The sequence below is a fragment of the Anomaloglossus baeobatrachus genome, chromosome 8 (genome assembly GCF_048569485.1).
Source record: "Anomaloglossus baeobatrachus isolate aAnoBae1 chromosome 8, aAnoBae1.hap1, whole genome shotgun sequence".
In the NCBI taxonomy this organism is placed as follows: domain Eukaryota; kingdom Metazoa; phylum Chordata; class Amphibia; order Anura; family Aromobatidae; genus Anomaloglossus; species Anomaloglossus baeobatrachus.
The window spans coordinates 247,864,186-248,008,364 of record NC_134360.1 but is presented as its reverse complement, the minus strand read 5'-3'; the positions used below and the strand labels follow the sequence as shown (position 1 = coordinate 248,008,364).

The 144,179-nt window shown below is 47.5% G+C and overlaps 2 protein-coding genes and 1 pseudogene across 2 annotated transcripts; 1 reads left to right on the top strand and 2 right to left on the bottom strand.

The window, feature by feature from the left end:
* Positions 1–5,258: 5,258 nt before the first annotated feature.
* On the bottom strand, positions 5,259–26,879 carry LOC142249530 (cytochrome P450 4A4-like). The gene is made up of 12 exons (XM_075321197.1): positions 26,654–26,879; positions 24,045–24,189; positions 23,243–23,287; positions 20,887–21,014; positions 18,317–18,441; positions 16,236–16,387; positions 15,532–15,638; positions 12,426–12,616; positions 10,987–11,120; positions 10,466–10,530; positions 8,342–8,424; positions 5,259–5,658 (listed from the first exon to the last, which is right to left on the bottom strand). Exons 1-12 carry the CDS (start codon positions 26,843–26,845, stop codon positions 5,478–5,480), a joined length of 1,548 nt encoding a protein of 515 aa, XP_075177312.1. The 5' UTR covers positions 26,846–26,879; the 3' UTR covers positions 5,259–5,477.
* Positions 26,880–36,459: 9,580 nt separating this feature from the next.
* LOC142248996 (cytochrome P450 4A4-like) lies at positions 36,460–57,928 on the bottom strand. Its single transcript, XM_075320524.1, has 12 exons — positions 57,644–57,928; positions 56,853–56,997; positions 53,217–53,261; positions 52,929–53,056; positions 52,723–52,847; positions 45,905–46,056; positions 43,865–43,971; positions 40,045–40,235; positions 38,900–39,033; positions 38,593–38,657; positions 36,979–37,061; positions 36,460–36,654 (listed from the first exon to the last, which is right to left on the bottom strand). The coding sequence occupies exons 1-12, from the start codon at positions 57,833–57,835 to the stop codon at positions 36,465–36,467; spliced, it is 1,557 nt and encodes a 518-aa protein (XP_075176639.1). The 5' UTR covers positions 57,836–57,928; the 3' UTR covers positions 36,460–36,464.
* Positions 57,929–63,311: 5,383 nt separating this feature from the next.
* On the top strand, positions 63,312–125,602 carry LOC142248995 (calcium-activated chloride channel regulator 1-like; annotated as a pseudogene).
* The last annotated feature ends 18,577 nt before the right edge of the window (positions 125,603–144,179 follow it).

The following is a 144,179-nucleotide window of genomic DNA, read 5'->3' as shown; positions in this document are numbered from 1 at the left end:
GTCTCGGGGTTACATCCCCCTGTGATCTCTGCGGCCCCTCTTTATTGCAGACACGTGCTTTTGCATTTCCCACGTGCCAGTGTTGTCAATTATATCTCAGAGACAATCACACCCAGAACACACAGGACAGGTGAACCTGCTCGCATAGGGACTCAGCATCGCTGCAGTGATGTGTGCTGTATATAAAGTGAATGGAATATCTCCAAATAGTAAGGAAATAATCTAAAATGGGGTTTACAGAGTTCCCTGACAGCAAAAGCTTTAATAAATGCTTGTATTCCCTATGTAATAACAATTCTGAGAACTTTGCATTGTCTCGTCCCTCTGTTACTCCTCCTGTCAATGGATGAAAGCATTGACTATTGATTTCCTTGTCAATACAATGCGTTTCTAGACAGTCTGAGCTGAATCAGTGCTGACGATGTTAAAGGGATACTGTTCAAACCAAGCACATGCACTGTTTATGTAGCGCCCCTGAAGCCATCAGGGAGCTATAAGGTACTGCATCCTCACAGGTGTGCAGGACCTACCCCCTAGGGACCCAGAAGACCAGTGCCGGTAACACAAAAATACTCCAGATAATCCCAGTTTTCCCCAACAATCCCCAATAGAATGGTACAAGGCTAGGGTCGGACCAATAGATGGCCGCCTAGAGGTGGAGCCAGTCCAGTCCACTAGTTGACCAGTTGGGAGGGGCAGACAGGGACAGACAGTAGGAGTCGAGCAGTGACTGTGGACGTGAGGAGACGCACCAACTAGGAGTGAAAAGTAACCTGGTGCCCAGGGGGGTAGTTGCTGGTGGAGTACTCCCAAAACTACACAACAACGGGGTGCAGGACCCTAGGTCTGGAAGAAGCTCCACACAGGCCTGATAACACCTGCACAGTGAGGGGACCATCAAGGACCTCACTGACCTTGAAGTCCGGGACTCAGTAGCAAAAGGAGAACTGTGGACCAGGACCAGAGACTCCAACCCCACAGGGTTCACACTACCATCATACGGACTGCAGTGGAAGACCACCAGACGAGGACACCCAGCTGCTCTACGCCACAGGGACCCACCAAACAGAGACAGGTGCAGGGGAAGAAGGCACCAGATTAGTAAACTGGCACTGGGACTAAGGGGACCTGAAGGTGACACCAGCCGGCCTCGGGTAACCTGTTACCACCAGAAAGTGAGTAAAGAACCAGTTGCACTGAAACCTTCTTCTGTGGCCTACCTTCTTCCAACACCAGTCACATCGCCTACCCTCTGGGGCCCGGCCCTGCTTAGAGAGGGCCTAACATCCAGCCCCAGTAGTGGACATTGAGCAGCGGCGGCTCCATCTGCATAGCCGCAACATCGCAAGTGGCGTCACGTGTGAACATTATCCAAATCCCCTGTAAATATTCCCCTTTTCAAAAAGCACCCAGGGCACGGGTCCGGGCAACGGCCACCAAAGTGACATTTCCCAGTTATACACTGCCCGGGACCGAGTACCCCATAACCCTGGGTGACACATGTACACCCCTGATGTGGCCACAAATGTAACTGCACCTTCCCACGTACTTGATTTCCATCCGTCGATGGGAAACAAATAGGTGAAATGGTGCACTGAACCAGGTAGGTTGGGTGGTGCACTGAACCAAGTAGGTGGGATGGTGCACTGAACCAAGTAGGTGGGATGGTGCACTGAACCAAGTAGGTGGGGTGGTGCACTGAACCAAGTAGGTGGGGTGGTGCACTGAACCAAGTAGGTGGGATGGTGCACTGAACCAAGTAGGTGGGATGGTGCACTGAACCAGGTAGGTTGGATGGTGCACTGAACCAAGTAGGTGGGATGGTGCACTGAACCAAGTAGGTGGGATGGTGCACTGAACCAAGTAGGTGGGATGGTGCACTGAACCAGGTAGGTTGGGTGGTGCACTGAACCAAGTAGGTGGGGTGGTGCACTGAACTGTTTGGCCCCACCAAATGTTCATCCAGCAGATGTGCTTGGTTTGAGCAGTCATTTTGTGCTGATAGACTCCTTTTAACATGTAATTGACCAAAAGTTGAAGGTGCCTCCACCATGATGTTTTCAGCGACCTCTACAGCATAGATGTATATATATATATATATATATATATATATATATATATATATATAATATTTAAGCCATTTATATGAAGTGTGATGCATACGGTATTATCAGCACAAGTTCATCACAGCAGCTCCATTATTGCTCTCAGAGGTAGGTCCCAAATGCGGCACCTTTCTCTGATGTCTATATACTATTATAGAGCAGAAAACAGAGGTTTTATTGTTCCTTTATTGTTAACACCTGTAGTACCTGGAATTCCCTTTGCGATTATTCCCGATAGGTGACTTTGTTAAAAACAGAATCATTCCTGTCATGTTAGATATAAGCGAATGGTGATAGGGAAGGGAAACCTTGTGTTTAGGGAAGGGGGAGATGGTGAACCCTGACCAACCTTCTGCTGGGCTTTGAGGTCCCTCACCGCTCTAGAAAGGTTCCGCAACTATACACCGAGCTGGATACCTGGCCCTAGGCTAATCATGGTCTCGGCCCTAGGTAGGGAGTGGATGGGATGAGCTCTTTGTCAACCCTACTAGGAGCTAAAGGACACACAGGGATAACAAACAAGGGAAAACAACAAACAACTTATCCCAGTTTGACTTAGGGAGAGAATCTGCAACAACCGCCACCAAGATTATCCAGATGTATGCAAGCCGCCTGCTTGCACTGAAGATTTGATAAAGATGTATCAAACATCACCAGCACCGAGTAATTGTAAGTGAAGGTACATAAAAGGCAAGGAAAGTACTGATGCAAAGCAGCTGACAGGCTGAACAACGCCGCAGGGTCCTAAAGGGAAAGAGATGAAAACCAAGCAGGAATGATAGAAGGTCAGGGAGCAGTTTGTGCAGCCAAACGCTGAGACCTTCTATAGCCAGACACCACAAGACTGTGTCACCTGTGACAATTCCCTTGGTTCCACCGTATAAAAAAAATCTATATTACACAAAAACAGAGTTTTATTTCTTTTTTTTTCAGTTTATTGCAAAACATATTTCCCCATATTGATACATATTGAGTTGTATTTCATAAAAAATAAATTAGAATATATTATCTAGAATAGTATAAACATATAAACATTTCTTGATCCCATAGCTCGGCTCATAGGTTTGTCTTATCTATTAAAGGTAAATGTTTATCCCATTTCTAAAAAAAAGAGTTGGAAACTAGAAAAGAGAAGCGCTGATAGGGTTTTACCAGATTACACATACGGTTTAGCATATATCAAAATACACTCACCGATTCAGGTTGTGAGAGGTCACAACCACCATAGATAGCATCAGATAATGGCGGCTGCAGCGGCCCCACGTGTTTGCAGATCAAAGTGGAGAAGGAGAAGGGGTTAAACCCGCGCAATCCGCCAGATAAATTCAGAGGAGATGTTGATAATTCAGAACATTCTTTTATTCCATGGGTCTACGCGTTTGGTTGATTTACTGGTCCTGAAGAAGAGGTCACAGACCTTGAAACGCGTAGACCCATGGAATAAAAGAATGTTCTGAATTATCAACATCTCCTCTGAATTTATCTGGCGGATTGCGCGGGTTTAACCCCTTCTCCTTCTCCACTTTGATCTAAAAAAAAGAGTTGAAATACCGTATTTTTCGGACTATAAGATGCACTTTTTCCCCCCCAAATGTAGGGGAAAAGTGGGGGGTGTGTCTTATAGTCTGAATGTGGCTGCGGGGAATGAGGGTGCTGCGGTGGAGCGGGTCATCGGGGCCACGAGCAGGCTGTAGCAGCGCCTGATGTGACCACGTGGGCCCACTCATTACATATGCACGCCCGTCCTCTCGCCCATCATCCCTCAGCTTCAGCGCTAACAGGTGGGCGGGGGATGAGCGCATAATTAACAGCCGGCCCGCATGATCACCCCTGGCAACTACAGCCTGGAGTGATCATGTGCGGCTGTATTCACTGCTCCCCGCGCATCATCATAAGCGCGGGGCGCAGTGAATATTACGGTATAATCACCGGTCACTTCCCTGCAGCATCGTGATCTCCTCCTGTCTGTGCTGGTCAGCTGATCTGTGTAGAGAGCAGTGAGCACAGGGATGACGTCATCGCTGTGCGCGCCGCTAGTCTCCACGCAGGTCAGCTGACCGGCACAGACAGGAGGACGAGTAATGCTGCAGACAACGGTGACGGCTCCACACAGATCAGCGGCGCCACAGACAGGGGGAGGAGTGATGCTGCATGGAGCAAGGAAAGGCGAGTATAAACATTTGGGGTTTTTTTGTGTGACACAGGATACATGCCATATAGCAGGATGGGGCCATATAGCAGGATGGATGGGGGTATATAGCAGGATGGATGGGGCCATATAGCAGGATGGATGGGGGTATATAGCAGGATGGGGTATATAGCAGGATGAGGGCATATTCCAGGATGGCAGTATATAGCAGGATGGGGGTATATAGCAGGATGCCAGTATATAGCAGGATAAGGGCATATACCAGGATGGGGTACATATATACAAGGATGGGGATCATATACAACGCAGGAGGCTGATTACCAGGCTGGGGTACCTTAGTAGAGAATTTGAGGACATTACCCCCATAACAGTGTCAGCAGCAGATCCTCGCCCCATAACAGTGTGTCATGACCACAGTTTTTGCTTCAAATTTTATTTTCCTATTTTCCTCCTCTAAAACCAGGGTGCGTCTTATAGTCCGAAAAATACGGTAAGGAGAAATTCGATGCCACCGATCATCGTGTCAAATACCTCTGATCCAATCTCTCTGGTTCTTGTTTTATTTGATTAGGGGACTTTTTATGAGGCTTCAAAAACATTTGACTGTTCTAGGATCCCATCAAAATCAACGGTCTATTGGCTATTACATTTTTGGGGACACTATTGGAGGTCCACACCCCTCAGGTCACACATTATAAGGGCCAACTTTTACTAATGTCCAAGGTTCCAAACTAAAATTTTACAAAAAGCTTTTATAAATTGGTATACAATACCATAGCATGACGTGACTTTTTTAGTATAAATCTGAAAATTCTGTATGTATCCATATCAAAATCAGAGCCGGACCGGGGGCCTCGTATGGATTCATAGACTTCTATGGGTGCCATAGTTTTTCATGAGATCTAAATGCTAAAAAGTACCTGAAAAGTCCTGTGCAAAATAGGTGTATAATTGAAGTGAATGAAGAAGAGCTTCACTAGTGCAAACAACCTGGTGTGGAGCCATTTTTGGAAAAACCAGTCTTATTCTTCTAATTCTAGACAACCTCTTAAACTCAAGGCATTGGGGTCCATCAATTTTGGAATTAATCACCACTCCCCACTGTGAGATTATATAGACACAAAATACATCCATGTATTAATATAAACAAAACAGAATTCCGTCAATTTTTTTTAGAATCTACTTTTTTGTATTTTTGGCATAAAGTTTGAGCCGCTGATGTGTTAATCCTTGCTACTTTCTATCTTCTTCAGATTGATGTGTATCCCGTTCACGGCACGCAAGACTAATTGGGGGAGGGTTAATGGCTCTTTCCCAGGGACCGTCTGTAATTCAAACTTCTGTAAAGTCAGGGCGACGGCGACCTTCATTTCATTCATTGCAAAATTCTGCCCAATGCAGTTCCTGGGAGAGAGAAAATACAGAATGAATGCTACGTGCAAAAAATGGATCCCAAGGATCTCCTCAATAAAGAAAGCAGTGCAAGCAATCAGATCAGTGATACCTGTGGCCCCTTTAATTTCAGGTGGAGGCTACTGTCATGATATACCCATAATGATAATGATTTGACTGGAACTACACTTCGGGCAGTGTTATACCTTTGGAAGCAGTAGATCAGTAGTTCTAGGAATTTCGCACTACTGCATCAGCAATACCATGGCAAACGCCAAGAATGGATTTCTAGCCATTGGAGCTGCTCAAAGAGTCACAAAAGCAAATCACTGCCAGCATTGCTGCCCGCCCTGACCCAACCCTGCCCTGATCATCACAGTCATGCCCAGGTGGATGCCAGAACAGGAGGACCTGGAGGTGATGAGTCAGGTGAATCCCATTCACAAGTTTCCTAGTTCCTCCAGTTACACCCCTGGTAGGCGCAACTCCACAGCACAGCTATGTCAGGGTGTTGCTATGACTGGGCACTTTGTTTTAGAAGCTTTAAAAATTTCCAACAACTACGATATGCAAAAGGTATGTCAGGGAGGGACAAAAAAAAATCTGTGTCCTGTGATTTTTGAAACATAGTTAAAAGGTGATGTCTCCCTACAATCTATTCTAAACTCTGCGGCCCGATTAATCCACCTCTCCCCCCGCTATTCCTCGACCTCTCCTCTCTGCCAATCTCTTCACTGGCTTCCCATCGCCCAACAACTCCAGTTCAAAACCTTAACCATTACATACAAAGGCATCCACAACCTGTCTCCTCCTTACACCTGTGACCTGGTCTCCTGGTACCTACCTGCACGCAACCTCAGATCCTCACAAGATCTCCGTCTCTACTTCTCTCTTATCTCTTCTTCCCACAATCGTATACAAGATTTCTCTTATGCCTCCCCCATACTCTGGAACTCTCTAACCCAGCATATCAGACTATTGTCTACCTTGACAAGCTTCAAAAGAAACCCGAAGACCAACCTCTTCCGACAAGCCTACAACCTGCCTCAACCCTCTGTCTGCTATTACGCCGCACAACCAGCTCTACCCTCACCTACTGTATCCTCACCCATCCCCTGTAGACTGTGAGCCCTCGTGGGCAGGGTCCTCTCTCCTCCTGTAGACTGTGAGCCCTCATGGGCAGGATCCTCTCTTCTCCTATAGACTGTGAGCCCTCTTGAGCAGGATCCTCTCTCCTCCTGTAGACTGTGAGCCCTCGTGGGCAGGGTCCTCTCTCCTCCTGTAGACTGTGAGCCCTCGTGGGCAGGGTCCTCTCTCCTCCTGTAGACTGTGAGCCCTCCTGGGCAGGGTCCTCTCTCCTCCTGTAGACTGTGAGCCCTCCCGGGCAGGGTCCTCTCTCCTCCTGTAGACTGTGAGCCCTCGCAGGCAGGATCCTCTCTCCTCCTGTAGACTGTGAGCCCTCGTGGGCAGGATCCTCTCTCCTCCTGTAGACTGTGAGCCCTCGTGGGCAGGATCCTCTCTCCTCCTGTAGATTGTGAGCCCTCTTGGGCAGGATCCTCTCTCCTCCTGTAGACTGTGAGCCCTCGTGGGCAGGGTCCTCTCTCCTCCTGTAGACTGTGAGCCCTCGTGGGCAGGATCCTCTCTCCTCCTGTAGACTGTGAGCCCTCGCAGGCAGGGTCCTCTCTCCTCCTGTAGACTGTGAGCCCTCGTGGGCAGGGTCCGCTCTCCTCACTATCCAGATTCACTACAAAATCAGAAGCTGCATTCCCTGCCCCAGCTTTTATATTGGCTATGATAGTTCCTCTTGATTGCACGATATAGCACAGCCAATGTGATAACTAAGGCATTGCGAAGAAACCTGTACAGCTACACCCCAGGTCATGTGAGCCTTCTCTTAGAAAATGTGTAAGTAGAATTTTAGTATTTTAATGAATGCAATCCTTAATGTAAAAAAAACCAAAACTCTTTGGTCAACACTCTTTGCCCAGGGAAACCACTTGGATGAGTAGATTGGTAGCGCTGTGAGGTTATGAGGAATCCACTGCGCTCTTTCATTTCTCGCAGTGGTGGACGCAGCAGAACCTCAAAGCGCTACCAATCTACTTATCCAAAGGGTTTCTCTGGGCAATCCATAAACTGAGGACTGTCCGAGGGTTGGACAGAAACGTCCTTTTTCATTTTGGATTGCATTCATTATAATTTGAAATTCCTACTTTCACATTTTGAGTGCCCAGTGTTATATTCACTATACTATGTATAGGATCCTACTTGTGCACCTTCATTGCTATGTGAGCTTTCTCTGGCTGATGCAATCTTCTGCTTTCTGTAAATGAGTGGTGGCCATTTTTTGGCTGATTGGTTGAATTTCTTAAATATTGGTATGAAATCCACATTACATCAGTTTCCTTATTTCTAATATATAAGTGCACACTGACTATTACATCCCGCTGTGTGTCCCCCTTGTGGGGTGTTCTGCCTCTTCCACGGTGCGACTCATTTTTAAATTCTGCTTTCAATAATAGTTTATCTTTTGATAGGTTGTCTGTTCTGGCTATTTACGATTTTATTGCCTACGATTTTTGCTATAATTTTGGGAGCAAGACCTGGGGTGATCAGCTGATTATGCTTTTTGATAAAACAACCCTAATAATACAATATAAAATATTACTTCTATAGTTGGCATAAAGCTATTTACCTTCCTCCGGCAGAGAAGGGAAGGAAGGCATGGGAGTGCCTGGTGGACGTATTTTCTGGTGAAAACCTAAAGGGGTCGAAAACCTAAGAAGAAATAAATAAAAGCATATTTTAATACTATATATTTACTATTTAGCCCTACGTTTTTCTACACTATATGAACATTACAATACAATGTCATTTATTTAAAAACTGACGTTTTGTAGTATAATCACTCTATAGGACATTAATTGATATACACGCGCACAACAAGCTGTCAATCGCAGTGTCGGGGAGTGATTACAGCAGCGCTCACAGTATAGTGCACGCCCCTATGACTGAAAGCAAGCAGCTCCCTGGAGTATATCAATTAACTTCCTCCAGGAAGGTGTGTTTTCAGTAAGCAGCATTTTAATGCTATTTATTTACCTGCTGATTCATCGCATATCTGCAAGTAAATAGCTTATTGCACATGACAGGTTCGATTTAAGTATAACTTGGTGGGGTTAGCAACCTTGGAGTTGCAGTTTCACAACAGTAGGAATACTACGGGTTGATTACCCTTCACTGCAGGGGTCCCCAACATGTGGCTGGGGAGCCACATGTAGCTCGCGGACCCATGGTGTGTGTTTTGCGGCTGTCTTCCAACTTGGTGTATAAGCTGCGGGTTCAGCAAACAGCCATGAAGAGCAGATCTCCAAATGGTGACTTTTCTGAGTAGCCCCGCCAAGAAGATCAGATCTGAATGGGAGTAAGGTAGGAACCCTTGGATCTTGGTATAGTGCCTCGGTGTGATTTCTGTAGAACAGCTTTGGTTATTAATATACCGGTAATGGGAGCTGTGGGTATCACCACTGTGAGGGGGCCAGAAGCTGAATGTGACACTCAACCCTCTTTCAGAGCCCAACGTGGCACTCGACCCTCTTTCAGAGCCCAATGTGGCACTCAAACCCTCTTTCAGAGCCCAACGTGGCACTCGAACTCTCTTTCAGAGTCCAATGTGGCACTCAAACCCTCTTTTACAGCCCAAAGTGGCACTCGAACCCTCTTTCAGAGCCAAACGTGGCACTCCACCCTCTTTCAGAGCTGAATGTGGCACTCGACCCTCTTTCAGAGCCAAATGTGGCACTCGACCCTCTTTCAGAGCTGAATGTGGCACTCGACCCTCTTTCAGAGCTGAATGTGGCACTCGACCCTCTTTCAGAGCCAAATGTGGCACTCGACCCTCTTTCAGAGCTGAATGTGGCACTCGACCCTCTTTCAGAGCCGAATCTGGCACTCGACCCTCTTTCAGAGCCGAATGTTGCACTCAACCCTCTTTCAGAGCTGAATGTGGCACTCGACCCTCTTTCAGAGCTGAATGTGGCACTCGACCCTCTTTCAGAGCCAAATGTGGCACTCGACCCTCTTTCAGAGCTGAATGTGGCACTCGACCCTCTTTCAGAGCCGAATCTGGCACTCGACCCTCTTTCAGAGCCGAATGTTGCACTCAACCCTCTTTCAGAGCTGAATGTGGCACTCGACCCTCTTTCAGAGCTGAATGTGGCACTCGACCCTCTTTCAGAGCCGAATCTGGCACTCGACCCTCTTTCAGAGCCGAATGTTGCACTCAACCCTCTTTCAGAGCTGAATGTGGCACGCGACTCTCTTTCAGAGTTTAGTGGGGCACATGACCCTCTTTCAAAGTTGAATGTGGCTCGCACCCCTTTTTCAGAGCTGAATGTGGCTCATGACCCTCTCTCAAAGCTAAATGGGGCACGTGACCCTCTCTCAAAGCTAAATAGGGCATGTGACCCTCTCTCAAAGCTAAATAGGGCACGTGACCCTCTCTCAAAGCTAAATAGGGCACGTGACCCTCTCTCAGAGCTAAATTGGGTTCATGAGCCTCTTTTAGTGCTCAGTGGGGCACGTGACCCTTTTTTTAGAACTGAATGTGGCTTACAACCCTCTTTCAGAGCTGAATATTTATCTTCATGTCAGAAAGGTTGAGGACCTCTACTCTACAGTTTTGTTAATACATAATGCAACCTGGAAACTAAGGAGTTTAGGTACAGCCACTAATCAGTACCTCACATTATGTTCCTACATTTTGTCAGTGCAGGATTTTAAGCGTATTTAAGTAATAGGCAAATAATTGCTCACTTACCTCTGGATTCTCCCAGACACTGGAGGACCGGTTTATTGCATATATACTGATGAAAACATCAGTGCCTGCATAGAGAGTGGAAAGCTAGATCACATCCACATCCACATCGGTAAATCCTGATTATGGTATTTTTGTGTTGCATTAGGCTTTCTGGGAAATATATATATATATATATATATATATATATATATATATATATATATATGGCCATGCATATGGGATAAACATAGTCTACTCCTTCTGAAAAGCCGAGCATTTAGGGGTCTTACTATGCTTGGTGCCTGACCCCGGTACCCAAAGGCCCCTCTGTTCCAGTGCTATGCTCTGTGACCTTCTAATATGTATGAGAACATATTAGACATTTGGAGGAACAAATATCCTTTGTTACCCAAGAGATAAGTGTTACTAGAGGTCTTTGGATACCACTTATCCCCTTCTTTGCATGCCATTAAATATGGAGCGCTCAGCCCACCCAAGTATGCATGCCCAATAATAGATCTTTATTACAAACAGTGGCTGACCTTTGGGCAGGCTCCGTCCATCACAGAATGTGATTGGTTCTTTTAGTTCCCGAGCCACTCCTGGGACAGGCGGGTAGAGACGCATGCTCTCCTTTATACACATGGTGGTGTACGTCAGCTTACCCAGGTCCTCCCTGTCACATACATGCAAAAACAATAAATTTGTAGTCTATAAAAAGTGCAAAAAAAAAAAAAATAATAAAAAAATCATACTACTGCACATGTATAACCACCACATCTAATAATAAGAAAGAAACAGAGAAAAATGTGAGGTTTTTCAAAAATATGTAATTTATTGCAGTGGACTCTACATGAATAAGGCATGGATTGGCTCCATAGAAATACATTGAGGTTTATCCACCTGCTGACCATCAAATGGCAGAAATCTGGATTTCAACTGCAGGTTTGCTGTAGATTTTAAAAATCCGCAGTGGATTTGCTTTTGTATAATCTGTGTATCAAGGTTTCAACAATCATTTTTTAAAAAATATGTTGAACTCATAAAATTCATTCTCCGTTTGCGGCCCCAAGGATAACACAAAAGGTTAGGCTGCTTTCACATTGCGCTTTACTTACGTTCAGTGGTCCCGTCGGGGCATCCGTCCGAACCGCCCTCCCCCACCCCGCAAAACGTGATTCGGACGCATGCGCCGACAGGACCATTGACTATAATGGAGCAGACTCTTATCGTGTGCTCTGTCTTGCACCATTTTCGGGTATATACATTTTCTGCAGGTGGACACTCGAACGTAGTCTACTAAGTTTTGGTGTCTGCCTGTAGAAAACGTATATGATCGAAAATGGTGCAAGGCAAAGCACACGCTAACAGAGTCTGCTCCATAATAGTTAATGGCCCTGTCGGCGCATGCATCCTAAACACGCTTCGCGGGGTGGGGTAGGGGTGGTTCGGACGGATGCCCCGACGGGGCCAGTGAACGTAGGTAGAAATGCAATGTGAAAGCGGCCTTAGAGCACTGGAGGAAGACAAGGACCATGAATAAGATGGACTGCAATGCTTCCTAAGACACAAACCACTTCCTAACTGGAATCATGTCTCAGTCCTTCCACCTTGCTGATGTCAGATTACATAGCAAAAATCTGCTGACAAATTCCTTGTAAGGCCTCTATACATTTTAGATAAATGTTATCCAAGCCCGGTAATTTCATTAGGGTCAATCAACCAACTAATGTGTATGGAAGCCTTCTGACTATACACTGATATGTTCCGATATAATCTAAGGATCAGGAGGTTGGAACTTAATTACCTAATCCCTCTGATTAATTTTTTTTTGTTAAAAAAAGTTTAGCTAAAGTACATTTGCAAACCTTCAATCTGTGACATCCAACCTTTGCTTCTCTAATTTGATGCAACATCAAAAATACAACTCATGAGTGTTACAAATGTATTGACTATTTACTGTATAATATCGTGTTCTTACCATTCTACTATTTTCCTTCCCTGCAAAACGTCTTTGATCTCCTCCCGACATTTTTCCTGGTGTTCAGGGTATTTAGCCAAGGAGTATAATATCCAGGAGATGCCGCTGGCCGTTGTATCGTGCCCTTCGAACATGAAGGTGTCCACCTCTGCCCGCAGGTCTTCATCAGACAGACCCTGACCATTTTCATCCTTAAAAATAATAATACAAACATCACATTGCTGCTACTTAGTCGTCATGTTTAAGGGATACTTAGAAGGTGCAATGAAATTCTTCATAGCCCATCACAAGCAGCTGTAATAAGATCCCTCTAAGGTCTTACATAAAACTACCACTTGGTTCTTGTACAAACTAGGAGGTCTCAGCTGTGCAGTCACTAAAGGCCCCTGCGCAGACTAAAAGAACTCTAACTGAATGACTCAGATGACCACTCGGACCTTCACTTCCTAAGCGGCCATCGAGGGATCCTTGTATCTCCTAAAGAGATGTAGAGTAAAAAAATAAGGTAAACCAAATGTTATCTGTCAGGAGAAAAAGCAGACAAAACAGGTTGTAGTTCAAAGCAGGGTCCACTTGAGAAATATCACCAACGGGAAATGGAAATTCGGGAAACTATAAATAGTTACACCTGCCATGTGATATGGAAGACTGATTAGGGCATAGAAAACACCTGTTGGCAGGAAGGCAATGAACACACAAAGTGTCCACACAGAGACAAAGTGTTCAGAACCAGGACAGTGACCGAACCTGAATGTGGTTCACCGGAAGGGGAAACGGACCACAGCACAGGAGGCTGCCGGATCAATTCTGAGACATGATACTCTTTTCTTTTTTCTTTCACTAATTATATATTCCCCATCGGATCACCATGGATTTTTAATTTATGTGAAAGGAGTCTTAATTCATCTGCAGTTGGGACACAATTTTTTCCCAAATGTTTCCTGTCTATATGAAGTCAGTAGAAAGATAGTGTCTTCAGAGAGGAAGAGAATAGCATCTCTGGTGCTGCGTATTGGAAGCAGTGATCTTAAAAGTTAAAAATCAACCCTTTATAGAGCCTTATTATAAAAAGTCAAATAAGAATCTTCTCAAAGCAAAGGTCTTCATCTACAGGCAGCCGTTATGGGAGTTTTTGCCCCAGTAGAGACCGGCTGGCTGAATGACAGCGGTCTAGAGAGGGAAAATTTTTCCTAGAGGGTCAAGCCAGCATAGGGAAACTTATAGGCCGAGCAATAAACTATCAGTTTTACACAATGATGTTGTCACTTTGCATTATATCTGTTTTGTGAACTGTGTACACAGCGAGAAATATGGATTCTTTCATTCCTATTATGAATCTCAACAACAAACATTTGCAAAGCTCTGAACATTTGCAGTCATTTGGTTTGTTTTTTAGGCGCCAACTTCTAAGGGTTCATGCACACGATCAGTGTTTGCAGCGTTTTGGATGTAGCATGCTTCAGCTGTGTCCAAAACGCTGCGTTGTACAGTACAAGCAAAGTTGATGAGATTTCGAGAAATCCCGTGCCCACTGTGCTTGTTTTTTCCGCAGCAAACACTGACCTGCGGTGCGTCTTTCCAGACCACAGCATGTCAATTGTTTGCTGCGGATTTGCATGTGTCCTCCGTAGAGAGAACAGAAGCGAGAGACCGCAGCGCACCGAACCCTGATCGTGGCTACAAGCAGCTGCGGTCTCCTGCGGAGGACACTTGTGGCCCCACAGGTCAGGACCCGCTGCGTTCTGGACGCAGTGAGTCCTGATCATGGGCACATAGCACATACCCTAAGTGCTATAGACCCAGCCTAACGATAGACTTTTAGACACTAATGCCCCTTCTATTGCTCTGGTCTGTTGGCCCCAAGACTTCTATATAAGTAAATAAATCAAATTGTCTCTCCAGGAAAGGAGACAATCTCTAGCGCCACCTATTGGAAGTAGCAATCCTAAAAGTCAAAATTGGCCTTTTAACAAGCTTTTTCATATGAGAAACAGGGTGGAACACTAGAACCTATCATGATTAATTTATCCAATGTCACTAGACTCCATAATGCACAATATACAAACCAGAGAAATAGGAGTCCACTAGTGAGGCCAAATGTGGCCAAATAATCACAAAGAGTAAAAAACCTCTTATAATAACCACAAAAAGTCTTTATTAATGGAAATTTACAGCCATAAGAGGAAATAATTTAAATTACATAATAATAACAATATGATGGGGATCAGGTAAAGCCGGAAAAAATCCGATACCAGTCACACCAAGCAGTCAGGGAATGGGATAGTGGAGCAATATTAATTATCTCAAAAAGGCTCTAATAGGTAAATAGAAGGAGAGAGTAATAAACCTGACAAAACCCACACAAATGCTGTGAATAGGGGTGCCGACAATAACGATAATATATGTAAATATAATAGGGTTGCACAAAATAGTCACAAGGCATCAAACGGTTAATGCTATGCTTATGCAAAGCAGGCAATAGTCAGAGCGGCACACCCACTCAGTTGTCAGCAATCCGAAACACACCATGGGGGGGTTACACAGGTTCAGCAGGAAAAGTTACCTAATAGAAAGACAAGACCTCAGATAACAGGTATAAGTGATGCTATAATATTAGTGCACCACAGTCTCCAGCCCAAACAAGGTCAGTATGGAGGAAACAATAAGGAGCCCAAATCACTTACCCATTAGACCTGACTGCTCAGCGTGGCGTGCTCTGGCTTTACCTGATCCCCATCATATTGTTATTATTATGTCATTTAAATTATTTCCTCTTATGGCTGTACATTTCCATTAATAAAGACTTTTTGTGGTTATTATAAGAGGTTTTTTACTCTTTGTGAAGCTTTTTCATATGACCTAGGATATATGCCAGATCAGAAACCCAATTTGCAGACACGGTGTTTTGGGGTGATTGCCCCTCATCAGTGCAGAGTGTGGGTAACTGATCTGGCTTATGAGAAGCTATGTGGGGATCACGGGGGAAGACTATTCTCCTAATGGAAACCTGACAAACCAGTCTGGCTGTCAGTGGTAAGGTAAATATTTATTATTAGCAAAAAGACAAGTTAAAAGCCTATTTAACACAAAATGTCACCATACCCACCTTAGCACAGAGGAGGATATCAAGGAAGTCCAAGTGTCTCTTCTTCTGGATCTTCTCCAGCTCTGTATCTTCCTTCAGAGATTGCTTTCTCTCTTTAATTACCTTATCTAATTGACATATGAAAAAAAAAGGAAAGTCCACCAAGACAAGAACAGGAGAGGTCCTATTCTTCATCATGATCAATAGTTTATTGGAAATTTCTAAGACCCCCATATACATTGGATTAAAGCTAGCCCAACATTTCAATTGCAACAGGATTGTCCAACCACTCAAATTGTGTAGGGCTCCCCATCTCTCTTGATATACGATATCGGGTGAGACAAAGATTTGGCGGGAAGTTTTAATCCAAGCGCCTTTCTCTGGGAGTCTGGCAACATCGTTGTCACTTCTCTCAATGGAAAACGCTCGGACAAGCCTTGCTTTGTAAGGAAAGTCTGAAGAGAAAGCTGTGGGCTAAACGAAAGCTATCCAAGGGTTGGTCAATCTGAGGGTTTTTTGAGATGTTAAAAACCTATGATGTTTTTCAAGATAGAAACTGCTTTAAGAAATGCTCCTATTTTGTAAAAACTTTGGAAAATTACTCTTTTCTTGAAGCGTCTCCAAAAAATTATGTGAACTAATCTTTTTAGGTGTATGGGCATCTTAATAATCTTAGATTTTATCCAGCAATCATTATGTACGATTACACAGGGCATTAGACTCACCCGTGTGTCCATGCGCTATCTTCAATGCTCTTCGAAAACGGAATCCATGAGGGCTCAGGTGAAAAATTAGATCGTTATGATAGGGAAGAAAGACAAATCGGAAGTCCACCAGAAAGGAGAGATCATACACAGCTTTGATGTAAGCGTTCTCACTGTGAGGAGAGAACAGCAAGTAAGCATCAGGTCACATCAGCGTTTCGATGAGTGTTGAAGTCTCACCAAATAAATACTGGATTCAATTCATCTAAGTTAATTATTGATAATTTTCATGGTCAAAACCCAACAGATAGCTGTCAAACTCCTTCCTGACATTGGACATTAGTGTACATCCTATGTCCTGTTCCCGTGTATGCTGTGGGGTCAGTAGTAGAAATGAGCGACCCTGAACAGTAAAGTTCGGTGTTGATACTGAACATGAACTTTACAAAAGAAATCAGTGTTCAAGTTTGGGCACTCTACATATGCTAACCACTTGATCGAGTATCTGTCTGCTTGGCCCAGAGCAAGCTACTTCCAGTGTCTGCATGGCTCTCACTGGGAGTAAAAAAACAATGTTATCGGATGTAGTGTGCCCAAAAGAAAAAACCCTACCCTCTCTGGACGTATTCTGTTTATGGCTGGCTATATGTGGGCGGACAGCCGAACTACCCAATCAGTGACTTCCTTTGGGGTTCAGGTCATATCCAGGTCCCAAACTGACCTTTATCTAAAGTTCAGATTAACCCAGCGAACTGAACTTCCCTGGGTCTGCTCATCTCTATCCAGGAGCTGAAGCTGCTTCATAGCCAGCAGACCACTGGTTATGTTACACAGCCATCATCTTTTACTAAGGACCGTTTCACACATCCGGCATTTTACCGGATTGACGGATCCGGCACACTCCAGTACAGTGTATACAGTACAATGGCATCGCGGCAACCTCCAGTCACATGCTGTCATGTCACCGGAGCATGTGACCAGAGCTTGCCGTGATGCAATTGTACAATATTAACACTGTACTGGAGTGTGCCGGATCCATCAATCCGGCGAAATGCCGGATGTGTGAAACGAACCTAACAGCAGCGAGTGGAGCTGAGATCTATTTGCTGCCATTAATACTTTTAATTCTGCTGTCAATCTTTTACAGCGGCATTTAAAGCGCATGGTTAGGAAAGGGGGGAGGGGTACAACATTCTAGTTGCCTATCAGCCCCTTTGTGACAAAATCACAGGGTGCTGATGGTTTGACAAAAGCAGCCAATGGTCGGCTGAACACCTACCCCTTCCAGTCTATCAGTCTACCCGTGAAGAGCAGCCTGAATCAATTGTTCATAGGAGACTGTGATTTTTACGATAAAGTGTACCACTGGTATTACAGTATATAGTACAAGTGACCAAACTATCGTAGGTTTAAGTCCCACAAGGGGATTAAGCAAAAAAAAAAAAAAAGCAAAACAAAATAAAAATAAAAAAAATTGAATCAACCCCTTTTTCGTCCATTAAATAAGTAAAAGTCTGATCTATCAAAATATAAAACTAATTAATCCACTGGAAAAAAAATGCAATAATATGTATCTACCTCAAAATGTTATAAATAGAAGCCATGACATTTTGCGCAAATTGCAATTTGTCATATAGTTAATTAACACTTCCTAATATTTGAAGAGCCAATGTGTACACGCGTCCCACAGTAATGATTTTTTTGCCTAAATTGTGACTTCTTATTTTTTTAATTTTTTTTTTAAAAAAAGAAAAAAAAGCTGTGACCTATCTAGAATGTGACATTTTTTGTCATTTTTATGCAGAAATGCAAACATAAATATGTCATATTTCACACCAAAACAGTTAAAAACTCTAAGTTCCCTCGTCATTTATGTTTTGGCATAACTAAAAGAAAGAAAATTATAAAATACATGGTGTAAGAACATCGATAAATTTGGCTTAAGGCGTTTACCACAATGAAATGCTGCAATTTGCAAAAAATAAAAAATTGCAATACAAACAATGATAAGTGTCCACCACTGATATTAAAATCTTGCCATTTCGAAGCCCCGTTTATTGCTGGCAGATAAAGCGGTATTTTACATTGGCTACATACTGTACCTGTCCATCTGACAATTGCTTTGATAACTGAAGGCACATTTCATGATGGTGTCCAGGGTCATCAGGCTGACGTGATGGAAAAGCTCCACCGGGTTCTCTTTGGGGGTTATACGCTCCCATTTGTCCTAAAATAATGAGAAGAGAACAGAAAAAAAATGCCTTACTGAAGACTATGTTCTTCCTGTGTCTTAAAGTGGATCTGTCGACAGGTGAAAAGAGCCCAATTTTTGCTCATATTTTATTCCCGCTCTTCCTTGAGTAATCCATTTTATTCATTTTCCTTAAATCTGACATACAGTTCCGGAGATATGGTCCTTATTGGTTAGTTCTATTTTTTTTGGCGTGGCTCACAGGGTAATAATGCAAAGCAATCTAAAAGCCATGGCCCCTTGTTAAAGACCATAAAAAGCAGCACTGTCGTGAAGAAAATGTTAAATTCGCTCATAACCAAACCACCCTCCCCTTGGTAAATAAAGAAAACTCCAAGATCTTATATGAACATTGGAATGTGGTCCAGAGCTATTTACGAACTTCAGCTAGATCAGGGCACGGAAACAGCAAGAAATCCAAATCTTTGTTCTGCTTGGTGAAAAACCAAGTTTTTATCTACAGCGTTAATATTAAAAGATGTGAAAATCATATTTTGGAAATCCTAACAAAACGGTGAACACAAAACACTGGTTTTGCTTAAATGGGAGATGGCTGGAATCCCAACAAATGGATATTGGCTAGTTATATGAGGCCAGATTTGGCACGTTTCCCATCTTTGAAAAGGTAAATTCATGGTGCGAAACATGACACTAATATTCTTCACCTGTGAATCCCAGAGCGTAAGATGAGCGGAAAACTGGAATTCCATCATTTTCTGAAGGTCCCTTAGACCGCCCCATATGAGGTCATCAAAGGGCTGGTGACCTGAGATAATAAAAGATACCTGCCACATTTTTGGATGGTTCAGTTCGGAACCTGAAGCCTTAAGCTAAGCTATCTGTAACTGATGTCCAATCTACCTATAAACAATTGGTGGTGGCAGTGAGTATTTTACTTGTGTTAATTGTGGAGCTTGGAAGTGACGGTACCGGACGTATATACATATATTCCATGAGCTGGAAACATTGATATATATGCATTGCCTTCACTGTAAACACTTCAATAAGCCACATTAAAAGAATCAGAACATCCATAGCCTCATTTACTTATTGTCTGTCAATTTCATATCTTAGAAAAGGTAAAGTCAGGGTGCGAAACATGACACTAATATTCTTCGCCTGTGAATCCCAGAGCATAAGAGATGCTGAAAACTGGAATTCCATCATTTTTTGAAGGTCCCTTAGACTACCCCATATGAGATCATCAAAGGACTAGTGACCTCAGGTAATAAAAGATACCTGCCACATTTTTGGATGGTTCAGTTCGGAACCTGAAGCCTTAAGCTATCTGTAACTGATGTCCAATCTACCTATAAATAATTGGTGGTGGCAGTGAGTATTTTGCTTGTGTTATTGTGGAGCCTGGCAGTGACGGTACCGGACGTATATACATATATTCCATGAGCTGGAAATATTGATATATATGCATTGCCTTCACTGTGAACACCTCAATAAGCCACATTAAAAGAATCAGAACATCCAGAGCCTCACTTACTTATTGTCTGTCAATTTCGTAAATTGTCCTGACAATAAGGGGGCATCATAAATATACAAAAAGACTGACCCGCACATCCAACAGGTGTGAACAGGTGCCAGCTGAAAACACATAACTACAAATCATATACAGCTGCACTCTATAATGCTAACAATGAATAAGGAAACGCTAAATATTGCATTACTGCTATAGGAATATTGGAAAAAAAGAGAGATATTTAGCTTATGTATTGGCCAGTGCATGCGAGTCCAGTCACTGCGGCAAGGTAATCTCTGTATACCGGGAACCTAACCTGTAATGCAACTATCTGGGTTAAAAACCTCCATGTCTGGGCAGCTAGGCTCCTGCTATAAAGGGGAGTGAACACAGCCTGGTTATAGGGCAGAGTACTCAATCAGAAAGAGATGCTCTATAAATATACAAAAAAGACTAACCTGCACATCCAACAGGTGTGAAAAGGTGCTAGCTGAAAACACAATATAAAATACAAAACATATACAGCTGCACACTGAAATGCTAACAATGAATAAGGGAACTCTGGTATTGCATTAGTGCTCTAGGAATATTTGAAAAAAAAAGAGATATTTAGCATATGTATAGGTCAATGCATGTGAGCCCGATAACGAACGGCAAGGTAATCTCCAAGCTCAAATTCATTGGCCAATACATATGCTAAATATCTCTTTTTTTTCCAAATATTCCTATGCATTACCATAGTTCCCTTATTCATTGTTAGCATTTCAATAAGGGGGCACCAGAACGCCGTTTCGTGACAAACACTAATTTAAAAGGCTAACATCCATGGAGCTGTATGTTGTATTAAAAAAAATAGTACTCGGGGGAGCAATGGGAATAAAACAAAAGCAAAAACTGGCCACTTTTGACCTGGCAATGGGTCCCCTTTAAATATGTTGTTCAATCATTACCAGCATGACATTGGCACAGTCAGACATCAAATTGACATACGGCTTCAGAACGTCATAATGGAATCCCGGGGTCAGCAGCCGCCGGTGCTGGAACCACTTCTGTCCTGACAACACCAGCAGTCCCTTCCCTAAGTGAATGTTAAAAATAAGACTCATTAGCCGCTCTGCACAAACGTCAAATAGACTATAGCCCTGATCGTCCTTTTGGCCTCAGTCTAGCCGCTATATCTTGTGGTTACCATATGTTTGCGATATGGAAAAATACAGGGGACTGCGCATTAATCCTAATGGGTCATCCAGTAAAAACTTTTTTTTTTACCCATGGAAGATTTGAATCGACCAATACATCTGTGGTGGTGCAGTTTATTAAAGAGGTTTTCCACTGCTTTTACATTGATGCCCTATCAATAGGATAGATAGGTCATCAATGTCTGATCGGTCAAGGTCCAACACCTGGCACCCCCACCGATCAGCTGTATTCAGTGCCGACAGCAGCTGCATGAAATGCTTAGTTCCGAGGCTGCATTATCTTCTGATAGTGGCCGCGGCCGGATACTACACATCCGCCTCCCATTGATATGAATAGGAGGCGAGCGTGCAGTATATCAGAAGATGGGGCAGTCACGGAATTGAGCATTTCCGGCTGCTATGCAAGACACCAAGGACAACTGATCGGCGAGGGAGCGGGGTGTCGGACTCCGTCTGATCAGACATTGATTACCGGAATGACTACTGGAGGAATCGCCAGTAACACCAGTCCTGGCTGCGGTTACCTGGATTGAACTCCGGAGCTCTCACCTGAACTCCGGGATGCAGCCTGGACTGAACTCAGGGTTTGCAGGACTGAACCGTGAGCGCCGAATGATTCCACGGTGATTGCAGTTCAGTTCATGTCCCAGCTGCGGGCTCAGGTGACAACTTCGGAGTTCAGCTTGGCTTCTCCGCAGCTGCCATGAACTGAACCGTAATCGCTGGGGAATCATTCGGCGCTCGCAGTTCAGTCCTGCAAACCATGAGTTCAGTCCAGGCTGCACTCCGGAGCTCAGGTAAGAGCTCCGGAGTTCAATCCAGGTAACCGCAGCCAGGACTGGTATTACTGGCGATTCCTGCAGTAGCCAGTCCGACACTCTTGATTACCTATCCTAGAGATAGGCCATCAATGTGAAAGTAGTAGACAACCCCTTTAAGTGCATACGTCATCCAAATCACTACTTTCGTTAAACCGTTAAAGTTCAGAACTTTAATAACACCAACGTAGTCTAGAAAAGAAAAGAAAAATCCCATAAAAGGGCTCGCCATGCAAATAAGCGTGGTAAGTAACTAGGTTATCCAAATTCAGGACTTTGCAAAAAAACTTGGGTATGTTTCATTCACTTTCTGAGATACTTACATTTTTTTATTTCTCCGTCAATGGGCGTGTTATTTGTGCATCAATCTGATTGTTTAAAACCATAGGGGTTTGGGAAGGGGGGTGCAGTATGTGAACTCTGGTCTTTTCTTTATTTTTATTTCCCTGTCCACTTTATGGAATAAATATTTTATATTTTACTAATATAGGCACTACCACTGTTGCATGTAGCAATACCAACTATGATTTTTTTTTTTTTTTTTTTAAATGCTTTTATTTATTTTTAGGGTAAAGGGGAGGATTTAAACCTTTTAAAAGATTACATTTTTTTTAATGGGGTTTTTTTGCACTTCTAATTAGCTTCTTAATCACCTACATCACACATTGCAGTACCCCAAATCCACAGCGTTCGAAACGTGTCCTCTGTTTGGACTTATTTTTGTGACCTACATGGACTGTTTTTAATGCTTATTCAATAAAATCGTTTTTTTATACCTACATTTTCTGGACCCAGTTTGCTGGAATTACCACTGTGGGTTTGATGTTTCAAGTTTTGCCGACTTTACCTTCCCTGCACGGTCCTGCAATAGTGGTCTTCCTGGATCAGGTGAGCTGGAACAACATTTTTTTCTTGTACTGCAGTACCTCAGTATTGCAGTGTGTTGTAAAATCACTGGTCTTGCAGATTGGGCTTTATAGGATAATACCATGGCAGACACATAGGTCCTCAGAAGGACACTATGGAAACCAATCACCACCTTGTAATGGCGCTGAATGGGGAAGCAATGGTCTCTGGACTGACCAGCTCTGCTAGTTTTGCCGTGGTCACTTGTGCAGTGTGAGCGGAGGAGTTATTTGCAGGAACAAGATTCCTTTGGACAGCTTCAGTTGTTCCAAAAGTTCAATGTAATATTTTGCATTGATGGTGGAACCCTTTTGAAGGTAGTCCACTAGCAGCACACCCTCCTTATCCCAAAACACAGACGTAAATTGTACTAAAGAACTTACCAATCCATGGCGTGATAAAGTAGTATCCAAAATTATCCTTTGGATCTGCAGAAGAAAACAACATAGAAGGAAGATCAATTTTTGAGAGGAGCAGTAAGGGATAAGCTGACATCTTTGAGGAGCTTTAAAGTGGCATTAGAACCAAAAGCTTTTATCACTTACACAATAGAAAGAGGATTAATGTTAGCTCAACCACTGGGGCTCCAAATAATATCTAGAAAGAGGGAAATGCAGAACTATGGTATCCCAAACAAGATGGCCTTCTGAATGGAGCATAGGATGGGCCTGCATCCTGCAAATCCATTCAAAGCCTATAGTGGCAACACAGGGGGTCCCTAGGGGGATGGACCCTCCCCAAATTTGTACTGCAAAGGCTGTGCCGTTCCTTCGCAACGTTGCTACTGTAATACAGGCAGATTTTTTTTACCAGGAAATCTGGACTGAATATCTGAAGCGAATACGTCTTATGTTAACATACCTCAAGACCACTAGAGGATACAGACACAGAAGAGAGCCATTGTGCAAGAACAATATATGGGCGCTGTGCACTCCAGTAATGATCAATTCCACCGGCATTGGAGGTAGAAATGGGCCCCAATACCTCTTGGCCCCTATGTGGTCACGCAGCATGCACCAATGATACATCCACCCATGCTTAAAACTATAATTTGTTACTACAGAGATGCATAACTCTGCACACCTACATGTGTTGGTGCTATAAACGGAATAGAAGGATGACCTTTCATTTTAGTTGACGATAAGCATAATACAGGTATAAAACACCGGCAGATTTATTTCCCACCTTGTCTGGATAGGATAGCCTTTGCATAATCGGGGTGAGATATCATTAGCGATGCAAAAAAATTTCCCAGCCAAAGTGGATAAGCATATGGGAACTGTTCTGCATAACCAGCTATAATGTCCAAGTCCTTCCCGTCCCCATGGAACTAAGGGTGAAAAAAAAAAATATCTTAATAGTTATCAATGCAAACAATATACAGCAATTTAAAGGAGTGGGAAGAGAACAGAAGAACATGGCTGCTTTCTTCCAGACAGAAATCCTTACATGCAGAAAGTTTTACGTTTAGGCCCCCTTCACATGTCAGTGATTTCGGTACTTAGGACGTCCAGTTTCATACGTACCAGAGACTCGGACATACGCAGACCAATTAAAATCAATGGGCCTGTGCACACCTCTGTGTTGTCACTTCGGACATGTGTCGACATGTCCGTTTTTCTCCAGCAACACTGATGTCACACAGCCAGCACACTGATGTGATCCGTGTGGCACTCACAGGAGAGAACACATGTGTTTGAAATAAAATAATTTTCTATACTCACCTGTCTACAGCGGTGCTGTCTTTGGCGCTGCTTCCGGGTCCGCTCATTATGCTGATGAATATTCACTGCACCGCAGACCCGAAAGCAGCGCAGGAGACAGCAGCACCATGGACAGGTAAGTTTAGAAGTTCATGCTGTCCATGTGCTGTCTCGATGTCACACGGATAGCACACATGTGCCAAAACCACAGCACACAAATAGACCATATGCAACTTCAACATGGCCATACAAAACACAAATGTTTTTCACGGACGTGTGAAGGGGCCTTAAGAAAAGTTGATCTCAAAGGGTGTTTTTGACCTATTCTTCATTCAAGATTTCTTTTAAAATCTAATTTTTTGCATTATTTTAGCAGAAGATGCAATTTTATAATGCAAAACTGGTGAAAGATAAATATAAATAATTGTATTATTTTTGTTCAAAATTCATGAACTGAGTACACCGCTTAAAAATTTGGCACAAAAAAACTAAATAAATACCACAGCACATAAAAAAGAAAAATGACATAAAAAAAATTTGCAATATATTGTATCATTTATGTAGGCGAGAGTGTAAATCCCATTTTATTAGCTGCTGTATAACCCATGTTATCAGGCTAATCTAAAGATTCGATAGATAATTTTAACTTTGTCGGCCATATCCCAACTCTAAATAAGTGATCAGATGCATGTAGATGTAATATTGCCCGTATAGACAAGAACTAGCTGGCAAATTTAGCTTGGGGAGTAATCACAAAGCAGTGGTCCTGGAGTGCGGCAGTCCACCTTTAGCCTGCTTATCTCTAGCCGCTATCTTAAAGCAGCAGAGGTAACAGGATTTTAAAATAACAATGGCTTGTACATAGATATGGGAATAGAACCAAGCTTACTGCATAGATATGGGAACAGAACTGAGACTACCACATAAATACCGTAGCAGAACTGAGCTTACTACATAAATACAGTACCAGAACTGAGGTTAGTACATAGATATGACAAAAGAACCAAGCTTACTACATAAGACAATACCAGAACTGCGCTTAATACATAGATATGACAACAAAACCAAGCTTACTACATAAATACAGTACCAGAACTGAGCTTAGTACATAGATATGACAAAAGAACCAAGCTTAATACATAAATGCAGTACCAGAACTGAGATTTCTACATATATATGGGATCAGAACCAAGTTTACAACAATGATATGGGAGCAGAACCAAGTTTACTGTGTAAATACCATATCATTGTTGTAAACTTGGTTCTGTTGTTATAAACCTTTTCTGCATCATTTCTGCAGCGAAATCCGCAGCAAATCCGTGGGTAAATCCGCAGCATGCGCATATGGCCTTAAGCGGCATTTAATGCTGCAAATATCAATGCAAAAAAAGGTGCAAGACTATTGCAGATTTCACCCTTTTCATGGCAGAATGAAACCTGCTCTTGTGTAAATTAACATGCTGTGAATATCAAACCCACAGCTCGGCAATTTTCGATCCGGATATTTTTTTACAGCAATTTCCTTAATTACCATGCACTATGCTCACAGTGTATAACGCAGTAGATTTTATGCGAGCAAATAAGCAGCGGACTACCCACATAGCCTTAGGGGTATAAGCACATATTATGTATTTGGGGCAGAAATTTTGGCACCATTTCTGCATCACTTGGGAGAAACAAATCCAGCAGCAAAAACGTGTCTTTGCAGTGTTTTTGATGCGTTTTTGGTGGACATTTCTCCCATTACTTAGAATGGGTGAAATCTGCAGCAAAACCACTGAAAGAATTGACATGCTGCAGATTTATTTCTGCACCAAATCTGCAACAAAAAATATTCAGCGTGTGCATCAGACTTCAGGATTCTCATTGACTTTGCTGGTATCAGGAATCCCTTCAGGTTTTGTGAGAAATCTGCACTGAAAAACACACACACACACATATATATATATATATATATATATATATATATATATGCGCTGAAAGCGCAACATTTGTACACAGTCTGAATATCGATCAGTGAAACGCTGCATAATCAATGTTACTTCCCATAAATGTGACCCTATAGATTATATAACATTGCGCACCTCTTACCTCATGAGCATTGCCATACAGCCAGTGCCGCTTGGGACCCTCAAAAGGTCCAAACGCCTTGATCAGCCGCCTCCTCTTCAGATAGAGCCTAGAGGCTTTTACTACAGCAAACAGGAGGCAGAACCAGGTGACCCAGGACCACAAGTCAGAGGCACCAAGTGGGAGCAGCCCAAAGAGCACAGGGGCTGCCATGACCGAGGCGCAGCTTCAGCTCTGCTACATCTGGCCGGAGCAGTGCAAGTGACAGGCGGAACTGATGAGGCAGGTTCATAGGACATTGTACAAAGGAGGAGAAGGAGGAAAGGGGCGAAGTCATGTGCAGGGAAGGCGAGAGGAGAACTGGAGGACGCGCCAGCAATGAGGGAAACATGGAGGCACGTAATGCACGAATATACAATTTTATTTTTCAAATTTCTAATAAATAGATTAATGGGTAACAACACAAGAGGAAACATGTATGGCTATGTTCACATTTCGTTTTTTGGAGCAGATCTTTTCCAAAACCCTCCTCAAAAAAAACAGTGAATGCCACTGCTTTGGTTTAGTTGACACCAAAGTTTTGGATGTGTTGAAAAAGAATATATACTGTATATATATATATATATATATATTTTATTTAAGCAGAAATTCCTTCAGGAAACGCTGCTTTTTTAGGAAGTTTTTATTTTCCTGAAGCATTTGCTGGCGAGGGTTTGGCAGAGTGGGGGAATGTTCCCATGTAGCAGATTTGTTTGCCGATTTTCTGCACCTAAGGCCCTGTGCGCACGCTATGGATTTACCGCGGATTTTACCGCAGATTTTGCCGCGGATTTGCTGCAGAAACTGTGTCTAACACTTCTGCAGTCATTCCCCAGCAAATCCTATGGGTTTTAAAAAATGCTGTACGCACACTGTGTTTTATTATACTTGAGAATTTACCCGTGGATTTTCCGTTGCGGAATTAGGGGTACTTTGCACACTATGACATCGCTAGCCGATGATAGCGATGCTGAGCGCGATAGCACCCGCCCCCGTCGCACATGCGATATCTTGTGATAGCTGCCGTAGTGAACATTATCGTTACGGCAGCTTCACATGCACTTACCTGCCCTGCGACGTCGCTCTGGCCGGCGACCCGCCTCCTTCCTAAGGGGGCGGGTCGTGCGGGTCACAGCGACGTCACATGGCAGGCGGCCAATAGAAGTGGAGGGGCGGAGATGAGCGGGACGTAAACATCCCGCCCACCTCCTTCCTTCCGCATTGGCGGTGGAGGCAGGTAGGAGATGTTCCTCGCTCCTGCGGCTTCATACACAGCGATGTGTGCTGCCGCAGGAACGAGGAACTACATCGTATCTCCTATTGGTGCAACATTATGAAAATGTCCGACACTACACAGATCACTGATTTATGTCGCTTTTGCGATCGTTTATCGGCGCATCTAGGCTTTACACATTTTGACGTCGATACCGGCGCCGGATGTGCGTCACTTTCGATTTGACCTCGACGATATCGCAGTAGCGATGTTGCAACGTGCAAAGTACCCCTTAATGAGCATGTCACTTCTTTTCCGAAGGTACATGCAGCTTTAGCCATAGATAATGGTAAAAATCCGCAGGGACCAACTTGCGGAAAATCTGCACAAAATCCGCGGCAAACCGCGGTAAAACTGCATGCGGATTTCGTTGCGGTTTTGTGTGCGTTTTTTTACCGCAAGTATGGGATTCTTTAAGATGGTCCTTTTTTTCTTACGAAAAAGGTATTTTCTAGTGCGCACGTAGCCTAAAACTGCATCTCTTGGTGGGAAAAATGCTGCTGAAAAAAAATGCACGTTTTTTGCCGCGGTTTTGTATTTTTCAAAGCGTTTTTTTTGCGTTCAGATAGGAAAAACGCTGGAAAAAACGCAGAAACAATTGACAAATCAATTGTTTGGTGCAGCTTTTTTTCTGCACCAAAATCTGCAAGGAAAAAATCTGCAACGTGTGCGTTTTCCCTTGCAGATTGATTAAAATCTGCAAAATAAAATGCAGTGTGTGCACAGACGATGTGTATTTTCATTGAGTCAAAAACGCAGTGTCTTAGCCCTTGTGCGCATGGTGCATTTTTGATGTGTTTTTGGTGCAGTTTCTGGCCTAAATCTGCATGTCTCTCTTTATGCCAGCAAAGTCAATGAGAATTCTGAAGTGCTGTGCGCATGTTGCTTATTTTTTTTTCTTGCAGATTTGGTGCAGAAAATAATCTGTAGCATGTCAATTGATGGTGCTTTTTCCTCCATTTTTGGCCCTTTCACCCATTGATTTCATTAAAAAAAATGCACTGTATAAAAATGCACCAAAATGCATGTGTTTTTTGGTGCTTTTTTTCTGCCAGAAGGTGCAAATTTTATGCAGAAAATTTCTGCACCAAATCTGCAGCATGGGCACATAGCCTTAGGGTGCGTGCCCATGTGACGTCCTAGCCTATCATCACAGGGTATTGTGCAATCTGCCCTTCAGCACGGTATCCACCCTCCTTGGTTACGGATCCTGGTCCTTTGGTGTTGCAAACAGCTGAGCCAATCAAAAATCCTACAAACACTTCCCATTTTGACCTACCAGACGTACCATTGTGGGGCCTGAAGGGAATAGGGCCGCCCACATGGGGGTTGGTGAGAAAAAGTGAGGAAAGTGACAGTTGAGCAGTGACAGTGGAGGAGTGAGGAGTGAAGTGGAGAGGAGCAGGGCTCCTGTATACTAGGTGGCAGACGTTTGTCTGGGCTTGGTAGGAGCTGGAACCCCGGTCGCAGGGGATAGTGTCAGGGGGCACGGACTGCCGAGGAGGGCGGCCGGCGGCCTTGAGCTATCACCGGGCAGGGGCCAGGGCACGACGGGGTACGTGGACCCTAGGCTGGGAAGTAGCTCCACGCAGCCCGGCAATTTACCCGACGGGGGGTGAAGACTTCAAGTGTCATCCCCAACCCGCTCCAAAATCGGGGTACTAGCATACCGATGGGATAGTACTTTCCCAATACAGTCCAAAGAAATCCTACGCTTGAACCCTGAGAGGAAGCTCACTCCGGGTGAGCGGGAACCGACAAGTTTTAAGCTTCCGGGTCCAACAGAGAAATTACAGGTGCCAGGAGAGGGCTACGGACCAACTGCAACACCAAGGGCGCGGACCCCAGCGTGCTCCCTCCCAGCTGCAGCGGTGCTCGGAACGTTGGTTTACAAGCTGTTGGTGTGGTTATTTCAGGACTGTGTGAGTACCCTACAAGCCCCTCTTCTACATCCCAACTGCACCCCTACGTCATCCCTCACCAACACCGGGCTCTCGGGGCAAACACCCCCTAACCACGGAGGGGTTAAAAACAACTAGCTGCCATCCCATCGCCACCGGGCCCCCATCAACAGCAGCGGTGGTACCTCAACTTACCACGCACCGTGGGTGGTGTCACGAACTTTCCTTAACCCCTTGTATATACTTCCACCCTCCTTTTACTTCGAGTGTCCGTGTGGGACCCCCGGGTCCGGAGACCCCTCGAGCCACCGTGGCTCCGGATCCGAGCGGCTCGGCTGCTGCTGCGGGGGGGGGCGGTACACCCACGATCAGTGTTTGCAGCGTTTTTGATACAGCGGGCTTCAGCTGCGTCCAAATCGCTGCATTGTAAAGTGCAAGCACAGTGGATGGATTTCTAGAAATCCCATGCCCGCTGTTTTTCTTTTTCTGCAGCAAACACTGACCTGCAGTGCGTGTTTCCCAAGCAGCAGCATGTCAATTGTTTCCTGCGGATTCAGATGCGTCCTCCATAGGGAGAACACAAGCGAGAGACCGCAGGTCCTGCAGTCGAGACTCGCGGCTCCGCAGGTCAGGACCCGCAGCGTCCAGTGAGTCCTGATCGTGGGCACATACCCTTACAGTTCCAGAAAAGTTAATGGAATTTAAAGGAATCTCCTGTACTTTGTGCTTTTTTTCAAATTAATTTCGCCTGTCAGCACGTTGAGTTTTATGTGTAGATTTTCCCTATAGACTTGCATTAGACACGGAAAATCCGCAGGTATAAAACACATGTAGTTTGCAAAGAACTATATAAATAAAGTTTTGTCAAAGCCAAATACTAGAAAGTATCAAAAAACAAAACCTCTTTATTTGAAGCCTGACATAACAAATAAAAACTGTAGTGTCAATGTGGCGCCCCTGAGGCTTCAGTCGCCACAGGGTACTGCACCTCACTTAACGTGCAGTATTCATCTCGGGTAAGGAGGAGGTTAATCACCTTACATACAGCTTTGGTACCTTGTCACTGGGGACTGGACTAGAGTAGGCAGGGGGTGGCCATCACGAGGCATGGGACTTTCCCAGTCACTAGGACAAACATCTGGGGGGAGGGCACCACTTGGGGTAGAAGTAGGAGCAACCTTTACACAATCTGCAGTCAAGTCGGGACCTCAGTTCTGGCAACACAACACCACTTTCTTCCTTGGAGCAGGAAGCTGAGCCCGGGTTCCCCACTTCTGGAGGGGCATCCCTTAGGAAAGAACAATTTCAAACACCAGTGGCTGCCTCTAACTTATCCGGGATCAGCTGGAGCCCATCACGGCGGAGACCGGCACCTCCGGGCAGCCCACGGACAGTGAGTAAAGACCTGGAACCGCAGCTGCTGTGTCAGCCCTTTATCGCCTGCGCCCCGCGCTTCGGCGCCAACGGCCACTACCACCACCATCATCCACCCTGGGGCCTAGCTCTACCTGCGGGAAACTGAACTATCCTAGCTGCGACAGAAACCGCCCCAGAGGACAGCGACCGCAGCGGCAGCTAATCCCTAGCCGCATACCACAGGTGGCGTCACAAGACAACTACAACTCCTATCGTCCTCATCATCACCCATCCTTATCCCATCTCCATTCCCCTTTTTAGTGTATACCTCTGGGCCACGAAACCGGGCAAGGGCCACCCGTGACATCCCAGACCCAACATTACCAGCATGGTGTGTTTGTGCGTGTGTGGAATGGCACAATAGGGGACCAGGATGAGACATTGAACAAGTTGTGGAACGAATTGTCTGAGTTTCAATTATTTCCTATGGGAAATTTTGCTTTGCTAGACGAGTAGCTTGGTTTACGAGCCACACCCAGAACGGATTGTTCTCGTAAACCAAGGTTCCACCATATTTCTCTAAATGCTGAATTCTGTTTAACCCCACCCACCCCTCTGATTGACAGCTTTCTGTGTACACTGTGCATAGGCAGAAAGCTGCCAATCATTGGTGGGGGAGGGGTTATACAGAACTCATGAATATGGAGGACTACCTAGCAGCAGGTTTACTAATCCTCTAGTGATAATCTCCTGCTGATAAAACAGTTATTTTATCAAAACTACAGCCCGAAGCCCATTAACCCTTTTCACCCCCGGGCGATTTTTGCATTTTTAAATTTTGTTTTTTGCTTCCCTTCTTCTGCGCGCCCTAACTTTTTTTTATTTTTCTGTCAATTTTACCATAGGGCTTTTTTTTTGTGGGACGAGTTGTACTTTTTAAGGAAATCCTTTGTTTTACTGTATAGTGTACTGGAAAACGGGAAAAAAAATCCAAGTGCAGTCAAATTGAAAAAAAGTGCAATTCAATGATTGTTTTTGGGGTCCTTTATTCACCGTGTTCATTATATGGTAAAACTGACATGTCAGTATGATGCCTCACATCGGTACGAGTTTGTAGATACCAAATATGTATACCTTTACTTTTATCTAAGGGGTCAAACAAAATTGGGGTGATAAGATGAATAAACAAGGTGTTGATGAGGATGATATGAATTAATCAAATGGTATGAAATTTAATAATGGTATGATAACGACTAATTGTCATAGGGAAATCTAAACGAAAAGACAGGTACAGTACAATATACTAATAATGAAAATTTAAGACAAAAATGAATTCCTGCAGTAAATACAAGGTGCAAAACAGTGGGGGGGGGGGTCGTAATTGATTAGCATGACGAAAAACAAGTCAACACCATTAATTTTGTAGGATACACAAAGATTGGGGGAATTAAGAAAAACTACTCAGAATGCTGTCTACTATATCATTAAAGGGAACCTGTCCCAAACTTTAACCCACCCAAAATAATTCATATGATTAGCCCTTTACAAATTAAGTCAATAGATTTCTTTACCCCCAAAAAGTGTTGCTGTATTGTCGAGAAATGGGGTTTTGAAGTTCTGTATATATGTGTCTACGAGTGCATTGGGGTGCACTTACAGCTTCTTATCCTCCCAACATGTTTCTTACCTTGAAACAACGTTTGCTGACCACTTGATTGATAGGTCAGTGGCCATGTACAAGAGCAACCAGGTGAGGGTGCTGCTAAGCAGGGAATACAGCACGAGGCTAAGAAGCTGTAAGTGCATCATCACACCCCAGTGCACTTCCACACACATATACAGAGAACTTCAAAATGTGATTTCTCGTAGCTGGTGCAGTGCTTTGGGGTCATAAAGAGATTAACAGGCTGATTGTAATGCAAGTCACTATTTATGGATAGTACAGACAGAAGAATAGCCAGGCAAGCCAGGGTCTAGTAACAGGAGGACACTTTTGGACACAGGGAGTACACAGAAGCGTAGTCAGGTCACAATTCGAGGGTCAGAATTCCCAGAGGGCACGTAATTGATTCAGGGGGAAGATAGAGACGTGGTCAGGTAACGGTTCAAGGTCAAAAGCCAGGAGGTTGCGAAAAGAACAGGGAGGGAGCGGGCTGAGCAGAGTCAAACAACGGGCAAAAATCAGAGCACATGCAGAAACACAGACCAACAGCAAAACTACAGAACCAGAATGTACGACTGGCAAGGTTCTGGGAGAGCATGTTCAATAAAAAAAAGCAGAACAATTACCAGGAGAATGGAACACTTAAACAATCAGCACCTCCCAGAACCTGCATGGAATCCTGCACTGTCACTCAACCTGCCAGCCCAATAACTCAGGAAAACACAGCAGAGCATCTCCTAATGTGCAAGATGCTCTGCACATAGGAATCGTGTCACTGCCAGCTCAGTAACTCAGGAAAACACAGCAGAGCATCTCCTAATGTGCAAGATGCTCTGCACAGAGGAATCGTGTCACTGCCAGCTCAGTAACTCAGGAAAACACAGCAGAGCATCTCCTAATGTGCAAGATGCTCTGCACAGAGGAATCGTGTCACTGCCAGCTCAGTAACTCAGGAAAACACAGCAGAGCATCTCCTAATGTGCAAGATGCTCTGCACAGAGGAATCGTGTCCCTGCCAGCTCAGTAACTCAGGAAAACACAGCAGAGCATCTCCTAATGTGCAAGATGCTCTGCACAGAGGAATCGTGTCCCTGCCAGCTCAGTAACTCAGGAAAACACAGCAGAGCATCTCCTAATGTGCAAGATGCTCTGCACAGAGGAATCGTGTCACTGCCAGCTCAGTAGTCCAGGAAAGTGCAGCAGAGCATCTCCTAGTGTGCAAGATGCTCTGCACATAGGAATCGTGACACTGATATGTTAAAGGGCTACACAATAATATTAGTGGTTTTGCAGAGAAGGGGTCACATTTTCAGACATTTCCCTTATACCCTTTTGGGAATAGACAAGTCTAATGAAATCTGCACCCCTCTCACTGTCTGAGTTTCCGCAGTCTGTTTGGGATGACGTATGGTATCTGTTTAGTCTGTGTTATGGTGATTTTGCTGAAGGCTGACCCATGTTCTAATGCAAAATGTCTGGAGACACTATCTTCCAAAAAAACCCTTTAATGACCTTTGAAGGCCACTTGTTCGTACGTTACCGCATCCATGGGATGAACCAATGTCGTAACAATGTGGTTTTAATAATCATTTGGCTTCAATATTCAAAAACCTGTGCTGAGGAGGAGAGGATTCAGATCCACCTGGTTTGCATTCGGTAGCTAGACACTGCGCCTCACTACGTTTCTTGCCTGAATTACTGCAACCGCGATAATCTTGTTACAGTGTTTTTTTTTCAAAAATTGCAGCCTGCTCAAAAAATATTTTATTAGATGTGCAATTTTGTTCGTGCTCCTTTGAATTGACCATATAGAATATGTAGTAACCAGGGTGGGTAATGGTGGGCACCTGTTTGTTTATTTAAGCAGTAAAACTACTTGACAAATAATTTCTCTGCAGATGAAAAAATAGCCATGAAATCACTTTCCCAGAACATGGACATTGTAATGTAGGCAGCGGATAAAGATGACAAGGTGGTTATACAGGACAGATCACAATATATGTCTGAGGAACTCGGATTATTACACACCTGTTGCTCCGCTTCCTTCCCCTGGGTATGATGACCTCTGTTGTGCTCCACGTGAGGTTTTCAAGTTGCCCAGCATGGCTCAATTACCTCATATTCCTAGGCTAATTTAAGGATCACTAAGACACACATCTGTGTCTTAGAATTGAGATTCTAGAGTTCTATGTTTGGTGTACGCAACCTTCTGTGCATATTGTGCTTCCATCCCTGCTCTGTTCTCCATCTGTCTGATTGCTCTTGAGTTTTCAGTTAATCCAAGTCCTGCAGATTCCACGTGTCCTCCGGGCAGCTTCTCCAATGCTCGGTATCCGTCTGCCCACCCAGACCAGGGTATTAGCGGATCCACCTCACCAGGTGAGCCTAACAGATTTTTACACACTACTTGAATAGGAATCCATGGGGAGTCCAGCTGTCTCCGATTACCAGCATCTGTCCCTGCAGCTGAACGATCTCCATGCAGCTGCTGATTCTGCAGTGACATTCTAAAAAGTAATTGCAGAGTCATATGCAAGCTAAGCTATCACAAGATGTTCTGCAAGTAATTAATAAACTTCCCCCATGAAGGTGTCACGAGGTGACTGTTAGGATAGTGGGGGACAGGGGCTCCTGTGCCGCCCCTCATGCTAGAGGACCCTAGGTTATCTGTAACCTCAGGGTTACTCCTGATGATGGAGATGCCTGAGCCCCATTCCTGGCTATGCTATTGACCAGTACTACTCTGATAACCCCCCTCCCACCGGGGAAGAACGGAGCAGGAGTGTGATGAAAAATAGATAAAGACAAACAAGGGAAAACCAAAACTCTGACACACTGCGCTTACACAGGAATAAACAATGAGAGACTCAGAAGTAAAGCAAGAGCAGGAAGGTAACAACAAAAAAGGCAACAAGGGTTAACTCCACAACCGCATTCAGCAACAAGTATAACAACCAACAGATAGTCTGGATCACAACACCTCACCAGACCAGCTAGGAACAATTATAGCTGGCATAGGTGGAAAGATTGAGTCAACATATATAGGAGGAGTGCAGATGTGATTGGTTCCTCTCCAACATGTGATCAAAGGAGACTAACAAGCAGACTAGCAGAGATTAACTATTGCTAGCCCGCCTATGAATTACCACTTTGCAGGTCGACGCCCGAGTCCGTCTGCGTTTATTACAGACACCGGAGAAGTTATTGTGTGGAGAGTCAGAATCTGAAGTCTGAACAGAACCCGACGCCACCATGAGAATCGTCAACGTTTATAAAAACCTCTGTTTCACAGAAGGTAAAATATAAAATTTTGACTACCTGCTACGACCACCATTAGAGGGAGCAAAGTAACTATATGCATATATGGGTCTCAATGATAACACAGTATTCAGTAATCTCCTTATCTGCCCCTAGAGGAGGCTGCAATCAGGCAGAGTCCTTTAACCTTATCTCTACACTGTGGATTTATAGCTTGGTTAAGATATTTGATATTCATTTTATGTATGCACCTGATACTGTGAAGTTTTACTATAAATTTATCCTCGAAAATTTCTAAATTAAATCTAATTATAAAAAAATGGTATGAAGACGTATAAAAAATTAGATATTTTTAGACTTGTCAGAGTTTATCTTTTTCAGATTGATGTGTATTCCGTTCAAGGAGCGTAAAATTAATTGGGCTCGTTTCAATGGTTCCCTGGTAGGGTCCGGATGCAGCTCAAACTTCTGTAAGGTCAAAGCGACGGCAACTTTCATTTCATTCATTGCAAAATTCTGTCCAATGCAGTTCCTGGGAGGGAAAACAAAGTTGTAAGGTACAGATACATGTAATACAATGTATAATATATGAATACAGGGCTGACCCATGAGAGTACTAGAGAACCCTTTGGGGGGTTGGCACTGCTACGACACAGTAATGGTTCCCATAACTCCAGCAGAGGACAATCACATTTGGAGCTGGTTTTGCAGACCGTAATGCCTTTTGAGCTGCGGACACTTAGCACTAGAGATAACTTGTATAGTCCCCCTTAACAACAATTCATTAATATGCAACTGTTTTGTTTTGTTTTTTTTCAAGCAGGTTCCTATTTTTGATTTAGCATTTTCGTATTACCTTGGTCCTGCAGAGAATGGCAGGAAGGCATGAGAGTGTCTCGACGATGAATTTTCTGGAGAGAATCTCAGGGGATCAAACACCTAAAAACACATAGTATATGTAATGTGAACCTTTCAGGAGAAATTTGCAGCACAGAACTCTTGAAAATGACCTTTCACCATGTTAAACTGAGTGACCACATCATGCAATAGTGATTGCAGAGCCGCGTATAACATAATTTTAATTAGTCCTCTCCATTGAGGGAATATATGATTGTAAAATGTCAATTATAGTGTATGTTATTGTTCAATTGGCCAAAGATTAGTCCCTGGGGGCGTGTACTTCTTCCCCTGCATGAGGTTGACCAATCATAAGCAGGCAGTGTCATGAAGGGGAGAAAAGAACACACCTCCTTTCTTCACTGATCTCTGCAGCTACTGTGTTAGGAGACAAAACAGCGCAATTCCTTTTCGGAAGAACAAAAGGGTTGGAAAATCAACAAGCCAGATCTTTTTCTCCCTCAACATTATCAGTCGTGGAAGAATCAAGTGACCACCCCATACCTATTACACTGTTAGTTGATCAGGCCTACATCGGCAGGTTCGGTCACCTTTAGGGTAATGTGTGTGAGGGCGATCAAGCCTGCAAACCATTTGTGATTGATTTGCTAAAGTCCTGTTGTACTTTTTCTCTAAGCTCGAAGTCTGGTGAATTAATTCCAATACAAAGTAAAGGAAACATCTTACTGCAAGGGAGTGAAAGTGCGGTCAGAGATAAGTCTGACATCCTTGGAATTTGTGTCTTTTCGGCTATCCACGCATTTACAGTAATAATTCAGGGAAGGATTTTATGGCAATGGAATCTCTTTTATGCTCACAGCTCACACTAATACATTGGCACATTGTAACGCCGTAACATATAATGGAAAGCTTGATATCAGGAGCTTGTACGTAATAGAGAAAGTGGGAAGCTGCAGTCTGGGGCCAGACAATATTAGCAAATTTTGAAGGGATTGTTCACTACTTTCGTATTGATGAGGTCTTCTTACTATGTCAATAATATGAGATCATCGGGGGTCCAACATCAAACACACCCATTGATCAGCTGTTATGACCTTGGCAAGTTGATGTATACAGTGTACGATGTGTAAAAGTAAAACTTTGTACACTGTTCAGTGGGCACTTCCAAGTATTTTTTTCAACAAAATCTGATCTCCAGTACCTGGCAGTGTCCACTAAACAGTGTACAGCGCTGCCGAGTTAAGCTCTATACACTGTTTTACAGGTGGCTGGTACCGGAAGTGATAATGGGTCAGGGGTGGAGACCTCCACGATCTTATATTAAATCCTATCCTATCCAAAACAAAAGTACTGGAAAACCCTTTAAAGAATTTTCTTAATATAATATTATAATAATCCTCTAGTACTGTGGGGAATTACACCTATCATGTCCACATATAATGACTAACAACTTTCCACGTCACAGCGGCTTTGTCACACCTGTCCCACTATGGCGGCAGCGCCAGTGACATTTGGCCGAAATACTGGATACTTGTAAGTCCCAGACCCTGTTAAATAGAGCAGAATACAGGTATAGGAAAGGGACGGGAACATTTCACATTTATAGTTTTACCTCTGGATCTTCCCAGATGCTGGGGCACCGGTTTATAATATATATAGAGATGAGCACAATGGTACCTGTAGAATGAAGACACAAAATTTCTTCAGATATGCTATATATAAACATGGCATCGAGATAGATAGATAAAAGCTGCACTTTTCCATGCAAAGATAGGTGCAAAGCCCTAAAGTTGTCACTAGAATTTCTTGCATACATAAACTCCCCAAAAAATTGGGGGCAGCACTTCAAAGTTAGATCCAATTTTTTGAGCATTTAGATATACCGTATATAAGAGTTACTTCTGTAAGATGTCGCTCACCTTTGGGAAGGCTTTGTCCATCAAAGAATGTGATTGGTTCTTTAAGTTCGCGAACCACTTCCGGTACAGGTGGAAAGAGACGCATGCTTTCCTTAATGCACATGGTAGTGTATGGCAGCTTTCCAAGGTCTTCCCTGGCATGCAGAATTAATAAAAAAAGACATAACCTTTAGACTTTAGAAACAAGACTTAGGGGTACTTTGCACGTTGCGACATCGCTAGCCAATGCTAGCGATGCCGAGCGTGATAGTCCCCGCCCCCGTCGCACATGCGATATCTTGTGATAGCTGCCGTAGTGAACATTATCGCTACGGCAGCTTCACACGCACTTACCTGCCCTGCGACGTCGCTCTGACCGGCGACCCGTCTCCTTCCTAAGGGGGAGGGTCGTGCGGCGTCACAGCGACGTCACACGGCAGGCGGCCAATAGAAGCGGAGGGGCGGAGATGAGCGGGACCTAAACATCCCGCCCACCTCCTTCCTTCCGCATTGCTGGTGGACGCAGGTAAGGAGATGTTCGTCGCTCCTGTGGTGTCACACACAGCGATGTGTGCTGCCGCAGGAACGAGGAACAACATCGTATCTCCTATTGGTGCGACATTATGAAAATGTCCGACACTACACAGATCACAGATTTATGATGCTTTTGCGATCGTTTATCAGCGCATCTAGGCTTTACACGTTGCGACGTCATTACCGGCGCCGGATGTGCATCACTTTCGATTTGACCCAGACGATATCGCAGTAGCGATGTCGCAACGTGCAAAGTACCCCTTAGGCCATCTTTGTTAGACAAGTTCACAACAATTCTTATATTTTTCTTGAAAGGGTGTATGTATAATAGAGGTAGCCTGATGGGGTGCAATGGGGCACCTGAACACAAATGGTCCAGGCAAGAAGCTCCTCCAGCTTTATGGAATATATTTATATAAATGCCATAAGGTTTTTTTTCTATAGAATTTGGCCTCTAAATGAGGTTGGCCACCTGTTAAATATGGGATGTGCTTCATTAATACAGTTCATGATAACAAGCAGAGCTGCAGTATAAAATGCAAACAATGGGAGAGGGGAACGGTCAAAGAAAACGTGACATCCACAGATGACAATAATAATGTACACAAATGCTGAAAATGAGAGACTCTTACCACTCGAATGTGGTCCGATCTCCCAGGACCTCTCTGATCTCCTCTCGACATTTCTCCTGGTGCTCGGGATATTTAGCTAGGCAATATAATATCCAGGAGATGCCGCTGGCCGTTGTATCGTGCCCTTCAAACATGAATGTGTCCACCTCTGCCCTCAGATCTTCATAGGATAGGCCCTGACCATTTTCATCCTGATAATAATAATGCGTTACTTATTAAGCCTAACCGGCTTCCTGTTACATCTGCTGATTGCAGTAAGTTAGGCTGGATCTATGGTGACTGAAGAAGGGGTTGTCCACTTGCAATAACAAATTTTGGAGCTATACTATATGCTATATAATTTATTATTTCAACCTGTGGTACCTGGTACAAGCCCTGAATGTCAATCTGGAGGAGGGCACAGGCCACATAGAAGCAGTTGGGTAGCGTGAGACACCAAAAAGACTTGACAGAAACTGTAGGGTGTGTCAGTAGGGGCTAGTTATGAAATGTTTGGAGTGGTTAGTATGTGCAGGCAGTGGTCCGGAAACCGGAGCTTAACCTAACCAGTAAAGAGGGTTCTTGAAATTCATTTCAATTCATTCATTTCAAATAAAATATGTAAAAAGCAAATTAAGTTAGCTAAGTTTGAGACAGGGAGACTCATTGCGAGAGAAAGTAAAAATAATCCTAAAATATTCTTTAACTACATAAACAGTAAAAAACTGAAAAGCGATAGTGTTGGCCCCCTTAAAAATAGTCTTGGTGAAATGGTGGAAGGGGATGAGGGTAAAGCCAACCTGCTGAATGACTTTTTTTCTACGGTTTTTATACAAGAAAATGCCATGGCAGATGACATGACCAGTGATACCGTAAATTCACCCTTGAATATTACCTGCTTAACCCAGCAGGAAGTACGCCGCCGCCTCGAAATCACTAAGGTTGACAAATCTCCGGGCCCGGATGGCATACACCCCAGAGTACTACAGGAATTGAGTTCTGTGATAGATAGACCATTATTTTTAATCTTCTCAGATTCCTTAATAACAGGGTCGGTACCGCAGGACTGGCGCATAGCAAATGTGGTGCCAATATTCAAAAAGGGGACAAAAACTGAGCCGGGAAATTATAGGCCGGTAAGTTTAACCTCTACGGTTGGTAAAATCCTTGAGGGTTTCTTGAGAGATGCTATACTGGAGTATCTCAAGAAAAATAACCTTATGACAGAGTATCAACATGGGTTTATGAGGGATCGATCCTGTCAAACTAATTTGATCAGCTTCTATGAAGAGGTAAGTTCAAGCCTGGAGCAGGGAAATGCAGTGGATGTTGTGTATATGGACTTTTCAAAAGCTTTTGATACGGTGCCACACAAAAGGTTGGTACATAAAATGAGAATAATGGGATAGGGGAAAATATGTGTAACTGGGTTAAAAACTGGCTCAGTGATAGGAAACAAAGGGTGGTTATTAATGGTACGTACTCGGACTGGGTCTCAGTTCATAGTGGGGTACCACAGGGGTCAGTATTGGGCCCGCTTCTTTTCAACATATTTATAAATGACCTTGTTGGGGGCATGCGGAGTAGAATTTCAATATTTGCAGATGATACTAAACTCTGCAGGGTAATCAATACAGAGGAGGATAATTTTATATTACAGGGAGATTTATGTAAATTGGAGGATTGGGCTGAGAAGTGGCAATTGAAGTTTAATGTAGATAAATGTAAGGTCATGCACTTGGGTAGAGGAAATAACATTTATGATTATGTACTTAATTGTAGAACACTGGGTAAAACAGACACAGAAAAAGACTTGGGTGTATGGGTGGATGGTAAACTTCACTTTAGTGGACAGTGTCAGGCAGCTGCTGCCAGGGCTAATAAAATAATGGGATGTATTAAAAGAGGTATAAGTGTTCATGAAAAAAATATAGTTCTACCTCTGTACAAGTCACTAGTGCGACCGCACTTATATACTGTGTACAATTCTGGTCACCGATATATAAGAAGGACATAGCTGAACTGGAGAGGGTGCAGAGAAGAGCGACCAAGATTATTAGAGGAATGGGTGGGCTGCAATACCAAGACAGGAAAAACGAAGGCTTAGGGGGGATCTAATCACAATGTATAAATATATGAGGGGACAGTACAGAGACCTTTCCAAAGATCTTTTTACACCTAGGCCTGCGACTGGAACACGGGGGCATCCGCTACGTCTTGAGGAAAGAAGGTTTAATCATAACCACAGACGAGGATTCTTTACTGTATGAGCAGTGAGACTGTGGAACTCTCTGCCGCATGATGTTGTAATGAGTGATTCACTACTAACATTAAGCAGAGCCTGGATGCCTTTCTTGAAAAATTTAATATTACCAGTTATGTATATTAGATTTTATGACAGGGTATTGATCCAGGGAACTAGTCTGATTGCCGGATGTGGAGTCAGGAAGGACATTTTTTCCCCATTGGAACTTGTTTGCCACATTGGGGTTAATTTGCCTTCCTCTGGATCAACATGTTAGGCTACGGGTTGAACTAGATGGACTTAGAGTCTCCCTTCAACCTTAAAAACTATGATACTATGATTTGAGTGGTTGCAGACTATTCAATGCTGAAACCTGCTGAAGTGTAAAAATAGGAGGACCTGCTGGAGGAGACGCTTCTACATGAAAGATGGCCCTCACTGAGTTATGACCTACTGTCTAATGTCTATCTTGTTTTGCGCATCTACGGTGTAAGATCAATGCCCGGGCAAAAAATTGTCACTCCTCCAAAAGTACTGAGAGTTATGCCCTAATGTGACCTGAAGTGATTAACATTGTCAACATGTCCTACTCCTCAACCCCTGCTTGGTGAATTTAGGTCTGCCCTATGACGACAGGCTTTGTTTTCCCCACAGATGGTGAACTCTACTGTGGCATGAAAGCATGTTGTGACCTAAAATAAAGAGGAGGATTGTGGCCTGGGAAAGTATCTACAAATTCTACTATATCTTGCATCTATAAGTAACACTGCTTCTGGATATGAGACACTGTGCACTGCCAGTCATTGTTTCTATTGTTTACTGTAATCACCAAACTCGATGCTCCAATATTGTTGGGTTACGGTCAAGTTCAGCGCTACTGTACTGTTGTGTAACTCCCAAGCTCAATGCCACTGCGTTGTCATGTAACCCACCAACTCGGTGCCACAACGTTAAAGTGTCCTTCATCAAATTCAGTAAAAAATAGTTTCAATTTCTTCTTGCTGTGTCTGTGTCCATCACTGTGCCATCCATATGTGAGAAGGGGTCAAATGCCACGCATAAAAAACCGAGCCACATGGCTTGCATGACCTGTGATCCTAAATTCAAGACTCAGAGATACAGATAAAGGCCAGCAAATGTTTAGCCTAGCCAAGTGTTCCCAACAAATATATATAAGTATAAGTATAAGTTCATAGATGGCATCTTTCCGAGAAAAGCAAACCTTGACTTTAGCTTCTGGTGGACTCAGGTGGCAGTCAAGATGGAAGCTGTAAGAAGGGTGGGTTCTACGTAAATTTTGGTCACAGGAGGCCATTGATTCCTATCTCTTCTGGATTGGCAGGTTGGGAAAGGGTTTTGGGGCTGTTCTGCTTCTGGAGAGGGCTTGCAATAAACAGCTACTTTGTACAATTCTGTGTGCCACGCTGCACTTTTTTAGTAGCACGGAGAGTTTTCAAAAATTTTCAAAAATTACACAGTAATCAGTCAAAGAAACAGAGTTATGTAATACACAGGGAGACTGAGCAGATAAGAGCGCAAGCAGCTGATATTTAGTATTTTTCCTCTCTGGGTAATATAGGGGGTGCACTAATCTACCTTAGCACAGAGCAGAATATCAAGGAAGTCCAGGTGCCGCTTCTTTTGGATCTTCTCCAGTTCTGTATCTTCCTTTAGGGATTGTTTCCGTTCTTGAATAACTTTATCTAAATATAAGTACAGTACATGACTAATGGAGATTATGGTCCCCGTCTGTCATTCTTAGATCAAGGCCATTGTAATACTTTTTATCTGTCAATTATGGATGATAGCAAAGTCCAGTTTGTTAGAATTTGCTACAACTCAAAGTTCATGACTAAAGCAAATAAACATTGCGGCAAAATAGGTGATAGTCTAGGTATAAACTAGTGGCACTTAACTTAAACCTACTTTATTATTATTATTAATTATTATATTTTTATTATTATTATTATTATTATTATTATTATTATTATTATTATATTCCCTCTTACACTTGTTACTGATAGGTCACAGGTCCAAGTCCTGAGACCACCACCAATTGTTCAAAAGAAAAAAAATGTTCTGAAACGCGCATGTCATCAGGATGAAGTGTTCAACTCCTGCATGAGTGCACGCACAGAGCGGAGTATGCGCTCAATACAAAGTCTATGAGCCCATGCACAGAGTGGTGTACAGAGTCAAAGTCTCTCTATTGAGCCCGTACATCGCTCCATGCACGCTCATGCAGGAGCTAAGCACCACGGCCTGATGAGCTAGACATTTCAGAATGTTTTGGGAGGTTTTTAGAGACTGGTGGGGCTCTCAGGACCAGGACTTCAACCAATCCGCAATAAGGATAAAGCAGGATAATCTAATAATAATAAAAAATTATAGGTATTGTCACGATGACTATGGGATATATTCAAATCAATAAAGTCTGTGGAGCCTCTGTTAGGAGTCTCAACACAGAAACTAGCCAGATTTCCCTCCGGGAAGGACCTAGCCAAGTAGTGGCTCTTTTTAGGAAACCACCATAACCACCATATGAAGTGGCCCTTTTAGTCAATATCCAACTCTTTGACAAGTTTAAAGATATGACAAGGGAAATACCAAGGCCAGGTATTCATCCACAGACAGCTGTTTCGGGGTATTGCCCCTCATCAGTGTGGAGTAGGATTCTGGCCAGGTGGGAGCAATGTCTAGTAGACCAACAAAACAAAACAATCACTGATCTCGGGGAGACCAGCCAGAGAAAACACTGCCGGCAGCCAGCGAGGGCGCTGGGATGACTATGGGATAGCGGGGAACCAGGGCTCCTAAGCTGTCCTTCAAGCAAGGGGACACTATGCTATCTCTAATCTCACCGATACTCCTATTGGTGGAGATGACTGAGTCTCCTTACTGGCCCTGCTCTTGACTAGTTCTGATCTGATTCCCCCTCCCTTTGGGAGGGATGGGACGGGAATATGATGAAACCCACAGACAAAGACAGACAAGAGAAAACCAAAACTCTGGCAAACAGCATGCACGAACAAAAGTTAAGACAATAAGAGAATCAAGTGGAAAAACAAGAACAAGAAGGAAGTACAAAACAACAAGGGTAAAATCCACAACCACACTAAGCACAACTTTCACCAGAAAGTCTGGGACAGCATACCTCACAGACCAACAAAGTCAATCTATAGCTGGCATAGGTGGAAGGATTCAACCAGCATAAATAGGAGGGATCAAATGTAATAGGCCTCCCCACAACATGTAATCAAAGGAGCAAGCAGACCAGCAGACATTAACTCTTGCTAGCCTGCCTATGAATCAGCACACAGCAGGTTGACACCCGAGTCTGCCTGTGTTGATCCCAGACACCAGAGAAACCATCAAGCGGAGTGTCAGAATCTGCCATCCGAATATTGACCGCCGCCACCATGACAGTCGGCGAAGTTTGTGCAAAAGTCCATGTGACAGGTATACTTTAAAACTAAAAAAAAAAAGAAAGCAATTTCTCCTTAAATCAGCTTTTGCAAAATTACGACTCCCCTGTGATTTTTATGACATACTGGAGGTGGGAGTTTTGCAATAATTGGGAAGCAACAGTTTAGAGAAAACGGGGAGAGTTATCCTGAATCTAGATGTTACACTCACCCGTGTGTCCGTGCACTATCTTTAAGGCTCTGCGGAATCGGAATCCATGCGGACTCAGGTGAAAAATCACATCATTATGATACGGGAGAAAGAAAAATCTGTGGTCTACCAGGTATGATAAATCGTATACAGCTTTGATGTAAGCACTCTCACTGTAAGGAGAAAAATCAGAGTATTAACATCAATGTGCATAATTATAGGGTGGTCTAATATATTTAGGAACTCATAAGACTTTATTGCCTGTTATACCGTATTTATATCGCCTGTTATAGGATATGATAAGTCTTAGGGGTACTTTGCACGTTACGACATCACTAGACAATGGTAGCGATTCCGAGCGCGATAGTACCCGCTCCCGTCGCACATGCGATATCTTGTGATAGCTGCCGTAGCGAACATTATCGCTACAGCAGCTTCACATGCACTTACCTGCCCTGCGACGTCGCTCTGGCCGGCGACCTGCCTCCTTCCTAAGGGGGCGGGTCGTGCGGCGTCACAGCGACATCACACGGCAGGCGGCCAATAGAAGCGGAGGGGCGGAGATGAGCGGGACATAAACATCCCGCCCACCTTCTTCCTCCCGCATAGCCGGTGGAGTCAGGTAAGGAGATGTTCCTCGCTCCTGCGGCTTCTCACACAGCGATGTGTACTGCCGCAGGAACGAGGAACAACATCGTATTTCCTATTGGTGCGACATTATGAAAATGACCGACGCTACACAGATCACCGATTTTCAACGCTTTTGCGATCGTTTATCGGTGCATCTAGGCTTTACACGTTGCAACGTCGTTACCGGCGCCGGATGTGTGTCACTTTCGATTTGACCCCGATGATATCGCAGTAGCGATGTCGCAGCGTGCAAAGTACCCCTTAGCCTTGTTGCAGTGGAACATGGAGTGACTGAGGGAGAATGCTTCCTCTGTCTAGCTACTTGGTTGCTACGGTTATTGACCACAGCATATGGATATGGATTGGGCTCCTGAAGTTGTGCAGGATTAGAAAATCATGTCTGATTTCTTCCATTTGTCCAGGGGTTAAGTTTGGTGTTGCGTTGTTTTTGGAAGATGTTTGGTCCACACCTTGTGAATAGAAGTGGTGCTGTTGTTGAAAAAAAGCAGACATGTTTTTGTAATTCTGTACAACTTTTTTTTATAAAATGCAAGTTCTTATTACCATAGGCCTAAAACATACTTCCGCGCTATTCCCTTCATTAGCTGCGTGGAGCTGACAGGAGCGGCGGTGTCTTCTGCAGCTCCGGTCACCTTCATGCAGCAGAGCTGGAAGCGACGCTGGACCATCCTGGAGTACGCCGGACATGGAGGGCTTTTTCGGGCTTATAAAATTGGTGAACAAGGCAATTTGTTAGTGTTTTTTTTCTAATAAAGGATTGTTCGGGTGTGTGTGTTTATTTACTGTAATTTACAGATTAATCATGGAAGGTATCTCGGGGAGACGCCTGACATGATTAATCTAGGATTTAGTGGCAGCTATGGGCTGCCAATAACTCCTTATTACCCTGATTTGCCAACGCACCAGGGCCAATCGGGAAGAGCCACGTACAATCCCAGAACTGTCGCATATAATGTATGCAGCAATTCTGGGCGGCTGCTGACTGATATTGTTAGGCTGGGGGGCTCCCCATAACGTGGAGCTCCCCATCCTGAGAATACCAGCCTTCAGCCGTATGGCTTTATCTGGCTGGTATTAAAATTGGGGGGGACCGCACGCCGTTTTTTTAAATTATTTATTTATTTATTTTACTGCACAGTATAGACACGCCCACTGGCTGCTGTGATTGGGTGCAGTGAGACAGCTGTCAATCAGCGTGGGGGGCGTGTCTGACTGCAACCAATCACAGGCGTCTGTGGGTGGGGAAAGCAGATAATACGAGATTGATTAATGAGCGGCCGGCATATTCAAAGTAATTGTTGCCGCGTATTCTCTGCACAGCTGTTCCTCGCCGCACTGGTGATCGGGGATCGGTATGAGCCGGGGGAAGAAAAAAACCGAGCGCCAATGTAAGTATGACTGAGAACAGCAGAAAAAAAGGTAAGTATACTGACTTTAATGAAAAAAAAAAAAAAATAAGATCGCTAGTGTACAAACGCACACGCACGAAACGTGCTGAACACGGACATACTCCGTGTGCGGTACGTGCAGGCATGGACCCATAGACTAAAGCGGGTCTGTGCCTGCGTGCTGCCGGCCAAAAACGGACATGTCGTCTGGGTAGAAAAGCGCACACAGGTACTTACCACACGGACACATGTTCCGTGTGATTTTACGTGTGTGTGCCATCTACCATAGAATAACATGGGTCTCTGTGTCGCCCTGGGCAAGCCAGGGGACACAGGTCACACACCACCACACCCCACACCCCAGGTAGGCACACCTAAGCTGAACCAAAAATCCTTGTTGCCTTCCTCCAGGAGTCTGATGATGCACACCAGGGGGTGGGCCAGGCGGTTGTCTCCGCCCACCAAGGAGCTCACAGCTCTGGAGGCAGGAAGTGTCAGGCAGTCAGCTCAGGGAAGAGCTTGAGAACAGAGATTAGCCCAGGCAGGGCTTGAGTAAACATCCAGATTAGCCCAGGGAGGGCAAGTGAAAACACCTAAGTGAAAGTAAAGAGAGAGAAGTGGTAAAGGAGGAAAGCAAGTGAGGTGACAAGAAGAAAGGAAAGCCTGAGAGCCCAGCTGTGTGTAGGGCCAGAACAGCAAGGTCAGCGACGGCGGTGACTGTCCGGAGGGGGACCGTTTGGAAGTTCCTGGAAGGACCCCGTTGGCTGTGTGCCCGGTGGTCTGGAGCAGTGTTCCGAAGGACAGTCAGCACCAGGGCAGGGGCCTCTCGGACCCCGGCAAGGCTAGGAGTCGCCAAATTTGCCGACTCCGTCAGTGAAGGGGACGTAGATTCCCCCAACAACCAAGTCCCGATTGAAGGCAACAGTCCAACCTGTACAACAGAGGCACCGCCACCGCCAGGGCACCAGTCTCTGAGGGCCAGCGCCTGCGGGCAAAGTGTAGTGCTCTTCCGGCCCAGCTTGAAGCCGGGGAGCGGGTTACCGGTGGGGACCCATTGCAACCATCCGTACATACAGGTGCAAGGAAGAGGGACATCACCGTCCCCCGGTATGTCACCATTGCCAAGCTGCTCACCCTGGACCCTCACACTATCCAGGAAGCCAGTCCCTCCACACTCCCACCTACCACCAGCACTTCCCCACACCAGGGGGACACCAAGGAGTGGCACCAACAGCTACATGTGGGCACTGATGATACCCCTACACATCACAGGGCAGGGGTACACAGGGTGGTGCAGGAGTACGAACAGGTTTTCAGTAAGCACCCCCTAGACTTTGGGCAGATCAAGGGGGTCCAACACCACATTCCCACGGGTGAACATCCCCCTATCAAAGAGAGGTATAGACCTATTCCCCCTGCACATTACCAGTGTGCCAAAGATATGTTGAAGAATATGAAGGAGGCAGGGGTTATTCGGGACAGTTGTAGTCCCTGGGCCGCTCCGTTGGTACTGGTCAAGAAGAAGGATGGTACCATGCGGATGTGTGTGGACTACCGGAAGATCAACCAGATAACCCATAAAGATGCCTATCCATTGCCTCGTATTGAAGAATCTTTGGCTGCACTAAGAACTGCAAACTACTTCTCGACCCTTGACCTCACCAGCGGATACTGGCAAGTGGCCGTGGCCCCAGAGGACCGGGAGAAGACCGCCTTCACCACCCCAATGGGGCTCTGCGAATTCAATAGCATGCCGTTTGGGCTGTGCAATGCCCCCGGGACCTTCCAACGGCTGATGGAGTGCTGTCTGGGACATTTAAACTTCGAGACCGTCCTGCTGTATTTGGATGATGTGATTGTTTATTCCCAGACGTATGAAGCCCATCTGGAACACCTGGCCGAGGTGTTCGCGTCCCTTGCCAAGTACGGGATGAAGTTGAAGCCCTCAAAATGCCATCTGCTGAAACCCAGGGTGCAATATCTAGGGCACGTGGTGAGTGCGGATGGTGTCGCCCCCGACCCTGAGAAGATCACTGCCATCCAAAGCTGGCCGAGGCCCACTACAGTGAGAGAAGTAAGGCAGTTTCTGGGTCTGGTGGGGTACTATCGGCGCTTTATAAAGGGGTACACGAAGATGGCCGCCCCCATGCAAGATCTCCTCGTGGGACAGACCAAAGGTGGTAAACCCGTCGGAGCCCCACTGTCGTGGGAGGACAAGCATGAGGAGTCCTTTTGCCAGCTGAAGGCGGCCCTGACTGGAGAAGAGGTCCTGGCGTACCCTGACTACGGGCGCCCATTCACCCTCCACACGGACGCCAGTAACGTGGGGCTAGGAGCGGTCCTCTCCCAAGTCCAGGATGGAAAGGAGAAGGTGATTGCCTACGCCAGCCGAAAACTCCGGCCGACCGAAAGGAACCCTGAGAACTATAGCTCTTTCAAGCTCGAGCTATTGGCGTTGGTGTGGGCTATCACGGAGCGGTTCCGGCACTATTTGGCGGCAGCAAAGTTCACCGCATTCACGGACAACAATCCGCTGACTCACCTGAACACGGCCAAGTTGGGCGCGCTGGAGCAGCGGTGGGTAGCCCGGTTAGCCAACTATGATTTCACCATAAAGTACCGAGCTGGTCGTGTCAACATCAATGCAGATGCACTCTCCCGGATGCCCCATTTGTCAGAAGAGGGGTGTGAGGATGACGACCTCGAGGAGATTGAGTTGCCTGCGTTTCACCAGCCGCCTACTGAGAGGGTACAAGTATGTCAGCAAAGGGTGGATCTGGACCCGCGGCCCAGTCAAGAGTGGCAGAACGCCCAGGACCAAGCGCCGGCTGTCCGCCTTGTCAAGACTCTGGTGGAACAGGGCGCCATGGGAATGGACCCTAGCGCTCCAGCCGAAGCTCAACGCTTGTGGAAAGAACGAAAACGGCTCTACCTACACCAAGGGAGGCTGTGCCGTGAGCTGATCAACCCAAAAACCCATGAGAAAATATGCCAGTTGATCGTCCCTCAAGCTGAGGTCGCTACTGTCCTGCGGGCATACCATGATGGTGCTGGCCACTTCGGGTGGAAAAAGCTGGAGATGCTGTTGAGGGAGCGGTTCTATTGGAGTGGGATGCGGGAATCGGTGGCTACCCTCTGGAGGGAAGGACAGATCCCGCTCGGGTACCGTGTGCTGGACTGTGGGTCAAGGGGTGCTGCCTGGGTTTTAGGGGCAGCATCAGGGCCAGGTTACTTGGGTGGGAGAGAGCGGAAACCGTAACCGTACACCGTTGAAACGTTAAAAGTAAAATGTGCCTCCCGTCTTGGGAAGAATTTATTAAAAATGCTTATGTTTGTTTAACCCTGTTATCCCCTTTTTACAGAAAAATAAAACCGGTGTAGGACGGCAGCCCGCGGACGGTCTGCGTTTTGCTAAGGGGGAATGTGTCGCCCTGGGCAAGCCAGGGGACACAGGTCACACACCACCACACCCCACACCCCAGGTAGGCACACCTAAGCTGAACCAAAAATCCTTGTTGCCTTCCTCCAGGAGTCTGATGATGCACACCAGGGGGTGGGCCAGGCGGTTGGCTCCGCCCACCAAGGAGCTCACAGCTCTGGAGGCAGGAAGTGTCAGGCAGTCAGCTCAGGGAAGAGCTTGAGAACAGAGATTAGCCCAGGCAGGGCTTGAGTAAACATCCAGATTAGCCCAGGGAGGGCAAGTGAAAACACCTAAGTGAAAGTAAAGAGAGAGAAGTGGTAAAGGAGGAAAGCAAGTGAGGTGACAAGAAGAAAGGAAAGCCTGAGAGCCCAGCTGTGTGTAGGGCCAGAACAGCAAGGTCAGCGACGGCGGTGACTGTCCGGAGGGGGACCGTTTGGAAGTTCCTGGAAGGACCCCGTTGGCTGTGTGCCCAGTGGTCTGGAGCAGTGTTCCGAAGGACAGTCAGCACCAGGGCAGGGGCCTCTCGGACCCCGGCAAGGCTAGGAGTCACCAAATTTGCCGAATCCGTCAGTGAAGGGGACGTAGATTCCCCCAACAACCAAGTCCCGATTGAAGGCAACAGTCCAACCTGTACAACAGAGGCACCGCCACCGCCAGGGCACCAGTCTCTGAGGGCCAGCGCCTGCGGGCAAAGTGTAGTGCTCTTCCGGCCCAGCTTGAAGCCGGGGAGCGGGTTACCGGTGGGGACCCATCGCAACCATCCGTACATACAGGTGCAAGGAAGAGGGACATCACCGTCACCTACCGGGGAAGCAAAGCAGCCGTCTGTGGGACCGTCCTACCAGCAGTTTGGTTTACCGTACAAACTGTGTCCAAGTCTCAGGCTGAGTGAGTACCACAGTGCCGCAAGGCACGGCGCTGCCCCCGCGTCCCTGCGCCCACCAAGCCCTGCACCTCCCAAGCCATCACCGGGCCCCGGGATCACCAACCCCTACCCACGGAGGGGCAACACAACACCTGGCTGCTCCCCATCACCATCCCCGGGATCCCCGCATTGAGCAGCGGTGGTGCTACACATCACCACAACCGTGGGTGGCGTCACGGACATTATCCCAACATCCCAAAACCCCCCTTTCACTCACGGGCGAGGAGTGTCGCTCGAGAAACCCCGGGATCCGGCCCACCGCTCGAGCCACCACTGAGCAGCTGCCGGACCCGAGCAGAAGGGGTGAGCGCGGTGTGCTGACACCCTCCTCCCCGCCCGCGACATCTCCGTGTGTACGTGTCTCCAGTACGTGCAAATACGTACCGCACACGTACAAATTAAACGGATGTGTGTTGCGGGTCATAGACGGTTGTTTCACAGTTTTTTGACAAACCTGTCCATCTGGCAGTTGCTGTTGTAGCTGAAGGCGCATTTCATGATGGTGTCCAGGGTCATCAGGCTGACGTGATGGAAAAGCTCCACCGGGCTCTCTTTGGGAATAAGACGTTCCCATTTGTCCTGAAACAATAAAAAGAGAACAGGAATGAGTTACAGGATGGAATACTAATGTCTCTGTTAAATATGTATTTCAATCATTACCAGCATGACGGTGACACAGTCGGACATCAGTCGGACATACGGCTTCAGAACGTCATAATGGAATCCCGGAGTCAGCAGCCGCCGGTGCTGGAACCACTTCTGTCCTGACAGCACCAGCAGTCCCTGCCCTGAGTGACACAAGAGTTAAAAATGAGCTTTGTGAGGCTTTAACATAGGGTCTGTTTTTGGAAGGGGGTGTTTCATGGTGCCCATAGACAAGAAGCCGGTCACTGTAGTCCAGTGAAAGCATCTAATGTCTACAGGCGGCACATCAGCTAGGTTACATACCAATCCACGGAGTGAGAAAGCCAAAGGTAAAACTATCCTTTGGATCTGTAAAAATGAGAATATATTTTATTTTAATAAATATATAAGACCTTGAGAGTATAGCTGAAAAGAACATGTGCATAATGAGTTTTTTTACTGAGTTTTTGGAGTGTATTTGAGAAGCTGTGAGTTTTTTTAGTAGGATTTGGAGAGTTTCCATTTTCTGCTCCAAAAAGTCTTCAAAAAAACTTGGCATGAACATACCCTAAGGCTATGTGCCCACGCTGCGGATTTTGGTGCGGATTTTGCGTATAGAATGGGGGGAAAAAAAAATCCGCATCAAAATCCGCGGCAAATTTGCGGTAAATCCGCGGCAAAAATAAGGTGCGTATTTGCCGCGAAAGTCGCGGATATTCATGCAGAAAAATCCGCAGGTACATTCTACCGTGGACACATAGCCTAAGAGGGCTAAAAAGTGTATCCATCCCTTTTGTCCCCAAACAGGGCTTCCAGCTCTAGAATGAAGCAGTGACGGACACAACTTTGACAGGATTAACCTGAAAAACTTTACATAGTTTGAGGAAGGAAAGCGTAGCAGTTAATCTTTTTTTTAGAGCGAAAAATGCTTTAATTCCTTAGATCTATGTCCCATCCCAAAATCTAGTGCCCATAACCTATGATATTATATTTATCAAGAGAGGCAGCTAGGCTCTCCTTGAACGTTTTATAGTGAATCAGCCATTACAACTATTACCATATTTTTTGGGCCATGAAACACACATTTTTGACCCAAATTTGGGAGGAAAGTGGAGATGCGATTTATAGTTCACATGTACCTGGCTCGCTGTGGAGCGGATCACAGGAGGCAGGAGCAGGTTCACCGCTGCAGGAAGTCGGCGACTGGGGTGAACACGTGTGTCCGCTGTTGAAGAAAATGAATATTCACTGCTCTGCATGCCCATAATCCCGCCCACTTCTCGGCACTGAAGCGAACCCCGAGAGGTGGGCAGGATTATGGTCGTGGGGAACAGTGAATATTAATTTTGGATTAGCCAGCAGCTGATGTCGTCGTTTGATTGGGGGTGCATGGCAGTGACATCATGTGTGTCCAATTGCTTACATGCTGAAGTCAGTTTCCGGCTTTTAAAGAGGATGCGGCACACCAGGGGAGCAAAGGTGAGTAGAATCTTTTTTGTGTGTTAAAAAAAGCAGCAAACAAGAGACATATATACCAAGAAGGACCCATGATAGCGGACATATATACAAGAATGGGGAACGTATATACCAGGTGTCATGATCTATTCCTGGCTCTGTCACCGCTGAGCCATTGCATGTGTCCTCTTTCCACGGTTAAAGATCATTGGAGGGGCTTATTCTGTTCTGCCTCGTTCCGGAGATTAGGCTGCTATATCTTGGTGCCGCTACCTCTGGAACGGCCGCAGTAATAGTTTCTGCTCTGCAGCGTGCATGTCTGACTCCCGTGAGTGTTCTCTGATCCGTCCTACCTCCCAGCTACCTTATCCTGACCTGTGTCCTCCCCGTACCACTTGTCTGTCTTGTTCCGCTGATTTCCCGGTCCGGTCCTGTGACTCTCCCATCCTTGCATGTAGTTTTTGACCTCCTGGCTTCTGACCTTGCTTTATTGTACCTGACTTCTGCTCCGCTTCTCCCTTCCGACATTGTCATTACTTCCTGGTTGCCGACCTCTGGCTTGCACCTGGCCATGATTTGCTTCTCCTCTGGTATACGAGACATCCTGGTACGGACTTGGCCTGCTGACTGCTCTATTGCTTTTGCGTCCTCTAGTGGGTTTGTGTGCTCACTGCATCTAGGATCAGTTTCTCCAGCCAGCTTCAGTACCCCCACTAGTGAAGCGTGACACCAGGATGAGGGACATATATACCAGGATTAGGAACATGTATGCCAGGATGGGCCTAGGATGGGGATCATATATACCAGGATGGGGGACATATACACCAGTATGGGGAACGTATATACCAGGATGAAGGATGTATATGTCAGGATGGGGGACATTTATAACAGGATGGGCACATATGTATACCAGGATGGGCCCAGAATACCAGGATGGGCCTAGGATGGAGATATATTTTCCAGGATGGGGGTCATATATACCAGAATGAGAGACATATATACAAGGATGAGCATATATACCAGGATGGGGATCACATATACCAGGATGGGGGACATATATAGCTGGAAGGGGCCCAGGATGGTTAACATTAGTACAGAATTGGGGGATATTACCCCCATAACCATGTCAGCAGCAGATCCCCCATAACAGTGCATCATGACCACATTTTTTGCTTCAATTTTTTTTCCAATACTTTCTTCCTCTAAAGCCTAGGTGCCTCTTATGATGATCCGATGCATCTTACAGAACAAACAAATACAGTATAAGGCAGAGAGTACCATAGTAACTCACCAAATGGTGACTCTATGGCTAGATTGAGTTTCATACTTTACCTATTAGCAGCATGAGGTGCGGTAGAAGTTGAGGATCATACTAGGAAATTATTTTTATAATAGTTACATAGTTACTTAGGTTGAAAAAAGACCTAGGTCCATCTAGTTCAACCTTCCATAATGAGCCTGCATAATGCCATACTGTGGGCGTCTAGTGACCTATGCCCTCAACCAAACCTGCAGGCCTCCGGGTTTTGCCTAGTGTTTCCTTTTTAAGAGGATTTTTTAAAAGGGTTTTTCTCACCTATCCACAAGACTCCCACTGATACCAAGAATGGAGCTTTTGAGTACCCAAGTGTCACGCTCTTCTCTCCCTGAGGGTTTTTGACAAGCTCAAGCCACACACATTAACAGTGTTTTTTTCCTTTGAGCACATTAGAGGTTAACTCCCTTTTCCGTTACAGCAGCAGACTTCTCGGTTACACTCAGTTGTCTGCTGTTTACCACTTCCGGCCTGGGTAAAAGCCCTCTGCTTCCTGCAGAGGGGGCTGGTTATTCAGTTCATTCTGATGCTAGACCTGGAGCGGTGAAGAGTCTGTTTTGCTGCTGGGGTTATTTTGTGCCATGTTGTATGCAAGAACCCTGTGTGTTACCTTCTTCATTTCTCTGTTACCCCTGCCCTGTGCACCTTTGGTCATTTCCTGGTGTGAGTTTTTGGTGTGTGTGTTTTAGTTTTTACCCCATGTCAGTTGTTTTTTTTGTTGGTAAGGTTTTGGAATCTCCGTCCCGGTCTGTCCCCTTGAGTGGTGGGTTGCGGAGGGGACATTATCATCAGGGCCAGGACAGGAGAAAGGGAGAGGCTGGGGGCTCAGACGTTGCTACCTTTAAGCGTAATTCTGGGTTGAGAGTAAGCCTAGGGCACCCCTTTAGCTTGAAGGTAAGCGGCATCGGGCCCCCGTCCAGTCCCTCTTCCTACTGGTCCCGTCAAGCGTGACACTAAGTTCAATGAAGCAAAGGAAGTAGCTCATTAATTGGCATCAGGAAAGCTAGAGATAGCCAAGTAGCTATGTATGGCAATCACATCGGCTATAAATAGGTCATCCCTCTATTCAAATTGGCCACTTTGGAGTCCTGTTCTCGTTATCAGTGGGGGGGTTTTGAGGGTTGGAGATAACGTTCTAAATTAATTCTAGAAAGATGGTCAGCAGAACAGTCATCAATAAGGGTTCTCACCTTGTCTGGACAGGATAGCCTTTGCATAATCAGGGTGGCAAATCGTCAGGATTGCAAAAAAATTTCCCAGCCACAGTGGAAAGGCGTACGGGTAGAGATCAGCATAACGAGTCATAATCTCCATGTCATTGCCATTCTGGAGGAACTATGGTGGGGAGAAAGACAGTCAGGCTATTCACAACGAACAACAACGCTTTGAGCAGCAATGGAAAAGTAAAAACACAACGCAAACCATTTCTTTTTAACATTCAGCAGTTTTTTTAACCAATAAAATATAAAAAAAAAACTATACAAATTTGGTATCAACATAACCGTACTGTCCTGCAGATTCATGTTGCCGGGTCAATTGTAACATCGAATGAACACCATAAAAGCAAAACCCAAATAATACTTGCGGAATTGCATTTTTTCCAATATTTTTACTCCATTCCCATTTTCAGCACATTATATGGTACAATTAATTGTGTGATGCAAAATTACAGTTTATCACACAAAAAAAAACATTATACAACTATGTTGATGGAAAAATCAAAAAGTTACGGCTCTTGGAATAAGGTGCAAAAATGAACAATCGCCCAATCCTTAAGTGCACGCTACAGACGCTGCCAAAATTATTACCCCCTGAAAAGTCCCATCAGACTTTCTCTTTTCGTAGATGCCAGATTAATGGAATTTTACTGCGATTTTGCTAAAAAAAAAAGGGCATTTTTGGTTATGGAAGTGCTATGTCGGCAACATGGTAATCTGAAATAAAATCTTCCGCTAAGTTCGTCACGTTGCACACCTCTTACCTCATGGGCATTGCCATATAGCCAGTGCCGCTTGGGACCCCCAAACGGGCTAAAAGCTTTGACCAGCCACCTCCTCTTCAGATAGAGACGCCAGGCTTTCAGAAGCACAAACAGGAGGAAGAGCCACAAAACCCAGGACCACAAACCAGAGGCACCAAGCGGGACCAGCCCAAAGAATACAGGGGCTGACATGACCGGGGCTGCCAGGACACTGCTACATTAGGCTGGATTGCTTTGCAGTAAGAGGCAGGCGGAACATCCTGCTCTGATGAGGCAGGTTCATAGGACATTGTAGGAAGGAGGAAGAGGGAAGCATGCCGGAGGGAGGGCAGGAGACGTAGACAGACACATGCTGAAACATGGAAACTCATTTATTTTTGCTTCGTTATCACAAATAGATCACAAACCCCTTAAACCTTATAGGGTTAAGTATAAGTTTTTTATACTAATATAAGTATTTTTGTGGATTGTCCATTTCTTAACCGCATCATAGATCAAAATGACTCATAGAAGTCTACGGGTCCATGAAAATCCCCTACAGCAAATTATTCATGTGCAACTTATGTGCTCTTTGTCATTGTAATAATTGGGAGAAACTTTTGAGGGGTTTTTTTTTAGCATATGATGTAAAACTCACGGTAAAAACTGAAACACTGACCAAACACCTTTTTTGCAAATGGAATAAATCACTGATGGTCTTGAGCTATGTGCTTTCTTAAAGGGAACCTGTCAGGTACAATATGCAGCCAGCACCACGAGCAGTTTTGGGTGCATATTCCTAATCCCTGCCTAACTGTCCCTGTATACATTAGCATAGATAAAGAGATCTATCTATCTACAAAAACTATTTCTAATGATCCTTTATGATATGCTAATGAGCGCAGGGACTAGTTGCAAGGGCGTTACTTTCCTTGGCTAGTTGGTCCCCTTAGCATGTTAGTACGCCCCTATGGGTGTGCTCTCATGCTAATGAATGTGCAGCGGCAGAGGATGGTCACGCTCATCTCTGCTGCCGTCATGTCTGACTCCTGGACTTTGGCTCAGTGCACATGATCCTGGACTTTCAGTCATGCACAGTACACAAGTTTCAAGCCAGAACATGTACACCCGACTTCATAGTGCACATGACCGAAAGTCCGGGATCATGCGCACTGAGCCGAAATCCTGGAGTTGGACGCAATGGCGACGGAGAGGTGAGTACTACCATCTTCTGATGCTGCGCATTCATTAGCATGTTAGCACACCCACAGGAGCATATTAACATGCTAATGGGGCCAACTAGCCAAGGGAACTAATGTCCTTGTAACAAATGCCTGGCCTTATTAGCATATCATAAGGGATCTTTAGAAATACTTTTTGTAACAATCTCTTTATCTAGGCTAGTGTATACAGGGACGGTTAGGCAGGGACTAGCAATATCCACCCAGAACTGCTCGTGGCTCTGGGTGCATATTGCACCTGACAGGTTCCCTTTAAGTGGAAATCACTTCACTTTTTCCAAGGGAGTGAACCGTTTCTTGAAACTGTTTTGAAAAATTTTGGAGGGCTTTTTTTTTTGCATACTTTGGATTGGACAGTGTATAGCCCCCCTGAAGCAATCAGGGAGCTACAAGGTACTGCATCCCAACCAAGATGCACCGCCTATCCTCTAGGGACCCAGAAGACCAGTGTCGGTAACAACCAAACACTCCAGAGAATCCCTGTTTTTCCCCAAAATCTCCCATAGAATGGTACCAGGCTAGGGTTGGACCACTGGATAGCCACCTAGAGTTGGAGCCAATCCAGTCCACTAGACGACCAGGGTGGTAAGTCAAGGATCAATATTGACTTTTAGGATTTCTACTTTCAATAGGTGGCTCATCTCTGAAGAGACAATTGCAATAGTATGAGCAAGTAACAGTACAGTGACAAGCATAATGGTAACAATGTTTTGATCTTTTGACTTTCAGGCTCCATATCTCATCCACTACAGCTTGCAGTGTGAGTGAGACTGCCTTAATTTTATAGACAATCATCTTGGCTATCTCATACATAAATTAGACTTAGAATTAGAATTAACTATTTAGCATATGATTAGTTGTGCAGATTCTTGTCATGTCATTGCATTGTTACTGTTTTGCTCCTGGTGTTTGAAAAATCTTGTTCTTCCTGTATACTATAAATTACAATCTGTTCTCACATTCCCTAATAGCTCAATGTGTTATTAGGTTGATTCCCAAGTGAAAGTTACTGCTTCGAATTGAGTAGCAGCCATGAAGATTTCCCAATAAAAGAGGAACAGCATCATCCATCTCATTGATAGCGGTTTCTTGGCTAAGAATATTGCCAAACCGCATCATGTGAGGCCATGACAATTGGAAGAATAAGATAGTCTGTCCATCCATTCAAAAGCCAAGAGGTGGAGGTCCAGGGAAAGTATTGAAGTCAACAAGTCAGTTCATCACAAGGTCTATCAGTTCTGGTGTGACAAACCCGGCAGTGGAGGCGGCTCGTCTACTTCCTAATAGTGAGATCACGGATGTCCATGCAAGCACCGAGCCACGCACGTTACACAAGTCTGGGGAATGGTGACTGGAAGAATGTAGGAAAAGCCTCGACTTCAGTATCATCATAAGAAGCGTCGGTTCGAGTTTTCAAAAAGTACGAAAAATGGACAGTAGAAGATTGGAAACGGGTAATTGGAGCAACTAGACAAGAGTAATAGACGGCCCTGAGAGGTGCAAATAGATCTGTGAGAAATAAGGCAAAAAGAGGCTAACGGATCAAGAAATTGAAGGAACTGTCAAGTTCATTGGAGGAAGCCTGATGATATGGGGGTGTTTCACAGCCAAAGGTGTTGGATACTTGACGAGGATGGATGGTGGTCTCAATGCTGAGCTATATGTGAGTATCCTACAAGATTAGTTACTTCGTACACTCAGGTACTACGGGTATGAGAGGCCGACATAGTGTTCCAGCAGGACTATGACCCAAAGCATACGAGATTGGGGAAAAAATGGTTCAATGAAAGTGAAGTAGAGGAGCTGGATTGTCCGCACAGGTCCCAGACCTCAACCCAATCCAACACTTGTGGGTACAGTTGAAGATAAAGCTCTCACGCTGTACAAAGGGTTGGTAGGACGTAGTACAGCGTATTCCCCACTAGGTGGCAGCAGAGTAGTGAAGGAGAGACAAAATAACACAGTAACAGAAAGACAGCTGAAGTACAGCAGAGTAACTTCAGCAGGCAGTTACCCGGCAAACCACCAGGGGCAAAATAGTAGCCAAACAGTCAGGGTCTAAAGCCAGGAAAGTCGAGTCACTGCAAAGGGAGGATCAAAACCAAGTTAGAAAACAGAACTGAGTTGGAAGCCGGGAGATCATGTATGCAGAGGGGAACACAAACAACAGAGAGGAGCGGGAAGACAGGAGCTGGGACAGACGGACGAGCGGGGAAGGGTACAGGTCAGGGCACAGTAACAAGGAGTCAGATCAAACAGGAATTCTAACCAGAGCAAGTCACAGGCTGCAGAGCAAAGCTACAAGGCCTAAGCCACATGGCATGAAAATTGGTGCGAGTGGAATGCGATAAAACATCACATTCCACTCAGACCAATATTAGCCTATGTGTCAGCACCCGTGACAGATAATTTTCTCAGCCCTAATCGGACCGAGAAAACAATCGCAGCATGCTGCGACTGTAATGTGAGTCTTGTTTCTCTTGCACCCATTCAAGTCTATGGGGCGAGAAAAAAATCGCACTGCACTTGCAGTACACCGGTGTAATGCAAGTGTAGAGCGAGAATGGCAAAAGCCAGCAACGGAGGAGAGAGGGAGATAAATCCCTCCCCTCCACAGCGCCAGCCCTTCCCTCCTCAGAGCCGGCCCTCCCTTTCTCAGCGCCAGCCCGTCCCTCCTCAGAGCCGGCCTTCCCCTCCTCAGCGCCGGCCCGCCCCTCCACAGAGCCAGACCGCCCCCCGCAGCCACACTCGGCTCCTGCTGTGCTGCCAGCGCGAGCCGAGTGTCATGCGAGGATCACATTAGTCCCCCGTTTGGCCCGGTCCTGGATCCTGACAAAAGCCGTATACATCCCTAAGTGAGAGACCAGTATACACCAACATCGGAACGTGTAGAAGAGACCTGGGATCAGATTTCGATCGAGACATGCTTGATTCTGATCGAGAGCATGCCCGGAAGGATTCAGGGAGTGTAGAAAGCCAAAGTTGCACAGAGAACCACAAAGTGGATTTATTTACCATGGGTATCATATTTATAAATGGTATTTGTCATGGTCGTCTCCCTGTTTTTAGAGACTAGTGACAGCTTTAGGACTGGAGACTCTCATCTCCATCTGGGACTCTTCATTTAAATGTTGTTTTGTTTCTCTTGGTGCTTAAACAGTTAATGTCAGTTTTGCTGCTAGCAGCTTTCCAGTAGTGCAGGTCAGCTGCAGCGGTTCTGTAGCCACGCCCATTTGTGTTTAAGTAGCAAGGTTTCCCAGCAATCTTTGCTGATTATGCAAAACCATTTGTATTCTGGCCTCCTTGGTGGAAGGAGCTGCTGTGGATTCGTCCTGAGTTGTATCTTCTCCATTTCAGTTCTTTTTCCCATGTTTGTCTCACCTACCTGCTTGTTGAATTAGTTCAGTGGTGGGTGAAGTGTACCTTACCTCCCCTCTGCCTAGTCTGCACTATAGTAGGGATTCTCAGGGCTTCAGGTATGCCTGTTCGGTGACAGGTGAGGAACCTGTATAGTGTCTGGCTAGGAGTACAGGGTACAGCGGAAGGTAAGGACACGACATGTCCCACCTACTCTCTCAGTAGAACCAGGGCCTACCATTGTTATCATTTTCCCGATGTCCCCCTTGTTTGTGGTGTTATTGAGGTGTGTTTTTGTTGTGCGTCAGACATCTGCTGGTGTGAACGCGACTGCCATGTGTTAAGTGTGACAATATTACAGCCCCATTACAACCATGACTTTACAAAATTGTGCTGATGGGTTCTCTTTAAAGTACCATGCGTGTACTGAACAGATATATTTTTAGGCAGTACAGTACCTTCCTTTGCTCCTTCTCTGTATTGTGCCTACACCCAGATCCATAGATCACACGATATAGGTTATATAGGCATTTACACCTAAAGGCATACAGATGAGACTACATAAAAAGCAAGAATTTACCGTGCACCCGAGATTTCACATCAGCAGAGGGCACAGAAAGACGAGGCTTCTACTGCTTGGTTAATAGATGTATTCTGTACCTAAATCCTCTTAAAATCCAAATAAACATGATATTTTATAACAGGCACCCAAAAATAGCCAAAGTGATTCTGAATAAGACTTTTCAGGCGTATAAACAGTATGAAGCCCAATTCTAATTTTACCATGAGGACCTCTAACTCAACATGTCCTTTGATTTCTTAATGACAAATTTACAAAACTTTACTAAAACTCAAAATCCAAAAATATTTCTTTAATTGCTCTGACAACAGCGAATTCCAGTTTCACCCAGAAAACGCCTGTTCTATTCCTGTTGTCTTATTACACTATTGACTCAGCTGAGATTGGCCATGACTGCACCGTCACCCAATCATCTGGGGAAGAAAGCAATAAAGGTCTTATAAACTTCTCGATCACATTCTATATCATCATAAAGTAAAAATACACTTGGGTTAAGGTGCCTCTCTACAGGATGGCGACGTGGAGCGTGTGGGCTCTACTGGGATTTCAAGCCCTCTTCTTCACAACTGAGGCTTCCATGGTGAAGTGTAACGTTGGGGCATATGATGATATCGTAATCGCCATCCACCCAGAGGTACCCGAAGATGTTGTGCTCCTAGAAAACATTCAGGTAAGGTCATTATACAGTCGAACCGTAACACGTAAGTATTATCTGTACCTGCAAGACATTTTAATATAATGGAAATCGTTGACACTTTCTTAAGAAAACCAACCAAAATTGTTCTTCAAAAAGTGGTGCTCCTATCAAAAACGAAGGCAAATATACAAGTGTATCTCAATAAATTAGAATATCATCAAAAAGTTAATTTATTTTAGTAATTCAATACAAAAAGGGAAACACATATTATATAGAGTCATTACACACAGAGGGATCTATTCCTATATATTATATAGAGTCATTACACACAGAGGGATCTATTCCTATATATTATATAGAGTCATTACACACAGAGGGATCTACCCCTATAAATTATATAGAGTCATTACACACAGAGGGATCTATTCCTATATATTATATATAGAGTCATTACACACAGATCTACACACACACATTACACACAGAGGGATCTATTCCTATATATTACATAGTCATTACACACAGATCTACACACACATTACACACACATCTATTACTATATATTATGTAGAGTCATTACACAGAGAGGGATCTATTTGTATTATATAGAGTCATTGCACACAGAGTGATCTATTCCTATATATTATATAGAGTCATTACACACAGAGGGATCTATTCCTATATATTATATAGAGTTATTACACACAGAGGAATCTATTCCTATATATTATATAGAGTCATTACACACAGAGGGATCTATTCCTATATATTATGTAGAGTCATTACCCACAGTGATCTATTCCTATATATTATATAGAGTCATTACACACAGAGGGATCTATTCCTATATATGATGTAGAGTCATTACACACAGAGGGATCTATTCCTATATATTATATAGAATCATTACACACAGAGGGATCTATTCCTATATATGATGTAGAGTCATTACACACAGAGGGATCTATTCCTATATATTATATAGAATCATTACACACAGAGGGATCTATTCCTATATATGATGTAGAGTCATTACACAGAGAGGGATCTATTCGTATTATATAGAGTCATTGCACACAGAGTGATCTATTCCTATATATTATATAGAGCCATTACACACAGAGGGATCTATTCCTATATATTATATAGAGTTATTACACACAGAGGAATCTATTCCTATATATTATATAGAGTCATTACACACAGAGGGATCTATTCCTATATATTATGTAGAGTCATTACACACAGTGATCTATTCCTATATATTATATAGAGTCATTACACACAGAGGGATCTATTCCTATATATGATGTAGTCATTACACACAGAGGGATCTATTCCTATATATTATATAGAATCATTACACACAGAGGGATCTATTCCTATATATGATGTAGAGTCATTACACAGAGAGGGATCTATTCGTATTATATAGAGTCATTGCACACAGAGTGATCTATTCCTATATATTATATAGAGTCATTACACACAGAGGGATCTATTCCTATATATTATATAGAGTCATTACACACAGAGGGATCTATTCCTATATATGATGTAGAGTCATTACACACAGAGGGATCTATTCCTATATATTATATGGCGTCATTACACACAGAGGGATCTATTCCTATATATTATATAGAGTCATTACACACAGAGGGATCTATTCCTATATATTATATAGAGTCAATACACACAGAGGGATCTATTTCATGTGTTTATTATATATTATATAGAGTCATTACACACAGAGGGATCTATTTCAAGTGTTTATTTCTGGTAATGTTGATGATTATGGCTTACAGCCAATGAAAACCCAAAAGTCATTATCTCAGAAAATTAGAATATTATATAAGACCAACTAAAAAATTATTTTACACTCAGAAATGTTGGCGCCTACTGATAGGTCTGTACAGTAAATGCCTTAATACTTGGTCGGGTCCTTTTGCATGAATTCTTGCATCTGTAAGGGGTGGGCAGACCCCTTACAAGGAGGTGCAGTGTTTCCCCCTGAAGATACCCCCGCTGGGGTAGACAAAGCTGTTGATGTTTTATGTTGATGTTTTATTGTAATTTGCACTGTTTTAGTGGGTTTCCCCTAGTGGCCGGGTGGGACGGCTGTCCCCATAGAAACTGTACAGGAGGGAGGAGGAGCCGGCAGCTTAGGAAAAGGGAGTGGTGTGTGTGTGTTGAAGGCAGTTGATTCCGGGACGGGGGAGACGGAACAGCCAGGGGCAGAGTGTGGAGCTGAGTGGACAGGAAGAACGGAGGGAAGGAGAGAAGAAGTGTCCTCAATGGTGAAGCAGAATTGGTGTGGGTCCAGTCTGTGTTAGCCGGAGTGGGAGCCTAGGTGAAGTGGAGTAGCCGGGCACATCCCCACTAGAGGAGACAACAAGGAAAGATTTCCCCGGACAGGAATTGTGACCGTGTGCTACAAAAGCAGTGCATTGAGCTGTCTTTGAAACTTCGTGCAATAAAGATGTCATTTGGTTTATCTGATCCCTGCTTGAAGAGTCTTCCTGCGGCTGACAGTATGCTCTCTTCCACCACACTCTGCCCCACAGAACAATCCCCTGTCCCAGTAGTGACGGCGGAGCCGGGGGTAAGCCTGATAGAAAAAGGGGCCACGACTACAATCCCCGAGGCACCCCTGGCACCCCGTTACATGTGGCGTAGTCGGCAGGATCCGGATTATTGGCGAAGGGTCCCGATTCCATGGTGGGAAGAACAAGTGGTGCCTAAGGCGTTGGACCGGGCACAAGATGGCGCTAAGATGGCCGCCGTCTTCACGAGCACAGCGAGCGCGCGAAGAATTGGCGCCAAACGAAAGACCCTGAGTTGGCCGGCGAAGAAAAAGAAGTACAGAGTACGCCGTCCAAAGAGGGGAGGTGCTGGCCCTAAGATGTTACTGAAAACATGTGAAGAGGGTGGCAGTGCAGGAAAAAAGAAGAGTTGCTTATGCTGGGTCGATTTGATGTGCGAGACTGGGGGTGGAGTCTATGCAAGAGCGGGAAAAGAAGGCCCGCCTCCACCTTCCCCATCGTCTCCACCTTCCCCAGCATCTCCACTGTCTCCGGCGCCATTACAGAAAGAGCTGCAGGAGACGCCAACTCAACAACTGACCTCAAGTGAGATGGAAACTCCGACGAAGCAGCAAGCTGCAGTGAACGCGCTGGTGGCAACCAGCCTGGGGCGAGGACGCCCGAAGAAGTCTACAGTCGAGGAAGCCCTGACTATTAAACTACCGGCTGTGCCAGGAGGCCCGGAGCGGCCCGCGAAAGTAACGTGGGTCACTTCCTGGGATGCCGTGACCGGTGAAACCTCCACGGAAGTCCGGGCCACCTATAAAACAATACTGCAGCCGGGAAGCGAGGTACCGGGAACACCCCTCCAGAGTCCGGAGGTGGTTGCGCCCGACCAAGCAGGACCTCCAGTCCTTACAGAAGTTCCTACCTCGGGAGAGCAGCATGCCCCGGAGTTGGAGGAGGACAAATGGGGGTTCTTCTGGGAGCCAGTAAAACCGTCGCCCCTGATCCGACGACAGTCCCCACCGCCTGAAACTGATCCAGTGCAAGAGAGGTTGCTGGCCGAGACCGTGGCCCGTGAGATGATGGCCGGTCCCCTTAGCGACGAGTTTGAGGGCAATGCACCGTTGGCACCGTGGTCAAATTCAATCAAGCGGAGGGCTATGGTTTCATAGAGGACGAGGAGACCGGTGACCATTTTTTCTACAACCGGGTTAACCTGGACACTGAGGGCTTACCACAACGCCTTCATACGCTGTACCCGGGAGAAAAGGTGAAGTTCCGGAGAGAAGTGGGATGCCGGGGCCTATTTGCCGTAGGAGTGACCCGGATGCCCACTGCACAAGAGGCCGCACAGTGGCAACAAGAGGTTGAATGGGAAGAGTGCCAATACCGGAGAAGTACCCAACAGAGACCGGTGCTGGCTGAGACTTCCCAGCCGAGAAACACGCTGGCGGTGTCGCCAGAAGTCATGACAGGACTGAGTGCTGACCCGGAAAAGGGGACACCGGTGGTGTTAGCAATTCACCAGAGTCTGGTCACACACCCGGTGATTGTCGTGGGTAGTCCCCAGCCGTCCCGGTCAGCGACCCCGTCACCCCCGTCGGGGGTTGAAGAGGCAAAACCGGAGACAGAGGCGCCAGAACCACCAGTCAACTACGAACCATTCCGGAGGCTGCGCCGCTTGGAAGGTCAGTCCCTTTCCGATTATGTGAGGGCTCAGCGGGCCGAATGGCAGCGCGCTTACCACCCCGTGTGACCCGTAATGACCGGAGGTAATGGACCTGTTTGTGTTGAGTACCGGCATTGTTAAAAGAGCCGGAAAAGTTCCACAGTTTGCAACCATGTTTAAGCTACCGAGCCCGGAAGGAGCCTGATGCTGGACTGAGCCAGGGGCTCCCTCTGTGTTGTTAACGGAGACTTTACTGTTTGTACTCCTACCTACAAAGACCGGGAGTGCTGTGAAAGCCTCCGGGCAGAAGACCAGCCAAGACCGGGAGTGCTGTCACGGTCTCCGGGCACACTGTCTACAAAGACCGGGAGCTCCCAGGAGGGACTCCGGGTGCAGAACTTGTGCGCTCCGTGGTTGACTTTGTTTATGAAGGTTTTAAAGTTTTATTCAAAGTGTGTCTTGCTACTAAATTGTGTTTTCTAGGTTCGTGCCTTGCCGGGAGGCTTAGGCAGAAAGAGGGGAGGAATGTAAGGGGTGGGCAGACCCCTTACAAGGAGGTGCAGTGTTTCCCCCTGAAGATACCCCCGCTGGGGTAGACAAAGCTGTTGATGTTTTATGTTGATGTTTTATTGTAATTTGCACTGTTTTAGTGGGTTTCCCCTAGTGGCCGGGTGGGACGTCTGTCCCCATAGAAACTGTACAGGAGGGAGGAGGAGCCGGCAGCTTAGGGCGAAAGGGAGTGTGTGTGTGTTGAAGGCAGTTGATTCCGGGACGGGGGAGAAGGAACAGCCAGGGGCAGAGTGTGGAGCTGAGTGGACAGGAAGAACGGAGGGAAGGAGAGAAGAAGTGTCCTCAATGGTGAAGCAGAATTGGTGTGGGTCCAGTCTGTGTTAGCCGGAGTGGGAGCCTAGGTGAAGTGGAGTAGCCGGGCACATCCCCACTAGAGGAGACAACAAGGAAAGATTTCCCCGGACAGGAATTGTGACCGTGTGCTACAAAAGCAGTGCATTGAGCTGTCTTTGAAACTTCATGCAATAAAGATGTCATTTGGTTTATCTGATCCCTGCTTGAAGAGTCTTCCTGCGGCTGACAGTATGCTCTCTTCCACCACACTCTGCCCCACAGAACAATCCCCTGTCCCAGTAGTGACGGCGGAGCCGGGGATAAGCCTGATAGAAAAAGGGGCCACGACTACAATCCCCGAGGCACCCCTGGCACCCCGTTACACATCAATACGTCAATGTGGCATGGAGGGGATCAGCCTGTGGCACTGCTGAGGTGTTATGGAAGCCCAGGTGGCTTTGATAGCAGCCTTCAGCTTGTCTATATTGTTGGCTCTGGTGTCTTACAGATTCTCTATGGAGTTTAGGTCAGGTGAGTTTGCTGGCCTATCAAACCCAGTGATACTGTGGTTAGTAAACCAGGTATTGGTACTTTTGGCAGTGTGGACAGGGGCTAAGTCCTGCTGGAAAATGACATTTGCATCTCCATACAGCTTGTCGGTAGAGGGAAATATGAAGTGCTGTAAATGTCCTGGTAGACGGCTGCGCTGACTTTGGTCTTGATAAAACACAGTGTTTCTACACCAGCCGATGACATGGCTGCCCAAACCATCACTGATTGTGGAGACTTCACACCAGACCTCAGCAGCTTGGATTGTGGCCTCCACTCTTCCTCCAGACTCTGGGACCGCGATTTCCAAATGAAATGCAAAATTTACTCTCATCTGAAAACAACACCTAGTACCACGGAGCAGCAGTCCGGTTCTTTTTCTCCTTGGCCCAGGTAAGACGCTTCTGGCGTTGTCTATTGGTCGTGAGTGGCCTGACACAAGGAATGTGACACTTGTAGCCCATGTCCTGGATACGTCTGTGTGCGGTGGCTCTTGAAGCACTGACTCCAGCAGCGTCCACTCCTTGTGAATCTCCCCCACATTTTTGAATGACCTTTTCTTAACAATCCTATCAAGGCTGCGGTTATCCCGGTTGCTTGTGCACTTTTTTCTACCACACTTTTTCCTTCCACTCAACTTTCCATTAATATGCTTGGATACAGCATTCTGAACAGCCAGCTTCTTTAGTATTGACCTTTTGTGGCTTACCCTCCTTGTGGAGTGTGTCAGTGACTGCCTTCTGGACATCTGTAAAGTCAGCAGTCTTGATTGTGTAGCCTACTGAACAAGACTAAAGGAACATTTTAAACGTTTAGGAAGCCTTTCCAGGTGTTTTGTGGTAATTATTCTAATTTTCTGAGATAATGACTTTTGGGTTTTCATTAGCTGTAAGCCATAATCATCAACATTAACAGAAATAAACACGTGAAATAGATCCCTCTGTGTGTAATGACTATATAATATATAGGAATAGATCCCTCTGTGTGTAATGACTCTATATAATATATGTGTTTCCCTTTTTATATTGAATTCCGTAAATTCATTTTTTGATGATATTCTAATTTATTGAGATGCACTAGTATATAGCATGTAAGGGGAGTGAAAATGTAGTCTACTCTGGTCTTGATCTGGTGGCTTTGAGTTCATAGGCGGACACAGAGAGAAGATGCCCCTGGGCAAGAACAGAATATGGGCCCTTTACAGTCCAAGAGCTCATCATAATGCACAAGTCCACCTGCTGGACATGAAAGTGGGCCCCCTTACCTCTTGGGCCCCTTTGTGGCTGCACGGGTTGCGTCATAAGTATTTCCGGCCCTGTTAGAATTGGATATTTTACTCAGTCGTGGCCAAAAGTTTGAGACTGACAAAATGTTGCTTTTCACAGTTTGCTGCTTCAGTGTTTTTAGATCTTTTAGTCAGTTGTTTCTATTGTTACTAAAGTACAATTTTAAACATTTCGTAATTTTTTAAACTTTTATTGACAAAGATTTTTCAAAACTCTTGTCCTTCTCTCTGGAAGCTGGATAGCGGCTTCTGCGCCAAATCCTGGCTGATGACAACCCATTCTTACCTAATCTGTGCTTGGAGATTATTTCTTTTCTATGTTTTTGTTTGTTCATCCTCTTTTTGAGGCTTAACCACAGGTTCTCAACGGGATTGAGCTCAAAGGCTCAAAATGTCAATGTTTTTTCTCACAGTTGCCTTTTGACATGGTTTCCACCATGCTCCTGAATCATTGGAATTAGAAGTTAAAGGCGGCGTTACACGGTACGATATATCGATATATCGTGCGATCTGTCGCACATCCGGCATCGTTAGAGATATCGTACCGTGTGACACCTCCGAACGACTGTTAACGAGCAAAAATACTCACCTTATCGTTGCTCGTTGACACGCCATTCATTTTCATAATGTCGTTCCTCCTTCTGTGTGCCGGTTGTTCGTCGTTCCCGTGGCAGCACACATCGCTACGTGTGACACCCCGGGAACGATGAACAACAGCTTACCTGCGTCCCGCCGGCAATGCGGAAGGAAGGAGGTGGGCAGGATGTTATGTTCCACTCATCTCCACCCCTCCGCTTCTATTGGGCGGCTGCTGTGTGATGTTGCTATGATGCCGAACGTCCCTCCCCCTTCAAGAAGTGGATGTTCGCCGCCCACAGCGAGGTCGTTCGGGAGGTAAGTACGTGTGACGGGGGTTTAACGACTTTGTGCGCCACGGGCAACTAATTGCCCGTGACGCACAAACGACGGGGGTGGGTGCGATCGCTCATGCGATCGCCCGATCTATCGTCTCGTGTGACGCCGCCTTTACTCTTGGAGGATGTTTGATCCCATTCTTTATTTATGGCAGTGTTATCAGGCAAAATAGTGAGTGAGCCCCTCCATGGATGAGAAGCCCCTCACATGAATGGTCTCAGGATGCTTTACTGTTGGCAGATATGGGATTCATGGTAGCGCTCACCTTTTTCCTCCTTAGATTATCATTCTTCCAGATGTCACAAACCGTCTGAAGAGGTCTTCATCATTGAAAATTACTTTACCCCATAATCGTCTGTAATCGAACCTGTTCTTCTTGCAGTTACTTTCTCTGATGAAGCCCCCTTCTATTTTGTAGTTTGCCCTATGTTATTGCATTTAAGCTTGTTTTATTTATTAGTACTAATTTTAATGCAAATTCCTTATTGTTTTCTAAGAAAATGGTGAAAGACGCGACACATGAACTGTTCAATGCTACAAGACAAAGGCTTTATATAAGAAGTGCAAAGATCTTAATTCCTAAAACTTGGTCATGGACCAATAAGAACCGGACAAGAGAACAGTATGAGAAGGTAAGACTGTCATACTGTATACAGCATTTGTTTGTTAACGCACAAAACAATATGATTTTTTTTGGGAAAAAGAAGGATTTTTGTGTACTCACCGTAAAATCTCTTTCTCTGACTCTTCATTGGGGGACACAGGACCAGCCCCAACTGCATGGGTGGAATGGGCTCTTACTCCCCTCGGAGGGGACTTGTCCCTGATTCGGTAGGACTCCGCAATGGCTGACCTGATCCATCTGGCAATGCTAGCCTTGGACGCCGGCATGCCCTTCTTGGCACCAGCAGGCAGGACGAACAGGTTGTCTGATTTGCGGAAAGGCGCAGTTCTCGAGACGTAAGTCCTGAGCACTTGTACTAAGTCCAGAGTGTGTAGTGACCTTTCCAAGGAGCGAGTGGGTGCCGGACAAAGGGATGGAAGCACGATCTCCTCATTCAGGTGAAAAGGAGACACCACCTTCGGCAGGAACTCCGGAGACGGGCGCAGGACAACCTTGTCCTGGTGAAAAACAATAAAAGGTGAGCGGCACGAAAGAGCTGCCAGTTCGGACGTTCTCCTGATTGAAGTGACCGCCACCAAAAAGACCACTTTCCAGGATAAGTGTGAGAATGAAGATTCTTTGAGTGGTTCAAATGGAGCCAGTTGGAGGGAACCTAAAACCAGATTAAGATCCCATGGTTCTAGCGGAGCCCGATATGGCGGATTCAGATGAGCGACTCCTTGGATGAACGTCTTGACCTGCGGACGTGATGCTAGGTTTCTTTCGAAAAGAACAGACAAAGCCGAAACCTGCCCCTTGATGGTTGCCAGCGAGAGACCATGGTCCTGTGTCCCCCAATGAAAGCGATAGAGAAATTAATTTTTTTTATAAACATTAATATTTTTCCATCAACTTTAATCACTTTCTTCTTTTTTCTGTGTTATAAATCCAGGCAGATGTTGTCATTAGAGATATGTTCTTAAGTATTGGAGATGCCCCTTATACACGACAATATGGCGGATGTGGAGAGAAGGGACAATATATTCACTTGACCCCAAACTTTTTGCTGCAGGAAAATGTGAGATCATTTTATGGTCCTTATGGTAAGAAAGTGACTTTATTTTCCAGAATGTTCCTTTCTAAGTTCTTTAATTTAGACGAGCTTCCTAAAAACAGTTGCCCTGGTAGACAGTCCCTGTAAAGATAACATTAACTTTCACAGCAGGCTGTAAAGTGAGATGATTTTCTTTTACCAGCCTGTTGTGCTGACATCTAGTGGAAACTATGGAAACTACAGTAATTAATATTCATTTACATCATGCTCTAAAAAATTAAAACGTTAATGTGTCAATATATAAAATATGTGACACATTCTGATTATAGTGATTTTTTTTCTGGAGAGGAAATGTATGACTGATCATGAAATTTTCAGTCTGTTCTGATAAATACATTTTAGTATAAATATGTTAACAAATGACAAAAGAACCTCACTGTTTACATTTCCAGGAAAGGTGTTTGTTCATGAGTGGGCTCATCTTCGTTGGGGAGTGTTTGAGGAACACAACACCGATCAACCATTTTATATTTCTGGAAAACATCAAATAGAGGCAACAAGGTATAATAATAATTAATAATAATAATAATAATAATAATAATTAATTTGGATGGCTGTAGATGTACAGGAGTTGTCCGCCTATAGTAACTTTTTTTTAATTTAAAACATGTATTTGGGGCTAAAAATAATTTTTGCTATTCCGTTTTATTAAAAATTTTGCACCGTTTGGCTTTTATAGATTCTTTGTTCCACTGCACATTTAACTTTGATGTGGCCTAAGGTCAAAAACAGACAGATAAAAAACTCTCCCTTTTGACCATCACAACAAATTCAATGATGGATCCTCAGTTAGCCCATTCTGCAGCCTGCAATAGACAACCCACTTCAGAGGTTTAAGAAAGCACAGACTGCAAAATATTTAAAGAAGCCCAATTATAAGATTTTTAGCCAAAAATACATGCAATTAAAGGGAATCCGTCACCAGGTTTTTGCTACCTAATCTGAGAGCAGCATAATGTAGAGGTAGATACCCTGATTCCAGTGATGTGTCACTAACTGAGCTGCTTAGTGCAGTTTTCATAAAATCACTGATTAATCAGCAGTAGGTTATCATTGCAGGACTACTTGGCGTGCTGCAGGTAGTCCAGCATATTCATGCGCTCTGTATAAATGCCAGATCTGCAGCAAAGAAAACAGTGATTTTATCAAAATGTCAGCAAACAGCTCAGTAAGTGACACATCGCTGGAATCAGTGTCTGTCTCTACATTGTGCTGCTCTCAGATGGAGGAGCAAAAAACCTGGTGACAGATTCCCTTTAAATAATAAAGAACTGCATCTATTACCATAATTCAGATACCTCTATTATTGTCTTTTAAAAAAGAAGGGAATTTTGTTTACTTACCGTAAATTCCTTTTCTTCTAGCTCCAATTGGGAGACCCAGACAATTGGGTGTATAGGCTATGCCTCCGGAGGCCGCACAAAGTATTACACTTAAAAGTGTTAAGCCCCTCCCCTTCTGCCTATACACCCCCCGTGCTCCCACGGGCTCCTCAGTTTTGGTGCAAAAGCAAGAAGGAGGAAAAAGAATTAAAAACTGGTTTAAAGTAACTTCAATCCGAAGGAATATCGGAGAACTGAAACCATTCAACATGAACAACATGCGCACACAAAAAAACAGGGGCGGGCGCTGGGTCTCCCAATTGGAGCTAGAAGAAAAGGAATTTACGGTAAGTAAACAAAATTCCCTTCTTCTTTGTCGCTCCATTGGGAGACCCAGACAATTGGGACGTCCAAAAGCAGTCCCTGGGTGGGTAAAATAATACCTTGTAAGAGAGCCGTAAAACGGCCTCTTCCTACAGGTGGGCAACCGCCGCCTGAAGGACTCGTCTACCTAGGCTGGCATCCGCCGAAGCATAGGTATGCACCTGATAGTGTTTCGTGAAAGTGTGCAGGCTCGACCAGGTAGCCGCTTGACACACCTGCTGAGCCGTAGCCTGGTGCCTCAAAGCCCAGGACGCGCCCACGGCTCTGGTAGAATGGGCCTTCAGCCCTGAGGGAACCGGAAGCCCAGCCGAACGGTAGGCTTCGAGAATTGGCTCCTTGATCCACCGAGCCAAGGTTGATTTGGAAGCCTGTGACCCTTTACGCTGGCCAGCGACAAGGACAAAGAGTGCATCCGAGCGGCGCAGGGGCGCCGTACGAGAAATGTAGAGTCTGAGTGCTCTCACCAGATCTAACAAGTGCAAATCCTTTTCACATTGGTGAACTGGATGAGGACAAAAAGAAGGTAAGGAGATATCCTGATTGAGATGAAAGGGGGATACCACCTTAGGGAGAAATTCCGGAACCGGACGCAGAACCACCTTGTCCTGGTGAAAAACCAGGAAAGGGGCTTTGCATGACAGCGCTGCAAGCTCAGACACTCTCCGAAGTGAAGTGACTGCTACTAGAAAAACCACTTTCTGCGAAAGGCGTGAGAGAGAAATATCTCTCATTGGCTCGAATGGTGGTTTCTGAAGAACCAGCAGCACCCTGTTCAGATCCCAGGGTTCTAACGGCCGCTTGTAAGGAGGAACGATATGACAAACCCCCTGCAGGAACGTGCGTACCTGTGGAAGTCTGGCTAGGCGCTTCTGGAAAAACACAGAGAGCGCTGAGACTTGTCCCTTAAGGGAGCCGAGCGACAAACCCTTTTCCAGTCCAGATTGAAGGAAGGACAGAAAAGTGGGCAAGGCAAATGGCCAGGGAGAAAAACCCTGAGCAGAGCACCACGACAGGAAAATTTTCCACGTCCTGTGGTAGATCTTGGCGGACGTTGGTTTCCTAGCCTGTCTCATAGTGGCAATGACGTCTTGAGATAACCCTGAAGACGCTAGGATCCAGGACTCAATGGCCACACAGTCAGGTTGAGGGCCGCAGAATTCAGATGGAAAAACGGCCCTTGAGATAGCAAGTCTGGTCGGTCTGGTAGTGCCCACGGTTGGCCGACCGTGAGATGCCACAGATCCGGGTACCACGACCGCCTCGGCCAGTCTGGAGCGACGAGGATGACGCGGCGGCAGTCGGCCCTGATCTTGCGTAACACTCTGGGCAACAGTGCCAGCGGAGGAAACACATAAGGGAGCTGAAACTGCGACCAATCCTGAACTAAGGCGTCTGCCGCCAGAGCTCTGGGATCTTGAGACCGTGCCATGAACACCGGTACCTTGTTGTTGTGCCGGGACGCCATGAGGTCGACGTCCGGCACCCCCCAGCGGCAACAGATCTCCTGAAACACGTCCGGGTGAAGGGACCATTCCCCTGCGTCCATGCCCTGGCGACTGAGATAGTCTGCTTCCCAGTTTTCCACGCCTGGAATGTGAACTGCAGAGATGGTGGAGGCCGTGGCTTCCACCCACATCAAAATCCGCCGGACTTCCTGGAAGGCTTGCCGACTGCGTGTGCCGCCTTGGTGATTGATGTATGCCACCGCTGTGGAATTGTCCGACTGAATTCTGATCTGCTTGCCCTCCAGCCACTGCTGGAACACCTTCAGGGCAAGATACACTGCCCGTATTTCCAGAACATTGATCTGAAGCGAGGACTCTTGCTGGGTCCACGTACCCTGAGCCCTGTGGTGGAGAAAAACCGCTCCCCACCCTGACAGACTCGCGTCCGTCGTGACCACCTCCCAGGATGGGGGTAGGAAGGATTTCCCCTTCGATAATGAAGTGGGAAGAAGCCACCACCGAAGGGAAGCTTTGGTCGCCTGAGAGAGGGAGACGTTCCTGTCGAGGGACGTCGGCTTCCTGTCCCATTTGCGTAGGATGTCCCATTGAAGTGGACGCAGGTGAAACTGCGCGAACGGAACTGCCTCCATTGCTGCCACCATCTTCCCCAGGAAGTGCATGAGGCGCCTCAAGGGGTGTGACTGGCCTTGAAGGAGAGATTGTACCCCTGTCTGTAGTGACCGCTGCTTGATCAGTGGAAGCTTCACTATCGCTGAGAGGGTATGAAACTCCATGCCAAGATATGTCAGCGATTGGGCCGGTGTCAGATTTGACTTTGGAAAATTGATGATCCACCCGAAACTCTGGAGAGTCTCCAGGGTAGCGTCGAGGCTGTGTTGGCATGCCTCTAGAGAGGGTGCCTTGATCAACAGATCGTCCAAGTACGGGATCACCGAGTGACCCTGAGAGTGGAGGACCGCTACTACAGTAGCCATAACCTTGGTGAAAACCCGTGGGGCTGTTGCCAGGCCGAACGGCAGTGCCACGAACTGCAGGTGTTCGTTTTCTATGGCGAAGCGCAAGAAGCGCTGGTGCTCTGGAGCAATCGGTACGTGGAGATATGCATCCTTGATATCGATCGATGCAAGGAAATCTCCTTGGGACATTGAGGCGATGACGGAGCGGAGGGATTCCATCCGGAACCGCCTGGTCTTTACGTGTTTGTTGAGAAGTTTCAGGTCCAGGACAGGACGGAAAGACCCGTCCTTCTTTGGGACCACAAACAAGTTGGAGTAAAAACCGTGACCCTGTTGCTGAATAGGAACAGGGACCACCACTCCTTCTGCCTTCAGAGTGCCCAGCGCCTGCAGAAGAGCCTCGGCTCGCTCGGGAGGCGGGGATGACCTGAAGAATCGAGTCGGGGGACGAGAGGTGAACTCTATCTTGTAACCGTGAGACAGAATGTCTCTCACCCAACGGTCTTTTACCCGTGGCAGCCAGGTGTCGCAAAAGCGGGAGAGCCTGCCACCGACCGAAGATGCGGAGTGGGGAGGCCGAAAGTCATGAGGAAGCCGCTTTGGTAGCGGCACCTCCGGTGGCCTTTTTAGGACGTGACTTAGACCGCCATGCATCAGAGTTCCTTTGATCTTTCTGAAGCCTTGTGGACGAGGAGAATTGGGACCTGCCCGCGCCCCGAAAGGACCAAAAACTCGACTGCCCCCTCCTCTGTTGGGGTATTTTCGGTTTGGGCTGGGGTAAGGATGTATCCTTTCCCTTGGATTGTTTGATGATTTCATCCAAACGCTCGCCAAACAATCGGTTGGCAGAAATTGGCAAACTGGTTAAGCGCTTTTTGGAAACAGAATCTGCCTTCCATTCCCGTAGCCACAAGGCCCTGCGGAGTACCACCGAATTGGCGGCTGCAACCGCCGTACGGCTCGCAGAGTCCAGAACAGCATTAATAGCGTAAGACGCAAATGCCGAAGTCTGTGTGGTTATGGACGCCACCTGTGGCGCGGACGTGCGTGTGGCTGCGTCGATTTGCGCTTGACCTGCTGAGATAGCTTGCAGCGCCCATACGGCTGCGAATGCTGGGGCAAAAGAAGCGCCGATAGCTTCATAGATGGATTTCAACCAGAGCTCCATCTGCCTGTCAGTGGCATCTTTGAGTGAAGCCCCGTCTTCCACTGCAAGTATGGATCTAGCTGCCAGTCTGGAGATTGGAGGATCCACTTTGGGACACTGAGCCCAACTTTTGACCACGTCAGGGGGAAAGGGATAACGTGTATCCTTAAGGCGCTTAGAAAAACGCCTATCTGGACAAGCATGGTGATTCTGGACTGCCTCTCTGAAATCAGAGTGGTCCAGAAACATACTCGGTGTACGCTTGGGAAACCTGAAACGGAATTTCTCCTGCTGTGAAGCTGACTCCTCCACCGGAGGAGCTGAGGGAGAAATATCCAACATACGATTGATGGACGCAATAAGGTCGTTCACTATGGCGTCCCCGTCCGGAGTATCAAGATTGAGAGCGGCCTCAGGATCAGAATCCTGATCAGCTGTGTCCGCATCATCAACTAGAGATTCCCCCCGCTGAGACCCTGAACAATATGAGGATGTCAAGGGAATTGTCAAGCGAGCTCGCTTAGTCGGTCTGGGGCCGGGGTCTGTGTCAGAACCCTCAGCCTGGGATCCATGAGACACCCCAGGAGGACATTGTTGGTCCAACTGAGGTGGGCCAGGGGACAAAGATTCAACAGAGTCCCTGTGCTGAGATACCGGCCTGGACTGCAAGGCTTCTAGTATCTTAGCCATAGTCTCAGAGAGTTTTGCAAACTCTGTCCCCGTCACCTGAACAGTGTCAGCAGGTGGCTCCCCCTGGGCCCCCCTTAGCAGAGGCTCTAGCTGAGTAAGTGCCACAGGGGCCGAACAGTGCACACAATGAGGGTCAGTGGAACCTGCCGGTAGCGGGGTCATACATGCGGCGCAGGCAGCATAATAAGCCTGTGTTTTGGCACCCCTGCCTTTCGTGGGCGCCATGCTATTATCTTCCCTGAGTAACACAATAGGGTATATAGCCAGAAATCAACTGTGCACCATACAGTGTAAAATATGTATACCATAAACATATAATGTTACACTACTGCACAATGGGGCTAGCACCACAGGTGCTGCTTACCACCCGCTTAAAGCGGTTGTGAGGCCACCAGAGTCCCTGCCTGGGTCTCCCAGACTTTGTCCCCCTCTGTAGCGTCCAAGGAGCTGACAGGAATGGCTGCCGGCGTCCTGAGGAGAGGTGGGAGCCGTGGGCGTGGCTCAGAAAGTGCGGGAGCTGGTGCCTGTGTGAAGCCCCGCAAGTATTGTGTCGGTGCATTACCTTCAGGGACTCCACGCAGCTGGATCCTGTCACAGGTAGGAAATCTTCTATCTAGGATTGTCGTGACGCCACTCTCAGAATTTCGGTCAGTGGGGACCGCCACTGCAGATTAAGGGACGCCTGGGGCTGATGGTGGGTACAGTCAGTTGTAATAGCCTCCTGAGAGTGAGGCAAGCCCCAGGACCCTATGTAGGTGTGTGGAACCACAAGGCGCAGAATAACTCAACACAAGCAGAATGTCTTTCAGGGGTTTTACTCACTGTTGATGGCAGGGTGAGTAACCCGGGCGTAGCTGGGATGAACCAGGCTGGAACCAGGTGTCCTTCAGGCTGACTGATGAGGGTGGCTACCGACTCGCCTTCCTTAGCCCTTTCCGTTTTGGGGTAACCCCTGCTTGGAGCCCTGCTGGGGTCGCCCAGGGAAGTTGCTGGTGCCTCTCTCCCCTTCTTTTTGGCCTGTTTGCTTGTAGCCTGGACCAGATCACTCCAGCTGCTTGCCTCCTGTGAACTATGGGCCCTAACTGTGGCTACGTGGCTGTGGGCTCTGTAGTGTTGTCTTGGGGGTGTAAAGTGCCCCCTCATGCAGGTTTGGCAAGGGAAAGGTGGATCTATCCCTGCACTGGGACCTGCTACCCGTTGGGCCTGGTATCTCCCTGACAGTCTCCTTACTTTCCACTCCGTTGCTCTCTCTTTAGCTGTGTGTGGATTTCGGGTAGCACTCCCAGGTGACCGTTCTCCCCCGTCGGTAGTCACTGCGCGGACGCTGTTAGACTGCAACAGCCCCAGGGTCTGCTCTCACGTCTGCTTTCCCTGAGCTGCACACTAAACCGGCTCACTCGTGGGACCTGCACTGCTGCTCCTGTCTGAGCTCCACTTCCATGCTCCTCACTCCTCCACACTCTGCTTCAGACTGCTCCTCTCCTCCTCCTTCCTCTTTTCCCTTTTGTGCCTGCCTACGCCACCTAGCAACCAGGCTCTCTACCACACCCCTTGAGTGGAGATGGAGGCTTCGCTCAGGCTTCGCCCCCTCCTGGGATCCCCAGGGGTCCTCTCAAAGGTACATGTGTGAGACCTGATCACTATGCGCCTGTGTAGTCACACCTCGGTCAGCCTTCTGGATTACCTGTGTTGTACTGTCCCCAGCATGGGTGCAGTACTCAGTGGTGCCTGACCAGGTCAGGGGCGCCACATTCCCCCTTAGTTATCACCAGCACGTCCTCGGGCTGCAAGACAACATTTTAAAATGCGTAAAACATTAAAACATGGTAAAACGTTTTAAAACCACCAGGTACCATACATCACCACCCTCCACCCACAAGTCCGTTAACCCACCCTAAACCCTCTCTCGTTGGCCGCGCCTTCAGCCACTTCTGGCAGGATGTAGAGGCGGCTTTCATGGTCTGGTGGTTTCAGGGTATACCTGGCCCGGTGGAGCCGCGCCTTCAGCCTCTTCTGGCAGGATGTAGAGGCGGCCTCCACAGTTGGTGCTGACCAGGTACCCTGTTTGTGGTGGAGAGCCAGGCCCCATAAACAGGCATGCTCCCTGGTTGCAGGCGAGCCAGGCCCCTAAACAGGCTGGCTCTGGTGGTGGTACCTCTGGGGTAACTATTTACACTGCGAGAGTTTGTGGCTATAGCCAGTTCATAGCCTTAAGGTTCATGGGTTTCTCACATTAGTTCATGTGGGCACATTTCTTGAACATGTAAACGTTGCAAAACTTCAAACTTTAACTTCTGTACTTTACTTTACTTTACATGAACTTTGCTCCTTCTTCCTCCTTACCAGGGCTTGGGCCTGTAGGGCTGCGGCACCTGTTGCTTTCTCCATCTCTGTCATCATCTGTAGTGGTCTCATCAATGGGTTCTTTGTCTTTTCTTTCCTCTTCTTCTGTGTCTTTATCTTTATCTGTATCTTTATCTTGTAGTGTTGAGGTAGCAGGTTTACTGTAGGGATTTTTGGGGCAGGGTGTGACATCTAGTGCATACCATCCGCGTTCTCCTTGGTGTTTTGTGAATTCTACTGAGTCTCCTATCTGTAGGTTTCTTCCTGGATGTCCTCTAGGTAAATGTGCTCTCACATCCCTTCTGTTCACAAAGATGCCTTCTTTCATGCCAGGTGCAACTATGAAGCCATATCCACTCTTCAAGCTGAAGTCTTCCACAACTCCACGACAAAGTGGGCCTCTGACCTGGGATTTGGCTCTCTTTAAAGACCGTTTCTCTTCCAAGTCTCTGGCGGTTACTTCATCCTTCCTATTCGGAGATTGCTGTGCAGGGGAAAACTTTGTTCTGCTGCGGCGCCGTGTCTTGCGGGCTGGATTCTGCTGGGTTGCTACTTCACTGCTTGCAGGCTCCCAGGTGAGGTATCTGGGCAAATCTTCCTCAGCGGAGGGTGTCGGGCTCTCTTCATCCCAGCGGGAATATGGCAACATCTCTGGCTCTGGGCATGGATCCCCTGCTGATGGCTCCGGGGTCAGCTCCTCAGCCTTCTGTCCTCCTCTCCCCCTTAGTTCTTCTGAGCACTCCTGTTGTGGCAGCGCTGGGGATGGGTGTTCATCAGCCGGCCAGGGCAGTGGACTTTTTGGCGTGGATATTGCCGGAGTCTTCCTGGGGGTGTGCGGAGGGAGCAGATACCGGTCCACCATCTCCTGTGGGAACTGGGCCTCTAGGTCAGCCTTCAGCTTCCAGTATTCGGGGTCCTCCCCCAGCAGGGACTTCCTAGCAGGGACTTCCTTAGACTGGGGAGCGGTGTCTGCTCTGGCCTTGCAGGCCGGGGTAAACGGTGGTACAGTCTTGTCTTGGCGGGCCGAGCCTGGCGTGGCAGCGGCCTGGTCTTGGCGGGCCGAGCAGGGCATCGCTGCGGCGGCCTGGATTGGCGTCGCAGCTGGAGTCTTAGCGGGCATCGCTACTGCGGCCGGTTCTTGGCGGGCCGGGCAGGGCATCGCTGCGGCGGCCTGAATTGGCGTCGCAGCTGCGATGGGATCTGTGCAGGCTGGACTGGGCGTCGCTGCAGCGATCTGGGCTTGGCGGGCCGCACCTGACGTGGCTGCGGCCTGGTTCAGCACCTCACTTGCGGCGCGGACGAGCGTCGCTGCTGCGTGCTGCGGTGGGGTCTTGGCGGGCCGGGCCTAGCATGGCGGCGGCCTGGGTCAGCGTCGCACCTGCGGCGTGGAGGAGGGTTGCGGTGGCAGCCGGATCTTTGCGGGCCGGGCAGGGCATCGCTGCGGCGGCCTGGGCTTGGCGGGCCGCACCTGGCGTGGCTGCGGCCTGGTTCAGCGTCGCCGCGCCAGGTATCTCATCAGGGACCGCGGGCGTGGAAACAGGGGTCGGGGCACTCGCGCTGGCAGTGGCAACACAGGACTCACCCATCGGTAGCATCATCGGGGTCTGAGTCGTCGCCGCTCGGTCTGGCACTCGTCGTGCGGTTCTTCTCTCGTAGGCCCGAACCGCTGCAGCCATCTCCAGAAGCTCCGTGCGTCCCTCGCTGATCTGCCGTATAACCCTGGCCTCCAGTTGGTCGCAGAACTGGGCAAGCTCTTGATACCACCAGGCAGCGGAGCCTGGCTCTGGGTCTCTGCATCCAGACGCCATTTCCTCTGCGTCTCCTTCTTTTAACAGCAGGCTTCTGGCTCCCTTTCTGTCCCGACGTCTCTGAACGCCTCCGCTCTCATCACTTGCGAGGTCAGGACTCTTCAGGGGATCTCTGGGTAGCCACACCTCTTCGTGGGCGGTAACTTCTCCCAGCGCGGGCTGCTGTTGTTTTTCAGCGCGCTTTTCATGGTGGCAATATGGCGGCGCTTCCAATTTTCCAAGCGGACCGCCCAGGCACATGGTCACCTGTCTGAACAGGTCCAGTCCTTATCCTGTTCGTGACGCCAGATGTGAAGCCCCACAAGTGTTGTGTCGGTGCATTACCTTCAGGGACTCCACGCAGCTGGATCCTGTCACAGGTAGGAAATCTTCTATCTAGGATTGTCGTGACGCCACTCTCAGAATTGCGGTCAGTGGGGACCGCCACTGCAGATTAAGGGACGCCTGGGGCTGATGGTGGGTGCAGTCAGTTGTAATAGCCTCCTGAGAGTGAGGCAAGCCCCAGGACCCTATGTAGGTGTGTGGAACCACAAGGCGCAGAATAACTCAACACAAGCAGAATGTCTTTCAGGGGTTTTACTCACTGATGGTGGCAGGGTGAGTAACCCGGGCGTAGCTGGGATGAACCAGGCTGGAACCAGGTGTCCTTTAGGCTGACTGATGAGGGTGGCTACCGACTCGCCTTCCTTAGCCCTTTCCGTTTTGGGGTAACCCCTGCTTGGAGCCCTGCTGGGGTCGCCCAGGGAAGTTGCTGGTGCCTCTCTCCCCTTCTTTTTGGCCCGTTTGCTTGTAGCCTGGACCAGATCACTCCAGCTGCTTGCCTCCTGTGAACTATGGGCCCTAACTGTGGCTACGTGGCTGCGGGCTCTGTAGTGTTGTCTTGGGGGTGTAAAGTGCCCCCTCATGCAGGTTTGGCAAGGGAAAGGTGGATCTATCCCTGCACTGGGACCTGCTACCCGTTGGGCCTGGTATCTCCCTGACAGTCTCCTTACTTTCCACTCCGTTGCTCTCTCTTTAGCTGTGTGTGGATTTCGGGCAGCACTCCCAGGTGACCGTCCTCCCCCGTCGGTAGTCACTGCGCGGACGCTGTTAGACTGCAACAGCCCCAGGGTCTGCTCTCACGTCTGCTTTCCCTGAGCTGCACACTAAACCGGCTCACTCGTGGGACCTGCTCTGCTGCTCCTGTCTGAGCTCCACTTCCATGCTCCTCACTCCTCCACACTCTGCTTCAGACTGCTCCTCTCCTCCTCCTTCCTCTTTTCCCTTTTGTGCCTGCCTACGCCACCTAGCAACCAGGCTCTCTACCACACCCCTTGAGTGGAGATGGAGGCTTCGCTCAGGCTTCGCCCCCTCCTGGGATCCCCAGGGGTCCTCTCAAAGGTACATGTGTGAGACCTGATCACTATGCGCCTGTGTAGTCACACCTCGGTCAGCCTTCTGGATTACCTGTGTTGTACTGTCCCCAGCATGGGTGCAGTACTCAGTGGTGCCTGACCAGGTCAGGGGCGCCACACCTGCACTGTGCACAGTGAGGGGAGTGGAGTATGCAAAGCATGCTCCAGCCCTCAGTGATGCTCGTTCTGTGCAGCGTCCCGCCCTTCCCCTGCCTGTCAGGGCTGTGGGCGGGAGGAAAGGAAACTAGGCCGCAAAAAGCCGGGGACTCTAGTAATAAACGCGGCCGCCGTAAAAGCGCGGCCGGCGCGAAAGTCCCCGGCGCACTACAAGTCCCAGCCGCACCGCAGTGTTTCCCTGGCAGCGGCGGTTAGTGCGGCAGTCCCTATACATAAACACACTCAGCAGCGCTGAGTGTGTAATGGCACATATTAACCCGGTCAGCGCCGCGGTCCCCGGTGCACTAGCACACCCAGCAATGCTGGAGTGTTGCTATGCGCGGTCCCCACGGGGACACAGAGTACCTCCAAGTAGCAGGGCCATGTCCCTGAACGATACCCGGCTCCTATCCAGCAGTCTCCCGGGAGTTGTGGATGAAGCACGGTCTCAGTGCCTGGAGACCGATAGGATCCCACTTCACCAGAGCCCTGAGGGGGATGGGGAAGGAAAGCAGCATGTGGGCTCCAGCCTCCGTACCCGCAATGGATACCTCAACCTTAACTACACCGCCGACAAGAGTGGGGTGAGAAGGGAGCATGCTGGGGGCCCTATATGGGCCCACTTTTCTTCCATCCGATATAGTCAGCAGCTGCTGCTGACCAATCTGTGGAGCTGTGCGTGCGTGTCTGACCTCCTTCGCACAAAGCAAAAAACTGAGGAGCCCGTGGGAGCACGGGGGTTGTATAGGCAGAAGGGGAGGGGCTTAACACTTTTAAGTGTAATACTTTGTGCGGCCTCCGGAGGCATAGCCTATACACCCAATTGTCTGGGTCTCCCAATGGAGCGACAAAGAAAGAGTCTTTTTAAGGCTATGTCTGCACATTGCATTTTTGTGGTGACCACAAAAACGCACCCTGTGACCAAAAAAATCCACATTTTAGCAAAAAAACACATGAAAAATGCATGCGTTTTTGATGCTTTTTTGAAAATGCAGTTTTGATGCTTTTTTATCACCAATGGGTGAAAAAGGCAGGGAAAAATGCAAAAAGTATTGACATGCTGCAATTTTGTTGTCACCACAAAATGCAGCCCAGAGTAAAAAAAACGTGCGCACAGCAAATCTGAAATCTTATAACCTTTGCTGGGCAAGGAAAAGCATGCAGTTTGTAGTGACTAAAAAGTTACCACAAACTGCACCAAAACTGCATCAAAAACTGCAGTGTGCGCATGGGACCTAAATCTTAAAACCCACGTAAGGCTATGTTCACACAGGGCATTTTTGCGGCATTTTATTCTGCACTAAGGCTGCTTTCACACCTCCGGTTTTAGCAGAGCCGGCCAATCTGGCTCTAAAACCTATGCAACGGATGTGGCGACAAAACCGCATCCTTTGAATACATTTTTTACATGCGGCCCGTCCGGTTTTTGTCGCTTGCGGCAGGCCACTCATCATACTAAGACCACCACACTAGCGCTTATGCTGAGACCCCCACACACACACACACACACACACACTACCCCACTCTTGATATTGACTCCCCCTACATTGTTCCACTCCATACTGAGCCCACACATGCTGCCCCTTCTCCATAATGAGCTCCCAATGCTGCCCCCCTCTTATTCTGAGTCCTTACACCCCCCCCCATCGATATTGTCATTGCTCTATCCCTCAACCCTTGTCCTCTGTCTCTAGCATTGGCCCCTCTCTCCCATTCCCCCAGCAGCAGCCTCTCTCCCCCCGCCTCCAGCAGCAGCCTCTTCCCCAGCATCAGCCTCTCTCCCCCAGCATCAGCCTCTCTCCCCCCAGCCTCCCCCAGCATGAGCCTCCTCCAGCATCAGCCTCTCTCCTCCCAGCCTCCCCCAGCATGAGCCTCCTCCAGCATCAGCCTCTCTCCTCCCAGCCTCCCCCAGCATGAGCCTCCTCCAGCATCAGCCTCTCTCCTCCCAGCCTCCCCCAGCAGCAGCCTCCCTGCTCCCAGCATCAGCCTCCCTCTTCCCAGCCTCCCCCAGCATCAGCCTCCCTCCTCCCAGCCCCCCTCCTCCAAGCCTCCCCCAGCATCAGCCTCCCAGCCTCCCTGAGCATCAGCCTCCCTCCTCCAAGCCTCCCCCTCCCAGCCTCCCCCAGCATCAGCCTCTCTCCCCCAGCCTCCCACAGCATCAGCCTCTCTCCCCCAGCCTCCCACAGCATCAGCCTCCCTCCTCCCAGCCTCCCCCAGCATCAGCCTCCCTCCTCCCAGCCTCCCCCAGCATCAGCCTCCCTTCTCCCAGCCTCCCCCAGCATCAGCCTCCCTTTTCCCAGCCTCCCCCAGCATCAGCCTCCCTCAGCATCAGCCTCCCCCAGCATCAGCCTCCCAGCCTCCCCCAGCATCAGCCTCCCGCCTCCCCCAGCATCAGCCTCCCGCCTCCCAGCCTCCCCCAGCATCAGCCTCTCGCCTCCCCCAGCATCAGCCTCTCTCCTCCCAGCCTCCCCCAGCATCAGCCTCTCTCCTCCCAGCCTCCCACAGCATCAGCCTCTCTCCTCCCAGCCTCCCACAGCATCAGCCTCTCTCCTCCCAGCCTCCCACAGCATCAGCCTCCCTCCTCCCAGCCTCCCCCAGCATCAGCCTCCCTCCTCCCCCAGCAGCCTCTCTCCTCCCAGCCTCCCCCAGCATCAGCCTCTCGCCTCCCCCAGCATCAGCCTCCCTCCTCCCAGCCTCCCCCAGCATCAGTCTCCCTTCTCCCAGCCTCCCCCAGCATCAGCCTCCCTTCTCCCAGCCTGCCCCAGCATCAGCCTCCCTCAGCTTCAGCCTCCCTCAGCATCAGCCTCCCTCCTCATCAGCCTCCCTCCTCATCAGCCTCCCCCTCCCCCTCCCAGCCTCCCCAAGCATCAGCCTCCCTTCTCCCAGCCTCCCTCAGCATCAGCCTCCCTCCTCCAAGCCTCACCTTCCCCCTCCCAGCCTCCCCCAGCATCAGCCTCTCTCCTCCCAGCCTCCCCCAGCCTCAGCCTCCCTCCTCCCAGCCTCCCCCAGCCTCAGCCTCCCTCCTCCCAGCCTCCCCCAGCATCAGCCTCCCTCCTCCCAGCCTCCCCCAGCATCAGCCTTCCTCCTCCCAGCCTCCCCCAGCATCAGCCTTCCTCCTCCCTCAGCATCAGCCTCCCTCCTCCAAGCCTCCCTCAGCATCAGCTTCCCTCCTCCAAGCCTCACCCTCCCAGCTTCCCCCAGCATCAGCCTCTCTCCTCCCAGCCTCCCCCAGCATCAGCCTCCCTCCTCCCTCAGCATCAGCCTCCCTCCTCCAAGCCTCCCTCAGCATCAGCTTCCCTCCTCCAAGCCTCACCCTCCCAGCCTCCCCCAGCATCAGCCTCTCTCCTCCCAGCCTCCCCCAGCATCAGCCTCCCCCAGCCTCAGCCTCCCTCCTCCCCCAGCCTCAGCCTCCCTCCTCCCCCAGCCTCAGCCTCCCTCCTCCCTCAGCCTCCCTCCTCCAAGTCTCCCTCAGCATCAGCTTCCCTCCTCCAAGCCTCCCCCAGCATCAGCCTCCCTCAGCATCAGCCTCCCTCAGCATCAGCCTCTCTTCTCCCAGCCTCCCCCCAGCTTCAGCCTCTCTCTCCCCCCAGCCTCAGCCTCTCTCTCCCCCCAGCCTTAGCCTCTCTCTCCCCCCAGCCTCCCCCCCAGCCTCAGCCTCTCTCCCCCCAGCCTCAGCCTCTCTCTCTTCCCAGACTCCCCCCAGCCTCAGCCTCTTTCTCTTCCCAGCCTCTCTCTCTTCCCAGCCTCCCCCCAGCCTCAGCCTCTCTCTCTTCCCAGCCTCCCCCAGCCTCAGCCTCTCTCTTCCCAGCCTCCCCCCAGTCTCAGTCTCTCTCTCTTCCCAGCCTCAGCCTCTCTCTCTCTTCCCAGCCTCCCCTCAGCCTCTCACTTCCCAGCCTCTCTCTTCCCAGCCTCAGCCTCTCTCTCTCTCTTCCCAGCCTCCCCCCAGCCTCTCTCTCTTCCCAGCCTCCCTCTCTTCCCAGCCTCCCCCCAGCCTCTCTCTCTTCCCAGCCTCCCCCAGCCTCAGCCTCTCTCCCCCCAGCCTCCCCTTGCATGATTACAGTGGACAAAAAGAGGCATCGCAATTTGCAACGATCATCAACTAACCTGTAAGGTGCCCATACATTCTAGGCTCTGCCTTACCTGCTCCTGTGCTCGCCGCCCTGCTCTGGCTGGCTCCTCTTCTGGCTTGCTTCAGCTGCAGACGCGTCCTCCTCCGCGGCGTGTGTCATCTGCAGCATTGGACGCTGCAGCACGGGGCAGTGAGCTGACTGTCGCGCCCGTGCGCCTCTGACCTCGGAAGTGCAGGCCATGGAACTTCCGGGGTTAGTCAGCTCACTATGCCTGGCGCCCGCCATGTATTTAAATAGACAGCAGAAGTGCGCCTGTCCTCCCAACCCCCCCCCCCCCCCCCCGGAACACAGCCGAGTGTAACGGAGGGAGGGACGGGGGGCGGGGATGTAAAAAAACAAAAAAAAAACAAAAAAAAAAAAAATTTATATATATTTTTTTTTTTTTTTTTTTTGCTGCCAGAAAGTGCCGCCCCCCGCAACGTGCCGCCCTAGGCACGGGACCACGGGTGCCTAGTGGCAAATACGGCCCTGAGCCCAACAGTATAAGGACTTTTACTGTATAACATTCTGAATAGTGAAGACCTCACTTTCCTATATCACGTAATATACATTTTGTGTCATTTCTAGGTGTTCGGTTAATATCAATGGCACGTACAGAAGGCCACAAAGCACGGCGCATTCCTGTGTAACAAGGCCGTGTAGTATCGATCATGGCACCGGCTTGTTTGCGCGCGGTTGTACTTTCTACCCTGACAAAAATCTCTTGGCCTCTGAATCCATGATGTATTCTCCTGGCCTTCAGCCCGTGAGTACAATTGTAATGTTACCTCTCTGAAATAATTTTTTATGGCTACAAGGGTCAGACCGTTCCCGGCTACTAAATAGATTTTGTCAAATTTACAAATCTCAAAAGCAAAATTATTATTTTCACAAAAAAAATTAGGCCTCATATATCAGTAAGACCTTTGTTGCCTATAGCAACCAATCAGAGCTCAGCTTTCATTTCTCCAGAGCAGTTTATGGAATGAAAGCTGAGCTCTGATTGGTTGTCATGGGCGACAAAGACAGTCTTAGGCTAAGTTCACACTTCAGTTGTTTTAAATCCGTTAGGTCCGTCAGCAATGGATTAGTCGTTTTCAAGATGTCAACTGATGCAACGGATGTGTTTTTTACAGGATTCCTTTCACAGGAATCCTGTGAAAAAACTGATCTGTTGCGTCCGTTACATCCGTTGTGTCCGTTTTTTGACGGATCAGTCATGATCCGTTTGTGTTTGGGACAGACCAGGGGGTGTGCCAAACATGCTGGGCATGCTCAGTAGAGCATGACGGAATCCTGCGCTGGATTCCGTCGTAAGACGGATTACGACGGAATCCAGCACCATAGAAATACATTACAAGCTTGACGGATGGCAACGGATTCCTGCGGGACGCGTTTATTTTGACGGCCCGAAAAACGTTACATTCTGCGTTGCTACTTGCTCGGCGGTCAGTCAAAAACGACGGACCGCGACGCAGCGGATGCAACGCAGGGTCATCAGTCGCAATCCGTCACTAATAGAAGTCTATGGGGAAATACTGGATTCCTGCAAAATATTTTGCAGGATACCGTAATTCCCCAAGGCGACGGATTGTGACTGATGCAAAACAACTGAAGTGTGAACTTAGCCTTACTGTTCAGGCAGTTTTGATAAATGAGGCCTACTGTGTTTTTTCATAAACTGAAATAAAGCATAAAGTGGTTTAATCAATGGTTTTTCATTAGTGCTGCGTAGCTCTACAAAGAGGTCATCAGGGGACTTGTAGAATAGAAAAGAATTGCCGAAAAAAGTCACCATTTTACTCCTTAGCGACATATACTAATAATAATAATAATAATCTTTATTTCTATAGCGCCAACATATTCCGTAGCGCTTTACAATTCAGGAGGATCATATACAAACAAGTAACAGTTATAGAAATACAATATTTAGAGGGAAAAAAAAATACAACCCTGCTCGTGAGAGCTTACAATCTACAATGAGATGGGGGGAGAGGCAAGGTTCAAGTGCTTATTTACAATGACAATCCAACCATCTCACGGAAATGGGGCTGGATAATGGTTTCCTGGACCAGTGGGCCCGAGCCTTGAGATGCCTTTGGGTGCCATGGAGTTTGATGTGGAGCTATGTTGTGAGAGGTTGTAGAGGGACTATGTGAATCGAATCTGATTAGGGAGTGTGATAGGCCGCCCTAAAAAGATGCGTCTTTAGGGTGCGTCTGAAGCTGAGTAAGTTGTGATTTGTCCTAACTTCTTGGGGTAGAGCGTTCCAGAGGGTTGGTGCAGCTCGGAAGAAGTCTTGGATCCGGGAGTGGGAGGTTCGAATTAGTGTGGATGTTAGTCGAAAGTCGCTTGCAGAGCGTAGAGAACGGGTGGACTGATAGACAGAGAGGAGGGTGGAGATGTAGGGGGGTGCTGCACTGTGGAGAGCTTTGTGGGTGAGAACAAGCAGTTTGAATTGGATCCCATGATATATAGGCAGCCAGTGCAATGACTGGCACAGAGCAGAGGCATCCGAGTAGTGGTTGGCCAGATAGGTGACCCTGGCTGCTGCATTAAGGATTGACTGTAGAGGAGAGAGTCTAATTAGGTGGAGACCAATTAATAGAGAGTTACAGTAGTCAAGGCGAGAGTGGATCAGGGCCACGGTGAGGGTTTTTGTCGTTTCCATTGTGAGAAAGGGGCGGATTCTAGAGATGTTCTTGAGGTGCAAGCGGCAGGAGCGGGCAAGAGATTGTATGTGGGGGGTGAAGGAGAGATCAGTGTCAAGTATAACCCCCAGACAGCGGGCCCGCGGCCTAGGACTTATCATGGTGCCGCACACAGAGAGGGAGATGTCAGGTTTAGGAAGGTTGGGAGATGGAGGGAAAAGAAGAAGTTCAGTTTTGGAAAGGTTAAGTTTCAGATAGAGAGCAGACATGACATTGCAAACTGCAGTCAGGCAGTCACTGGTGTTCTGTAGTACAGCGGGGGTGAGCTCAGGGGAGGAGGTGTATAGCTGTGTGTCATCAGCATAAAGATGGTACTGAAAGCCAAATCTGCTGATGGTCTGTCCAATTGGGGCAGTGTAGAGGGAGAAAAGAAGAGGGCCAAGGACTGAACCTTGAGGGACCCCAACAGTGAGAGGGAGAGGAGAAGATGTGGAGCCAGCAAATGATACACTGAATGAGCGGCCAGAAAGATAGGATGATATACCGTACGTGTATGGCGCATTTGCCTATTAGATGTATGGAGCGGTTTACATTGTATGAGAAAATCAGAGCACAGGTGAGGAGAAGATGGAGAACCTAATACCTCCATCTTCTCCATTATCTGTGTCGGCGTATATCGGACTGCACTCGGATGTCATCAGTGCAATCCGATGATTTCTGTGCACCCATGGACTTGTATGAGAGCGTATCATCCGATTATCGGATGCACTCACAGCATGCTGCGAATCGGCATTAGAAAAAAAGAGCACGTCATCACCAGGGCCATAACGACTGCGGTTACAGAGGTCACCACTGTGACCGGGCCTGGCAGGGTTGGGGGCCCGGTGCCAGTGTGGCGCCCTAGGACCTGGTCGCCACAACGGCATTGCCCTCCTGAGGGTTAATGCTGAGCCTGGAGGTAATGGGGAAATCTACTGGCCAGTAAGTTAACATCCACCGCAGTTTCTCCCTCAGGCCAGTAGGGGGAGCTCTGAACCTGAAGTTTCAGGGAGCTTCCTTAAGCCTGACCTGGGGGAGGAGTTAGTTAGTCTGTAGGGAGCAGCAGAAGTGAACAGACACAGAGTGAGCTGTCCTGTGAATCTGGGGCCTAGAGCTGGAGCAGTTTGGCCCAGAGAAGCAGGAGTAGCTGAGAGGCAGCAGAGAGACTCGGACATCGGAGTCTGTGGTTGCCAGGGTATAAAATCCGTCCCTGGTAGCCGAATCCGAAGGGCAGGGGAGCTGCAAGCCCCTGGCCCAGACACATCCAAGGTACAGCTGCAGCATCAGGGCCCGGTGTGGACCCCAGTGGAGAAGCACCAGGGAGTGGGCCTGCGCAGCCACCTACAGAGGGAAGGGACGTGCTATTGGTCCCAGCAGCGAAGAGGGCCATTGCTGGATTCAGAGAAGCAGGGTCCTATCATCACCAAGAAAAGCACAGGAGTAGGCCTCATACTCAGCTGGCCAGAAAGATCACCCCAAGTACTTCCAGGCCGACCGGATCCCCATCACCACCTGTAACGGTCTCCCAGGACTGGACTGTTCCCAGAGTAAAAGAGGAAAAGGTAAAGAGACTGTTGTTTGTGCCTGGTTCTTTCCTCGCCTGTCGGCCCTGCACCGTGTTAGTCACACAGCACCATAGACTTCCACAAGCACCAACTGTGCCCCGGGCATTGCTCCACCTGTGGGGAGCAGTACCATCATAGCTGCCATAATATCATCCCGGAGGCCTCACACAGCAGCAGCGGCTTATTAGCCGCATACCACAGGTGGCGTCACGAACACAACCATTAACCCCTTAACGACCGCGGGCCGTAAAATTACGTCCTAAATGACATAATCTTACTGCCCGCGGTCCTCCGGCGGCAGCATGCCGCGATCGGCACACATCTCAGCTGATTTTCACAGCTGAGATGTGTGCCTGCTAGGCACGAGCAGAATCGTTATCTGCTCGTGCCGATTAACCCCTTATATGGCGCTGTCAATACATGACAGCGCCATTATAAGCGCAATCGCGGTAAAGTTTTTACTTACCGCCGAAACCGGAAGTCACGTGACGCGATCACGTGACTCCCGATAGTTGTCATGGTAGTACAGGGTCATGTGATGACTCCTGTACTACACATGAATTGGTTTCACTTTCGCTGTGCCCGGGGCACAGCAAAAGAGAAAGACAGCGTATCTGCTGTTTACAGCCTTCCAGCTGTGATCAGCAGATACTGCAGAGCGATCGGAATGCTGATCGCAATAGCCCCCTAGGGGGACTAGTAAAATAAAAAAAAAAAGTAAAAAAATAAGTTTTAAAAAATTAAAAAAAAACAAAAAAACCTAAAAGTTCAAATCACCCCCCATTCGCCCCATTGAAAATTAAAGGGTTAAAAAAATAAAAAATATACACACATTTGGTATCGCCGCGTTCAAAAACGCCCGATCTATCAAAATATAAAATCAATTAATCTGATCAGTAAACGGCGTAGCGGCAAAAAAATTCCAAACGCCAAAACGACGTTTTTTTGTCGCCACAACTTTTGCGCAAAATGCAATAAGAGGCGATCAAAACGTAGCATCTGCGCAAAAATGGTACCGTTAAAAACGTCAGCTCGAGACGCAAAAAATAAGCCGTCATTGAGCCTAAGATCCCGAAAAATGAGAACGCTACGGGTCACGGAATATGGCGTAAAACGTGCGCCACTTTTTTCGGACAAACTTCCGATTTTTTTTTAACCCCTTATATAAAAGTAAACCTATACATGTTTGGTGTCTACGAACTCGCACTGACCTGAGGCATCACACCCACACATCAGTTTTACCATATAGTGAACACAGTGAATAAAATATCTCAAAAACCATAGTGCTATCGCACTTTTTTTGCAATTTTTCAGCATTTGGAATTTTTTTGCCATTTTCTAGTACACAATATGGTAAAACTGATGGTTTCATTTAAAAGTACAGCTCGTTCCGCAAAAAATGAGCCCTCACATGACCATATTGACTGAAAAATAAAAAAGTTACGTCTCTCAGAAAAAGAATGGCGAAAAAAAAAAACGGAAAGCGAAAAATCGGCCGGTCGTGAAGGGGTTAACAAGCAAGCCACATATTCTACTGACACCCACCAGGGCCACGGAGCCGGGCCCAGCCACCACTGACTACCACCGGACTAGTCCAGCCCGGCACCGGGTGTCCCATAGCCCTGGGGTGGGCGAGTCAACTTTTGGCGTCACGAACAGGATTTCGTGCCCGGTCCCACCGGGTACTGTGCGCCTGCCGGAATTGTGCTTAAAAGATTGTGTACTGGCTGCAGACCACCGCCGCCATTAGCCTCGCCGAGCGCAGGAAGAAGGGGGGCGTGCCTGACAAAGAGCGCGAAGGGAGCGCGCCATCAGAGCAGAGCGCTGTTAACCCCGCGCGACCCGGAAGAAAATTTGAAAAGTGAACGGAGCCTGGTAAGGTTCACTAAGGGGGAGGAAGATGTCCGACTCAGAGGGAGGGCAGGTGGCTGCCATAGCCCGAGACGCCGCAGCACCAGCAGAAGCAATCCCAGTCGCCGTCGCCCCGGCCCCCACTGTAGCGCCGGTAATGCCGATCACCATGCCATACATACCGGGGGCAGAATGGCTGCCGCAATACTCCGGGGAGTCCCATACCTTGAGTGACTTCAGAGAAAGCCTGCACAGCTTATTCCGGGTGTATCCGCTGACTGAGAGCCAGAAGGTGGGCATATTAATGGGGCAGCTAGCCGGCGCAGCCCAGCGTGAAGCGAAGTCATGGCCTGATACAGATAAAGGGACAGCAGCCCAGATACTGGCCAAGCTAAAGAGTACGTTTGACACTCGCACCGCAGCAGAGATAAAGATGAGATTCTTTGGGTGCAAGCAGCGGGCCACAGACAGCATAAGGGACTATGCCCTAAACCTGCAAGAGGCCCTGAAAGCAGTTAAACAGGTGGACCCAGAGAGTGTACGTGAAGAAGACAAACTCCTAACTGAGCAGTTCATAGAGGGGCTCCTGTCAGATGCCCACAGGACCCAGCTGCGTATCATGGTCCTGCAGAACCCTGCTCTGGACTTTGCCAAGTTTAAGGACCAGGCCATCAGGGTACTGAGAGAATCTACGCCGAATGACCCAGTACCCCTCCGGCCTCCTGCTATCACGTACCCCGGGGTGGTGCCTGCAACACGAGCCACTGCAGGGGCTGAGGCGCAGTCCCTGGATAAGGATCCCACTGCGGAGCTCAGACAGCAGGTCCAGGAGCTGACCAAGACTGTGGCTGCCCTTGCCAAGACCGTGCAGTCTCTACAAATGACCCCCTCGCCTGCGAAAATCGAGTTGGCCTCCAGCCCAGAGGACGTCCCATGGATGCGACAGAGAAGGATTCCGCCGACCCGAGGCAGAGACACAGACCAGTACGATTCAACAGGACAACCGATCTGCCGCAACTGCAACCAGGCGGGCCACATTGCACGACGCTGTCCTTTAAATGGGCCGAGCCTGGGGCCAGGAGCCGACCCCCAGGTGTAAGGAAGCCCGGCTCAACCCCCAGCCGCAGCAAGTATGTGGGAGGACGACCGGTCCTTCCTATTGTGCTGGATGGAATCCCTTTGAATGCTCTCCTGGATACGGGGTCCCAGGTAACAACCATCCCCCACAAACTGTACAAAAGATATTGGGCCGATTCAGACATTGACCATGGCCCAGATGATGATTTAACAATTGTGGCCAGTAATGGTCAGCCCTTACCTCAGATTGGGTACAAAGAAGTAACCATTAAAGTGGGGCGGGTGGAATTGCCATGTCAGGGGATGATAATTGTAGATATTGATCGCAAAGAATCTGACCCACTGCTAACTCTTGGTACAAATGTGATAGAAAATTGTATTGCCGAAGTGATAATTTTGTTACAGCAGGCGTCTGAAACTGCCAGCTCCGGGCAGCAGCGTGTCCTACAGAGGGAGATCAGAGCCCTGATGAGGAGGCAGCAGGTAGAGCTGGCCGGAGGAGAAATTGGCAGTGTGAGGGTAAGTGACCCCCTCCCCATTGTAATACCCCCAAGAAGTGAAATGTTGATATGGTGTCGGGCAGCAATAGGCCTCAAGGGTCAGGATTACCATGCCTTGGTAGAACCAATGTATTCAGACAGTAGGCCTGGAGTCCTGATAGCCAGAGGGGTAGCGGACGTCCGCAAGGGGAGAGTGCCCGTCCGTGTCCTGAATTGTGGGGAGGAGGAGGCCAAATTGCCCCGGTATGCCACTGTGGCAAAATTGTACACTGTCAGCAACAATACCATTAAAGCAGTGGAACCCTTGATCCCGTCCGACCAGGCGGAAGACAATGGCTCCAAGGGGCAGCCGGAAGACTGGTGCCAAAAATTACATGTGGGCACCGACTCCACCCCCTCACACCAAAAGCATGGGGTTTACCGGGTGGTACAGGAGTATGAGCGGGTCTTCAGCAAACACCCCCTAGATTTTGGGCAGGTGAAAGGGGTTCAACATCGAATCCCCACGGGTGATCATCATCCCATTAAAGAAAGATACCGCCCTGTACCCCCCGCACAGTATCAGTGTGCCAAGGAAATGTTACGGGAAATGAAGGAGGCTGGGGTTATCAGAGATAGTTGTAGCCCCTGGGCAGCTCCACTAGTGCTCGTAAAGAAAAAAGATGGTACAATGAGAATGTGTGTAGACTACAGGCAAATTAACCGCATTACACATAAAGATGCCTATCCACTACCCAGAATAGAGGAGTCACTACCAGCCTTAAAGTCAGCTAACTATTTCTCCACCTTGGATCTCACCAGTGGGTATTGGCAGGTTCCCGTGGCAGAGGCGGACAAGGAGAAGACTGCATTCACGACACCAATGGGTCTCTGTGAGTTCAATTGTATGCCATTCGGGCTCTGCAACGCCCCAGGGACATTCCAACGGTTGATGGAGTGCTGCTTGGGCCACCACAACTTCGAAACCGTGCTGCTGTACCTGGATGACGTAATAGTCTACTCCAAGACTTATGAGGACCACCTGAAGCACTTAGCAGAAGTGTTTGAGTCCTTGTCGAAATATGGCCTGAAGATCAAGCCGTCCAAATGTCACCTCTTGAAGCCAAAGGTACAGTACCTGGGTCATGTGGTCAGCGCAGAAGGCGTGGCACCTGATCCGGAGAAAGTCACGGTAATTAAGGACTGGCCAAGACCCACCACGGTGAAGGAGGTGCGGCAGTTCCTTGGACTGGTGGGCTACTACCGAAGGTTCATTGATGGGTTCACCAAGATAGCAGCGCCCCTTCAAGATCTCCTGGTGGGCCAGCCGAAGCAGGCTAAGAAGCAGAGCCCTCCATTTGAATGGGGCAGCCAACTGGAAACATCCTTTGTCCGGCTGAAAGGGGCTCTCACGGGAGAAGAAATTCTGGCCTACCCTGACTACAGCCAACCGTTTATACTGTACACAAACGCCAGCAACGTGGGACTGGGAGCAGTTCTGTCCCAGGTACAGGGAGGCAGAGAGAGGGTAATAGCGTACGCCAGTAGGAAGCTTCGGCCCACGGAAAGGAATCCAGAAAACTACAGTTCCTTCAAGCTGGAGTTCCTCGCTATTGTGTGGGCAGTGACTGAACGCTTCAAGCACTATCTGGCATCGGCCAAGTTTACCATCTTCACGGACAACAATCCGTTGACACACCTGGCAACAGCCAAGTTAGGTGCGATGGAACAGCGATGGATGGCCCGGCTGTCTAACTTTGACTTTACCATCAAGTATCGGGCTGGCAAGAAGAATAACAATGCTGATGCGCTGTCCAGAATGCCTCACTTACCCGAGTCTGGAGAAGACCTGGATGAACTCGAAGAGATAGAGTTACCGGCTTTCCATCACCAGGGTGTTTCACAGTGTGAGCATGCTGTGGGAGTGAAGCGCTTAAACCAGCACGAGGTCTCGGTCAATCCATTACTCCACCATAATTGGGAAGAAACACAGAATGGTGACCCGGCCGTGCGATTGGTCAAAGAGAAGCTAGCGCAAGCTGAGACCCATCTTGGCCCAGACGCTCCAGAGGAAGCCCAGCAGCTGTGGAAGGAGAGGGGACGACTGTTCACCTACCAGGGCAAGCTCTGCAAGAGATATGTCAACTATCGAACAAATGAACTTGTCTGGCAGATAGTGGTTCCGCAGAGGGATGCTCCAATGGTCCTAGCAGCGTATCATGATAACGCCGGGCACTTCGGGTGGAAGAAGTTGGAGGCCTTACTCCGTGATCGGTTCTACTGGGTGCACATGAGAAAGATGATCGAGAAATGGTGCCGAGACTGTGGCCCGTGTAACTTGAGGCGGAAGGATGATGCCAGCCAAAGGTCTCCCCTACAGCCAATTGTCACGAAACAGCCCCTGGAGTTGGTGGCCCTGGACCACGTGAAGTTAACACCAAGCCGGTCAGGCTATGTGTACGCCCTCACCATTGTGGACCATTACTCTCGTTTCCTGGTAGTAGTGCCTGTGAAGGACCAGACAGCCAGGACGGCAGCTAGAGCGTTCCAGGCATCCTTTTGTCGACCGCACGGCTATCCGGAAAGGGTACTGACGGATCAGGGTCCTGCATTCGAGGCTGAAGTGTTCCAAGAGTTCTGTAACATGTACGGTTGTAAGAAAATTCGAACCACACCGTACCACCCCCAGACCAATGGACTGTGCGAGAAAATGAACCATGTGGTTATTGATATGCTGAAGACCCTACCGCTGGAAGAGAGGAACCAATGGCCAGAAAAGTTGCCAGATCTGGTAGACTTGTACAACCACATCCCAGTGAATTCGACCAACTGCAGCCCCGCTTACCTGATGCGAGCCAGACCAGGCAAGTTGCCTGTAGACTTTGAGATGGGGACTGTGTCGCCTGAGGCGGTTCAAGAAATAGAGGATTGGGATGCAGAACGGCAGCAGCGGTACCGTAAGGTCCAGGAGTGCGTGGAAAGGAGCCTGTCTCAAGCAAGAACGAGACAAGAACAGCATTACAATCAAACAGCCCCAGCAACTCCCTTAGCACCTGGAGAACAAGTCCTCAAGAAGAAGCGGAAGACGCATAAGTTGGATGATCAGTGGGAAAACGAGCCCTACACCATTATCCCCTCCAACTTTGACAATAGTAAGGTATGCCTCATAAGCAAAGATGAAGGCAAGACCTGTCAAGCAATTTCCCGAGACCGCCTGAAAGCGTGCCCTGAACGGTGCCGAATCCAAAGAGAAATGGAAGGAGTACAAGGAAGTCCCCAAAGTCAAGAGAAAGAAGGGGAGATGATTCAAACCATCCTTGGGAAGTTCCCCAAAACTTGGACCCGAATCAACAATGCCATAGTGGTACCAGTTTTGGCGTTTCCGCAGTTGGTCGAGCCAGAAACAGAAAAGGTTCCGGATCCACCTAAAGAATCGTCCGCTCCAGCACGAGATGACACGCCAGCAGTGGAACAGGAGGATCAACCCCCTGTCAGTGGTGAACCTGTCATACCCTTGGCGACTCCTGGACCACAAAGGCAACCATCACGCTTACCTATTGGGGTTAGGCCCACCTGTAGTGCTGAGATAGAAGACGTACCACGTAGTCAGGGGCAAACACCGGAGCTACGTAGGTCCCAGCGCAGCACTCGGGGACAACCCCCTTTAAGGTATAGGGAGTCTACTGTATAAAGTAAAGAGTACTTATTAGAGTGTAAATAGTTATGCAAAATGTCTGTCATGTTGTGCACAAAATGTTTTCTTTTTCTTTGATTGCGAAAATGGACAATTGGGCCACTGGACTATGGGTGGCCAACACCTAAATTGTTCATAGTTAGCACCAGTGTGCTCAAACACCCCTGAAGAAAAACCCGTCCGGCGTGCATAGAGTGGGGTCATCAATGCTCTGACGCACGCCCAGAGCCTACGTTGGGGGTTTGATCGCGGCGGGTCCCCCATGGAGCAGTGTAATGGACACCCGGCAGGGAGCCACACTGGACTCTTATAGAAATGTTTAAGATTGTAACGTTAAAGAGAATGTGCCTCCCATATTGGGATGAAATGTATGACATGTTATGTTTTGTTTCTACAGTCCGGGAGTACTGAATTTAACTAAGGGGGAGTGTGGCGCCCTAGGACCTGGTCGCCACAACGGCATTGCCCTCCTGAGGGTTAATGCTGAGCCTGGAGGTAATGGGGAAATCTACTGGCCAGTAAGTTAACATCCACCGCAGTTTCTCCCTCAGGCCAGTAGGGGGAGCTCTGAACCTGAAGTTTCAGGGAGCTTCCTTAAGCCTGACCTGGGGGAGGAGTTAGTTAGTCTGTAGGGAGCAGCAGAAGTGAACAGACACAGAGTGAGCTGTCCTGTGAATCTGGGGCCTAGAGCTGGAGCAGTTTGGCCCAGAGAAGCAGGAGTAGCTGAGAGGCAGCAGAGAGACTCGGACATCGGAGTCTGTGGTTGCCAGGGTATAAAATCCGTCCCTGGTAGCCGAATCCGAAGGGCAGGGGAGCTGCAAGCCCCTGGCCCAGACACATCCAAGGTACAGCTGCAGCATCAGGGCCCGGTGTGGACCCCAGCGGAGAAGCACCAGGGAGTGGACCTGCGCAGCCACCTACAGAGGGAAGGGACGTGCTATTGGTCCCAGCAGCGAAGAGGGCCATTGCTGGATTCAGAGAAGCAGGGTCCTATCATCACCAAGAAAAGCACAGGAGTAGGCCTCATACTCAGCTGGCCAGAAAGATCACCCCAAGTACTTCCAGGCCGACCGGATCCCCATCACCACCTGTAACGGTCTCCCAGGACTGGACTGTTCCCAGAGTAAAAGAGGAAAAGGTAAAGAGACTGTTGTTTGTGCCTGGTTCTTTCCTCGCCTGTCGGCCCTGCACCGTGTTAGTCACACAGCACCATAGACTTCCACAAGCACCAACTGTGCCCCGGGCATTGCTCCACCTGTGGGGAGCAGTACCATCATAGCTGCCATAATATCATCCCGGAGGCCTCACACAGCAGCGGCGGCTTATTAGCCGCATACCACAGGTGGCGTCACGAACACAACCATTAACAAGCAAGCCACATATTCTACTGACACCCACCAGGGCCACGGAGCCGGGCCCAGCCACCACTGACTACCACCGGACTAGTCCAGCCCGGCACCGGGTGTCCCATAGCCCTGGGGTGGGCGAGTCACCCGCCCTGCAGAGAAACAGCCGGCTCCTTTCATCGCTGCCCCATAGTATAATATTGGGCAGAGTGCTCTCCATCAAAACATTGTATGTCACTTGGCCATGTTATATGCTTGTGTGAGCGAGACTTTAGGTTTATTGCTTCATATTATAACAGAACTTCATGTGTTCCCCATATACAGGTATCTGGATTCTGTGATGAGACCAATCACAATATGGAAGCCCCCACCATGCAGAATCGGATGTGTGATTGTCACAGTACATGGGACATCATCAAGAAATCCAGTGATATTGTATCCTCTGAGCCAAGAGAGAACTTCATCATTCCTGAGCCGACTTTCCAAGTCCTGCAATACAGGGATCGAGTGATCACCCTGCTGATAGATGTCTCAGGAAGCATGAACATGGTGACCCCGCCAGCTCTTCTATTCTGAAATATAAACCAATTGTACCACAGCCTCCAGCATAAGTGATTCATGCGGAATTGATAGGGGTCCAACAATTAATTAAAAGTCTCACTTAGGCCCTGTGCGCACACTGCGTTTTTTGCCACGGATTTGCTGCGGTTTTGGGTGCAGAATTGTTGCAATTTGTGTTCATAAGCTTCCTGCAGTCCTTCCGCAGCAAAGTCTATGAGAAATCCAAAACGCTGTACGCACGTTGCTTCTTTTTTCCTTACAGGTTTTGCTGCAGATTTTCTGCAGCAAAAAGAATCAACATGTGACTTATTTTCTGCAGGTCCCTGCGATTTTCCCTGTGTTTTGCCATTGATAATGTTTAAAAAACGCAGAGACAAAAATGTGTCAAAACTTCACCAAAAACGCAGAAATCGCGGTAAAAACAAATGCGTTTTTTGGCTGCGTTTTTTTCCCAGAGGTGCAGTATTCTGTCAGAGGGTGCGTTTTTTGCTGAAGAAAGAAATCTGTAGTGTGCGCACAGAGCCTAAGAACACATTTGTACATTATTTACATAATGTACATAATTATTACTTGTCTAACTATTATTGCCTTATCCAAGCAGTTTTGTCCTAAGAATAATGTATGTACACCATGACTTTACCAGCAGAATAATGAGTGCAGCTCTGGAGTATAATATAGGGTGTAACTCAGGATCAGTACAGGATAAGTAATATAATGTATGCATACAGTGACTGCACAAGCAGAATGGTGAGTACAGCTCTGGAGTATAATATAGGCTGTAACAGCATCTGTACAGGATAAATAATGTATTGTATGTACAAAGTGAATCCACCTGCAAAATAGGGAATGCAGCTCTAGATTATAATCCAGGATGTAACTCTGGGTCAGTTCAGGATAATTAATGTAATGTATGTACACAGTGACTGCACCAGCAAAACAGTGAGTGCAGCTCTGGAGTATAATACAGGATGTAACTCAGGGTCAGTACAGGATAATTAATGTAATGTATGTACACAGTGACAGCAGCAGCAGAATAGTGAGTGCAGCTCTGGAGTATAATACAGGATATAACTCAGGATCAGTACAGGATAAGTAATGTAATGTATGTACACAGTGACTGCACCAGCAGAATAGTGAGTGCAGCTCTGGAGTATAATACAGGATATAACTCAGGATCAGTACAGGATAAGTAATGTAATGTATGTACACAGTGACTGCACCAGCAAAACAGTGAGTGCAGCTCTGGAGTATAATACAGGATGTAACTCAGGGTCAGTCCAAGATAAGTAATGTAATGCATGTACACAGTGACTCCATTAGCAGAATAGTGAGTGCAACTCTGAAGTATAATATAGGATGTAATTCAGGATCAGTACAGGATAAGTAATGTAATGTATGTACACAGTGACTCCATTAGCAGAATAGTGAGTGCAGCTCTGGAGTATAATACAGGATGTAACTCAGGGTCAGTACAGGATAATTAATGTAATGTATGTACACAGTGACAGCAGCAGCAGAATAGTGAGTGCAGCTCTGGAGTATAATACAGGATATAACTCAGGATCAGTACAGGATAAGTAATGTAATGTATGTACACAGTGACTGCACCAGCAGAATAGTGAGTGCAGCTCTGGAGTATAATACAGGATATAACTCAGGATCAGTAATGTAATGTATGTACACAGTGACTGCACCTACAGAATAGTGAGTGCAGCTCTGGAGTAAAATACAGGAAGTAACTCAGGATCAGTACAGGATCAGTAATGTCATTGTAAGACCAAAATGTAACCTTTTTATTATTGCAGAACCAACGTATGCAGCGAGTAAATCAAGCGGCAGACATGTTCCTCACCGAGGGCATTGCAGCGGGGACTTACGTCGGTATTGTTGAGTTCTCGCTATATGCATACATCAGCTCTGAGCTGCTGCAAATCATTAATGACAGCAACAGGGAGTATCTGAAATCTCGACTGCCACCATCAGTGGCCAACTACGGATCTGACTTCTGTTTGGGCATTATAACTGCATTTAAGGTGAGTTGCTTTATAAAGTAATATTCTGAAATATAATTTCTAACCCTTCGTTGTGCTATTCCTCCGGGAAATGTATGAATAAAATGAAAACTAGGTGTTACAATTCCTCTTATCATATAATTCTATTCTAATCCAATACAATGCTATCAAAACACCGCTGCGGCAGAAAATGTAAGACACAGCTATTGACATCAGATTAGGTAACTTCCAGTTATTAATTTATTCACACATTTTCAGGCAGAGTAGCAGAGAAGTGGTAGAAGGCAGAAAACAGATATGTTGGCTTTACACTGCTCCATTCGAAGCTCAGTATTGTGCTTGGTGATGTACGGCTCGGCATTGTGCTTGGTGATGTATGGCTCGGCATTGTGCTTGGTGATGTACGACTCAGCATTGTGCTTGGTGATGTATGGCTCAGCATTGTGCTTGGTGATGTACGGCTCGGCATTGTGCTTGGTGATGTATGGCTCGGCATTGTGCTTGGTGATGTACGGCTCGGCATTGTGCTTGGTGATGTACGGCCCAGCATTGTGCTTGGTGATGTATGGCCCAGCATTGTGCTTGGTGATGTATGGCCCAGCATTGTGCTTGGTGATGTATGGCTCGGCATTGTGCTTGGTGATGTATGGCTCGGCATTGTGCTTGGTGATGTATGGCCCAGCATTGTGCTTGGTGATGTACAGTTCGGCATTGTGCTTGGTAATGTATGGCTTGGCATTGTGCTTGGTGATGTACGGCTCGGCATTGTGCTTGGTGATGTATGGCCCGGCATTGTGCTTGGTGATGTACGGCTCGGCATTGTGCTGGGTGTTGTACGGCTCAGCATTGTGCTTGGTGATATATGGGTCAGCATTGTGCTTGGTGATGTATGGCTCTGCATTGTGCTCGGTGATGTACGGCTCGGCATTGTGCTTGGTGATGTACGGCTCAGCATTGTGCTTGGTGATGTACGGCTCAGCATTGTGCTTGGTGATGTACGGCTCAGCAGTGTGCTTGGTGATGTACGGCTCAGCATTGTGCTTGGTGATGTACGGCTCAGCATTGTGCTTGGTGATGTATGGCTCGGCATTGTGCTTGGTGATGTATGGCTCGGCATTGTGCTCTGTGATGTACGGCTCAGCATTGTGCTTGGTGATATACGGCTCAGCATTGTGCTTGGTGATGTATGGCTCTGCATTGTGCTCGGTGATGTACGGCTCGGCATTGTGCTTGGTGATGTACGGCTCAGCATTGTGCTTGGTGATGTACGGCTCAGCATTGTGCTTGGTGATGTACGGCTCAGCATTGTGCTTGGTGATGTACGGCTCAGCATTGTGCTTGGTGATGTACGGCTCAGCATTGTGCTTGGTGATGTACGGCTCAGCATTGTGCTTGGTGATGTACGGCTCGGCATTGTGCTTGGTGATGTATGGCTCGGCATTGTGCTCTGTGATGTATGGCTCGGCATTGTGCTTGGTGATGTACGGCTCGGCTTTGTGCTTGGTGATGTATGACTCGGCTTTGTGCTTGGTGATGTACGGTTCGGCATTGTGCTTGGTGTTATGATCCGGAACCATGGAAGACCACCACAAATCATTGGCAAAAGGTGACAAGAGCATTGGCAACTAATCTGGCCGCCATCCCCTTACTAACCATCACAACTAGAAGTAGCCGAGGGGTGAACTAACATCCTGTGCACCGCGAACCCAGCCGGAGAACTAACTATCCTAAAGGAAGGAAAGATGAATAACTCTCTGCCTCAGAAAATAGACAAGAATAGCAAGCCCCCCACATTAAAAGACTGCGGTGATATAGGAAAAACACAATACACAGATAGATGACAGGATTAGCAAAAGGTGAGGCCCCCGCTGACTAAAATAGGAAAGGACAGGAAAGGGACTGATGGTGGCCAGAGAAAAACCCTGCAAAATACCAACTTCCTGATAGTACAAAAAGGCCCTCAGACCGCACGATCTGAACTCCGTCCTATACCAGGTGCCCTTGTCATACCAATGAACAGAAAACAAGAATCACAACAAATTCAACAAGCCACAAACACATGGACTCAAAGGAGCTATACTCCACACAGAACTGCAGGGAGTTCCCCAACAAACCACTGAGGGGGAAAATCCCTGCATGCAAATAAACAGAAAACAACACAGCAAATGACAAACCCAGATAAGCAAAAGAACCAGACAATAAATAAAGAGCAAGCACTTATCTGGGATAGATGTGGTGTAGAGCAGAATGAAGCAGGCTGAAGATACAAAGAACAACTGACATCCGGCAACAGCCTGCAATCAGACCAGGACTTAAATAAGCAGAGAGTTAGCAAAGGAAACAACCACTGCACAACACACCTGGTCCAAGTCCAAACAATTCCTGGCCACCAGAGGGAGCCTCCCAGCAGCCAAAACATAACTAACATTCACAACAGCTTGGTGATGTACGGCTCGACATTGTGCTTGGTGATGTACTGCTCAGCATTGTGCTTGGTGTTGTACGGCTCAGCATTGTGCTTGGTGATGTATGGCTCGGCATTGTGCTTGGTGATGTACGGCTCGACATTGTGCTTGGTGATGTACTGCTCAGCATTGTGCTTGGTGATGTACGGCTCGGCATTGTGCTTGGTGATGTACGGCTCAGCATTGTGCTTGGTGATATACGGCTCAGCATTGTGCTTGGTGATGTATGGCTCGGCATTGTGCTTGGTGATGTACGGCTCGACATTGTGCTTGGTGATGTACTGCTCAGCATTGTGCTTGGTGATGTACGGCTCGGCATTGTGCTTGGTGATGTACGGCTCGGCATTGTGCTTGGTGATGTACGGCTCGGCATTGTGCTTGGTGATGTACGGCTCGGCATTGTGCTTGGTGATGTACTGCTCGACATTGTGCTTGGTGATGTACTGCTCAGCATTGTGCTTGGTGTTGTACGGCTCAGCATTGTGCTTGGTGATGTATGGCTCGGCATTGTGCTTGGTGATGTACGGCTCAACATTGTGCTTGGTGATGTACTGCTCAGCATTGTGCTTGGTGATGTACGGCTCGGCATTGTGCTTGGTGATGTACGGCTCAGCATTGTGCTTGGTGATATACGGCTCAGCATTGTGCTTGGTGATGTACGGCTCGGCATTGTGCTTGGTGATGTACGGCTCGGCATTGTGCTTGGTGATGTACAGCTCTGCATTGTGCTTGGTGATGTACGGCTCAGCATTGTGCTTGGTGATATACGGCTCAGCATTGTGCTTGGTGATGTACGGCTCGGCATTGTGCTTGGTGATGTACGGCTCGGCATTGTGCTTGGTGATGTAAAGCTCTGCATTGTGCTTGGTGTTGTATGGCTCAGCATTGTGCTTGGTGATGTACGGCTCAGCATTGTGCTTGGTGATGTACAGCTCTGCATTGTGCTTGGTGATGTATGGCTCTGCATTGTGCTTGGTGATGTATGGCTCTGCATTGTGCTTGGTGATGTATGGCTCGGCATTGTGCTTGGTGATGTATGGCTCGGCATTGTGCTTGGTGATGTACGGCTCGGCATGTGCTTGGTGATGTACGGCTCTGCATTGTGCTTGGTGTTGTATGGCTCAGCATTGTGCTTGGTGATGTACGGCTCAGCATTGTGCTTGGTGATGTACGGCTCGGCATTGTGCTTGGTGATGTACGGCTCGGCATTGTGCTTGGTGATGTACGGCTCTGCATTGTGCTTGGTGATGTACGGCTCGGCATTGTGCTTGGTGATGTATGGCTCTGCATTGTGCTTGGTGATGTATGGCTCTGCATTGTGCTTGGTGATGTATGGCTCGGCATTGTGCTTGGTGATGTATGACTCGGCATTGTGCTTGGTGATGTATGACTCGGCATTGTGCTTGGTGATGTACGGCTCGGCATGTGCTTGGTGATGTACGGCTCGGCATTGTGCTTGGTGATGTATGGCTCGGCATTGTGCTTGGTGATGTACGGCTCAGCATTGTGCTTGGTGATGTACAGCTCGGCATTGTGCTTGGTGATGTAAGGTTCAGCATTGTGCTTGGTGATGTACGGCTCGGCATTGTACTTGGTGATGTATGGCTCGGCATTGTGCTTGGTGATGTACGGCTCGGTATTGTGCTTGGTGATGTATGGCTCAGCATTGTGCTTGGTGATGTACGGCTCGGCATTGTGCTTGGTGATGTATGGCTCGGCATTGTGCTTGGTGATGTACGGCTCGGTATTGTGCTTGGTGATGTATGGCTCAGCATTGTGCTTGGTGATGTACGGCTCGGCATTGTGCTTGGTGATGTACGGCTCGGCATGTGCTTGGTGATGTACGGCTCGGCATGTGCTTGGTAATGTATGGCTCGGCATTGTGCTTGGTGATGTATGGCTCGGCATTGTGCTTGGTGATGTACGGCTCGGCATTGTGCTTGGTGATGATGTACGGCTGCAGCTGCTCAGCCATGAAGCTCCGGCAGGCGCAGTGTTTGTGCTGATGTTACCAGAGGAGGTCTGAACTCTGCAGTCACTTGGTCAGAAGAGCGGAGGGGACTTTTCTGCCCTCTGCTTCTCAGCACTCGGCCCTCCGCTCTGTAACTTTACGGGGTCTCCACTTCGTGGCTGAGTTGCTGCGGTTCCTTCCATTTCTCAGTAATATCAGTCACAGGTGATGGGGAAGATTTAGGAGGAGTAATGTCATGAGCAGACTTGCTACCCCAGTGGCTCCTATTACAGGACGCGCTGGTATCAGTGAGCTCTGCATCACCAGCTCTTCCGTCACATGGTAGTAAAGTAGACGGCATGGGGCTGAGTTCAGCGTATAAGATGAGTTTCAATATTTTTCTCCCTATAATGTATGTAGCAAAATATGCCCAACGTTCCTAAGCCCATTGTTGCACCATACAATACCAATATACAGCACTGTATATAAAGAGTAACTTTGTCTTATTGCATCAGATGGAAGATGCCATGAATCCAATGAAAAACAAACTCTTTAAGACTCTTTATGAAATGATGCTATATACTTTATACAATCCCTCATACCAAATATATATTCTTCTACATGGGTAATAATTCAATATATTATCACACAGGTCAACCAAAAGAGCGGATCATTACACGGTACAGAAATCATATTTCTAGCAGATGGAGATAATCTTCAGAGTTCAATTCATTGCCTTCCTGAGATTGAAGCCAGCGGAGTCATCATCCATATTATAGCCCTGAGCAAAGATGCGTCTGAAGAGCTGGAGCATATTGCTAATATGACAGGTGAGGAGTATATAGAGACATATTATCCAGGCTATCAGGTGAGCCATATGTGAAAGTTTAGATGTAGATTTGCCTGTGCTGGATGACAACCATTAAATTTCAAATTCTGCTATTGTCACGAGTGTGTCACGGCCTGATGTGACCTCAGAAGGGATCTGGGATCAGAAGTTCACAGCGTTTAGTTGATCGCAGATCCTCTTTAGTGCCCACTCATTGTTTATCCTTTGTAGGAGCTTATTTAAATCCATTCAGTGCTGAGGGGGTAAAGGTTCCTTTCTATCCTGCAGTGATTGATATGTAGTTACTAATCTCAGCTGTAGCCACTCCCTTCCGCTATATAAACCTACTCCTTACTCTCCCCTATGCTGGCTATAGTTCATTCTATGCTGACCTGTGAAAGAGCTGTCTTTGGAGAAAGCTGTGGTGATTTTTCCAGTGGATGCAGTGGAGTTCCTCTCTGGAGAAAAATTTAAGTTTTTGTTGAATTTGTCTCCCTTGGGTTCCTTTCTATCCTATAGTGATTGATATGTAGTAGCTAATCTCAGCTGCAGCCACTCCCTTCCGCTATATAAATCTACTCCTTAGTCTCCCCTATGCTGGCTATAGTTCATTCTATGCTGACCTGTGAAGGAGCTGTCTTTGGAGAAAGCTGTGGTGATTTTTCCAGTGGATGCAGTGGAGTTCATCTTTGGAGAAAAATTTAAGTTTCTGTTGAATTTGTCTCCCTTGGGTTCCTTTCTATCCTATAGTGATTGATATGTAGTTGCTAATCTCAGCTGCAGCTATTCCCTTCCGCTATATAAACCTACTCCTTATTCTCCCCTATATTGGCTATAGAAGAATAAGTTTTTCTTGAATCTGTGTCCCTTGTTTGTTTCTCCTTCCTGTCTTTATGTTAGTAGGAAGACTAGTGTCTTGCTGGCCTGTGCACTAGTCAGGGCTAGTCCGGGGTAAGCCAGGGCCTAGGCATATGATCATGCATGGGAGAAAGGACCCTGCTAGGGATGCTAGGTAACTCAGGGATCAGCTACAGAAGAGTTAGGTGGTGATTCCACTCCCCTCTCCCCATTGTCACGGCCTTCCTTTACATCCAGTGAGGTTTACCCCTCCTCTTGTGCCATACGCTGAGTGTTCCCTTCTCTGGCATGACAGCTATCAACAGTGGCATGAGTATAGGGGGAGCGGAATACTACCTGTGGATGTACAACAACTCACAGTATGTCCTAATAAGTCGGAGCATGCTGGGAGAAGCATAGATGTCCGAGCACTGCTAAGGCAAATGCAACGGAAGTCAAAATAATCTCATGGAGTGTGGAGGCACCATAACACGATCATGCTACAGTATATAGATGTGTAAAAAGAGGACTGGTTTGTTCTATGGATATCTCCATTTTGCTAAATACTTTCATTTAAACAACAATACTGGAGCATTTCTTCTTAGAATTCGACATGATTTTCCTCTGTTATTCCTCCTGGAAATGTAAGAATAACTTGATAACTAGGCTCTGGCATTTCCCTTGTCATTGGTGCACGGTCCACTACATTCTGATACAGTCCACACAGTCCTGGTCATGTTAGGCTGTCTAAAGGCCACTTTACACGCTGCGATCTCATTAGCGAGATCAATAGCGAGCGTACCCGCCCCCATTGTTTGCACAAAATTGCGCTGACCCGTCACACTACTTACCTGCCTAGTAGTGATGAGCGAGTACTAAAAAGCTCGGGTGCTCGAGGCTCGGGCCGAGCATCCCAAGATACTCGTGTACTCGGCCCGAGCACCGAGCCCAATGTTATCCTATGGGAGACCCGAGTATTTTTGTGAAATGACCCCCGGCAGCATGTAGAAACCATAAAACTGTAAATTAAAAAAAAAAACGTGCGTGTGTGTGTAAGCGTGCATATATATATACACGCGGAGTGGAGTGCGGGAGGGGCCGTAGCCGAGCGGGGAAGTGTCGGGCTAAAGGCACGGTCATTCTGTGAGGGCCGGCCAATCACTGCAATTCCACAAGTAACAGGGCTGTGGCATTGCGGTCTGCCAGCCAATCCCTGCATGAGGGCTGGCTCTCAAAAGAGCGCCAACATGAAGACCATGAGTACAGCACGAGTATTGCGAGATTACTCGGTACCCGCCGAGTAGCCCGAGTACAGTGATACTCGTGCGAGTACCGAGTAGTGACAAGCATACTCGCTCAACACTACTGCCTAGCGACGTCGCTGTGACCGGCGAACCGCCTCCTTTCTAAGGGGGCGGTTCGTTCGGCGTCACAGCAACGTCACTAAGCGGCCGCCCAATCAAAGCGGAGGGGCGGAGATGAGCGGGACGAACATCCCGCCCACCTCCTTCCTTCCTCATTGAGGGCGGCCGCAGGTAAGGCGACGTTCGTTGTTCCTGCGGTGTCACAGACAGCGATGTGTGCTGCCGCAGGAACGACGAACAACATCGTACCTGCAGCTGCAACGATAATTGGGAATAGGGGAGATGTCACCGATTTGCGATTTTGCACGTTTTTGCAACGATTCAAAATCACTCATCGGTGTCACACGCAACGACATCGCTAACGCGGCCGGATGTGCGTCACAAATTCCGTGACCCCAACGAGATCGCTTTAGCGATCTCGTAGCATGTAAAGCGGCCTTTAGGATACATCCTAATGACAAAGGGAGTGGAACCCCCCAGTATTTGAATAGCAGTTCATGCAAATAAAACAATAAATGCCAACTTTGGGCACATTTGCATTAACCCAATCCATTTTGAGCCAATCAAAAAAGGTTAGTAATACTTCAAGCATATTACGGCCCAGTATGGACTATAATGTCATAAAGCAGAACTGATGAATTCTATGGAGCCATGCTGAGCCAATGTATCACTGAGAAAGACACGCAGTATGTCACACCATAAGAGTTCCATATCAGATTGGATGCCGTATTACATGACTTTTCCATAACTAAGATGAATAGCTCTGTAATACAGCGGCAGGATAAAAACACCGCATGTCATATGGAACCACAATGTAATATCCACCATGAAGGCTGAGCACTTGCTTCATAACACAAGACCAGTCTAATAGCAGAAATGTAACAAAGGATTGTTTTTCAGGAGGTCTGAAATACTTTGTGACAGATGAAGTGAAATCGAACGATTTGATTGACGCTTTTATCGGAATTGCAAATGAAAACGGAGACCATTCTGCCAGGGTCAGCCAGGTAATCATGTAACATTTTACATGCCAAATAGAAAGTGAAAAAGCCCAGAAAGAGACACACACACACACACACACAAAGAGACACACACACACCTAAAGAGATAAACACACTCATAAAGACACACAGACACACATAAAAAGACACACACAGAAAGAGACACACACAGACACACACACACTTAAAGAGACAAACACTCATAAAGACACACGGACACACATAAAAAGACACACACAGAAAGAGACACACACAGACACACACACACACACACACACACACACCTAAAGAGACAAACACACTCATAAAGACACACGGACACACATAAAAAGACACACAGAAAGAGACACACACAGAAATACAGACACCGAAAGAGACACACTCATAAAGACACACACACACAGAAAAACACATACAGAAAGAGACCCACACATAATGAGACCCACACAAAGAAACACACACAGAAAAAGACACACACACAGAAAGAGACACACTCACTGAAAGAGACAGAATCAGACACACACACACACACACACACACACACACACACTGAAAGAGACACACACACACAAAGAGACACACACACATAAAGAGACACAGAAAGAGACACACACACTGAAAGAGACATTCACACAGAAAGAGAAACACACAGAAATACACACACCGAAAGAGACACATAAAGAGACAAACACACAGAAAGAGACATACACAGAAAGACACACACACAGAAAGATGCACACAGAATGAGACCCACACACAGAAAGAGACACACAGAAATACACACACATACAGAAAGAGACACACACATAAAGAGACACACTCACTGAAAGACACACACAGAAACAGACCCACACACAGATATACACACACACACACACACATACAGAAAGAGACCCACACACAGAAATACACACACACACAGAAAGAGACACACACACATAAAGAGACACACTCATTGAACGAGACACAGACAGAGACACACATACTGAAGGAGACATTCACACAGAAAGAGAAACATAAAGAGACACACAGAAACAGACATACACAGAAATACACACACAGAAAGACACACAGAAAGAGACCCACACACAGAAATACACACACAGAAAGAGACACACACACATAAAGAGACACACACAGAAAGAGACACACTCACTGAAAGAGACATAGACAGAGACACACACACTGAAAGAGACACTCACACAGAAAGAGAAACACATAGAAATACACACACCGAAAGAGACGCGCACATAAAGACACACACACAGAAAGAGACACACACACAGAAAGAGACACACACACACAGAGACACACACAGAGACACATATAGAAATACACACACAGAAATACACACACACACAGAAATAAACACACACACAAATACTCACACCGAAAGACACACATAGAAGGAGACACACAGAAAGAGACACACACAGAAACTGTTTGGATGTTTGAGGTAATATATTGTCTGTTTTGAGTCACCCTGGATGTTTATCAGGTGGCCTATAGCAACCAATCACAGCTCTGCTTTTATTTTGTTAGAGGTCAGGAAGCTTTGATTGGTTGCTATAGGTAACGAAGGACATTGTAAGGGGTACTTTGCACACAGAGATAAATCTGCGGCAGATCTGTGGTTGCAGTGAAATTGTGGACAATCAGTGCCAGGTTTGTGGCTGTGTACAAATGGAACAATATGTCCATGATTTCACTGCAACCACAGATCTGCCAAAGATTTATCTGTGTGTGCAAAATACCCCTTAGTATAGGACAATAGGACAGCTTATGGGGGGTTAATATGATTTTGGTGGTGACGCTGTTTAGTTTGTGACTTTTATGTGCAAAATAATTTTTTGTTAACGCATTTTATTTTGTTATTATAGTTAAGCATAGTTCCTATCCCGGGCATCGCCGGGTAATACGGCTCTAGTATGTTATATAATGTCGGAATCATTTTGCATGACATTTACCGCATATAATAGTATACAATTTCCATTAAATGTGGCAGATGGAGAGCGCCACCATCGATTTGAACCCCGAAAAGTGCATCCGTTCCACTGTGCAGATGGACGGCGCAGCGGGGGCAGACACTTTCTTCACGGTTACCTGGCAGGTTTCTGAACTGTCTATAGAACTGGAAGACCCGGATGGAAAAATCTACACAACGGCAAACTTTACAAGCACAAGTGCCGCCAAACTGAGCCGAATGAGGGTTCCATGAATAGCCAAGGTAACAGGCCACACCCATCTATATATAGATATACGGCGCCGTAAAGTGAAATGCGAAGGATGAGATGAGACCGGGTCCCCAATTATCGTTCTTTTTAGCCTTTTTGTCACTTTAATTATTTCTCTGGACTCAGCCGAGAGGAGCTTTCTCCTGTGCTCAGTGTCGCCACCTGCTCAGTAACTTTACCTCCGCTTTCAAGGGAAGGGCGACTGATTCCTGCAGGGTTTTTTAGCTCATACCTATCATTTTTTAAGCAAGTCACTAAACACTATTTAGTAGCGTACTGCCTCCTATAGACAAAAAATATATAGACCTGCGGGGATAGGTGGAGATTCATCTTTGAATAGAGTAGGGCTATGTTCACAATGAGTTTTTTTTACAAGAGTTTTTTTCAGCTGAAACGTTCCAAAATCCTCTGCACAACTTTTTCAAATACTTTTGTAAAACTTTTCCAATTCATTTCTTGTGTTCACACGGTGCATTTTTTATGCAGATTGTGGCCCAAACCTGCATGTCTATCTTCAATGAGATTTCTGAAGTGCTGTGCGCACGTTGCTTATTTTTTTACTTGCAGATTTGGTGCAGAAAATAATCCGCTGCATGTAAATTGCTGGTGCATTTTTTCCTGCATTTTTTAGCCCTTGCACCCATTGTTTTTTTCAGCAGCTAAATGTCTGAAATAATCAGACCCTTAAGGCTATGTGCCCACAGGAGCTTGCTTCTGCTGATTTTGCCGCGGAAATCCTGCGGATTTATCTGGATTTTCCAGATAAATCCGCAGGTTTTAGCATGTACAGACACTCCCCATGTTATCCTATGGGACATGGGGAGTGTCTGTGTCTATGCTGCGGAATGTGCTGCTGCAGAATATCCTCGGATGTCCCACAGCCGCACGTAATTGCATGTCAATTATTCCTGCGGAATTACCTGCGGAAATCCTGACCCTCCACTATGGAGATTGAGACCGGGACGTCCGCAGGTAAATCGCATGAAAGTCCACAGGTGTACTGCAGCTATATCGCTGTACTACCGCAGCTAAAAATAGCTGCGGATGCCGGCGAGCAGCTTCGGGAAACCTGCATCCGTACCTGCGGATACATCCGCAGGTGCGATCTCCCGTGGGCACATGCCCTATGGGTGCTTTACACGCTGCGACATCGCTAGTGATCTCGTTAGCGATGTGACACGCCAGATCGCAGATGCGATCTGCCGAGATCGCACATGTGACTGGCGCTATCAAAGCGACCTATTTGCAGTCTCGGCAGATCGCATCTGCGATCTGGCGTGTTACATCGCTAACGAGATTAGTAGCGATGTCGCAGCGTGTAAAGCACCCTTTAGGCCATATGCGCACTAGAAATTGACTTTTCTTAAGGAAAATCCGGACCCTCTGAGAGAATCCCGCACCTGCGGCAAAAGAAAGCACCAAAACCGCAACAAAATCCGCATGCGGATTTGCCGTGGATTTGCCATGGATTTTCTGCAGGTTGGCCCCTGCGGATTTTTACGATTATCTATGGCAAAAACCACAGGTACCTGCGGAAAAGAAGTGACATGCAAATTAATTCCGCAGCAGAAATTCCGCGGGTAAATCCACAGGTATAAAAAAACGCAGTTTATTTATACCCATAGGTTTTGCTGGTGAATGACTGCAGAAATGTTAGACACATTTTCTGCAACAAAAATCCGTGGCAATTCCGCGGTAAATTCCGTGGTAAATCCGCAGCGTGCGCACATAGCCTCACTGCATATTCTAGCCATATGTCCAACCATTTAATGATGGGAAAACCCTAATTATTGTTATTATTATTATTATATGACCGCAAGCACATATCTGAAACCCTGTAAGAAAGTGATATATAAAATACAGAGAAAAACTCCATCCTTTTAATGGAAAATTCCCTGTTTTCTTTGCACTACCTACTCAGTTAACCCTTTTGTTATCTATTTTTCCAGAGAGGAATCTGGATTTTAACACTCTGCAATAAATTCACGGATGCTCAGGTCATTGGTATAATAGTGACATCCAAATCCCCTGATGTGAACGTACCGCCAATCACTGTGAGCGTCCATATGAACACCGACACTAACAAGTACCCCAAACCCATGATTGTGTACGCTTCCGTGAGCCAGGGGCTCATACCTGTCAAAGGGGCAAAAGTCACTGCAATTATCACACCAGAAAAGGGAAACAATACAATGCTACAACTTCTTGACAACGGAGCAGGTAGTCGAACTTTCTATAATGCACATTTTAAGGAATTTTTTGCAACAAATTTAAAGGGAGTTTTTGGTTTAGGGAAACCTCTGTGCAAAAAATAAAATTGCCTTACTTCCCGATCCTTGGGTCCAGCACTGAGTTTCCCCTGTTGCTCCTGGTGGCTGTTATTGTCTGCAGCCAATCGGTGAGATCAGTAGCTCAGCCACAACCGATTTGCACACTGATTGGCGACATGGTGGTGGAGCTGCAGAGACTTGCCACTAGACCTGGGGAGGGGCAGCAGAGACTTGGCCCTGGACCTGAGGAGGGGAAGCAGAGACTTGGCCCTGGACCTGGGGAGGGGCATCAGAGACTTGGCCCTGGACCTGGGGAGGGGCATCAGAGACTTGGCCATGGACCTAGGAAGGAGCATCAGAGACATGGCCCTGGACCTGGGGAGGGGCATCAGAGACTTGGCCCTGGAACTAGGAAGGAGCATCAGAGACTTGTCCCTGGACCTAGGGAGGGGCATCAAAGACTTGGCCCTGGACTTAGGGAGGAGCATCAGAGACTTGGCCCTGGACCTAGGGAGGAGCATCAGAGACTTGGCCCTGGACCTGGGGTGGGGGTAGAGCATGTTTTCTTGGAAGGGGAGGTTGAGAATGGTTTGTTGGAAAGGGGGAGAAGAAAACGGTTTGTTTGTTTTTTAAACAAACTGTTCCTTGGGACAGGGGTTTTCTGAAGCTGATAAACCTTTAATGTACAGGTTATTTATGCGTATAGTTTTCTATATGTTCTTATTGTATAGTAGCTTCACTTTCAGAATGATAGACGTCCCAGGCACAACCAATAACAAAATAGTATGAAAACCCTACCTAGTAAACAGTGAAGAGGATGTTGGGTTCCAGTGATGAAGCCAATTAACAGTGGTACCAAGAGACCAACCCTCACCAATCGGATATTGATGGTCTGTCCTATGGATAGATTATCAATATTGTACCCATATAAAACCCCTTTTAAAAAGGACGTAATAGAAGGACAGATTGTCTCCAAATAATAAAATTCTTCCAGCCTTCAGCCACCACTAGAGGGAGCTTGAGAGTTCACTGAGTCCAACAGGAGCTTTAAAGACACTTTTTAGTGAGCTCCCCCTAGTGGTGACTGCAGGCAGCTAGAATTCTATCATTTTCTGCAACTATATGGCTTCATGAAAAGTGGGGAATTGGGCCACGATAATGGAAAAAACGAGCTTGCTTTCACTCCTATAAAAGGAAGATTTTAAATATGTATTAATCAGAATAATCAATGGCAGGGCATCTCATGAAGCACATTTCTATCTATTCAAAGGTGCTGATATTGTAAAAGATGATGGCATCTACTCAAAATACTTCTTTAATTTCAATGTCAGCGGACGGTACGGTCTGAAAGTGCGCGTCGGTTGTCTGGAGAGTGAGTGTGGACTCACCCACCCTAAGAATCGTGTTTTCTCCTTACCCGGCTTTGTTGAAAATGGTAAGAATAGGCAGTTATTGTACTTTCCACGTATATGTGCCGCCCAGGGCTATGGGCTATGGGGTACTGGGTCCCGGGCAGTGTACTATTGGGAAGTGTCACTGGGTGGCCGTTGTCCGGTTCCGTAACCCTGGGGTCGCTTTTGAAAGGGGTTTATATACAAGGGACTGTTCAATAAAGTTTATGTCGTGACGCCACTTACGGGTTGTGGTTATGGTGATGGAACCGCCGCTGCACAGTCTTTCCACTGGGGCTGAGGTGATGGCAACCTGGATGTTGGGCCCTCAGCAAGTAGGACCAGGGCCCTAGGGGATAGGTGATGGGGTTAGGCGCGGGAATAAGGTAGGCCACACAAGGGTTGCTGTTTAACTGGTTCTCTTCAGTCACTGTAGATGGTAACTGGTACCCGGAGGAATGCTGGTCCTCACCTCTGGTTCCCTTAAGGCGTCTTTACACGCTGCGCTATCGGTCCCGATATCGCTAGTGTGGGTACCCGCCCCCATCTGTTGTGCGACACGGGCAAATCGCTGCCCGTGGCGCACAACATCGCGCAGACCCGTCACACATACTTACCTGCCCGGCGAGGTCGCTGTGACCGGCGAACCGCCTCCTTTCTAAGGGGGCGGTCCGTGCGGCGTCACAGCGACGTCATTGAGCGGCCGCCCAGTAGAAGCGGAGGGTTCGGAGATGAGTGGCCGGAACATCCCGCCCACCTCCTTCCTTCCTCATAGCGGCCGGGAGGCAGGTAAGGAGAGGTTCCTTGTCCCTGCGGCGTCACACATAGCCATGTGTGCTGCCGCAGGAGCGACGAACTACATCGTTACTGCTGAAGTAACGATAATCGAGAATGGACCCCCATGTCACCGATGAGCGATTTTGCACGTTTTTGCAACGATGCGAAATCGCTCATCGGTGTCACATGCAGCAACATCGCTAATGCGGCCGGATGTGCGTCACAAATTCCGTGACCCCAACGACTCCGCATTAGCGATGTCGCAGCGTGTAAAGCCCCCTTTAGTCCCAGTGCCGGTTCTGGAGGCTTCTTTCCCTTGCACCTGTCTCTGGTTGGTGGGTCCCCGTGGTTTGGAGCGACTTGGGGTCACCTCCTGTTTGTCTCTCAGTCTTGGGTCCGTACGGCGGCAGTGTGAACCCTGTAGGGTCGGTGTTCTGCTCCGGTCCCTGGTTCTCCCGTTACTGCTGGTGCCCCCATACTTCTAAGGTCAGTGAGGTCCTGGATGGTCCCCTCACTGTGCAGATGTTTATCAGGTCTGCCTGGAGCGTTTGTCTGACCTAGGGCTCTGTGCTCCTTCGGTGCTATGGTTCCGGGAGTATTTCGCACGTTACACTCCCGTGTCAGAGCAGTTGCGTCCGTCTTCTCTCACTTCCTACTACTGTCTGTCCCCTCCCACCTTGTTGTCGTCTAGTGGACTGGATCGGCTCCACCCCTGGGTGGCCATCCATTGGGTCCATGTCTAGTCTGTCACCAGTCTGTGTGGATGGGCGAAAACTGGGATTATAATGTGTTTTGCTGCTACCGGCACTGGTCTTCCAGGTTCCTGGGGGTAGGCCCTGCATCTTTGGATGCATGCAGTACCTTGTAGTGCCCTGATGGGTTGAGGGGCGCTACATATACCTGCCAGTGTGTGACTTCCTATATTGCTTTACTATTACACTGTGTGCACCATTATGATAATTTTATTATTGAGCAATGACACATACATCTCATGGAAGCAAAAAATGAGATGAGAGCAGAGCTCTCTGCGGTGGTCCCCACTTTTGCCCCTGGGCCCCTATATACCTTGAGGCAGCCCCATGTGACGATTCGTTTTAGCTTTGTGTGACCCTCAAGTGTGAAATCTCAGCTGTGAATGAGAAGACGGGGTGATCTGTTCTCTATCATTACAGGTAAGGTCATGATGAAGCCATCAATGCCTCCAGAAGACGATGTTCTTCCTGTGCTGGGATCACTCAGGAGAGCAGCTGCTGGAGGATCGTTCCTCGTGTCTGATGTCATCCGCGCGAAAACAGATGTCTATCCACCGGGGAAAGTCACAGATTTAGAGGCGAAGCGTAAAGCTGACAGCATTGTCTTATCCTGGACAGCGCCTGGTGACGACCTGGACCAAGGAAACGGTGCGACACTTTATACCACACTTGGGGAAAATGGGGGGGGGGATTAGAAAATTAATATTTTGAATGTTTTTTGTTTTTTTTATATATATATATTTTAAAGAAAGCTAAGAAGAAAACGATCGTGGTGAAAACGATGTGGTTCTTCCAGGCCCCATATAACGGGGACACAAACCAATGTTAAACACAAAGTTCTTAAATTTTTTTCACCATTAAAATAAGACAAGAAACTTTTTTAAGCTTAGCTTCCCCGTAATCGTAGTGACCTGAAGAATGTTTTACCCGGTCAATTTTATCAAATACTGAACCCAGTAAAAATCCCCAAAAATATACAGGTGGTGTTTTTTTCATAATTTGAACCTAATTGGATTTTTTTCTCGTTCTTTATTATATTATACGGTAAAATTAATGTTGTCACTCACCGTGCCGGCAAAAAAAATGAAAAATAAACCATCGTACGGCTATGCCTACTGAATGGTAACAAAAAGTTATGTCTCTGGGAAGAATAGGAGGAAAAATATGAAAGGGCAAAAAGTCAAAATTGGCCACAGGAAGGGTTATTATTATTATTATTATTATAGCCCCATTTATTCCATGGCGCTTAACATGTAAAAAGGGATATACATAATAGGGACAAGTACAATAATCATGAACAGTACAAGGCAAAGACTGGCACAGGAGGAGAGAGGACCCTGCCCGCGAGGGCCCACAGTCTACAGGAGGAGAGAGGACCCTGCCCGCGAGGGCTCACAGTCTACAGGAGGAGAGAGGACCCTGCCCGCGAGGGCTCACAGTCTACAGGAGGAGAGAGGACCCTGCCCGCGAGGGCTCACAGTCTACAGGAGGAGAGAGGACCCTGCCCGCGAGGGCTCACAGTCTACATGAGGAGAGAGGACCCTGCCCACGAGGGTTCACAGTCTACATGAGGAGAGAGGACCCTGCCCGCGAGGGATCACAGTCTACAGGAGGAGAGATGTCCCTGCCCGCGAGGGCTCAGTTTACAGGAGGAGAGAGGACCTTGCCCGCATGGGCTCACAGTATACAGGAGGAGAGAGGACCTTGCCCGCGAGGGCTCAGTCTACAGGAGGAGAGAGAGGACCCTGCCCGCGAGGGCTCACAGTCTACAGGAGGAGAGAGGACCCTGCCCGTGAGGGCTCCCAGTCTACAAGAGGAGAGAGGACACTGCCCACGAGGGCTCACAGTCTACAGGAGGAGAGAGGACCCTGCCCGTGAGGGCTCACAGTCTACAGGAGGAGAGAGGACCCTGCCCGCGAGGGCTCCCAGTCTACAGGAGGAGAGAGGACCCTGCCCGCGAGGGCTCCCAGTCTACAGGAGGAGAGAGGACCCTGCCCGCGAGGGCTCCCAGTATACAGGAGGAGATAGGACCCTGCATGTGAGGGCTCCCAGTCTACAAGAGGAGAGAGGACCCTGCCCGCGAGGGCTCACAGTCTACAGGAGGAGAGAGGACCCTGCCCGCGAGGGCTCACAGTCTACAGGAGGAGAGAGGACCCTGCCCGCGAGGGCTCCCAGTCTACAGGAGGAGAGAGGACCCTGCCCGCGAGGGCTCCCAGTCTACAAGAGGAGAGAGGACCCTGCCCGCGAGGGCTCCCAGTCTACAGGAGGAGAGAGGACCCTGCCCACGAGGGCTCCCAGTATACAGGAGGAGATAGGACCCTGCATGTGAGGGCTCCCAGTCTACAGGACGAGAGAGGACCCTGCCCACGAGGGTTCACAGTCTACAGGAGGAGAGAGGACCCTGCCCGCGAGGGCTCACAGTCTACAGGAGGAGAGAGGACACTGCCCACGAGGGCTCCCAGTCTACAGGAGGAGAGAGGACCCTGCCCGCGAGGGCTCACAGTCTACAGGAGGAGAGAGGACCCTGCCCGCAAGGGCTCCCAGTCTACAGGAGGAGAGAGGACCCTGCCCGCGAGGGCTCCCAGTCTACAGGAGGAGAGAGGACCCTGCCCGCGAGGGCTCCCAGTATACAGGAGGAGATAGGACCCTGCATGTGAGGGCTCCCAGTCTACAGGAGGAGAGAGGACCCTGCCCGCGAGAGCTCACAGTCTACAGGACGAGAGAGGACCCTGCCCACAAGGGTTCACAGTCTACAGGAGGAGAGAGGACCCTACCCGCGAGGGCTCACAGTCTACAGGAGGAGAGAGGACCCTGCCCGCGAGGGCTCACAGTCTACAGGAGGAGAGAGGACACTGCCCACGAGGGTTCACAGTCTACAGGAGGAGAGAGGACCCTGCCCGCGAGGTCTCACAGTCTACAGGAGGAGAGAGGACCCTGCCCACGAGGGTTCACAGTCTACATGAGGAGAGAGGACCCTGCCCGCGAGGGATCACAGTCTACAGGAGGAGAGATGTCCCTGCCCGCGAGGGCTCAGTTTACAGGAGGAGAGAGGACCTTGCCCGCATGGGCTCACAGTATACAGGAGGAGAGAGGACCTTGCCCGCGAGGGCTCAGTCTACAGGAGGAGAGAGAGGACCCTGCCCGCGAGGGCTCACAGTCTACAGGAGGAGAGAGGACCCTGCCCGTGAGGGCTCCCAGTCTACAAGAGGAGAGAGGACACTGCCCACGAGGGCTCCCAGTCTACAGGAGGAGAGAGGACCCTGCCCGTGAGGGCTCACAGTCTACAGGAGGAGAGAGGACCCTGCCCGCGAGGGCTCCCAGTCTACAGGAGGAGAGAGGACCCTGCCCGCGAGGGCTCCCAGTCTACAGGAGGAGAGAGGACCCTGCCCGTGAGGGCTCCCAGTATACAGGAGGAGATAGGACCCTGCATGTGAGGGCTCCCAGTCTACAAGAGGAGAGAGGACCCTGCCCGCGAGGGCTCACAGTCTACAGGAGGAGAGAGGACCCTGCCCGCGAGGGCTCACAGTCTACAGGAGGAGAGAGGACCCTGCCCGCGAGGGCTCCCAGTCTACAGGAGGAGAGAGGACCCTGCCCGCGAGGGCTCCCAGTCTACAAGAGGAGAGAGGACCCTGCCCGTGAGGGTTCACAGTCTACAGGAGGAGAGAGGACCCTGCCCGCGAGGTCTCACAGTCTACAGGAGGAGAGAGGACCCTGCCCGCGAGAGCTCACAGTCTACAGGAGGAGAGAGGATCCTGCCTGTGAGGGTTCACAGTCTACAGGAGGAGAGAGGACCCTGCACGCGAGGCCTCACAGTTTACAGGAGGAGAGAGGGCCCTGCCCACGAGGGCTCACAGTTTACAGGAGGAGAGAGGACCCTGCCCGCGAGGGCTCACAGTATACGGGAGGAGAGAGGACCCTGCCCGTGAGGGCTCACAGTCTACAGGAGGAGAGAGGATCCTGCCCGTGAGGGCTCACAGTCTACAAGGTGTTAAAGTTTAAATGGAACCTGTCACCAGATTTGGCCTCTATAAGCTGCGGCCACCACCAGTGGGATCTTATATACAGCTTTCCAAAATACTGTATATAAGAGCCCAGGCCACGTTGTATAATGTAAAAATCACTTTTATAATACTCACATAGGAGGTCGGTCCAGTCCGATGGGTGTGGCTGCTGTCCAGTCTTCACCTCCTCTCTGCTGAAAATCTCCGTCCTCCTTCTACCCAGCTCAGTGTGGATGACGCGTCTACGTCACCCACACAAGCCGACATTGCGGTTCCTGTGCAGGTGTACTTTTATCTGCCTTGCTGAGGGCAGATCAAAGCACTGTAATGCGCAGGTGCAAGGAAAAGTTAAAGACCATCTGCGCAGGCGCACTACAATACTTTGAGCTGCCATGAGCAGGGCAGATCAAAGTGCGCCTGCGCAGGACTGCAATGCCGGCTAGTGTAGATGACGTAGAGGCATGCACAGTGGCCTCAGAAGAAGGAGGATGGCGATCGCAGCAGAGAGAAGGCACCGGACCAGAGAGCAGCGACACCCATCGGACTGGACACAGATTCCCTTTAATGTTTTTCCGTGAACTTTCAATTGTCTCTAGAAAATTAATTTTGTGTATTTTTTTTTTTTTTACAGCTGTGAGTTACGACTTACGTGTGAGCAGCAATATCACAGAACTGAGGGATGACTTTGAGCATTCTGCGGTCGTGGACATCAGCGATCTGAAACCAAGCTCAGCCGGATCACGGGAAACATTCACGTTTATTCCCAAACCTCATATAGAAGACACTGCCGTCTTTTATTTTGCTCTAATTGCTGTGGATCAAAACATGGAGAAATCAGCGCCCTCTAATATAGCACAGGCCGCCATCCGGGCACCGGCTATACAAGGCGTCACGCAGTGCCCTACACATAAACCTACACCCTGTACTGCAAAGAATATCCAGGTCTGTGCCCCGGGGTCCACATCTGCCCCAAAACAAACTACAAAATGCCCAACTAAGCCCAAAGCAACATGCCCAACTCCGGAGGGCCAGCCAGTGCCGGATGTGAACTGACCCAAAGCACACAGGTGCATTCAATAAATTAGAATATCATCGAAAAGTTAATTTAATTGGGTCTTGCTATCTATTTCCGCCCCTGTCTGTGTGCCTGCGCGAGAATTAATGTCTATAACGGAAACAGGGGGAGGAAGGCCAGACAGGCAGACGGGGGCAGGAATACATAGTAAAACACAACCCATATATTCTCTTCCTGTTGCACCTGTCAATCAAATATCAGTGCATTGCTGGAACTTTACTTGCACATATTTCTGAAATAAAACATCTAATCTCAGAACAAAAGCTCTGCTCACATTCAGCATCCGAGCCCCAGCATAGCACTGGATTTACTTTATATATGAAAATGCTGCTGGTTGGTTACCTTTAAAGAATAATAACACATTGTACTCATCTGTCCGAGACCCTCACCTGTCCCTTTGTCATCTCCTGAAGATTCTATGGTCCTCCACACCAGTTTTCAGTTCTTCTAGAATAGAGGCCAGTGATTGTCTTCACTCGGTCACGGAGGGGGCAATGCACATCCTTGACCTCAATGACATGTGCTGCCCCCAAGTGGCCATGTGTGGCCAGAAGAACGGAAGACTAGCAGAGAGGAGCGGAGAGCTGCGGCAGAGGTGGTGTAAGGACAGGTGACTACAATGGATATCAATCCCTTCCCAAATTTAAAAAGAAGACATCAGATGGATGTACGTCGACCCCTAATTTGCAGGATTTGCGCCAATCAAATGTCTACATTTTCAAATCAATCAGGATCTGAATTTTGGGGGAAATTTGTAACTAATCTGATTTGTTACTGTTTAATTCATTCATGCCTAGTTGCAACTTTCAGTACAAATATGACATGCTCCAGAATTTGCAGCTTTTTATACATGCTGCACAGAACCAGGAGCATGGGAACAATAGACATATTTGATACAAATTGTTTCTACTGACTCTAGTAACAGAAGCTTTCATTTTTATTTTTTGCTGCCTTTTTTCACCACTAGATGGCGCTGTGTAGTTACATAAGAGTCACTAAGCCAAGAGGGACAATACACAGCAAAAATAGCGCCCCCTTGTGGCAAATCAGACTAATTTTTACTGATCAATCACATTGAAATAACTATTCCATTAATAAACAGCAAGAACTGACCTCATGGCATTTCATTTTATTTTTATATACTGTATGTACGATATTGTATATATATCTGTATGTATGATATCTTATATATATGTATATATATATATATATATATGTATATATACATATATGTCTATATATATATATATATATATAAATATATACAGTACAGACCAAAAGTTTGGACACACCTCATTCAAAGAGTTTTCTTTATTTTCAGGACTCTGAAAACTGTAGATTCACATTGAAGGCATCAAAACTATGAATTAACACATGTGGAATGAAATACTTAACAAAAAAGTGTGAAACAACTGAAAATATGTCTTATATTCTAGGTTCTTCAAAGTAGCCACCTACAAGCTTTTGGTCTGTACTGTATATATACAGTATATAATCTATATCCATCACGTAAGGGGACCGAAGGACTTATATCTTATATTATTACTCAAGTAATACTGATAAAACTAAATTTGATCTTGAGAAAAACAATATGTTTACCTCTCCTGTTTTTACATTTGCAAACCTTGGCTGATGCTGGAAAATAGTAATATAATATAGAACTTAGATATGAACCTTATCTGCTGCTCTAACATCTGAGCTTATTATATAAAATCTGTGAAGAGTTTAACATGTATGATATTAATATGTTATTATTTGGAAAATCAATCGGTTCTTTGCCCTTCCAGCTATGATGTTACACTGTAATTACATTAATAAAATCTATCTGTATAATATATACTTTCTTCTGTAATAATTTCTACCAGTTTTTAGGGCTTTCTATTGTATTACTGAGACTTTTAGTATAAATACTGCACTACCACAAATGGCCACCAGGTGGACTCCAATCTCAACCATATTAGTATTGTGCATAGTTATTACAGCGGACTGTATACACATATACACCAGACATCAGCCATAAGAATAAGAGAATAACATTGATTATCTATTAGGGGCTGCGATATATTAGGCAGAAAGCAGCAGTTGATGTTTTCCAGCAGGAAATATTGGCGAGTGTAAGTATCTCAGTGACAAAGGGCCACATTGTAATGGGTAGACGACTGGATCAGAACATCTCTAAACTATCCGGTCTTGTAGATTATTCCTGGTATACAAAGCTTAGTACATAAGAAAAGTAATCCAGAAGTAGGCAGCAGCCGGTGAACTGCAACAGGGTCATAAAGGTCTTTGATGTATATGGGGCGTGAAGACTAGTCCGCAGGGGCGTAATTTGAAGCTCCTGGTCCCCAATGCAAAAGCTCCAATGGAGCCCCCAATTATTGCAAGTCTTTAATAGCATTGCTCTTCTCATTTAGGACAAAAGGGACTTTTTGGGCCCCTGAAGCGCCAGGGCCCGGATGTGATTGCAGCCCCTGCACCTATTGCAGTTAGGCTGGAAACACATCTATGCGAGTAAAATCGGTCCGAGTTGGCTGAAAAAAAACTCGGCTGATTTTAGTTCACGTTAGGTCCGAGTGCAACGCAAGTGCAATGCTTTTTCTGAATAAATTAATGATTTTACTAGCGTGTGTAATGCGTATTTTTTACTATGTCATCTGCCATTCAGCTCTGCTACATGGCCGCTGACAGCAGACACAGACAGCCATGTAGCAGAGCTGAATGGCAGATGACAGCAGACACAGACACAGCCGCACGATCAGAATGAACTCGGGTGAACTTAACCCGACTTCATTGTCATGCTGCGGCTCTGTCTGTGCTGCGTCCTGATTAGCGGTCACCTGTGAAGGGCTCACCGGTGACCGCTAATCCCCTGAGTGACTGAAGTTAGCAGCCCTCTCTCATGCTCACCGATCCCCGATCCCCGGCGCGGCGCTGCACGGCATTCACACTGCTGCGGCGGCTTTTACTATTTTGAAAAAGCCGGCCGCTCATTAAACAATCTCCTATTACCTGCTTTCCCCGCCCACTGGCGCCTATGATTGGTTGCAGTGAGACACGCCCCCACGCTGAGTGACAAGTGTCTCACTGCACCCAATCACAGCAGCCGGTGGGCATGTCTATACTGTGCAGTGAAATAAATAATTAAATAATTAAAAAAAAACGGCGTGCGGTCCCCCCCAATTTTAATACCAGCCAGATAAAGCCATACGGCTGAAGGCTGGTATTCTCAGGATGGGGAGCTCCACGTTATGGGGAGCCCCCCAGCCTAACAATATCAGTCAGCAGCCGCCCAGAATTGCCGCATACATTAGATGCGACAGTTGTGGGACCCGAAAAAATCCTTTATTAGTGCATTGTATGGTGATGTATGGCTCAGCATTGTGCTTGGTGATGTACAGCTCGGCATTGTGCTTGGTGATGTACGGCTCAGTATTGTGCTTGGTGATGTACGGCTCGGCATTGTGCTTGGTGATGTACGGCTCAGCATTGTGCTTGGTGATGTACGGCTCAGCATTGTGCTTGGTGATGTATGGCTCGGCATTGTGCTTGGTGATGTACGGCTCAGTATTGTGCTTGGTGATGTACAGCTCGGCATTGTGCTTGGTGATGTACGGCTCGGCATTGTGCTTGGTGATGTACGACTCGGCATTGTGCTTGGTGATATACGGCTCAGCATTGTGCTTGGTGATGTACGGCTCGGCATTGTGCTTGGTGATGTACGGCTCGGCATTGTGCTTGGTGATGTATGGTTCAGCATTGTGCTTGGTGATGTACGGCTCGGCATTGTGCTTGGTGATGTACGGCTCAGCATTGTGTTTGGTGATGTATGGCTCGGCATTGTGCTTGGTGATGTACGGCTCAGCATTGTGCTTGGTGATGTACGGCTCTGCATTGTGCTTGGTGATGTACGGCTCAGCATTGTGCTTGGTGATGTACGGCTCAGCATTGTGCTTGGTGATGTATGGCTCGGCATTGTGCTTGGTGATGTATGGCTCAGCATTGTGCTTGGTGATGTACGGCTCAGCATTGTGCTTGGTGATGTATGGCTTGGCATTGTGCTTGGTGATGTACGACTCGGCATTGTGCTTGGTGATATACGGCTCAGCATTGTGCTTGGTGATGTACGGCTCGGCATTGTGCTTGGTGATGTACGGCTCGGCATTGTGCTTGGTGATGTACGGCTCGGCATTGTGCTTGGTGATGTACAGCTCAGCATTGTGCTTGGTGATGTACGGCTCTGCATTGTGCTTGGTGATGTACGGCTCAGCATTGTGCTTGGTGATGTACGGCTCAGCATTGTGCTTGGTGATGTACGGCTCAGCATTGTGCTTGGTGATGTACGGCTCTGCATTGTGCTTGGTGATGTACGGCTCAGCATTGTGCTTGGTGATGTACGGCTCAGCATTGTGCTTGGTGATGTACGGCTCAGCATTGTGCTTGGTGATGTACGGCTGCTCCTGGCAGGCGCAGTGTTTGTGCTGATGTTACCAGAGAAGGTCTGGCCTCTGCAGTTATGGGGTCAGCAGATCGGAGGGGACTTTTCTGCCCTCTGCTCCTCAGCACTCGGCCCCTTCTCTGTCTCCACTTTGCGGCTGAGTTGCTGAGGTTCCTTCCACTTCTCAATATCACTCACAGGTGATGGGGGAAGGTTTAGGAGGAAATAATGTCCTGAATGGACTTGTTAGCCCGGAAGCTCCTATTACAGGACGCGCTGGTATCAGTGAGCTCCGCAGCACCGGCCGCGCTGTTATAAGCTAGTAAGGGCAGACGGCACAGTGACAGTGGCTGTGTTATACACCGGGGACAATGAGGCTGAAAGAAAAACTAAATTTGGCTATTAAGACTTGTGTCCCAATATTTATCCCACATATAATATAGCTCCAAACCAGAGAAAATGAGTGACCAGTGCATGCATAAACTGGCCACTAGATGGCAGTAGCATGCCAGGAATGTGCAATGTAACAGAATGGCTCCATAATGGACAGAAATGTAAATATTTTAATACTTTTTATTTGCCTGAAAATGAAATGTATCAGTCGTAAACTTTCTACCTAATGCTCCACTTTATGGGCGATCTCCGTTCATGAAACCCCGTAATTGCATTCTGAGAACCGTTGCGGGAGCATTGCCCAGGAGGCAGGAGAAGGCCTCTCATTGCTTATTAGTGATCTTTTCATTTCCATACACAATATGCGCATCACATCTGAAAAACATAAATTCCACCGCTCGCTTCCTGCAGGGATGCCAAGAGAAGAGGGGCCCCTATCCCAAATCCTGGCTGCAAACGTTCCCGAGCACTGATAGTGATCGCAGCTCGGCTGTCACTCGCTGCAGTTTATATGCTGGCCCATTATCAGTGAATGGTGATTTATGTATATGGCTTTATTAGATGAAAGTCACTGAATTTGTTGCATGAAGCAATCCAAGTATTAATAGTGGGGTAAGCAGCCAGAATAAACACAGGTGTCCTATACTGTTACATGCTGAGAATAAGGTCATCATACAATTTATATACACATTGTGCCCCAGACCGCTGATTCAGGTAACCTTGGTCTGGCCTAGAGTCCACTCTATGCTTCTACAGAACAAGTACATGTTTATGTTTAATTGATTTGCAATCTATGCTTTTAATAGCAGTGATGACATGACCCCCAACATCATTGATATGAAGGAAAAAGGTTGCATGGAGAATATTGAAAATTTATTGCATCACTTCCTTCTATCCATATCTTGCAGATTGGTTGGGGTTCAACCGCTGGGACACTGTAACACTCACGGCCGGTGTAGGGGCAGCGAGCGGGATTAGTGGACCCCCTGGACCACAAGGGGACCCAGGCTTACCCTTTAGTGGGCGGACGTCAGCTACCACTCCCAGGGCAGCGACCAGGACTGTGGCTGACCCCCAGGACAGCTGATGGACTCAGGACTAGCCGGGTACAGGGGGGTGAATGTGGCAGGCTGGAAAGGCCGGTGTGAACAGGAATGGTGGGCACGGCAGGGATAGACAGGTATGGGAAGGCAGGTACTGGAGATGGACATAGGGATAATGGGACAGGAGCTCAGGACCTCACAACTAGCTACGTAGCAGACTGGAGAGTGACTAACTCACTAAAAGTGTTGTGCAGGCACATTCCCTAATGGGAGGATGCCTTAAATACACTGTGCCTCTCAGCTATAGGCACGCCGGCCCTTTAAGAGGAGGGCCGGTGTGAACACAAACATCTTAGGTGCACTCCTGGGATTCCTGTGCGGCATATACAGGGCCCGGGAGGGGAAGGAGGCAGCACACGTGAATGGCCGGAGGAGCGCAGGGGAGGCCGCGATCTGGCCGAGGCGGTAAGTAAGTCGGTGTCTCTGCAGAGATGCCGGCGCTACAGACCCTCAGTGACCCTGGCAATTACATTCCAAAATGTCCTGTTCTAATAGACCTGTGCACCACTTCATTCATTCCCTCGGGTGCAGAGCTCAACTTTATCACCCAGCCCCAAAGAGAGTGAATGGAGTGATGGCCGCTGCTGTGTTCAGTCATTTCTCAGCCATGTTCATGAGATTGATGGCGGTCCCACCATTCAGCCTGTTACCGATCAAACATTAGCACCTATTCTGTGGGTAGGGGATAACATTCAATGTTGGGATTTACCCTTTAACTGGAAGCTTTTGCCTATCTCCGCATTTTCCTAGGTCACGGCCTGTCCTTCCCTGGACTAACCCACAAGATGAACGTCATCTTATCACACGACAATCGTAAATGTTTACCATCAGAAATAAGCAATGAGGATTAAATGACAGCAAGCGGAGATCTTCACAAAGGGAATCTGTCACCAGGTTCTTGCTACCCCATCTGAGAGCAGCATAATGTAGAGACAGAGACCCTGATTCCAGCGATGTGTCACTTACTGAGCTGTTTGCTGTCATTTTCATAAAATCCATGTTTTCTCTGCTGCAGATCCAGAAGTTATACAGAGCTCATGAATATGCTGGACTACCTGCAGCACGCCAAGTAGTCCTGTAATGATAATCTACTGCTGATTAACCAGTGATTTTATCAAAACTACACTAAGCAGCCCAGTAAGTGACACATCGCAGGAATCAGGGTCTCTGCCCCTACATTACACTGCTCTCAAATTAGGTGCCAAAAACCTGGTGACAGATTCCCTTTAAGCAAACAATAACCTTTATGTGTTGAAGATGAAACATTTCTTTATAGAAGTTGCGTCGAAATTGTTATTTATAACCTATTCACAAGCAATGTGATATCCAAAGATATACTGGTAGGAAACTTAGATTGTGAGCTCCAGTGCGGAGAGTGATAATGATGATTTATTTAAAGCTCTACAGAATATGGTGGTGCTATATAAGCACACATAATAAAAAAAAGTATCCTGGGATCCAACTGAGCACGAGTACGGGAGTTCCAGTCTGCTGTGCATAGGTGGTAAGACAAGATATTAAATCACATTTACTATTTATTTCTTTTTCTTCCAGAGCTTCCAGCTCCTCGGTGGTGATCTCAGCAGAGATCTACAGACAGATGTTTGTCATTTAATATCTATTTTCCATTTGATGTCATATTTTCCATGAATCAGCAGTTCGGGGGCAGCAGGTATGTCCAGGCACGCATGCCACCATTAGCTTAAGCATTAGCAGAAAGTTGTTGTTTTTTTAGAGCTGTGGACATCGTACTCCGGGGCTGAAGGATGAAAAACAGCCAAATCTTCCTTCTAATGCATTAGCAAAAGACAAAGGAAAACTACAAGTTACATCAAAGGTAGATGATGCGTCAGGTTTTCATCTAAAGCAGAAAAACACTGATTCACTGCTGTTAATTGCAAAAAATTTGCAGATTTTGAGAAACAAGATACTGTAAATCACGGAGGACTGTAGCAAAACCCTTAATCGGCTTCACTAAGACAAATGTATCAGTTTAAGGAAGTTAATGTTCATCATAAATGTGGCGCTATATGCACATGGTCTAGTACAGCATTGAGCTCCGCAGCAGTAGTGTAACAGCAAGCAAGGGAATTCGTTCACTAACGGCCCCCTCCCCAAGGTGGACATGCAGGTGAAGCTAGAAGTTTACATCCACTATCTAAAAAGACAAATCTGCAGGTTTTTCCCTCTGCTCGCTATACAGACACATCTGCAGGTTTTTCCCTCTGCTCTCTATACAGACACATCTGCAGGTTTTTCCCTCCGCTTTCTATAGAGATACATCTGCATGTTTTCCCTCCGCTCTCTATACAGACACATCTGCATGTTTTCCCTCCGCTCTCTATAGAGACACATCTGCAGGTTTTTCCCCTCTGCTCTCTATACAGACACATCTGCAGGTTTTTCCCTCCGCTTTCTATAGAGATACATCTGCAGGTTTTTCCCTCCGCTCTCTATACAGACACATCTGCATGTTTTCCCTCCGCTCTCTATAGAGACACATCTGCAGGTTTTTCCCTTCGCTCTCTATAGAGACACATCTGCAGGTTTCCCCTCAGCTCTCTATAAAGACACATCTGCAGGTTTTTCCCTCTGCTCTCTATACAGACACATCTGCATGTTTTTCCTCCGCTCTCTATAGAGACACATCTGCAGGTTTTCCCTCCGCTCTCTATACAGACACATCTGCAGGTTTTTCCCTCCGCTCTCTATAAGACACATCTGCAGGTTTTTCCCTCCGCTCTCTATAAAGACACATCTACAGGTTTTTCTCACTATCTGACATGAAATCAGAATAAACTCTTCCTGTTATAGGTAAATTAGGAACCAAAATTATTTTTAATTGCAAAATGCCAGAATAATGAGAGAGAGAGAGAATGTCTTCAGGCATTTTTATTACTTTCTGCAGTGAAAGGTTTACATACACTAAGAGTACTGTGCCTTTAAACAATATGGGACAGCCCATATGATAATGTTATGTCTTTGGAAGCTTCTGATAGGTTTATTGGCAACATCTGAGTTAATTAGAGACACCTGTGTATATATTTTACTGCACACCTAAAACACACGGCTTCCTTGTGTATAATCATGGGAAAGTCAAAAGAAATCAGCCAAGATCTCAGGAAGAGAATTGTGGACTTGCTGGCTCATCCTTGGATGCATTTTCCAGATACCTGAAGGTGCCTCGTTCATCTGTACAAACAATTATACGCAAGTACAAACAAGATGGGAATGTGCAGCCATCATACCGCTCAGGAAGGAGACGGGTTCTGTGCACCAGAGATGAACGTGCTTTGGTCAGACATGTGCAGATTAACCCAAGAACAAACAAAAGCAAAAGACCTTGTGAAGATGCTGGTGAAAGCTGGTAAGATAGTGTCATTATCCGCAGTGAAACGAGTCCTATATCAACATGGGCTGAAAAGGCCGCTCTGCCAGAAAGAAGCCATTACTGCAAAAGAAACAGAAAAAGAGTCAGATTCATATTTGCAAATGCAAGATGAACAAAGACCTCAATTTTTGGAGATGTCCTGTGGTCTGACGAAACTAAAATGGAACTGTTTGGCCATAATAACAATCATTACGTTTGGAGGAAAAAGGGAGAAGCTGTGAAGCCTAAGAACACCATCCAAACTGTGAAATACAGGGGCAGCAGGGGGCGGCCCTACAATTTTGAATTCACTTTTTTTCTCTATCTCGTTCCGTTTTCGAGATAAAAATGCTAACTTCGTTGTTTTCCACCAGGTGGTGCTATAGGTGGTTTCATTGCATAGCGCATGGCTACTTTACTATACCTAGACACCACTTCTATGCCTATAGCTGCCGCCGTTCTCAAGTTAATGGCGGTGGACAGGATATGGTGGACACACTGTATATAGGTGCGGTATATACAGGATATGGGTGGACACACTGTATATAGGTGCGGTGTATACAGGATATGGGTGGACACACTGTATATAGGTGCAGTGTATACAGGATATGGGTGGACACACTGTATATAGGTGCGGTGTATACAGGATATGGGTGGACACACTGTATATAGGTGCGGTGTATACAGGATATGGGTGGACACACTGTATATAGGTGCGGTGTATACAGGATATGGGTGGACACATTGTATATAGGTGCGGTGTACACAGGATATGGTGGACACACTGTATATAGGTGCGGTGTATACAGGATATGGGTGGACACACTGTATATAGGTGCGGTGTACACAGGATATGGTGGACACACTGTATATAGGTGCAGTGTATACAGGATATGGGTGGACACACTGTATATAGGTGCGGTGTATACAGGATATGGGTGGACACACTGTATATAGGTGCGGTGTATACAGGATATGGGTGAACACACTGTATATAGGTGCGGTGTACACAGGATATGGTGGACACACTGTATATAGGTGCAGTGTATACAGGATATGGGTAGACACACTGTATATAGGTGCGGTGTATACAGGATATGGGTGGACACACTGTATATAGGTGCGGTGTATACAGGAGATGGGTGGACACACTGTATATAGGTGCGGTGTATACAGGAGATGGGTGGACACACTGTATATAGGTGCGGTGTATACAGGAGATGGGTGGACACACTGTATATAGGTGCGGTGTACACAGGATATGGTGGACACACTGTATATAGGTGCGGTGTATACAGGAGATGGGTGGACACACTGTATATAGGTGCGGTGTATACAGGATATGGGTGGACACGCTGTATAGAGGTGCGGTGTATACAGGATATGGGTGGACACACTGTATATAGGTGCAGTGTATACAGGATATGGGTGGACACGCTGTATAGAGGTGCGGTGTATACAGGAGATGGGTGGACACGCTGTATAGAGGTGCGGTGTATACAGGAGATGGGTGGACACACTGTATATAGGTGCGGTGTACACAGGATATGGGTGGACACACTGTATATAGGTGCGGTGTATACAGGATATGGGTGGACACGCTGTATAGAGGTGCGGTGTATACAGGATATGGGTGGACGCACTGTATATAGGTGCGGTGTATACAGGATATGGGTGAACACACTGTATATAGGTGCGGTGTATACAGGATATGGGTGGACACACTGTATATAGGTGCGGTGTATACAGGAGATGGGTGGACACACTGTATAGAGGTGCGGTGTATACAGGAGATGGGTGGACACACTGTATATAGGTGCGGTGTACACAGGATATGGGTGGACACAGTGTATATAGGTGCGGTGTATACAGGATATGGGTGGACACACTGTATATAGGTGCGGTGCATACAGGATATGGGTGGACACGCTGTATATAGGTGCGGTGTATACAGGAGATGGGTGGACACACTGTATATAGGTGCGGTGTATACAGGAGATGGGTGGACACACTGTATATAGGTGCGGTGTACACAGGATATGGGTGGACACACTGTATATAGGTGCGGTGTATACAGGATATGGGTAGACACACTTTATATAGGTGCGGTGTACACAGGATATGGGTGGACACACTGTATATAGGCGCGGTGTATACAGGATATGGGTGGACACACTGTATATAGGTGCGGTGTATACAGGATATGGGTGGACACACTGTATATAGGTGCGGTGTACACAGGATATGGGTGGACACACTGTATATAGGTGCGGTGTATACAGGATATGGGTGGACACGCTGTATAGAGGTGTGGTGTATACAGGAGATGGGTGGACACACTGTATATAGGTGCGGTGTATACAGGAGATGGGTGGACACACTGTATATAGGTGCGGTGTACACAGGATATGGGTGGACACACTGTATATAGGTGCGGTGTATACAGGATATGGGTGGACACACTGTATACAGGTGCGGTGTACACAGGATATGGGTGGACACACTGTATATAGGTGCGGTGTATACAGGAGATGGGTGGACACACTGTATATAGGTGCGGTGTACACAGGATATGGGTGGACACACTGTATATAGGTGCGGTGTATACAGGATATGGGTGGACACACTGTATACAGGTGCGGTGTATACAGGAGATGGGTGGGCACACAGTATATAGGTGCGGTGTATACAGGAGATGGGTGGACACACTGTATATAGGTGCGGTGTATACAGGAGATGGGTGGACACACTGTATATAGGTGCGGTGTATACAGGAGATGGGTGGACACACTATATATAGGTGCGGTGTATACAGGAGATGGGTGGACACACTGTATATAGGTGCGGTGTATACAGGATATGGGTGGACACACTGTATATAGGTGCGGTGTATACAGGATATGGGTGGACACACTGTATATAGGTGCGGTGTATACAGGATATGGGTGGACACACTGTATATAGGTGCGGTGTATACAGGATATGGGTGCACACACTGTATATAGGTGCGGTGTATACAGGATATGGGTGGACACACTGTATACAGGTGCGGTGTATACAGGAGATGGGTGGACACACTGTATATGGACAAGCTTTGCTGGTTTAGTGTTGCCACGTTATACAAATCCCTGGGAAATGCTGCCCTCTAGCCTGTACATTCCCAAAGACAGAAATCATAAATGTGCCGCCATATAAGTGATGCTATTGTACTGTAAGCGTGCGGTTTTTAGGATTCGGTATGAAATATGGTTATATGAGGCCCGGTCCTCCCTGAGCGTCTGAGAAAGTCATTATGACTCTGCAGTGGAAACAGACGGGTTTGGAGAAGAAATCGCTGACTGCGTAAAATCTACAACTCAACCTGCAAAACCCAAACAGCAGGAAATACTGGGAACATGTTCATGGTTTTCTGACGCTTCTGTCTCCAAACCCGGAGGAATGTCTGCAAAAGCGATCAGCGCGGGAAGAAAACACTGGTTACTACGTGTAATACAGAACTCTCTATAAAAGTTTCCATAAACATGGCGGACCCAGAGGAAAAAAAATTACATAACATCGGATCCTGAGGTTGCTGGGTTCACTTTTAAAATACGCCTGGGGATATGAATAAGTATTTGTGTAGATTTTCATATAATGATACATTGTCATTTGATTGGACAGTTATTAGGTACCAGGGAAGTAACTTAAAACTTCAGGGGCCCCAATAGAAAACAGGGCCCCAAACTACTGCCACAATGTGACTAAGGTAGCGAGAGACATGGGGCTCCTATACTGTCCCTCACGCCAGAGGACCCTAGGCTATCCCTAACCTTCGGATTACCCCTGATGGTGGAGATGCCGGAGTCCTGTGCTTTACTATTCTCCTGCTAAAAATAAACTGTCTCCCCACACCAGGGAAGGAAGGGGCAGGAGTGTGATGGCAACACAGATAAAAAAAAAAACTCTGACCCACTGCAAAGTCACAGGAACAAACAGTAAGAAGCTAAGGAGAAAAGCAAGAGAAGAAAGGCAGCAGCAAAAGGACAACAAGGGTTAACACCGCAACCGCTCACAGCAATGAAGTACTACAACCACCAGTAAGTCTGGATCACAACACCTCACCAGACCAGTATAGAGAAGCTATAAGTGGCATTAACCTTTTCCTATCCAATAAAATTTCCTGTTCTGCCCATTGAAATTCTATTAATTGGGGGAAAACGACAAAACAGAATTTTGCAATATGAATGAATTTTGCAAAATAAATCAACAGGAAATCAATTTATTGACATGTGAATGATAAACAAGGCAGTGGCCCGACAAAGGAGCGTAACAGAATTTTTGGAATGTCCCCCCCGGGGGGACTCAGGATAAGAAAAGGTTAAAGGAGGTGTCCATGCGTTACATGGGCAGCTAAAAATATTTATTGAAAAACCTTCATTTGTAATGACTCAAAATATTTACCCACCCAGCAAAAAAGTAAAGTACAGAACGTCCTCACCACTAAAATCAACAAAACAGGGCCTATTGATTTCAATGAGAAATGTGCAATGCTTACCTTCTCCTGTGGAGGCGCTACAGGCAAACTGAACACTTGTTAAAAATATTAATAATAATGTTATTTCTATAGCGCCAACATATTCCGCTCTTTACAATTGAGCGAGGACGTGTACAGACAATAAGGACATTACACAGTAACAGTTACAGGAGTGGGGGTCCGGATCGCAGGCGACAATCTATAAGGAAATGGGGGGGACACAATAGGTAGAATGTGCTCATCCTGAGTGGGAGTAATGCTATAAAGCTGCACCATTATTTTATCCATTATACTATTTTATATGCCCTTTTGATACTCATCTTTTACTTGCCAGTTCTGCACTCCTGTGTCGGTACTTTTGTATGTATATTTTATATTTCCTTTTAAAAAGACATAAGTTTACTTAGTTTTGCCTTGCACTTGATTTTCATAGGTTTTCCCTTTATTTTGTGCTTTTAGGCTCCTTTATGTTTTGATCTTTGTAAAGTTATAGGTTTGCTTATATTGTACTAAGTAGTGGATGGGTAACCAGTGCAATGACTGGCACCAGGTGGAGGCATCGGTGAAGCAGCTGGAAAGAAATACGACCCCTATCACATAATTTGCTGGGGTCCGCCACTCAACAAGTGTAACGCCCATACCTGCGTCCCTGCACTGTCCTGACCCCCTCCCCCGGACATCAGTCTTCTCACCTGTCTGGCCGTCCTGCGATGGCTGCCCCGTCTCCCGGAGGCTGTGTACACCTCACAGGCCTCCTGGAGCTGCCCGTAGGGTGCACCAAGACATGCCCCTTTTCTTAAAGGGTCAGTGTGCCCCGACCCGGAAGTGACCTCTCAGCTGCAGGTGTTTAAGGCACTTCCCTCTTACGGGAGGTGCCTGGACAGCGAGTTAGTTATCTTTCTAGTTCTCAGGTCTGTTGCTGCTGTCTTTGTGCTGAGTGCTGCTGCTTACACTGGTTTATATTTCAGTGCTGTGCCAGTTTGCTGATCTGCTGCTACCATCCACGCCGGCTGGCTATCACGATACCAGCCACTGCAAGTATTCACGCCGGTCGCCGCTGCCTTATCATCGATCCATCCTGGACGGATCCACTACTCTGCCTGCTGCCGCTTCTACCTAAAGACTGTACTGTGTCAATCGTGCAAACTGCCGGGGTACTGCAGATCCCCTGGGGCTGCCCTTTGCTGGCTTCTTACCAGCGTGTGTACCTGTTGCCACCTCCGGTGGCAGTAAAGAAGACTCGTCGGCCGGTCCAGTTCGCTCACCCAGGCAAGTTAATGGTACCTTTAGTCCAGTGGAACCATTAATACAGTGCTCGTCCCACGTGCATAACAATGAACCCCCCACTAATTGCTAGAATGTAGGGTGGCTGGATGTCCAATGATCCCGGTTTCTCTTTGAAGCTGTTGACCATTCAGGGACTTGTCTCCCCTTAAAACTAAGATAGGGTGCAACCTTCTGCCTTTATCCAGTGATTGTGGGGTTCACAGAGGACCGCGGGAGAGCGATATAAGAACATGTGGAGGTCTCGTCTTGTAGATGCAGGACCCTTATAGGCAGAACGAGTCCAGCTCTTCATGAACGCTATCAAACTGAAATATATCAGCGTTTATGGACCCTTTAAGTAGTTCCTGATTTCCTGTTTCTGGCTAATATAATCTGATAACTGAAGCTCACGCAAAAAGCAGATCTCTAATTGCTACCATGACATTACATAGCACTGTCCTTCCCGTCTAAGCCTCCACCATGTGTGTAAAGCGCACTGACAATGCTGGAGATCAGGGTCCCTGCAAAACCTACATTAGGGAACAGTTTACAATTTGCTAGAAAAAAAATCTAATTTGGATTATTTGATGTTCTGGATCATTAAAGTACATTAAAAATATCTATACATATAATTGCCTGACTCTGTCTGTCTGTCTGTCTGTCTTGCTTCAAAATTGTGTCCTTACGGTGACAAACAGCGGATTGGCCGCTGGGGTCGCCATGGCCGCGCCCCCCCGCACGGATTGGCCGCTCGGCCTGGACCCGCCCCCTCACGCATTGGACGCTCGCCCCAAACAGCGGATTGGCCGCTGGGCTCGGCATGGCCCCGCCCCCACACACGGATTAGCCGCTCGGCATGGATCCGCCCCCTCACGCATTGGACGCTCGCCCCAAACAGCGGATTGGCCGCTGGGCTCGGCATGGCCCCGCCCCCACACACGGATTAGCCGCTCGGCATGGACCCGCCCCCTCACGCATTGGACGCTCGCCCCAAACACCGGATTGGCCAGGTGAGCGCATCAAGGTCCTGCAGCGGCGGAACACACACACACGCACACACATAACAACAGACACACGAACATCAGATCACACTCACTCTCACACACACCTCACACACACATCAGACCGCATCCACACACTCACAACATTCCGTGATATCGCTTGCTTCTCAGTGACCTTCCAGGACCTGCCGGAGGATCACATGGCCGGAAGCATGTGGTATCTCTGGATGTTGTGAGTGTGTGAGCCAGTATGTGCGATATCGTCAGTGTGTGTGTGTGAGTGTATGCGATCGGATGTGTGTGAGTGTGTTCTGATGTGTGAGTGTGTGTGTGTGAGTGTATGCGATCGTATCTGTGAGTGTCGGCAGAGGAGCACGGCGTGCAGCACAGCTGCTGAGACCGCCCACCGGTGGGCACAGGGAGAAGTGGGGTGTGTGTGTGAGTGTATGCGATCAGATGTGTGCGTGTATACTGTCTGATGTGTGACTGTGGAGCACGATGGGGAGTGCGCAGCATGGGGGATGGAGCACGATGGGGAGTGCGCAGCATGGGGGATGGAGCACGATGGGGAGTGCGCAGCATGGGAGATGGAGCACGATGGGGAGTGCGCAGCATGGGGGATGGAGCACGATGGGGGGTGCGCAGCATGGGGGATGGAGCACGATGGGGAGTGCGCAGCATGGGGGATGGAGCACGATGGGGGGGTGCGCAGCATGGGGGATGGAGCACGATGGGGAGTGCGCAGCATGGGGGATGGAGCACGATGGGGGGTGCGCAGCATGGGGGATGGAGCACGATGGGGAGTGCGCAGCATGGGTGCACAGCATGGGGGATGCAGCACGATGGGGAGTGCGCAGCATGGGGGAAGGAGCACGATGGGGAGTGCGCAGCATGGGGGATGGAGCACGATGGGGGATGCGCAGCATGGGGGATGGAGCACGATGGGGGGTGCGCAGCATGGGGGATGGAGCACGATGGGGGGTGCGCAGCATGGGGGATGGAGCACGATGGGGGGTGCGCAGCATGGGGGATGGAGCACGATGGGGAGTGCGCAGCATGGGGGATGGAGCACGATGGGGGGTGTGCAGCATGGGGGATGGAGCACGATGGGGGGTGCGCAGCATGGGGGATGGAGCACGATGGGGGGTGCGCAGCATGGGGGATGGAGCACGATGGGGAGTGCGCAGCATGGGGGATGGAGCACGATGGGGGGTGCGCAGCATGGGGGATGGAGGATGATGGGGGGTGCGCAGCATTGGGGATGGAGCACGATGGGGGGTGCGCAGCATGGGGGATGGAGGACGATGGGGGGTGCGCAGCATTGGGGATGGAGCACGATGGGGGGTGCACACCTCCCCCCAAAACACACACACACACCGCCACACACGCACTGCACAACATACCACACACACTGGGAACCACAAACACCGCCCTACACAGACACCCACACACACAGACAACGCCGCACACACACAACACCCAACACACAAACACCGCGGCACACACAAATATACGCACATACCGCACAACACACACATTGCACAAAACATACCCCCCAAAACACACACACGCACCCCACACCCACACAAACCGCGCAACACACACAATGTTACAGACACACAGCGCTCCACAAACAACGCAACACACGCAACACACATACAACACCGCTCTCACCCCCCGCCACACCCAGACAACACCCAGAACATGTACAGCCCCTACACAAACACTTGGTAACTACACACAACAACATCTATATATATATATATATATATATATATATATATATAACAAAAATCATACATTAACTACACAATACATAAATTCTAGAATACCCGATGCGTAGAATCGGGGCCGTAGTATATAATACTTGTAATGATATAAAACCTACACCCTAAAATAATGTCACCATATAATCCACTATTATCAGCCTACTTCTTACTAATCTACATTGGTTCAATTAGAAAGTATTAGGGGAGAGTGAAATAAAGTTTGCATATGGGATCAAACACACATAGGAGACACACAGGAGACACACACAGGAGACACACATAGGAGACACACATAGGAGACACACATAGGAGACACACAGGAGACACACACAGGAGACACACATAGGAGACACACAGAAGACACACACAGGAGACACATAGGAGACACACACAGGAGACACACAGGAGACACACAGGAGACACACAGGAGACACATAGGAGACACACAGGAGACACATAGAAGACACATAGGAGACACACAGGAGACACACAGGAGACACATAGGAGACACACAGGAGACACATAGGAGACACACATAGGAGACACACACAGGAGACACACACAGGAGACACACACAGGAGACACACAGGAGACACACAGGAGACACATAGGAGACACACATAGGAGACACACACAGGAGACACACACAGGAGACACACACAGGAGACACACACAGGAGACACACAGGAGACACATAGGAGACACACATAGGAGACACACACAGGAGACACATAGGAGACACACACAGGAGACACACAGGAGACACACACAGGAGACACATAGGAGACACACACAGGAGACACACAGGAGACACATAGGAGACACACATAGGAGACACACAGGAGACACACACAGGAGACACACAGGAGACACATAGGAGACACACAGGAGACACATAGAAGACACATAGGAGACACACAGGAGACACACAGGAGACACATAGGAGACACACAGGAGACACACAGGAGACACACAGGAGACACACATAGGAGACACACAGGAGACACACACAGGAGACACACATAGGAGACACACATAGGAGACACACATAGGAGACACACATAGGAGACACACAGGAGACAAACAGGAGACACACATAGGAGACACATAGGAGACACATAGGAGACACATAGGAGACACACAGGAGACACACAGGAGACACACATAGGAGACACATAGGAGACACACAGGAGACACACAGGAGACACACATAGGAGACACACAGGAGACACACACAGGAGACACACATAGGAGACACACATAGGAGACACACATAGGAGACACACATAGGAGACACACAGGAGACACACAGGAGACACACACAGGAGACACACAGGAGACACACACAGGAGACACATAGGAGACACATAGGAGACACACAGGAG

What these genes read in the sequence shown, in the direction of transcription:
- LOC142249530 (XM_075321197.1), bottom strand. Translation starts at nt 26,845, where the DNA reads ATGGCAGCCCCTGTGCTCTTTGGGCTGCTCCCACTTGGTGCCTCTGAC. An exon ending in GATAGCGCATGGACACACGG is followed by an intron (nt 15,639 to 16,235) that starts GTGAGTCTAATG and finishes TATGTCAATTAG; the next exon opens with ATAAGGTAATTAAAGAGAGA. An exon ending in GTGTCTGGGAGAATCCAGAG is followed by an intron (nt 8,425 to 10,465) that starts GTAAGTGAGCAA and finishes ATTTCTTCTTAG; the next exon opens with GTTTTCGACCCCTTTAGGTT.
- LOC142248996 (XM_075320524.1), bottom strand. Translation starts at nt 57,835, where the DNA reads ATGTCAGCCCCTGTATTCTTTGGGCTGGTCCCGCTTGGTGCCTCTGGT. An exon ending in ACTGTGTCACCGTCATGCTG is followed by an intron (nt 52,848 to 52,928) that starts GTAATGATTGAA and finishes TTATTGTTTCAG; the next exon opens with GACAAATGGGAACGTCTTAT. An exon ending in GCATCTGGGAAGATCCAGAG is followed by an intron (nt 37,062 to 38,592) that starts GTAAAACTATAA and finishes ATGTGTTTTTAG; the next exon opens with GTGTTTGATCCCCTGAGATT.